The sequence below is a fragment of the Phaethon aethereus genome (genome assembly GCF_964289735.1).
Source record: "Phaethon aethereus genome assembly, chromosome: 18".
Lineage (NCBI taxonomy): Eukaryota > Metazoa > Chordata > Aves > Phaethontiformes > Phaethontidae > Phaethon > Phaethon aethereus.
The window spans coordinates 8,966,608-9,110,786 of NC_138594.1; the positions used below are offsets into that span (position 1 = coordinate 8,966,608).

Below are 144,179 nucleotides of genomic sequence, written 5' to 3' on the forward strand. Positions count from 1 at the left end.
GTTGTTGTTTTTATTTTTTAAAATCTTTAATATTTTAAGCCTACCACTGACACACAGGCATGTTCTATGCTTTAAATTAAATTTTTATGGAAGTAATATGGCTTTCCAAGATGTTCCATATTACTGAAAAAGAGAGACTTTGTTATTTTCCTTCAGGAACACATAAAGAAACTGTTTAATAGGGACAAAGCGCAACATGGATTTTAGTCAACTATTGATTGGACAGTACAATATTTTGTAAAGGCAGAAAAATAATATGTAACACAAAAAAAACTCATAGTCATTTCTAATCTGCTGCTGCTGCTAGAATCTGTTTCCAGCTGAAATTTGGTGCATCAATAGCTCTGTTCATGTATACAGTTGTACGTACTGCATACGGTTATTAACATGTGAGGAAAATATGGTGCTACATGTCTTGCTCACAGTTTTCTAAGTGTTTTGACATTCTTTTCAAATAAAAAGGTGATTCATTCCATTAAATCATTATTAATGCTTCAGGAGATTGTTACAAAGGACTCAACATTTTGTGCAGCATTAACAATATCCTCACATCAATGGCATTTTTTCAGTGTTTTTCCTCAAACGTACCCAACTTGTCAGCGTCCCTTAACGTGCAGTACTTGCCTGTGGACCATTTATTTGGCAAATTGAATTTCCATGTGCTGCAGCAAAGTTGAAAGCATAGTAAGCTATTTTCTAAAGGTCAGTATAAGCACTGGATGCATGGGTGGATGAGACTGACAGCGTTTGGCAAAAGTCAGTGTATCTGCTATAGCCACTATGAAATAAACTTCATTTTTTTCTTTGGAAGAAGCATGACCGTGGCAGGGCTCAGCCAGCCGCTGCTGTGGATACACTTTTAGCAGCAACACAGCAAATTGCAACAGCTAATTGTCCTCATGATGATTATTACTGGGGTGACGCGTGAACAGCAGGAATGGTGCGTATGAGATCAGCTGGTATGCCCCTAGCTAGGGCCATCGGTGGGTTGCATTGTGACCACAAAGTTTTCTTTAAAATGTAAAAGGCAGCTTGGAAAAAAAATTACAGATAATTCTTTTGTTTCTTTTGGGCAGGGAAGGGGTGCGAGATGGTAGTTTTTGTAGGCTGGATATCACAGATTTATTGTCACGGCCACAGCGGAGCACAGAGGTTACCAGCAGCTAGCTCGTCCAGCAGCCCCAAAGCTGCTCAGATGCCTCCTCGCCCCGTCCTGCCGCGCGGGAGGGCGCAGGCAAGCGTGCAGCTCGGGGGACTGGAAGCGCTGGAGGGAGCGGGAAGGGCTGCTCGGCCTCAGCCGGGGCACCGGGCGCGGCGCAGGCGTCTTCTCTTTTTTGGGGGGGAGGACTTTGAGAGGAGCCTGTGGGACTTGGGTACTCACCACTTACTGTGGGAGCCGGTGACCTGGCTCCTCTGAAAAGCTCACCCTTTTAAAAAAAAAGAGAGGGAAAGAAAAAAAAGGCAAAATACGTGGGCTAAAACTTGGGGGGAAAAAAACAGGTTCTGTAGCCAGGTTCTGTAACCAGGTTGTCTCCCCAAAATAACAATAAAAGATAAATAAATGAAAGTTTAGCTCATTTTCAGTTCCCAAGGACAGCTTACTTGGGCTCGTCACACCTCTGATGACTTCGTTGCTCGTGAAGGAGCTTGTAGGTATATGAAATTGTAATTTTATAAAAATATAAATATATATATTTGCAGAATAATTAATAGCGTGTCTAAATAATTCACTGACCTCTGTTAAACCACAAGCATTGGTAAAATGCTTGTCTGTCTTTTTGTTTTGTTTTGTTTTTGCTGAAACCTAGAAGTGAATTTTTTCTTTTTAAAAAAGAATGCCCTCTAAAAATAAATAGCATTTGAGATGTATTTGTGAATATGAGCACCTGGGGGCTTTCCCTGGGAAAGCCCATGGCGGGCGGGGGGGATGTGTGTTAGTTTCTTTCTTTTTTGAACGGTGCTAAAGTCACTAAACCTAGCACCATGGAAATAGCGTTCTGACTTGAATCCACAAAAGCAAGAAATTCAAAATGAAGGGACACCGGAGCGTGGTGGGATTTCCTCGGTTGTGCCGACGCAGACCCGCGCACCTACGCTGCGTAACTGCCAGTGCAAGCGGGATGAGCTCAGAGCCCTCGTGTTTGGGTGTCTTGCCTCTGTGGGTTTGTAATAGCCCCAATTATTGCTTTAAAGCTGTTTTTGCATGTAATTTACAATAGAGACGTGCAGTTTATTTTTGTTTTTTATGTGAAGGAAAAAAAAATATTAAAACTTAAAAGTGATCAACCATCGTATTTCTGGCAACACCACAAGACAGCATCTGTTTAAATACAAGTTTAACAAATGAGATCAAATTAACTGTATGACATGAAATGGATTGCATCCTGTATGCTGTTCGGCCCAAATTTTTTTTTTTTTTTTTTTGTCTGTTATTCTTAATGTTTAATAAACTTCTAAATTTCTCTTCTCTCACCTCTGTGCTTGCTTTGGTGTACCAGGGGTTGGGCACGGGGCTTTTGGGAGGGTGTGTTTTTATTTCCCCCCGACGCTGGTCCGCGAGTGCCCGTAGCATCCGGCCGGGCTGCGTCCCACCGGGGGTTGGCCCCAGGGAACTGGGGGTGCAAATGCCCCCCAAGCTGCCCCAGCCGCCGCCGGGCCCCCAGCGACATCGGCAGCTGTGGGGTTAACCCATTGCCAGAGCAAACGTGTATTCGGGTTAGGTAATACGTGTCTAAGTGTAGTATATTCAGTACTATTTTCTATTTTAATATTTTACTTCTTTTTATCTGTAATAACATACAAGTATTAAAATGATACAGTGCAAGCTATATTTCACATTTACATATATACATATATATACATGCTTCATATACACTTTATCATGAGATGTGAGCAGTTATTAATATACAGTGCAGAGACAGTAATGGAACCATAAAAAACCTGCATTATAAGGACTATTTCTTCACTCTATTATACAAAATAATGCATTAAATTTAATTTCCATTACATTTAATATTTTTATATAACAGATACACTACGTGCTTTTACATATAGAGTCTGTATGTAATACATGTTAACTTACTGCTAGCTATACAAGTAAGTTAGTCATTAAAATACCTGTACATGTATCTGTATATAGATGCAGAGTTCATTGATCTAAAGGGCTGGTTTTAATCTATATGTTATTTATTATGCACAAAGTATTTCTATGACAATATACACATAGGCAATGTGTGTACACCCGTGCAGAGACACGCACTCATGCTCTTTCACCCTCCCTTGCTCTCTCTGTATCTATCCATACAGAAGTTTAATAATTATGCTTTCATACTGCATATTTATCAGGAATTTATTTTTAAAAAGTTGTTTTATACTATGTGTATATATATAATAGATTTAATTGATATAAAGGTCTGCTTTTAATATTTATGTTATCCCATGGTAACCTCGGTACCAGGGAAGATGATGGAGCGGTTCATCTTGAGAGTGCTCACAGGGCATCTGCAGGACAACCGAGGGATCAGGCCCAGCCAGCATGGGTTCGTGAAAGGCAGGTCCTGCTTGACCAACCTGATCTGCTTCTATGACCAGGTGACCCGCCTAGTGGATGTGGGAAAAGCTGTGGATGTTGTCTACCTGGACTTTAGTAAAGCCTTTGACAGCGTCTCCCACAGCATTCTCCTGGAGAAACTGGCGGCTCGTGGCTTAGACGGGTTTACTCTTCACTGGGTGAGGAACTGGCTGGATGGCCGAGCCCAGAGAGTTGTGGTGAACGGCGTTAAATCCGGCTTTATTGATGATCTGGATGAGGGGATCGAGTGCTCCCTCAGTAAGTTTGCAGATGACACCAAGTTGGGTGGGAGTGTTGATCTGCTGGAGGGTAGGAGGGCTCTGCAGAGGGATCTGGACAGGCTGGATCGATGGGCAGAGGCCAACTGTATGAGGTTTAATAAGGCCAAGTGCAGGGTCCTGCACTTCGGCCACAACAACCCCATGCAACGCTACAGGCTTGGGGAGGAGTGGCTGGAGAGCAGCCCGGCGGAAAGGGACCTGGGGGTGCTGGTTGACAGCCGGCTGAACATGAGCCGGCAGTGTGCCCAGGTGGCCAAGAAGGCCAACAGCGTCCTGGCCTGTATCAGGAATAGTGTGGCCAGCAGGAGCAGGGCAGGGATCGTGCCCCTGTACTCGGCACTGGTGAGGCCGCACCTTGAATCCTGTGTTCAGTGTTGGGCCCCTCACTACAAGAAGGATGTTGGGGTGCTGGAGCGTGTCCAGAGAAGGGCAACGGAGCTGGGGAGGGGTCTGGAGCACAAGTCTTCTGAGGAGCGGCTGAGGGAACTGGGGTTGTTCAGCCTGGAGAAAAGGAGGCTGAGAGGAGACCTTATTGCTCTCTACAACTATCTGAAATGGGGTTGTGGCAACAAGGGTCTTGGTCTCCTCCCGAGTAACCAACGATAGGACGGGAGGAAATGGCCTCAAGTTGTGCCAGGGGAGGTTTATATTGGATATTAGGAAAAATTTTGTCACCGAGAGAGTGGTCAGGCATTGAACAGGCTGCCCGGGGAGGTGGTGGAGTCGCCATCTCTGGAAGTGTTCAAAAAACGTGTGGATGTGGCGCTTCAGGACATGGTTTAGGGGACATGGTGGTGTTGGATTAACGGTTGGACTTGATGATCTTGAAGGTCCTTTCCAACCTTAGTGATTCTGTGATATTGTGCACAAAGTATATTTGTTACAACGACACGTGTGTGTCTGGCCACGCTCTTCTCTCACTCTCACTGTCTGCAATACCATGATATATAGGTACTCTCTCACATATACAAAGGTCTGGGGTTTAACGTATAGTATATATTATGCACAAAATGTATGTTTTAATAACACAGTCGCTCCCTTTTTCTCAATCTCTCCCCACCTCTGTGTGTGTGCGCTCGTTAGTTTTAGATCTCTCTCTAATATATATAAATAAATGCATATATTTTAATACACTTGCACATATATAAAAATGTGTGTATACAGAAAAGTTTTTAAATTATATTTTCTATTTATTAGCTTTCAATTTTTATACATCTTTATAAATAGATAAAGTAGATTTTAGTAATATAAGGATCTGGTTTTTAACACACGCGTCACACAGAATTCTTCTTCTAATACGCACGTACACGTATGTGCACACCCCCATACACACGCTTCCCCTCCGCCCGCCCGAGAGTGTGTGTGTGTGTCTGCACGTGCACAAGCCACTATCTGTACAGCCATATAGCTATACATATAGCGCTATAAATTGAACAATTACACTTCCACATCGCATATTTCACAGCATTTACTTGATTAATATGGCTCCGTATCTTTTTACACACACACATTATTGCTATAAAGGTCTGGTTTTACCACGTATTTATCTGTTACGCACAAAATATGTTTGCTATAACACACACACACGTACGCGTCTTCCTCCCCACTCTGTGTGTATGCACACCCCCCCGTGTCACGCAGGCTGTCCCTCCTTCTGTGCATACGTCTATATAGATATAAGTGTAATAATTATATTTCAGATAGTATATTCATCACAATTTACTGATTAATATAGCTTTATAATACATAAAATATGTATTTTATTGCTATAAAGGTATTTTTACAGTAAAAGCTATATATTACACACAAGGTCTGTTGTATTACACACACGCATGTGCGTGCACACTCACTTTCATACACGCGTGTGTCTATCGCTATAGCTGTACCTCTGTATCTCCGTATCTATATACTGTTGTACATACAGATATAAACTCAATTATATTTTCACACAGCGTATTTAGCAGAAGTTAACAATCTAGGCTTATAGTTATGTATCTATAATTCCATAAATAATTGCTATAAAGGTCTGTTCTTAATATTTTGTATTATGCGCAGATTACGTGCGTTACAACACACGCACGTGCGCACGGCGCGAGCACCCCCCCGCACACGTCCCCCGGCGCGTGCGCACGCCTGTGGCTCCCACTCTCTCTGCGTCCATCCATATGGAAAAGCAATAATTTAATTTTCATATGGCCTATGTAACAATTTAGTTTATTTTTTAAATTATTTTTATGTAAATATACATCTGAAACTAGCTGTCACTGATACATAAAGGCCTGGCTTTAAATATATAGCATGACCTACGCAGAAAAGATACGTTTTACTAACACAGAAACTCTCAGTCTCTCCACCCAGTGCATGTGTGTGCGCGCGTGTGCGCACGCGTGTGCGCACATGCACTCGTGAGAGAGAGATTTTTAAAATGTATTGTTACACACAGATATAGAAAAAATTGCATTAGATGATAAATGTTTCAAAATTTCATTTTTATATACCGTGTTTAGCATAGTTTATTTTTAAAAGTATCTTTATGAAGATCTAAAGTAGATTTTTATTTATATAAAGGTTTGGTTTTTAGTATATTACATGAGCTACAAAGTACATTCGTTCTAATACACACGCGCTCTCTCCCCCGCCTGCGTGTGTATACGCACGCGCATTTCTATCTACATACCTGCGTCCCCGTAGCTAGATATATACATTTAATACTGATGCTTTCATATGTGCAACAGCAGCTAAATGATGAATATTAATCGATGTATATGGCTTTATATCTTTTTATACACACATGCACACCTACGTATTTTATTGCTCTAAAGGTCTGCTTTTACTATACGTTACATATTATGCACAAAATAGATTTGCTGTAACAACACACACGTGAGCGCACACATCGCTCATCTTCCCGCAAGTCTGTGTGTGTGTGCGCATGCGTGTGCATGCACACGTGTACACACACCTGGATCACGCTCGCTCCCTTTCTCTCTAACGTATATATAGATATAAATTTAGTAATTGTGTTTCATATAGTGTATTTGTCACAATTTACTGATTAGTATAGCTTTCTAACACATAAAAATACATTTTTTGCTGTAGCTTTTATATGCTACATCAATCACATGTGCAAACCAGATCTGTCGTAATACACACACGTGTGTGCTCGTGCGTCTGCATATCTATATACTGGTGTATATACAGATATAAATTCAATTATGTTTTCATTTATATATAACTACATCTGATTAAAATATAGAATGGAATAATACGTTTATATATCTATAGTTACATAACTTACTGCTACAAAGGTCTGTGTTTAATATATACTATATACTGTGCACTAAGTATATTTGGTATAACGCACACACAGAGTGCCTCTCTGCATGTCCGTCTATATCGATAAATACCTGTTTAATAATTGTATTTTCAGAAAGCATATTGAGCAGTGTATCTTTAATAAATTAATTTTATATTTCTAGCTAGAGAATAGATTTTAGTGGTATATAAGGTGTTTAACGTATATATGTTACGTGTTACACACAAAAGACATATTTTTCAAACAGCAGGATCGCGTGCCTTTTCCTTTCCAAGAAGAGGAAAAAAAATACAATTCCTGGGGCCGTGCACCTTCGTCGGTGCCACCCGCCCCGAGCCCACAGGAGCCAGGCTTTGTCGGGCAGCAAGTCCCACTGCGAGACAAACCCACTGTTAGCACACCGCGTACGCGGCAACGCGCCGTGTCTGCTCATCTAAGGTGTATACCTGGCAGCTTGTTATTATTGTATTTTATATAATGTATGTAACAGAAAGTATATAACATGCTTGTGGGGATGTTTGTGTATTTATGTACACCAATATATACGACAGAAGGTTTTCATAGGCAATGCAACATTAATTAGCATCCACATGTACACGTAAAATTTCAGCATTATTATTGCTACAGCATATTCAGCAGCATTTCAGTCTCACACCTTGCCAAGGCGCCGCTGGCGGGTTCGGCCCCGGCGGCCGAGGCCCCTCACGCCACCGCACCTGCCCTGCTCCGCCACCGCCGAGGGCATCGACGCGGGCGACGCCGGCGCGGGGCGATGGTACGGGAGACCCCGGTGAGCCCACGAGGGACAGGGACCCCCGCGTGGCCGGCGCGGGGGCTCTGGCGCGGAGCATCGCCGCGGCCGGGGGGGTGTCTCTCCGCGGGCGCGCCCAGCCGCCGTGCGACGCACGGCTGCCCGCGGACGCGCTCTTCCCCGCGGCAGTATCGCACCTTGAGGTCACTTTTCCCCCGGGATTGCAGCCCTCCCGCAGGGAGCGCCCGGAGGCCTCCGGCCGTCCCGTCCCGCGTCCCGCGTCCCGCAGGCAGCTCGCGGCAGGGCGGGTCACGGCGCTGCCGACGTTAAGAAGAACGTGAAACAGCGCAGCCCCCTCCCCAAACCTCTGAAAGCCGGCTGCCTGCCCGGCTCCCTGCCCCCCCGAGGCGCCGCCGTCGCCCCTTCGCTCAGCAGCTCCCAAACCGGGGCTCGGCGCACCCCGGATTCACCGCGCGGCTGCGAACCCCAAGCCCAGCGGAGCCCCGCTGCCCCCAAACGCGGCTGGTACCAGCCCAAACCGCGCCGGGGCGGGGGACGCCGGCTCCCAGCGAGGTGCAGCCGCCTGTGCCGACCCAGAAGCGGCTCAGTCGAGGCAGCTTTTAATTGAGTTTTTAATCCGTCGGTGCCTGGTGCCCTCTGCAGGCCTCTGGGGCCGCCCGCGGGGACACGGTGCCGGAGACCCCCGGGACCACGGCCCCTCCGCTCCCCCAGCCGTCCCAGGCCCCAGGGACCAAAAACCCCCACCCCACCCACGCCAGGCACGATCAAGAAATAAAATACGGCATCGCCGTTACAAAACCTGTCTCCAGAAACAGCCCACGTGGAACCTCTCGGGCAAGACGCCGCGGCGCTGTAAATCTCAGCTCGGGGCAACGGGTCCTGCTCCTCCTAATGAGCAGCGGGTGAGGAGAGCCGGCTCCTGTCACGCCAGATGCTATCACCGGTTCTAGGCTGAGCTGGGGACGGACGGGTGCTTTCAGCTGCCCAATTCAAGCTCAGTTTGGTGCAGATCCTTTCCCAGCACCGAGCCCAACAACAGCCACGCCAGCCTGGGCTCCACATCTGGGACCTGATCATCCTCCTCCCCGAAGCCCAGGAGATACAAACCAAACACATCTTCACGAGCTGCGAAGAACATGTTTTGGACCAGGGGCATCAACCCCAGGGTGTTACTTTTTACCGCGTCGCAAGCGCTGCTTGCTGGCCGGGAGGCAGCGATGGCTTCGGCATCCTGGGCTCCAGCAGAGCCAAGGCTTTGCGCCGCTTCTGGTGCCTCACGGAGAAGCGCTGAACTCAGGGGCCCGCGCCCAGGGCCAGCGAGCGCCCAGCTCTGCCCGCCGCAAAGCAGCCCGTCCCCCTCGCCGGGCACAGCCCTGCGCATCTGGCAGCTCTCGGGCATCCAGGGTTGCCCCGCGGTCATTTCAGGTATTTCTGTTTTAGTTTCTTTTACTCAAGCCCCAACTGTCATGAAACCTGTTGGAATTTAAGAAGCTTTGAAACTTTTTAAACCCTCTATTAAGCTTCTCCAGCTGCTTAAAAAAAATTATTCAGGAGAGAAATAAAGCATGCCTGGCTGCCGTGGTGTCCACAGCAAGTCAGGCCAGTCAAAAAATTAGCCTTAAAGTGATACCTGAAAGTAATGACTAGGACTTGCTGTCATGCCCGAGTATGGCTGATGTGTTTCTGCTACGTATTTACACGTCATTTTTACACGTCATCATCCCTTAACTGTGAAGGTGTGTGAGAGAAACGTGAGAGTCACGGGTGTGACTGCAGAGCTGCATTTCTGCGGTGGCACCGGGAGCCCGGCCGCACACACGCCGCTGTGCCCGCGTCGCCCCTCACCACGTGCGGCCCCGGCCCGGCTCCCTCGGGCAGCACTGGATCCAGCCAGCGCCGACACCAGCGGTCACGCAAGAGGCGTGCGCGGCTGCCGGGCACTGGGCTCCACTCGAAATCGCCATCAGTTTTTTTTCTCTGTAATACCCAGCTGTACCCTCCCCGGTGCCTTTCTCCCTCATGACGCCGCAGCAGCGTGAGAGACCCTGTGAAGCCGCTCGGCCGGGGACTCGCCCGGCCCTGTGGCGAGGGGCCGCGGGGCTGAAGACCAGAATGTCACCAGGGGTCAGGGGACAAACGCAGCATCACCCCATCAGCGCCACGGCTTTGCCACACGCTCACCCTAACCACGGCAGGGCTCTCCCGGAGCACACCGGGCCAGGGAGTGGCACCAGCATCTCTCCAAGATGCTTCAGCTGCCCTCCGGGTCAGTAAAACATACTGGGCCTGAAGAGGATGATGATCAATTATTTTGTATATTAGCAGACCCAATTTTAACTGAAATAGGAGAACCAGACACGCTGTTCGATAGCCATCAAGTTTCACCTGGGACTGATGAAATGAGCCGGAGGCAATTTCTTCTAACAAAGACTTTACCCCAGCAACCTTGTTCCTCTCACCTGTGTTTCAGCCGCTGTTCCACCTGTCCGCCTTTGCGGCCGTCAGCCAGAAATATCGCCTGCGAGAAAAGTCATGAGCACCCACTCAGCCCGACACGGTGTCTCAGCCCTGGACCCTGCACCCATGCTGCCCATGAGCTGGTCACCCGGTACCGAGGCTGGGAGGTCCCGGTGGCCCTGGAGGAAGTGAGGTGGGACATCCGGCGGTGGCGTGGGCAGGAGAGGCAGCGATGCCCACGCAGGGAATGGACGCGCTGGAAGAGTCAGTGGCCGGGGCTGCAAAATGGGATTGCAAAGGCAAACCCCGCCGAGGCTGCGCTGCCGAGAGGAAGAGTTGGACCCAGCACCCGGTGGGTCAGCCCAGGCTCCCGGCCAGGGCCCTGCTCGTTTCCAGCACCCCGCGGCATGTTTCTGTGGCAAAGGGTCAGATTTGCTCTCCCCGCCCCACACAAGCAACGGACAAAGCACTCGCTGCCCGCCCGGGCGCGCGTCTGCGCTGGCCCGTGTCGCCCTGTGCCAGCCGAGGTCGAGCGCCAGCGGCTGCCCCGCTCCGAGTCACCCGGGCAGGAGGCTCAGCCCCGCTCGCGCCGCCGAGGACTGACCTCGCTGCCAGCGGGGAGTTACTGGCGGCGTGGCGAGTGCTTTGCGGCCGGAGGGCAGCACGCGTGTGTGGTGGGAGCCCCAGCACACCCCGCTGGGACGCGGGGGATCGTCCTGGAGGCGCTGCTGGGAGCTGCGTGGGGAGCAAGCACAGCACAGCGGAGCGGGGAGAGACTGCATTAATATACTAAAAAAGAAGCCCAAAAGTAAAAGCAAACCAGAATTAGTTTGTAACAAAACCAAACCAACCAAGCATCCAAAAACAACAGAAACAACAACAAAACAAACCAATAACCAGGAAATAAGCAGTAAGGAGGAGGAGGAGCAGCAGCTGCTGCCGGGACACCCTGGGACGGCAGAGCAGGGAGAGGAGCGCTTTGGCTGGAGCGGGACGCAGCCCCGGGCACGCAGCCCCCCGCCGAGGTGTGTTACAGGCGTTACCCGGCCCGTCGCAGGGCACCGCTGCAACCAGCGGCTCCCCGGCGGGTGCCGAGCACCCAGCTCCAGGCTCGCCCTCGCTGCGGCAGCTTCGCCCGGCTGCGCGGCGCACGGCCCCAGGCTGCGGCGCGGCAGCGGGCAGGGTGCTCCGAGGGCTCCCGGCGCTTGGTCCCAGCTCCTCTTTCCCCGATGGGCACCACGCAGCCAGAAGCCACGTCACCGTATCTCTGGGGTGCCCGATGCTTTCGCACTCCCCTGGTTCCGTGAAAGCCGGCTGGGTGACTCGCAGCCCTCTCCTCAGGCAGCATCACTCCCTGTCCCTTTCCTCCCCAGTCCCTCAGGGACGTTCCTCCATCCAAGACGATGCCGTGCCCCAGGAGAGGCCAGTTTCTGCTGCGCAGCAGTTCCCCTCAGCTCTCCGCTGGGGGATTGCCTGCCCCGGGCTCACTGCCCCTCCCTCCTGAAACACGGGATTACACCTCCTGCTTCCCACTCTCCCTCCTTCGCCATTGATTTCTCATGTCTCTGTGCCACATTATCAGCCCGGAAAATCGCGTCTGAAGTCGTTCCGGAGCACCCCCTGACTCTGTTAAATGAGGTTGCCATGGAGGAAGACTGAAGGGATTGAGCTTGTTTAAATCTGGGGGAGAAAAAAGCAATGGAAGAAGCGAGAGTCTCCAGCTATATAAAAGCTGCCCGTAAGGGTTCGTCTCTGAGCCCACTGCAGACAGGACAAGGAGTAACGGGCTTAAGTTATAGCAAAGAAAACACGGCTTGGACAGCAGAAAAACAGAGGGCAGAGGGTGAAACACTGAAATAAACTGCCTGGGAGGATTGTGAAATCCCCGTTGTTAGAGGCCTCTTAGAACAGGTTGGACAAGCACATCAGGAATGACAGGCAGAGTTCGTCCTGCCTGCAGGCAGAGGATGGGCTAAAAATATCTCAGTCCCTTCAAGCTTTGTTTTCAGTGGTTTAGCAGAAGGCTGATTAAACTGCTCAGCACCACCGTCAGCTTCAAGACAAAAGGCATTTTCCTTCAAAGATGTTCATTTATGAAGACGCATATTAAAAATAAAATAAAATCCATACTTCCATTCTAAACTAATCCTTAGCTTTCCCAAGCGCATGGGTTTTGATTTGAGAATACGGCTGAGTTCCCACAGCAATGATGTTCAATCCTTTGGCATTTCTGATGCTGCTAACTCGTTGCTGTTTGAAGCCAAACACACCACAGGTTCCTGAAGTTCAGTAGGTGTTGTGGGCTGGGTTTTGGTATTTCAGCGTCCTGAATAACTACAGCTGTCCATCCCAACGTCCTGTGGGCTGGTCTGAACGGCTGTGGGAGACGAGGCTCGGTCGCTGGCCGACCATGTCATGGAAGCCGCATACTGCGGCTGCCTGCACACCAAGCCTCTGCGTCACTCCTGGAAGGAAACACAACACGCCAGAAGGTGAGGGGACGTCTGCTGGAGCTCAAACCGCTAATTCTGTAGGTGTCTGCTAATGACTTTTCACCTGTGTGAAAATTTAAGGGAGATTTTCAAAGGCCCCTAAAGGATTTGGGCGCACAAATCCAGTGCCAGCAGGGCTCACGCTGCCAAGCAACAAAGGCATCTGAACGTACCCTTCGGAGAGCACACGAGCCTGCTTAGAGTCAATGATGTAACTTCTGTTATAAAACTGGTGCTAGCCTTCTGCAAGAGGATTTTGGTTCCCCAGCTTATCCTTAGTCACAAGCGCCCTGGTTCCAGGAAGGGAACAAGCGTTGCCAGCCTCACCGCGCAGTCAGACGCGCCACAAACAGGAGCGTGCCTGCTGTGAAAACCAGGGCAGACACCCAGTTCAGTAACAAAATGTCAGCCCGCTACAAAATACTACTCAAGAGGGAATTTGAAAACCCCTTTTTAAAGAAACCACTGCTTTCCCTGGAGGTTGGACCTGCAAGACCCAACTATTACATTGGTTCGGATCGCCCACGGTACGGCTACTCTGAAAGTGCTTTTCACCTCAAACTTCTTTGTGCTGCATTTCCAAGACAGGCCGCAAAGCGCATCCAAAATCCAACGCTGAGCAGCCTGGGGGGTCTTTAGACCCAGGCCCAGTCCTACCGCTATGCTACTGCTAGTACCAGAGTTGGGCAGCACCAGTCCTCCCAGTGCTGCTGTAACACCAAATTAAAAGCATCCAAAAAGCCATGAGCGAACATTTCAGTGCCTTACGTACATTCCTCTTCCAGACTATCACAGCGCTTAGTGAATTTATTCAGACAAACAATGAACAAAACACTTTCAAATAGCAGGAGACTGAGAGCGAGCAGCCTCCGAGGAGCAACGGCCCATGCCACAAGCTGAGCAACGTGCTCAGCGTTACAGGGAAGGCACAAAGGCTGGAAGTGCCCACACGGCAAGCCGGCAGCCTTGCTGTCCCGGTCGTTCTTCTATTCGCTATTTTTAGCTTTAATCTTATGACACCTATTGACGGCGAAAGCAATTAGCGAGCAGAGAGTAACATCCTGCATTCTTTTAAAAATAGCAAAGCACGGAAAAAAGACTTAAGTCAAGCGCATGACATGAACATGACAGCCTTAGCCTCCAGAGAAATCACGTGGCTCTATATATGAGACCCAAATAAAGAATCGTGTAGGTGATCAAAGAGGTTTCCAAACAAGTGGCAGAGTCCAGAGCGTGAGGGCATTTAAGCAGGAGGCTTAATAGAAAAACCCCTGTGAAAAACTTCAGTATCTTCTCTTTTACTTGCTCATTCCAGCCCAACACACGCATTTCACCAAGCAGCAGCACTAAAAATGCTGTGACACCTGTGTGATTTACACAGTTCACATACCAGCATGTAAAGGTTCAGTTACCAGCTGTGAAAATCGTGTAAGGAACCACACTGCAACTGAGGATTGCCACAGCCCGAACCCTCAGCCTCAGAAGCGCATCGCTCCATCCAGCACGCTGCCAGCATCGAGAACTGCTGGTCACAGAATTGTTAAGGTTGGAAAAGACCTTTAAGATGATCAAGTCCAACCATCAACCCAACACCACCATGTCTACGGACCAGAACACTGCCTTCCCGATGCAGGCTTGGCGCTTCAAACCAGGCAAAAACCAATCAATTAAAGCAAAAGGGTGTAAAAACACATTAAATGGAACCATCTTGTCTGTCTGGTAACACTGAGTAGTTCTGAAGATCTGGAATTTAGGTAACTTAAAAGTTTTGGAAAACCATGGTCAACAACTATTTCAAAGAGTCTCTGAAGTATGCCGTTCTTACACCGTACCTTCAATAGGTACAATGAAAGTTGCAAAAACCCTGTTTAGACATGCAAGTCTCCTTTGAAAGGACTTCATTACTTACCTAGACCTGGAAGACAGTAATGTAATTTCCTACCATAATCACAAGAAATTAAGAGGGATGTGGGGAAGACAGAATGGGAGAAGCACCCTGCTTTTGTCAACAGAAAGAAAAATTAATACTGTCTCTGTGAATTCCTTGTTGCTGTTGAATTAAAAAACAATGCAGTACAAAGCACCCTCTAGAATAAATCCTTAATGAATGTCTTCAGATAATAGAATTCTTTTTTAGATGCACACAATATTGTGTTAGAAAAATACAACGTAAAAGCGACGAGACTGCAAGTAGCCAGCATTCAAAGCACCGGTTGTATCCTGGACAGCCATCCTCCAAAAAGGTCCCATCTGCAAAACTAAAACGCACATTATCACGGCTTCATTTAGACTCGGTGTACTTGTTGTACTTCTAAAACCTAGAGGCATAGAAAATACAGAAGCAAGTGCTTTTAAAAACATTCGCCTCAGGAAGACAAAGAAATCACATCTCTGCTACTGCAGCAAACATTACTGGAAAAAGCACTATTGTTACTCCGAGGAGGAATCAGCCTGGAGAGCTGCAATTAGAGGGGAAAAAAGAGGCTAATTGACATATTTGTTTTACAGACAGAAATGCATTTTTAGTTCAGCTTGTCTCTAATGCAGTGATACTCCTACAGGGATAGGAGCAAAATTATGTATTTTAGTGTAATATAATTGGAAAAAACCCAAAACCCAGTATATAATGGTATAAGAAAATTGATCCAGAACAGCAAAGGGGACAAGCAGCAAGTTCCCAATATTGACCAAAATTTACACATAAACATACTTTTTTCCATACCACAAATTGAATAATTTGGATTGTAATCTTTCCTTCTACTTTTATTTAAAGAGTTGACTGAGCAAGCATGAGGGTCATTAGGTTCAACTCCGGATCTCTTGTGTCAAGAGTGGCAACGGTGATAATCCCTCACTTTCCTGCATGAAGGTTGGAGGGGGAAAAACAAACAACCACTGAGAATACAACAGTTTCCAAATTGCACAAAATGTTTATTGTTAGTCTAGTACATTCAATATCATATTGACTAGAATACAGTAATTAAAAATATTTTTGGCGAATTGAATTTTTTTTTAAAAAACATTTCAAACACTCCAAAAAGCAATGCCATGAAAAATTAACTTAAAATTAAAACAAACATATTCAAGCAATAGTTTCACTTTTGACTACAGAAAACCTTTACATGTATCTTAGTGGTTTTAACAGTACTGCATTTAAACAAAATATACGAACTCACAAAAAGTGGAAAATATTAAAATAGACACAATGTTAAAAAACTGAGGCATCCAGATGTGTGAGACTGTTGTACTAGGAATCACCTGCCCCATGGTTCCATTGGTTCTCTTTTGGGGCAGTTAGCTAGTCTGCTGTAGTGGTGCCATTTCTCCAATCGCCTGCTAACACCGTACAGCAATTCTTCTTCAATGCCTTGAATTGTTTGTCCCTCTTGTAAATTCTGTATATAAATGTATATATTCTAAAATACACAACCCACTGGCAAATCTAGGTGCGATATTAAATGGTACCTTGAAAAACAGCTGTATCTTGCTACTTATTGTTTGTAGACAGGCAACATCCAGAACAAAATCTGAAAAAGGCAACACGTTTTGGTTTTGTTTTTAAATACTGACATGAAAAACTGAGTAAATTAGAAAAAGGATAAAGTCAATCTTAATATAAGACATTCATTATATAGTGGGACAGGATACAATTATTGGACAAACAGTATTACAATGATTCTTCCACATCTGGTCGTTTAATGCACGTGTTCTACAATCATGACTTGCTACCACATTTGTTTTTCCTGTACAGAAAGACAGCAATACAATTAAAGACCAGTTTCGGCCTGCTAGGTCCCAGAATGACAAGCGACACCATACCAAGTTCTTCAAGCTCTCCTCCCTGAAAGGCTGTGCTTGTGAAGAACCGACAACCATGAATTCAAAGTGGTCAGCAATTGCTCTGTACCTGCTGCTCTGACCAGGATTTCCCAACAGAACAACTCCAACAAGAGTTGGTGGGAGCCAGCTCTGTTGGCCAATTCAAACCCCTTTGAAAACCTAAGCCTTAATATTACAGCACCGATGTCTGTATAGATGTTCTGCAGAAAGGACTGACCCTCTGGTCTGGATAGCGGGATACTAGCTGTCCACCTTCCTTACTACTGCCAACCCTTGGCAAGTCAGGCTTCATCCCAACTGCTGCCTGGCTGGGCAGCACGGAGCAGAACTGGGAATCTCGAGAAGAAACTCGTGTTAACTATTTCTTTTAAAGCACTTCATTTCCATCACAGATAAAGCCAAATTAAGGTGCTGCGTAAGTGGTACTATAGATGAGCAGAATACTATCACGTCAGAACTCAGCAGAATCACAGTTAGATTTTAGTTCGTAAAAGTGGTTATTACAATTACTCTGTAATACAACCTTTGGAAGAGGTACAGCGTTTGCTTGTCAGTACAGTATGTGGAATGTAACCATTTCTTGCAAGACTTTGCAACACGAGTAACTGCATAGATGACAGTTTTGTGTTTTCAGTTCAATAAATGTAATTTTAAAGTTTACAAAAAACACAAAAGTTTTCTAGAAAAGTCACATTATACCAAGATAATGGGTGGTAAAAGTAGGTTATCTGTCTGTGATTCATGTTTAATAAATGACTAGTGGAAAGGTGATAGAAACCAATTTCAAATCGAGTTACATTTTCACTATTGCACTGACTTCACCATTTGAATCACTAATTTAGAAAAATTCACATAGTTAAAAATTGTAAAATTAAACTAGAATACAAAATTCATTTGTAAACATCAGGTAGCCAGTTCTACTAACGTGGAATGGACTCTTGGTACTGCAGTACAGTATCTTGGTTATTTACAGCACTTGCCATATAATGGGCAATTGCAGGACACATACAACATCAGTTCACAGTAACTGTGTTCAGAGAACTACCAAGGTCAGTGCAGTTTTTCTGTGCAATTTTCCAATTTCCCCAAATTCCTTAAGTCAAATAATACTGTTACAGAGGCCAAGCGCAGATTATTTTTATATATCTATCTCATAAGTGACGAATTATGTCTGCAGGACTTCTGTAAAGGTATTTCCAAATGGCATAGTAATGAACAGCAGCTGCTGTGGCCACAAATATGTGCCAGATGGCATGGGCAAACGGAATGACTCCATCGCTCTTGAAGAACACCACACCCAGGCAATATATCAAGCCTCCCCAGGCAACCTCCTGAAGTCCATCGGTGTTGCTCTGTCAATTAACAAGGGAAGATTAGGGCTGGGGTGTAAAGTAGGGAAAGGGTAGTTTATGCACAAGATACAAGGTGCCCCCCGCCCCCAGCTGGCTGTCCTAACTCAGGACATCTTGGATATGACAGATGGACAAGTGAGAAAACCAGTATATAAATATTTAGATTACACTTTGTGAAATATATAATAATGTATTTATATAATATGTCTCAACAGTGCTATGGAAGTAATAGTGGGATAACTCAAGAATTAAGCCAAGTCTGATGTTTTGCTTCATGCTCATTAGCAGAGCAGACAAACACGGAGGAGAACCACGTTACTGTGTGTAAGCGTGAGTTTCATGCAACTCCTACTAGTTGGATGAAGCATCCAGCAAGGTTTTGGTATAGCACAGCATTCATGCGGAAGAGTTACGTACTGTAACTGGCATTACCTTGTAGAAGTGTCAGATTTGCATTAGCAGCAGAGAGGGTTACTGAAAGTTATTTACATTGTCTAACTATAAATAAATAGTAGTCAAAGTTGTGAGGTGGACAAGATGGAATAGGATGCTTTACAGATGCACCAAGAAACATTAAAAAAAACCACGCCAGCTGCTGAGAGATCAAGTACCCCAGTCACACTGCCTCAGTTTGATACCGTTCAACTACTTCTCAACTTTTCAATTTTCCCCTGTTTCACTGATAAAAAGAAGCCTCCAGTAAGAGACAAAGTCTTCTAGCTTTGTTGCCCCTAAGTAATTTTGAAAGGGGCAAGAGTCAATTTATTTCTCCCATCTTGGTCCAGACCACATAATCAATTGATTAGATTTTCCAGAGAGCTCTTACATATACCAAGGAGGAGGACAGCATGTTATCAGAAGTCCATTCCACTTTCCTAAAGAAAAACTTCTTTACCAACTTCTAAGTGGTAAGTGGGCATTAAGTTCATAAATAGTAAAATCTAGAAACATTCCTTGACAGGATAAGGTACTTCACATCTTTATCATTGGAAGTAATTGAAAATGGAAGTAATTGAATTGGAAGTAATTGAAATGGAAGTAATTGAATTGTTACATCCAATATCCTTTCAGAAGTGAGGGTGTTCAGAAGAGAAATTCGGAAACTAAGCTCTTTTTATCTAGACCCTGAGGCCCAGATTCAACAAAACAAGGTAGCATTTCACTGAATGTAAACTATAAACCCAAAATAGAACTGACTATATTTGGTTCTTCTGCAGAGAACATTTACAATTATGGTGGACTAAAATTAACATATTTTCAGAAGAAAGAGAGCTGCACTGGAACTTAAGCTAGTTATAAAAGGAAAGTCTGTGTGCTTGTAACATTAATAGTCACATTCCTTACCATGGATGTCACTACCAGAGCAGGAGAAAATCCCATGGCTAAATAGAAAAAGAGTTCAACAATCTTATACCTAAAAAGGAACAATTTGAGTCATGTAAGGAGGTGTATAAGAGGATGAACATTTCCTTCAACAGTGAAAAAAATACTTTAAATTTTATGTCGGCAATGTGTCCATTAAACTATTCTAAAAGCTTCCTATGAAGATAGATAACCATTGTTTTAAGACAACAATAAAGCTAATATTTATCTCTATTATACAGTTGCAGGCAATACCTTCTTCTCTAAATACTGCCTAGATGCATTCACTTGCAGTAAGTACTAGTGAGAATAAAACATTGAGACAACTTATATTTTCTTATTTGACAAGAACCTCAGCAGCTCATCTCCAAAACAAAAAACTTGGGTCTTGCTCCCTGAGGATAAGTAATGAAAGTAGGCTCAAGAATTCAGATCTGAAACTCAAGGACTCACATCTCAAAACAAAAACAAAAAGGTAGCAGGAGTCTATAAACATCGGTATGTATAAAGAACATAATGCTGCAGTAAAATCTATACACACTGCTACATATGAATCGGGGGCATAAGCAAGCCATCATTTCAACTGGTTTCTTACCCTACCTCCTGGTTTCTACCCTAAACTCACCCTGCTTTCTTGTAGCAAAAGTTGAAGTTTTAAAAGGAGATACTTCCCTTCCACCCCTTAAGAGAAGGCAATAATACAGTCTAAAGACATGTTATGACAGGGTGAATACAATTGTCTTCTGACAAGACATAAGTTTGCATCATTCTCATCACATATTTCTACTGTTTCAAAGCTCTTACTGCTATGTGTGAAAGCCTGGATAGGAACACTCAGAAAGCAAGAAAGCCCCCACCTTTTTATTTCAGCTTAAAGTTAAATGCAAATAATACTTACTTTTCATGATAAAGAAACACATAAATGGTTCCTCCAGCAGCCATCAGCCAGATAAACCAACGCATGTGAGACGCTAGAGGTCCAAGCTCACGTAGATTTAACCTGGAGGTACAAAGATTTCAAGAGTTATAAGTGATGAATGAACGGAGCACACTGACTCAAGAGTCCTAGGGCTTGTTAAAAATAAATAAATATTCAGAGCTATAACTTAGGCATAATGGGGGAGAAGACACTTGGACATTCTATACATAGAGAAGAAGGTGCATTTGCATTGATGTGAGGGAAGCATAAGATGGGGCATGCGGAATAAAAAATAAATTACTTTCTGCTGTTTTCTAATACATAAAATAAAGTACTTTCTGTTCAGCAAATCCCAGGAGATTACATTATGTTGCATTTCACAATGCAAAACGTGGCCAATTGCATCTAAGAAGATGCCTATAGATTTTGGAAAGCTGCAATGATAAAGTGTCTACAATGGAAAAAGCTTTAATTCTGAAGCCATGCTTCAGATTTCTTACCATGGTGCATATGATGCCGCAATAAAGACATAGATCATCATTCTGTCACACATGTGAAAGCAATGCTCCATTGTCCTAGTAAGAGAGAGAAAAGTCACCAAGACAGATTTTGGAAGGACTTTGTATCATCTCAGTTTCCTCACACACTTCGGAATTACTTTGGGGAAAATACCATCAGCTCCATAACCTCTTAAAACCATGTGGATGACTGTCCAGCTGACTTCAACTTCAGGAGGTCATAAGCAAGACACGCAGGAGATGAGCACTCCTCCATTCCTCTCCCCGTCTCCACCCCACCATGCATCCTGCTCTCTGGCAAGGAGGCAGAAAGCTGTCACATCAATTCTGTCTAACCCAGAAACTGTTACTATTTAGTGACTACTGATTAAATCCAATTTATGGCCTAGAATTACGTAAGAGTCATAATGGGGGGGGTGGAAAAACAAAACGCCAAACTAAAAATAAATACATATTTTTTTAAAAAGTATCACACCGTAGTTTTTCTATTGCTGCCTTGCTCCCAAGGAGGCTTTCTGCTAGTTAACTGTGTATTGTATTCTAATTCTCTTGGCAAGTTGTGTGTTCCTCAAACTATTTGAGCACGCCATAGTCCCAGATGGCGTTCTCATTTTGGCAATGGGATTATATCCACCATGCACTTAGATTAGTTTTTTCACCATTCAATTTCTGGATTAAGAGCCATTAGGGCCTAGAAAAACACATATTTTCCTTGCGAAAAAGCAGCAGACAGAGTTTGTGCGTATATGAGCTTGGCTCACTATTACTTCCAACAGAAGCAAGGATGTTTTTTTTCATGGTTCAGTACAAGGTACCACTCCAGATGTCTGTAAAATCATGGTTTTGACTGAGAAACACAATAGAAAAACATCACAGAACATGAAAATAAAACATCTTCTAGTGATACCTTAAGTGACTCTTTTTCCAAGAAACAATATGAAATACTGTGGAGACAATGAAGAGCGCGCAGAGCCCCATGCCATACATCCATGCCGTTATCTTTTCCCATCGATCATCAGAAAGCCGGTGGAGAAGGGCACTACCCACAATCGCAGGAACAATGAGGAACTAAGAAAACAAAAGGCCATTGTTGAGTCTTTACTTGCAGCCAACATAGCTATCACCCACGGTACAGCAAGAGCAGGGCAGATATGCCATACGAGACCGTACGTACAACATTTGATGGCATGCTCCTAACAGGAGCAAGTTTTTCATTTAGTTGTGTGTTGACACACAAGTGTCAAGACTTCAACAATGTCTCAGACATCTAGGTTAGACCTGTTTGTGAATAATTTCTCCTTGCATGGTATTAGGCTAGGTTACTAGCTCCTCTAGCCTTGACACACAAAACAAACAAAAGAATTTGCTAAGTCTTAGCAGTAGTTTTATTTTCACATTCTGCTTTAGGTTTTAAAAAAGGTTTTGATCTTACTCTCTCTAGGCTTGGATCTAAACCACCTCTTGTGCATACAGCCTGAGCATGGGAGAGATCAAAAGAAACTTAAATTATAAATGAAAAAAATTAAGCATTTAGAAGTATGTAGTTAAGTAGAAGAGAATTAAGCAAAAGCTTTGCAGAACTTGTGTTTTAGATATCATAAATAGCTGCAAACTGCTTTTGTGCCTAGGTTCTTAATGCACAACAATCTTCCTTTAATGCGGCATTTTCCGGATTTTATTCAATCCAAGTCTGTTTTCCTTATCACCTTCCTCTCAAGTAACTTTAATTCAGATTGTCCAGAACAACCTCTGCTTGAACATCACAATGGAATTAGCATGCTCACATGAAGTATGTAAGAAATGGGCTGCAGGCTTCATATACGTTTAAAACTCCACTCCTTTCCAGAATAAAGTACATCATGTACCTTCGTCTCATTCAGAAAAACAGAAACTAAGGGGAAAAAAAAAAAGCATGTCCAACAAGTATTTAAAGAAAAGAACCTGCTGGTTCAGACATTTCTACCCATCTCCTTCCACTATGGAGGCATATCTTTGTCAATCTTCAAAGTTAAAAACCCCACACAAGTTCCCTTCCAGCCCCTACAGTGTGCCTTAAGATTTTAATTAGTTCACTTGAATTGTAAATAAGCTTCATAGGTTAAATTCTTCATAGTTTATTTAACCTGAGTCTCACATGCTAAACAATAAAGCTAGGAACTAGTAATGTTTAAACAAAACTGGCAACTCTGCTTTGCATTACAGGTTTGATAGCTTAAGAGTGCAAAGTTCTGGTCTAGCCTGCACTGTCTTTATCCTTTATCTGCTTACAGACTAGAAGAAATTGAGGCTCTGATCACAGCTATAGTGCAGAGGATACTGAACAAATCTGAAAAGTAGTTGGTTAATCCAGAGAGTTTAAAAAAACAAACAAACAAACAAATGTGGCTTTGTCTTCCAGATTTCAAAGTACATCAATTGCAGCTTTGTTACTATTACATTTTCTTCCTTTTTGTAATAGTTAGTACATTTAAGCCAAAAGCTGTAGAGCCATGGAAATGAAAAGTATGGCATTCCTATATCCACAGCATTTGGACCAGCAGTGAAAACACTTTCTGAGTTTTGTACTAAGACCATGGAAGTTGATCTTATGAATTTAAAGGCCAAAAATAGTCTGCCAGTCTGGCTTCTCATTATCACAAACCATAAATTTACATATACATATCCTGGACAGCCCCCAAATTCAAGAAAGATTAATGCGTTTCACTCCACAGGAGACTAGTCCCTCCTGCTTTCCACATACGACATAGTTTAAAGTGTGGCTGATGCCCCTGAGACAGCAAGGAACTGATTAGATGTGGCTGTTTCATGTATTTTTTACAGGAGACAGGAAGATGCTAAGCTCCAGAAACAGGTTTTTTTATCCATGTTTCTTTAGGCTGTGCAGTCATGATGTATCCACGTTCATCAGTTTCCTTCCCAATTTCTGGTGCAAATTTCAGTTTTGACTAAACTTGACAGAGAACTAAGAGGTTTCAGAGAGATTATGTACACAAGAGTCATGAACACAAGCACTAAAATAACAAATCCCTACTAGGGCCTTGGGCATGAGCTGCTCAGAGATTCTACCTCGAGCTCTGATTGAGATCGTTTTATAGGAAAGACGACCACTTTGGAAACTAGATTTAGATATTACACAGAACAACTTGCCTTTCTCACATAGATATCCTAGCTTTTTACTAGTCTACTAAAATAAGCTATGATGTATAATGCTCAAATGGGCCAACACAGATTTTTCTGTATACAATAATTACTGGAAAAAGTGTTTGGCAAAGTTACAGGGTTTAAAGAAATAAGCAATTTTCTTATCACCTCTTTCTTTGCACATTCAGAATGAAGAATACAGCTACAAATGAGTACACGGATGAAGACTTGAATTAATTTCTTTTTTACCTTGTCCTGGCTCTGAAGAATAATTCTACTTCTCACAGGGAACAGCACTATACTAACATGAGAAGGATTTATTGTTTTTTCTAAGTATTCTATTTGGAAACACTTTCCCTCTGTGCCCTATATGCATCATGGGAACAGTTAGACTAAACAAGGGATGATTTATCACTCTTTTTCTGACCAAAAATAGCTGAAGACAAAATCCAGAAATGATACCATGATGTTCTAGCCAACTGGATAGAAGCTCTTTAGATACTGATGCCATAACAGATAACGTATGATACAATGGACTTCGTTATATCTAACATCCATCTTACAAAATAAATATAATACTTTAGTCAACAAAACAGGCAGATTTTCCCATGTTCATCTGAAAAAAAATCTCTAGCACAAGAATTGCATTTTAATCTTCAGAATGGAGAAGCAATCAATCAGTCCTTTTAAAGGAGGGGTATTTACCAAAAAAGTAGTCAAAGAATCAGAACTAACAGAATGAGTGTGATTGTGCTGTGTCATTTTACAGCAATGACATAGCATTTCTAAGTTGCCAGCATTCCTAGTAAAAAAACTAGTTAAAAGTCACAAAAAGCTTTGCTTATTTCAGCATGAAGTGCAACTGCTCCAAATTAATATTGTCAAACCCAGCAACTTAACATACTGTGAACAAACCCAGAACCGTAACACTCCGATTTACTAATTTTAGCACCTTCATTAGTACTTGCTAAATCAGAAACAGGGCTGGTAGAGATTTACAGAACAAGAGTAGGCAACGGTTTCATTAAGTTTTCTAGAGAAATGCCAGAACAAAATGAGAGTGTGCAGTTACAAAACCCTTTGCAATAAGGAGGAAGACAAAGGATTAAAATGTATTTATTGACAGCTATAGGCAGGACTCTTAACCCCTGTGTGATGTATCTTGGGAAACCGACTACCACAACCCTACTGTCACAAATAGCAGCCACTGCAAAAAGCCTTAAGGCACAAAGAAAGATGCTGAAACAGTAAGCTGTAAACCTGATCAGGCATACTTGTGGGAAATTAAACACCGGTTACTAGCTTATAGCAAAATATCCGGTATCTTCCATCCATCTGGGGTTGCTTAGGATACTGCTACGTTGGTCAGTATTTTATCTGTATTCTTTCCATTTTGCTGTAGACAATCTCTCCCACAGAGAGGTTTGTTAAAAAATTTGCTTTTGTGTATAACATTCATGCCAAATTAAGTTATTTTCTTTGCACACAAGGCTATGCAGGTCATGTAGTCAGCAACAATGACCTTTGATGCACAAGCCATTGTAGCAAAGCATGGTGTTATTGTTGCAATCTCCTGTGCCTTTCATTGAGGGGGAAATAGTAACGGCATAAAGATGGTTCCTACACTTCCTCTTTGGAAAGGAAGACAATGGAAAGATCAACAAAGCTGCCAAATTCACATGTGACACTTAGAGGGAACCCCGAAGGACTGTGTCCATCTCAAGCTGCCTGCTCCAGAAGTATAGCCATGAAGCCAAGCACAGTGTCTCCTTACTAATCAGTTTTCTCTTCTCAAATAAGGAGACAAGCATCATGGAGTGGGAAGCCTACTGGCAACTTGGATTGTGCAACACACAGAGAGCAGAGAAACTGCTAATATCAGTCCGGTCGAATGGAGACATCTTCATCATAGGAGCCACCCTGAACTTTTGATGACCCCTTCTTCCATGCTCAAATGGCCTGCTAAATGCTCCAAGCCTCATTTTTTAAATATTTGTACTTCTTTCTTCTTCTTTTTTCCATGCACTGCACAAACCAAGACTGGAATAGAGAGACTAACTTATTTTAAGAATAGTTCCTCCTTTTAAGGCAGTTGGAAGAAACTTTTAGAGCAGTATAAAGCAAGCCATGCCTAAATTCTGCGGTTTTAATACAACAGAGCGTATCTTTTGTCCGATAATCTTATGCACACTAGAAAGTTTCAAGATGAAAGAGCTGCCTTAGATTTAGCTTACCTTAAACTCCAATTCTTGTGACTCCTACTTCTCTCATACACTGTTTCCTTCCTGTTCTTCTAAACAGAGAGCAGTCTTTTCTATCTCTGTATTCGACTGCTTAGCTGCTCTTCCTGTCTCCTAGTGTCTAAAGACAAGTCAGTGCTTCATTTAAAGCTAAAGAAGTCAAGACATTTTAAATAGCGTTACTAGTTAGAACTTTGAAGATACCTTACTATGCTACACAAAGTTAGCTCTTAAGTATTGTAACAAAAACCAATGCATGGGATTCTGTATCCCCATTTATTGTTCTTGGGTTTGTTTGGTTGGTTTTGGGGTTTTTTTTCCGGGGGGTGGTGGTTTTGTTTTTGTTTTGTTTTTTAAGCAGCTGCCTAAACAGACTACTGTGTATTTTTAAGTAAAAAACCAGACAGGATACCTACTGAGGAGTACAGCCATGCTCATAAAATACAAGTTGACTACTTTCTGCATTATGGTATTATGAATAAAGCTTTGAAAAAATATATGAAAAACCACTGCTAAACTCTGTTTTGTAGAAATTACATCAATGGCTAATTGAAAACTCATACTGTAATCCAGCAGCAAAGACTCACACTTGACCCTCTAACATTTAGTAAAAGAGTCTGTAACACAGAGGAGAAGCAAGCATGCCTCCTAGCTTTTTCTGTGTAATCCACTGTGCTTTCCCAGATTAGATTCCGATTTCAAGGCTTTAAGTTTTGAATAAAAGTTATTTATTGCATACAGTTTTATTTAAGAAGTATCAATCCCTCTATTATACTACTATTTTCTTTCAAAAGATATGTTAACATTGCATATCCCTAAGCTGTTACCAATTCAGGGTAGGTTTTATCATGTAGCTTGGCTGTTCAGAAACTCATTATACTCACTACAAGAAGGATGTTGAGGTGCTCGAGCATGTCCAGAGAAGGACAAAGCTGGTGAGGGGGCTGGAGCACAAGTCTGATGAGGAGCGGCTGAGGGAACTGGGGGTGTTCAGTCTGGAGGAGGCTGAGGGGGGACCTTATCGCTCTCTACAACTACCTGAAAGGGGGTTGTGGCGACGTGGGTGTTGGCCTCTTCTCCCAACTAACTAGTGATAGGACGAGAGGAAATGGCCTCGAGTTGCGCCAGGGGAGGTTTAGATTGGATATTAGGAAAAATTTCTTCACCGAGAGGGTGGTCAAACATTGGAACAGGCTGCCCAAGGAGGTGGTGGAGTCACCATCACTGGAAGTGTTCAAAAAACGTGTGGACGTGGCACTTCGGGACATGGTTTAGTGGGCATGGTGGTGTTGGGTTAATGGTTGGGCTTGATGACCTCGAAGGTCCTTTCCAACCTTAAGGATTCTGTGACTAGACGGCTTCACCAGAAACTGTAGCATACCAGAAAATACTGATACGACATCTTGGCTGTAACCTACTGCTAACAGGCAGGAAGACGACATGCCTGGTTTTCAACTAGATGAAGGCTAGAATTGCTAAGTACAACAGCAACTTCTGCCAGATATTTTGAAATCTAACTTTTTGGCCAGAGCAAACAGGATTTGTACAAGGATTATGAGATAAACTACATATTTGTGCTGAGTAACAGAATGTGGCTTCATTCTCTAGACAAATAAGCATATATTTACATAACGCTGTACATGAGACCCTTGGCTTAAAAGCATGTAACTTCAGTTAGCTTTTCTACATGTAAACGAAGGTGATTCTGTTTTTATCAGCAAAACAGAGCTGTATGTTGGTTATTTATAAAATATACACAAAAGATCTTTAAGTACAGAGGTCTTTCCAGAACCGAAGAGTCCCATACACTACCTTGAGCATTTGTATCCACAGCTCACTCAGACACACTGGTGATAAGAGACTGAGGACAAAGTCAAACATACTTCAAATGTTTGGAGTTAAACAAGGGATTGAGGAGAAGCACAAGCTGCATTTATAAAAGGGCAAATGCTATCTTAAAAACCAAACAAACACATTTTTAAGTCCCTTTCAAAAGTGCCAGACAGCAAATTAAACATCCCAATTACAGAAAAAGGGACTGCTTTCATTATTTTGTGTGTATCGTACATTCAAATCTTACTATGAAAATAAGGACAGACTAGGATTTTTAGTAGGGTTGTCAGCATTATTAGTGCCTCTTTCAAAACAGCAGACTTCTCAAAGAATCAGTTCATAGATATGAAGTTTCTGGACTAAGTCATTCCAGCTCTTCTAGCTAATACCTACATGACAGTCTTATGAAGCCTTCCACTTCCAACATGAATAAATCTTTTGTGTATTTCCAGTATACAATTTGCACAGTACAGTACTGGTAAATCTGCCTTGCATGGCTAACTAGTATTCACTTTACCATAGTCATCCTTTGAGTGGGACAGAGGAAAAACATCTAAAGACATGTAACTCACTTTAGTGAAAAGAAATCTTATGAAGCATCTGGAGTTCCTGAAGATTCAGAACTAGGACCAGTCATCACCAGCCATCTAATTAACATTACATTCTCTGGACTGTTACAGCTGAAGCTTATATAACAAAACCAGAGAGGTTGTAAATATGAATACACTCGGGCAAAGGTATGTATTTAGCCATCAAACCCACAAAAATTTACTGAAACATCTGGTTTAAAAAAAAAAAAAAGTACTTACTGCATGTGTGTAACAGTTAGCAGCATGTTCATAGCAAGTGGGTTTGTAGCGGCTGTTTGCTGGAGCTGGGTGGTTCATGAACCTGTTGAGTGATTAAGAGGTATTTTTAGGAAAGTTAATAAACCATCTCTTTGGAGTGTTTTGAAAGAATATCTCCAACCTAGTAGTGTCAAAAATTATAAGTACACATATAATGTATAAGATGCGTTAAAAGTAACTGGTATTTAAATTGTAGGTTCTCCCAGGTAAGTTCTCTTAACAGAAACATATGTTAAAATAAATTTCTGTGACTGCCTGTCACAGTGGATGGTTATCTTTGATCAAGACTTTGCATACAGAAGTCAAACCCCCTCTTTTCTGACAGCTTGGCTGGATGAAGAATGAACTATTTCCTATTTAAATTACATAATATGGACACAGATTGCCCTTGAAATATGGACTTCATCATAGCTGCCAAGGGTTACTCTTCTTTTAAGAAGTTCTTGAAGCTACAGCAGTATTCCAGTTCTATAACACCATAGAATAAACCAAACTTGAACACTGACTTTTCAATTCCTATAGCAAGCAGTATTTGTGTTTGGAGTGTTAGACAGCTCGGATTTTTCTTCGAGGCTAACACTATCTTCTGGCTGTAACTAAGACCCAAGCTACACAGGGATGAAAGGAGACCCTAATGGTTAACTCTGAGGAGGAAAAATTTCAAGAGGCTTACCACAGACATTCCACCTTGTTCTCTAAGAATTTTCAAACATTACCTAACAACCAAACAATCACATCAAACACAGCCTATGCGAGTCAAACCAAGTATGATGAAACCTGAGGAAGTTTTGGAAGAACTTGCCAATATAGATGTCACATTTAGCTATTCTAAAAAAAACAAACACTTGAGTTGTTTCTATGAAACTACACAATTTAAATCTGTGTATAAAAACCTCTAAGAGACAGCACACAATTATATGCAACCAGTCAAATCAAAGCTACAAACTACTCCAGCTACAGTACTGTGTACATTACCCCAGCACAGCCTACTATCATACAAGACTGATTCTCTTCCACTAATAAATTCCAGTTTACTCCAGACTATTATAAAACTATGCATTGACAATTAGTCAGGTATCCAACAAGCCAGGAACAGTTTCACAACAAATACAGAACATGTCTGTACGTTCAGAACTGAGAGCAGCTTTGTTAGCTAGATTTATATAAAGAGCTTGTTTGAAAAACTTTGGTCCTCCCTCACGTCCCTCTTGGTTTAAGTCAAAACCAGTCCTATTTTTATGACATCCATAAAATATTGGCCAATCTCAAACCAAGGAAAAACAAACAACCAAAAAACCCCAACCAGAATCTTAAAGCTTAAGTAAGCAGTTCCAGATTTCTGGGATATAAGACACCTTCTTTACAAATCACTTACTAAATCACTCAAGAAAACCATTTTTTTCTAAACTGATCTATGAAACTTTAACAGCATTGATAAAATAACAGAGTCATGATCCCTCTCCAAATTGTGGCAATTTCAAAAAAGTTTCAACTACAAAGCATAAGAAAAAATGTGAATTTCATTCACAGACACCAAGTACAACGGGTTATTAGCAAATTACTAATTCCACGGGAGTTAATATATTGTTAAAAAAATGGCAGTTCTTTTGTCAGTAACAAATGACTCCTTGCTCTCATCTCCAAGAGGATAATGACACTGTAGTCATATACACAGGCTCGCAGAACATGTGGAAAATTCTTTTGTTGCCCGGTGTGTCCAAGTTTTCAACAGCTGCCGAAGCTCATCTCGGCATCCTCCAAAGATGGAACGTTCAGTTTACTCAGTTCTGCTTCCAAGTTAGGAAAACATTTAAAAATAAAAGCATCCGTTGGCTCAGTTGAGTGACCAGGATCAGACTGCCCTTGCCCAACTCCATAAATTTCAAGTCATGGGAAACCTTTCACTGATTGCATCTAGAATATTATTATATTTCTCCAAAGGCCATGGTGGTACCTTGGAAGTCTCACAAGACGTAGAAAATAAAGAAAAAAGAAAACCAAACCAAAAACATACCCCAACAACTAAAGAAGCCAAAGGAATAAGTTTACCCTCAATATTAGCTTTGTAATTTCTGTTGTTCCAAATTTCTATGTAAGATACTATCACCATCTAAAAATCTATAAATAATTGAAGGTAGCCTGCTAATGGGACCTTCTATTATCCATTAGAGGATAACTTTTAATTCCCTCCCCACCCCTCTTTTAATTTGTATTTATTTAGTAGAAAAGATACTGGATCTTTCTAAAGCAGTCACAACAGGGCCTGGGGTAACATTAGATTTCAGACAGAATTATGAACAAACACTTCAGAAAAGTCCATTTATTATTAGGACCTCTTATTCTCCCTAATTTAAAGACAGTGTTATGAGCAGTAAAACAGAACACAAAGGTGTTAACAAAGCTACCCTTTCTCTGTTATCTACCCAAAGCGCTGGGTTTTTCCCCGCCTTGTTTGTGCCAGCACAGGAATGATGCAAATATTCTTTTATCTGTGTGGTAACTTCAGGCTGGGAAAACAGACAAGCATCAGGTTTCAGAAAACTTCATACTTAAAAAAAAAAGTTTGAAAGGTTTTGTAAGTAAATACTTCAATTCTGATCACTGAACTTAAAACAAGAACAAAAGGGGTTAGTAACACGGCTGTGCACACAAAGCTTTACGGGACTCCCACAACAGCTGGAACTTGCCTTTCTCCCCCCAGAGTTCCAGCAGAACACCACCAGTAGCAATACTTCACCATCCCCTTCACCTACGCGTTTATACTAATAACACCACCACCACTAGTGTGTTTTGGCAGTAGAGGAGGAGTTAGACTTCACCTCTACTGCTTTACCTTCCTCAGAGGAAAGGATCTCGAAACACGCCCGTATCTGACTTTGCAGCACGCTCAACACGGCTGCACCGCTCCTTCCTGCAAGGCATCGATGGCAACAGGCTGCAAGACCCAGGCAGCAAACGCTGGCGCGTATTTGCTCAGGTCACTACTCACAGACAACGTTTTCAGTAAAGCAAAGCTTCAGTTATTTCCCTATGCCTTTGTACAATACTATTTATAAACGTTAGCGGGAACCACTTGAGGTGAAGGACCATTTAAAAAGTGGTTGAATAGGGCAGTAGTTCAAGCCAACGCTTCTGCTGAGTTTGTTTCATTTCCAGTTTGAGGGTTCGTGTTTAATGCCTTACGAAACAGACCTGAAGTTTGAAAATAGCCGCTTTGGGATGCTACACAGAAGTGCCCATCAAAACAGGCACGTACTGTTAAAAAAGTCAGTCATATACTCCTGTAGTTATAGATATGTATAACATTGCAATATAAAGGCAGAAGAAATTGGTTTATTCACAGTCTAGAGGTAAAAACTGTTCTGTCCTTTCTCAAAGATAAATAAATAAACCCCACACCACCACCAATGGATGCTTTTTGTTTTCTGCCACATGAATAGGGCAACACAAGGACATTGTTTTTCCTCTTATCTACAGGTCAAGTCTTCCCCTTCTGAAAAAGATAATTGCGAGGAATATAATCTCACCTTCCTAAAAGTGGAAACTTGATATACAGCATGCAGGTGCTGTTTAGTCCTTAATACAGGCTCTCTATAATGCAACCATTAAGGTTATTACCTAATGCACAACAGTCTAATAAGGTCCCACTGAACTGGACTACAATTTACAGGAAACATCTTTAAGTGAAGCCTTTTGATTCTCTACCAAATCTCTAATGTATTCTTTAACAGGAACTCTAGAAAAACTGGAGGCATTTAATAGCGGATATGCAGCATTATCTCACATGAACATGTAACTACTTCTCCATTTAAGATACTGACAATCCAAGGCCTCTAATATAAAATATTAACTCCTTCAATAGCAGAATTTGAAATTTCTGAAATTAAGACTAATAACTACTTGCAGCCAGCCATGAGAGCAGAATGCTTTTGCCCTGAATTGAGTTATAAGTTCATTTTCACAATTTAAATGCATTCTTAAAGCTCGAGAACTGCTTGAGGCCAAGGGAGTCCAAACTTCGTAATTTCACAGCACACAAACAACTTTCCTCGATGAGCACATTCCCATTATACATGGAAAGGGGGTATCGAGAAAGACGTATGACAATTTAAAACAAGAGAAGAAACTCATAGCCTTCCCTTGACACTACTTGAACTTTGATCTTGAAAGACTTGAAATATTTAAAATGTTAAACATATAGATTGACACATTCTTTGTGAGAGACCCCTGGTCTCAAATTCCTGTTTATGTCCAAGGAGTAAATGCCATATGTTTCACAGTGATTCCAGAATTAAGATATCATAGTGTTTGGGAGAGCAAGGAGGAAGAAAATCTGAGGGTTCTTAATGCTTTGTCTTTGCTTGCAAACCCACCTTAGAAAAATAAATGGTAAAACCCCACACCTATTGCACGTTTGTATGGCATTTGTCTGGTATCACAGCAAGCTCATACCCATAACTGCAGAAGAGAAAAGCACCTTTCAAATCTTGCCTTATTCTCGATTCCCATCTGCTGAATGAATTATTCTTTAAAGCATGAAATAAAATGTCAGTAAAAACAGCAGACACTGATAATAGCCTCAAAGATCTGGATTTTTTAGTCTTTTCAGGAAGTACATTTCCTTTGTCCAGCTCAAAAGGCCTCATACTTCCTTTTTACCAACTTAAAAGCACATTACCCACTTTTTGTATCTTTTTTGTCTTGTGCTTTCCAGCAGCAGGAGAGGCCTTTTAGACCTAATAAGCCACAAACAACCACATATGAGAAACTGCAACAAGGTGAGGATAACTCCACAGAAATAGCAGTAGCATATTTTAAATGGGGTTACATATTTAGATAGAAGCAATTTTGGTCTACACTCTTGGTTTTTGAGAGAGGAAAAAAAAATCACAAGCATGTTAAAATAGATCAGCACTGCATTTTCATTATGACCATTTAGGTAAGATTTTGAAGGGAAATAAACAGGTTTATTAAAAGCTTGATTTCTTTGACCGAACTGGCAGGTATTTCCTCTTCACGAATTCAGTTGACTCAATTCAAAATAGAGACATATTCCTCTGGACTAGGCACTTTCTTTCCTAGATTGGAAAATGCCTAGTTGTGGTTTGTAACTGTCCACATAATCTTTACTATCACTGAACCACTGAACCACAGAAATAATTCAGATCAGTGAAATCACATGCTGTGTAAAGGTTCATGTACTTACAGCACGATACTGAAGATAAAATGAAATCTGCAATACTCTGGGAACCCATTAGTAATCGTGGTATCGTACATGGATTATGGCATGCACAAAAGCGCCTGTGCATCCCACTGACCTCCCAAAAGACTCCTCAACCTTCCGGCAAGCCTGAAGTAAAAATCCCAAGCAAAGAGCGCACAGAAGTCCCGTCAGGTGCTGCAGCACATCAGCGCATCAGCCAAGGTAACAGCTTGGGTGTGGGCTAGTACAGAAACGGGAGTTGACCACACTCATATTTTTATCTCTTTCAGTTCTCCTTCAATTTTATTCCCCTTTTAATGCTTAGCTTGGTTTTTTGAGCAAGTCGGTGAAGGGAGAGCAGGGCAGCCCTACAGCTGTGTCCCTGCTGAGGGAAACCACCGCAGAAACTGGTCTATCTGGGAGACAGACTGTCACTCGGCTTCCACCGGCCTTGCATCTGGACGTTGAGCAATTAATTAAGCACCTGAAGCCCACAGTCACACACGTCTACCCAAGAACCTCGACCGCTACCCAGCCGACCCCCCGTGAACACGGGCGGCCCCGAGACACCCGCAGGAGCGCCGGCGCGCAGCTGAGGGGCGCGGACGGGCGCGCAGGGGCGGCCGCGGAGGGCAGCGCGCCCCCGGGGCCACGGGGCCGGCACCGCGGAGGCACGGCCCGGGCTGTGACCCGCGGCCGGATGCGTGAACCTTCACCCATTTAAAAGAGGGGAAGAAAGGGGAAAAAAAAAAAAAAAAAAAAAAAAGACGACGCGCAGGGCCCCATCTCACACGCCGGCGGGACGGCTCTGCTCTCCCCGCCCGGCAGCGGCGATGCCGCGGGCCCTCGGCCCCGGGGATGGCGACCGGCGCCTCGGCAGCGGGGCCACGCGGGGTCGGGCGAGATAGGGCGACAGGGACGAGACAATCTCGGGTACCCCCACCCCAGTCCCCACACCACCCCGGGCTCCGCCGCGGATGCCCGGTGTCCCCGGCCCCAGCGTGGCCGCCCGGCCGTGAGGGGAGCGCGGCGGCGGCCGGGGGTCCCACCCGTCAGGGCGGCCGGGGGCAGCGCGGCCCCGCCGCGAAGGAAGGGGGGGGAGGTGTCCCCGCCGGCGGAGGGGGCGACCTCACCTCCTGAACCTCTCCTGGAGCCGCCGCATGGGTCCAGGCCGCCCACCCCGGCCGGGCGGCGGGCGGGGGGTCGGGACGGGAGGCTGCGGGCGGCTCCTGAGGCAGCGAGGGCCGGAGTCCGGGCCCTCATTGGCGTGCGAGCCGCCTCGGCGCGCAGCGACGGCCGGCGCCGTCCGTCGGTGAGGCGCGGGAGCCGGGCGGGCGGCTGCAGGCGGCCGCTTTAACCGGCCTCTCGCCTCCTCTCAGCCCGCCCGGCCCGCGCTTCCCTCCGCCCCGGCCCGCCCACAGCGGCCCGGCTCGCAGCGGCCCGCCCCCGCGGCGGCCATGGCGGGAGCGCGTTGGGCGGATGGCGGCGGCGGGGAGGTCGCCTGGCGCGGTGGAGCCCCCGGCTGCTGGCGGAGGCCGACCCGCCGCCGTGGCCACCTCTCCCCGGGAGATGGGGGCTCGGGGCGGAGGCGCCGGGCGTGGAGCGGGAGCCGCGGCCCGGCCGCGGGGTCGCGCCGAGGGTGGCCCAGGCCGAGACGGGTTTCCAGGCTCGGCCCGGAAAACAGCAGCAGCAATGGCGGGGGCTGCAGCTCGTCCCCCGCAGCCCTGGGAGGGACGGCCGCGATTTAACATCGCCGAGTGACAGGAGACGGTGGTTGAATTGCCATTGTCTCAACACATGCACCCAAATAAGCAGATGGATGTGGCAGCAGCGATTTCAACATGCCTAATCTTTAAAGTCTAGAAGCTGGAAGAGCCCTTCCCCAAGGGCCGTGGCATAGGCTGACCGAGGCCCCGGCCCGGGGGTGCCCTTGGCCGCCTGCTCGCGGGCAGGGGCACTGCCCGGCGCTCCTCCGGCAAAGCCCTGGCCCTGCTGTCACATAGAGCCACGCGTGGGGTAATTTACTCTGCTCTAAATCAAGGTTACAGTGGCTAAACTGCTGGTGATAATCGGGGTAGCAATCACGCCAGTTCCCCCAGCTGTAAACCATAATCTTATCTACTCAAACCAAACTTCTCCAAGCAAGGGTTACTTTACGCGAGTGAAGAGATTGTCAAGCATGTTTCCGTAAGATGAATGGGTGTTGCCTTGTATAGTACAAACCATGGCATGAATTAGGAGAATATAAATTCGATTCAAGCTTCTGTCTTCTAATCCAAGATCTTGTTTACAATGGGGTTTTGAACAGTTCCAGCCCTCAACAAAAGCAGTTAGCACAGGCACACCAAAGCAAACGACTGGTTTAGACAAATAAACTATATCCGTCATAGGCATCGTTTAAGGCAGGACTGAGACAGATCTGCTGACTGCTGCTGCCATGGTTGGTAAGTCACCTTCCCAGCCGAACATGCCACCTCTGCCAGGTAGCCACCTCCACCACAGGCAGCAGAAGGAAGTCTGAGCATCATGTCTTGGCTGGTCGTCAGGCTAAATCTGACTTTTCATGGCCCTCAGTTCCTTTTACTAAATCTTCCTCCATGCCAGGAGTGAGCAAACGATGAGGCAGTAACAGCTTTGTAAGCTGCCACAACAAGACTTGCTTGCCCCTCAGTTTCTCTAGTTTCAGGATGGATTAAAGCTCTTCTGGCACAAATTGCAGATTTTGGTCTCCGACAGGGGCTTGCTGCAAGCATGGCTGGGGCTGCGCCAGAAGACCACTGCAGACAGTCGGTTGCTCAGCTTCGCTCAAAGGGGAGGGTAGAGCTTGTTGCTGGACAGGACAGCGCCTGAAATGCAGAGCCAAGCTAGTTCCCTGAGAAACACTTCCATTAATCTTGGTGAGGTATCGCTGTTAATAAATTGGTACAATCTGTCACCTGCTTTAATAGTGTCACTGCTGGTAAAGTTTCATGTTGCTTATGTTATCTGTTAATCCAAAAGGAGCAAAGTTTGAGGACTCCACTGAAAAACCCACACAGGCATGGCTGCATTTGAACATCTGAACCTTCAGAAGTATCCTAATAGTGTGGCTTTATTTTGAAGTAGAACTTGTGGCGGTGCAGCTAACTTCCTTTGCAATACCACATCCCCATCCTTGCATTCCTCTATGACTGCCCCAATAATTAGCTCTTTCAGGCTGTAAAAATGTTGAGGAACATGTGACATCATGGACACCAGGACTGGAAGGCTGGCTTCTTTGTGCCTCTGGTAAAAAGCTGGACTGACTCCTGTAAAATGAATTTGCCAAGACCTTCAAAGGTGCCCGCAGAGACATTGCATTTTGTCTCCATCTTCTCTCACTCCCTCTGCACCTTTTTGTCTGTTTTTCTGTCTCTTCCCAAACCACTCTCCATTTACTTCCCTGCTGCCTTTGACATTTGATCTAGACTCTACCCAAAGATGTGTCACAGAGAGTTTTTCTCCTCAGAGTTTCCAAAGCCTCTTTTTCCACCTTTGTTCTGTGATCACAGCTCTCACAAATTGTAAGATCTCTAAAACAACAATTGGCATAGCTTCCTGTTGCTGGAACATCAAAGATTTACAGATTTAAGATACAGTTAACAAAAAAATCACTGTTTCAAACTTGTTTATTTTGGATGAAAACGAGAACATTCAAATCATGAAGCTTCACTGGGAGCAACCAGATTAAGATGACCACGAACCATGATGACAGCAGTGATGAGACTGGAAGATTTTGAACAGAATGTCTGTGTCTCTTAAGGATACCACTAAATTACTCAGCATAGATATTGTTAAAGCGGTCCTGACCAATAACATGTTTTTAGTACCACTGTCTCTTGTTGAACTCATCTCTGTAATTGCTTTTTATGATCTAATGAATCAGGATGCCTTAAAAAAAATCACAGCGAAGAAACCCCTTACTATGGGCCAACTCACTATTAAATCTAAATCCTAAAAATTGCCACTAAGCATACAAAATTAAGGAAGCAGAATCCTTATTAGTTTCATTACTCTTATTTACAAAGTATGAAAGAAAAACACTCCCTTCAAATACCCAATATCCATTTGATTAAAAAATGCTCTCAAGACTAGAAATATATCATAGTGGGTTCATCCAGAAATGCACTTTAATAGGTGAGTCAGGGTTACAAGAAGATGGGAGAACTTTCCCTACTGAATGCACCCCTGCTGTGGAGCACTACCACCTAGTGCATTTGGAAGAAGGAGCAATAGATTGAAAATGAACAACCAAGGGCTTGTTTATAAGAAATTTAACCTATTATTTTTTCACTGGGCAAAGAGAATTTAATTCTGATCAGGACTGTGAGGTATCTGTAAAACGAATTGTCCAAAACGAGCTATGCAATCCCCATTTGATACCTAATAGACGCCTATTTGACATCTAATAGAAGGTGTTTGCATAGCAAATCTGTTACTAATTGCAATTCTTGACAGTCTCAGCAGGGAAGTCAATGAGTACGTGAGCTATGTGGTTTGCCCTTATTATTTCTAGGTCAAATTTTACTCCTGCTGGTCCTTCACTATCTACTTGTCTAGGGATGGAGGAACTTGTACTCCTGGACTATTGATGAGCATTAAATTGACACACATGGACATATGTAATTTCTGAATCAGACATCAAATGCTTTTATAGGATTATGCAAACAGGGACACAAAAGTGGGATCTGTAGTTCTCACTGCATTGCAAAATTGTCTTGGGTTGCACAAATCTATCAAACGAATAGACAGGACTTGCTGAAAGCTTCCTTTTCCCCACCCAAGATGAAATTTTAAGTGCCATATGAGATGTCCGTGGTGAATGAAACTCTATCAGGAGGTTATATTAATAAAACTAAACATCTCACACAAAAGCTGAGTTTCTTCTAGCCGTTTAGCACAGACAAGTTCTTGCTATAAGCCTGCACAATAACTAGTCTCCTGATTTGTTAAACAGATAACAGAGAAGCAAACATTCATAAGCAGCTCCACAGCTGCCAAAACGGATGTATCGGTGACAAGACGTTGCTAATGTGCCCAAGTACTTACTTTTCGGAGTTGCCAGTGGTGACGGGCTGACTGCGGAGGCAGCAGGGCAGCACGCAATGGCTCAGGAAGCTCTTAGGAAATTTAATGCAGCAGGGAGACAAGCTGAGCCGCGCGGGGCCCTTAATGAGGCATGGGAAACAAGTTTGACAGGTGAAACTCCTCTCCACTCCCAGTCTACACGGGAGAATAAATCAAGCATTTCTGGTAAGTAAGGGTGGAGAAAGATACCCTTCTGTCTTATTTTGGCTTTGTAACAAACAGAATATGAGGATCTAGCCTCCCTTTCTTAGGGGTGTACGTGATAATGGAGGAAGGTGATGGTTTCACTATGGTTTGATTTAGAGGTAGAGCTCTTTCCCTTCCTTATAGAGGTCAAATTCTGAAGAAGGCATAGTTGTAACTGAGTGACTGCTTCATACCTCTGTGTGTGGCTATGGTAGAAATACATTCTAAAAAAGATCATCTTGCTTGGTAAAATATAACTTACTGATATGATTTTGGAAGGAAATTCTATGTTTTCTTCAAATTTCCTATAGGAAAATCAGTTTTTCAATAACGTGGACTGTAAGACCAGGACAGCAGTGTGTCTCAGGTGAGCCCAGGATGAACTGCTGCCTGCTCCGCTCAGGGCACAAGGTCGCGCTTTAGTGCGAGCTGTGGGGTGGTTGGGAGCACTCGGGGGAAAGGTGGAGGCTGTGCTCCCCTTCGCGTGTCCTCAGACACATCTCTGCAGTGCAGCCAAGCGGGCAAATCAACCCAGAGCCCCGCAGAGGAGGGCTTGGGCTCTCAGCACATCTGAGGACACGGCAGCAGAACTGCCCTGTAAAATGGCATGCTGTGGGTCTGAACCAGGACGAGGGTCCTGCAGGCAGCATGAATGTAGCTCTATTTTTTTTTTTTGTTGCTGCAAACTGACCCAGATTTCTACTTTATCTAACAGTCTTTTTTGAGCATCGTGTGAAGGAGAAGCATCTTTTACTGAAATGCGTGTCAATGGTCTTGTGAAATGAGTGCCTCTCCCTCCCTCAGCCTTCCCCCAGTCTAATTAATAAGGCCATCCCACTGAAGGCAGGCTTATAAATAGCTTTCCAAATACCAATGGAATTCGTTCTGGCCTGGACAACTTCTCCAGGGTGACATAGCCCTAAGAAGGGCTGGCTCCTTGGCATATATAGCCACTTGCAGTGGAAATGTTGAAACATAAACATTTACCTGATGTCACAGCGCTCTCGCTGCCAGCATTAAACATGAAATGAGATTACAGCATTACCTGGTAATATAATAGAGAAGATTCACTGCAAGTAAAACAAGTTATTTTAGAGGTATGTGCCTTGTATTAGATTAGATTAGGATAGATAATAAAATTGCAAATTCTGCTGAAGGTTTTTCTTTTGTCAGTATTTCTGAGAAAAGTATATTTTTCATGGCCATAAACCCACAAGATTTTGTGAGGACAATAAACAGCTTGGGAAATAATACAAAGGTACTTTAAGTCGATAGGAATCTTTAATACGAGAGCAATTAATGGGAAATGAGTAGTGTAGCTATAAGCTCTCAGTGATGTTTTAAAATTATTTGACTATTTAAATCATCTGTGAATTGAGCCATTGGACGACTTTGAAAGCAATGGCTGAGTTATTAACATTTTAAAATTTGGTGTGAGTCTGCAATTTCATAGTAAAAATAAAACCTAAATACGTCATAGAAAATGTAAGCTATGATCGCTCAGAAAACTTAAACCAAAATGCAGAGAGACTATGTTGGTTGTTCACTGATTTAGGGACTTCAAATCAATGAGAGCTAAGCCCCTAAACAAGAGACAGACTTGAAATTATAATTTGATTATCTATGTGACTAATGAAATTTAATTGCATCTTCAGGAAAATAATGGAGAAACATTATTTCACAGTCATTTGGTCTGTGTATCAGATTATAGTTCTGCCATGGATTGCATTTGTGGTAGTAAACAAAATTACATAGATTTCAAAATGCATATTGAGAAAACCGAAGAAGATAAAATTTTATACTAATCTGTATCTTCAAAAAAGCAAAATAGGAAAAGGTCTTTTTTTGAAATTTGCTAAGATCCCATGGTGCACTTGATCCTAAAAACATATCTTCTAATATACCAGTTGCTGAGACTGTTTCAAAAACACTGATATGTTTGCCTTGCGTTGAGTTGCAAGCTTGGGTTCATCTGGATTCACGATGTACCTCAAATGTATTTCAACCAGTAACATTTTCTAGTAGGATCACACTGATTTATTTGTTACAAAAAGAACTTTCTGTTGGAGTGAGAAATCAAATTCCTCCTTGTTGCATGTTAGGCATTCAACCTTCTCCTTAGATGAAGAAGATGACTCAAGGGCGGGAGGTGCTTTGTGTAACTGAGACAAGATCCCATCTTAGAGAAGGAGAGACAAGCAGCACTTGTCGGGCTCCTTACGGGCCGTGGACCAGCTGCACAAATTGTGAGTCATCAGATGAATCAAGTCTGTTAATGACTGCAGAGAACTTTTACTTCAAAAAATACAGAAATATCCTGCTTTCAGATATTGATTCTGTAGTATTTCCTTTGGGAAGCTTTAGTCATGAAGGTACCAGAATTCCAGGCTTGTTTAGAAATAACAGATATCAGGGTTTTTTGGCTCTTAGTAATTGCACCGTAGAAAAGATGATCAGGGATTTTAACCTGCTGGTTATGGCTGAGTGGCCCATAGCCCTTAGAATCTCTGTTGGTTCCTCCAACAGAAATCAGTATGTCATTTAAGCTAACCCACAAATAGGAGTTTATTAAAAGGCAATATAAAGGTAAAATTCACTCATAAAGGGAATTTTATACAAAAGGCCAAATCAGGACAACCTGACTCAGGAGCTGAACAGCTGCCATTGTCTTCGGGTTCAGTTTGGTCCTCACTGTCAAGAACCCTTGAAAAATGACAGTTCAGTTTTAAATCAAGGGATAATAGAGTGATGAAATTCAGTGTTGTAGCCTGCCTTTAGGACATCTACAATAGAGGATAAAGAATTACTCTGTTATAACAATATATACTTTCAGAGTCAGCAGGTCCTAGGAGACTGAGACTCCCACACGATCCTCTGGTTGCACTGGTTGGGGTCTCATTATGGTGGCCTGCAAAGAAAAGCATTGCTACCAGCTGCACTCCACTCTTGGCAAAAAAAAAAAGAGCATTAATTGCTCATCTCACAGATGTTGGATTTTGGCATCAATGCTAAGCCTCTAAAAGTAAAGGCTTTTGAAGATTTTTTTTTTAGCAGTGTGTTACCCATGCAGAACAAATTATTTCTCTTTGGCCCCAATATTTTATATATCCACAAATTTTTGCCTTTCAAAAGTAAGTGAAAAATGTTCACACTTATACCAAAGCCAGAATAAACCAGTTCCATGTTTCAATCCCTTCCCACAGGCAAAGGAGACCGTCTTGGATTGATGTTTATGACATTGACATGCAAAAACTTTTACCCTCCTTTTTTCTTCCCACCACTGGGTTTTTGCTCTGTGAATGTGTCTGCCATCCATAATCACTCTTAATACCTCATTTTTGACATCACAATCAATGAAGTGAAATAAGCTGTTACTTAATCGGTCGAACAGAAAATCCATTTATTAACGGAAATACTCTCATTGTTTTCTCTCAGCTCTAGGTTAAGCCTGAAGTGAACAGAGGAGGTGGAATTTAGCCCGTCATTTGTCATCTGAGAGGAAATGATTTCCACATCCTATTTGGACTGCTTAGAGATTTTAAACATATTTAGCAAACGAAAACGAATTGATTTCTCGTCAGTGGTTATATGGTTGAAATTTTACTCTGATTGGATAGTCTCATTTTGAGATTTTTAAGATAGGTTTGCTTGAATGATATTATTTTTTATGATTGTCTTTTAGCTTAAAATCGTACCTAGTTTTCTCAATAGTTTAAAAATAAACAAATACAGAAGATAAAGTTGAAGATGAGTGGAAGTCAGTTGAAGAGGAGCCTGACTGCCCTGCGTGGGTCGTGAAACACCGGCTTGCGCGGGGGCTCAGCCTCGCTGGCGGGGGCTGCCCGGAGCCCAGGAGCCAGGCAGCCCGTGGACTCGCTTTGCCCTTCCTGCCAGCAACGCGTGGGGCTTTCTCACAAAGCGTCTCGCCGACAGCTTGTAGTTTTATTTTGTTTTAGGTTCCTTAAATACAATTGGAAAGGGAGAAAACGTCTATACTCCAATGCACAGCATTATCTCAGGTCTTCTAGGTTTTGTAAACAGACTTAATAAAATATGAATCCATTTTTCTCTATTTCTTGCAAATGTTTACGAATATATCTCAGAAGCAAATTCTTTACTAGAGCCCAGCGAACATCAGACAGACTGTCCCTACCACATCTCCCGATCCCCGATCTAAGTAACGCTTGTCAGCCTTGGAAAGGGGTGGAGGGGCTGGCCAGGACAAGAAGAGCTGGGTGATCATCTAACTCGCGATTCCCCTCATAGGTCGAGAGACTTTTTTTCCCAGTGTTTCTGCAGAAATAACTTACGGTATGCAAGGACAAAAATCCGAACACTCTTTCTCTTGCTTGTGGTATGTTATAAAGGGTAAAAGGATTTCAATTTCACAACGTCCCTTCTGGATGATAGGAAACTCTTGGCATGTGCCATTTAATTACTGGTGGACAGGCCAAGTCAGTGAGAGGTTGGAAGACTTGCAAGAGGCAGTGGCATCGGAGGTTTGATTCCAGCACAAATTTGTCTACTCGACCGGCAAACAGAGTGATTGCAAAACCAATGTTGCTGCTCTTGGCAACTTTTGTGAGGCCTTGCCTCCAGCATCCAGTTAATTTTCACCCCACCCTTTAGATAGAGTTATAAATTGTGTTATCCTTGGTGGAAGGGGTAAGTTTTCAGACAGACTCTGACCTGACTTTTTCTGTTGTGGTGGATGAAACTCTACAGCATTCCAGCAACGCAACTGAGTGACTGGACTGGCACCGATGAGTGACCGACCCATCACGTAACTGCTGGGAGGCCTAAAGGGGAAAAACCCTAATAATCGGGAGGTTTTTAGGAGCCAGTTGGGCAGTGAGTGGGTAAACAACAGTCCAGAGGGGCACAGGAGTCCCTCAAGCTGCTTTTCAAGCATTGGACCCTCAGACAGCAAATTCCTGTCCTCTGGATTCCTGGGTCCTGAGGCTCAGCTAGCAATATTTACAAGGAGGAGATAAATTGGCTTAACAAAATCAAGAAACAAACAGACAATATCCCTGATGAAGAGCTGAAATGGAGATGTCTGTGTGTACAGAGCACAGCTTTTCAGAAACTGCTCCTTCCCTGGGGCTGTCACTTCTGAGCTGCTTCTGGTTGTCCACAGAGAGGAGCAGGAATCCTCAGCGGGGCTTGTTCTGCTGCACTGGATGTTCCAGCCTTCTTATCTGTAGCTTGTGGATGCAAAATTGCAAGGCCTCATTTTTGGGAACGGAACCCAGAGCCTTGGAGGAAGGCCACGCTTTCAAAATCTGTTTCCTCCGTAGCTTGCCCAGCGGCCGGGACGCAGCGCTGGCAGCAGATCAAAGCCCGGGAATTCCTGTGCTCTGCTTGGACCATTCCTCCCAGCTGAGGTCACACCACGCTCCTCCTGTTTGGCTTTAGCAGGACCAATTTTATAAATTACGGGGTGAGGTACAGGCGCGGTGTGAGAGCGAGGATGGGGACGGCACGCTGCCGCTCACCCGGCGCGTGCCCGGCGCGTCGCACAGCTAACCGCCGCGGTGGCGGCTGCCCGTGCCCGCGGCTGGCCCCTCGCCCGCCACTGTGCCCCGTGCCGCTCGTATCGACTGTACGCGACTCGTTTCAAGCAGCCTCACATCTAGAAGAAATAGGAATGCGGGTTTCTGAATTGCTACCAATTCTTTGTAATTTTACTGGAGTCTTGTAATAGTATTTACTTAAAGACTTGCTTTTTGCATCACAGAAAAGGACCCCAAAGCTCCCTCGGCACTGGGAAAACCTCTGCGGAGGCTTCAGTGAAAATGGCAGAAGTTTTTATCAGAATGTTCTAAATGCACACTTCAGTTTTTCAGCGGAAATCCAAATTCCCATATTTTGGCAGTAGAGCTGTATCAGGTACACTTGAACTACCATTAACTATTTCAAAGATCTTTAGTGTCCTTCAAGACTAAAAGGAGGGAACCTCCTCTGAGGGAGGATGCCCCTCAGCAGAGGATGGGTGATACTCTGGAGGAGCCCATCTCTCTGCTCTCAGTCTAGAGTTTTGGGGAGCAGAGGCCCAACCTGTGGACGGTTACATAATCCCATCCAAACTGAGGGGTACTCTATGCCTCCACTTGCATGCCTGCACCGTAGGTTAAAATAAATGGTGGTTAAACTACAGGCTGTGTAGTGCAATAGACTTTAGTGTTGCTTTTAGTCACCAATATATTGCTGTTTAAAGATGGCTGATACTTTTAAATCTCCAGATTATTCATATTAAAAGAGTGTTTCTTTTTTGTTTGAGATTTTATGCTACCAGGCGTATGTCTGCTATGTCAGGCAGACATCTCCGTAATTGATTGTGTACTTGACTCTTTCTGTCTCCAGTTAAGTAGACATTAATGGGGCTCTTACTAAAAACAACTGCCAGAAATGTTCTTGTACTTAAACTTCAAAAATTTTAATATCAAATTACAGTGATGATATAAGTCTGATATGAAATCATTAAATGAAATTAAGGCTACATGCTTTTGCAATCATCCAAGATAGTTTGTTCAAACCATTATTTTTATTACAGTTTTCCTACAGGCACAGCAGAGAGCTGTGCTCCACCACACAAGGGGTGGTTCAAAAATAAACATTTTTAAGCAAAAAAATATCTCCACCTACAGCATAAAAGAATAGTACTAAAGTTGCAAAATCAAATGCCTTAGCATTAGGGAGCACTGGAATGAAAGTCAACTCTGGTTTAATCTTTCTGTGTATGTCTAATATGGCACAGTATTTAATGCCATAATCAAACAGTATTTTTCCTGTATGAAAAATCACACACAATGGATAGAGTGCCTTGACTTTGGGAGCAGCTATTCAATATTTCATTTTCTTTTTACTTTTCAACATGGGGCCTAAGGTTTAACCAAGGCTCAGAGGGAGAGGTCTTATAAACAGCAGTCTTGATAATCTGATCCTGGGTCATTTGCAGAGCGGTCCTAACGTATCTCATGCACTGCATCCGCGTGCTAAAATTTTTCCCGTGAATTTTTTTGTCTTTAGAATTTTTTTTTTTGTAGTAAGAACATTATCTTCTGATGCAGTGACTGCAGGAGAGGGAACTGCCTGGAGCAGCCAAGTCTCATTGGGTAAATAACCACCTGCACTGAGCGTGCCATTGCTCGGGTGCTCATGGCTAGATCCTGCGTTCACGGGGTGCAGATGGATGCTTGCGACAACAAGATATAGATGGAATTGTATGAGTGACTGAGGATCCCAAAGGTGTCCCTTTTACGGACCAAAGCCCTTCCCTGCGCAGGAAGATCTCCACCGCTGCAGCATCGCTTCTCGCCTCCGTCCGGTGCTGTGGGGCAGCGGCCGAGCTACACGTTACCCAACCTACAAAACGAGCTGGAGGTCCGTAACAAAACCAAGATTGGATCAAGCCTTTTGTAACAAGCGAGTGGGTCCTTAAATGGAGATGTTGTTTGTACTCATCCCTTTGCTGCTAAGGAGCAGAGAACAAATATTTGTACAACCGCCTTCACAAATCCAGTTCACACAAACCCTCTCCCCTCCCCGCAATGAAAAACTGCCAAAAAGGTTGGCTCTCCATTAAACGTCGCTGCGGGTGATAAGCGCGCCCGCCTCCGAAGGCAGTCCTGCGCTCAACAGCACGCGTGGCGCGCCAGGAACGGCCGGTGCGCGCCACGGCTGCTCTCCAGACCTGCGTTCTGGCACGCTGGCTGCACAGCTTTACGTCCCAGGTCCGGCTTTTTATGCTGGGATGTAAAAACACAAACCAAGCAGTTCAGAGTCTCCGTCTGGGTCAGAATTTACCCGCCGCAGCTCGGGTTTGATGGAGGAGGGATGGAGAACAGCATCATCAAGACATCAGCTCAGTCTTAGCACCCGTGAAGGACCGATGAGCCCATGTGGGACTGCATCCCAGTCATCTGCTGCTGGTTTTGAAGCTTTGTGAGGATGGGTCCCCAGCAGCGGTTCCCACTCTGACCCCCCAAAAAAACCTGTGCACCCAGATGCCAAAGAAGTGTCAGTCGCAGCCTACGCTATGGTGTGTCTATACCAACTGGAAAGTTTTGCATGCTGGAGAGAGTTCCCAGCTCGGAGGGGAATGAGACGATGCTCATCCTTCCTCCAATGTTCACAGAGAGGAGGTGGCGAAGCTGGGGGTTTTTTTGTTGTCAAAAATGGGCACACTAGCCGGGGACGCAGCCTGAGCTTGAGCCCAGCACGCGGGAGCGCGGGCAGCCACTCTGCGCGCCTGCCCGGGGCGCCTGCCAGCTCACCTCCGGCCCCGACCTCACGTAGCCCTGTTATTCCAGCTCCCGAGGCCAGCTCCGAGCAGTGGCTTTGTCCTCAGCGCAGGAGAGTGGTTTGTTTTGACGGCAGGATAATTAATGTGCCTCAGCTCCATAGCTGTAAAACCCCTGGGGAGATGAGGCGTGTATAATTTTTACCGCGCCACAGCTAGGTGAGCGTAACACGGTATTCCTGCGCAGGGATGGCCATGCTTAGCTGCCTGACTGTAAAAACTGCAGCTGTTTTCCTCTTCTTGTAGCGGCAAAGCTGGTATCTATTAACCATCCCACTTGGAAAAATAACACCCGGCTCCCCAGAGAGGCCACAGTCAGAAACCGTCAGCTATGGCAGACTGGTTTTGATGGTTTGACACCTTGCTACTAAATAAATACGTATGCCAGACAGTGTGTGTGTGTCTTACTACAAAAGACTATTATTTACACAACATCCAAACCTATACAAATTCTAATGTATAGTTCACACAACAACCATCTTCTAAGACATGCATCTGCAGTGGATCTTCTGTACAGTTGTGCTCACACCGCCTCTCCAGGACCAGAAACCCAAAATGTGGAGACCAAACCCGTGTTCTTCCCACTGAACCTTAAGCATCCAAATGAAGTGCTTTCTTCAGCTTTGTCTCAGAAGACACAAAATCCAAGTAAGATCTGAATTTCCTCGGGAGGTACCCATCCCTCTCCCTTGGCTGTGAAAGCAGGTCAGATTTCTAATCCAGCACTCAGGTTAGTAAAGGAGAGGAGGAGTGTTTCCATAGCCATGAGTTTGGATTTGAAATCTGATTGACCTCATAGCACTAGTTCTGGAAGAAATAATCTCACCCAACAAAAAAGGTAAGATAAGGAAAATTTTCAATACCCTGAAAGGCAACAAGATGCCTGACTGGTTTTGAAACTTTTTGGTAAAACAAACCACCTTCAGCTGAGTTTTTTCAACCACTGACAAATATTTAGTTTTCCTTGACAAACTCCTACAGCCGGTGGGTCCTTAGTCACAGACCAGTGCGCTCGGAAGAGCGGCCGTCGCCTGGCCTGAAGCAGAAGTTACGTCCCAGAAGCGTGAGCACGGGACCGCAGACCGGCAGCACCTCTGGGTGCTGGGCTCTGCCTCCACGTCACCCGTGGCTCAGCCCTGCATGTGGGCACAGTTCAGAGCCCACATGGCCAGGGAACAGACCCGCAGGGAGGGGACTGAGAAGCCTCAAAGACCCCTCCATCTACCCTTGGGAAGGAGGAAAGCCCCGAAATCAGCATCTCCTGGCCTCGTCCTGGTCTTACCGTCACTTCTATTTAGTGTGCTTTCTTCCATTTTGCTGCTATGATTGCATTGTCGGTTTAGAGGCAGCTCCTGGAAGCCTTGCAAAGATGCGTATATATTGCAAACAGGCAGGTGTGTGTTTGTATGTATGTATATATACGTGTGTGTATACACACAGAGAGACGGGTGACCCCGGTTTGCCATCTAGATTTGACTGCAGAAGTGACAGAGAGGGGAGCAAAAACTGGGGTGAAGATCAGGTCTAGATGTTGCAACATACCTCCCGCAAAGTAAACATGGCCTTGCATCATAAACCATAGGCTGGAGCCAAGAAATAGCTCACCTGAAGAAGCCACAGAACAAGGAGAGCACAAGCCTGTTCAGGTAGGAGAGGTCTGTATCCAAAAACATGTCCTGACATATTTGCAAGAGGAGGCTAGGTATTTTTGAAGCTGATTTTTTTTCTCTTGCAACTCCCCAATCCTCTGAGCTCATTAGAGTGAAGACACTCTAATTTCCAGGAGTGGCCGAGAGGGGAGGGTCAAGGAAGGACCTCATTGTGATGTCGATTTTCAAATTCCAGTGAGAACAGCAGCAGGGTTTTCATTAGGCCACTGCCAAGTGATAAATCACTGCATTGTCAAAAAGAAAGTAGGACTGCTATTATTATATGCAAAAGGTAGTGAAAGAAAAGACCTGGTGATTTATGGCTTGTGTACAAGTCTGCCTTCTGCGAGGCACAGGCCATTGTGCAGGTCTGCCAGAAGTGAGATCTCTGCCGACAAAAACAAGGGTCTTGTTCCCAGCAGCTGGCCCCGGCTGGGTAAGGACCGGCCCGCGCTGCTGCGCCTGTAGCGTTGCATGTCCCCTCTGCATGGGAGGTTTTCAGGGACCGTAGGACCCAGGGTCTGAAGGTGCAAAGCTACTCAGAGAATGAGGTGCTTTACCGGATACCAAAGTCTTCAAAAGAGTAAAGAAGCTATTTTTGTTATTGCATCAAACCTTACATAATGCAAGAAAGCCCTGGGAACCCAGGGAAAGCTCTGCTGGACAGGACACTCAGCCTGTTGAGGAGGGACTCGAGTTTTAAGTCCAGAGTTGTTGCTTGCCTCTCTGTAGTTTGTATTTCGTGGACAGATGTCAGAGGAAGACAGTCTGATTAGACAAATTATTTTATCTCAAACTGAAACAAATATTTGTTTTCATCTCATCTCCACCTGAAAAATGCTGTCTGTCCTCTACGAAGCATCCTGACTGATGACTATGAAAAAACACTGCTTGAGGTCCTTGAAAGGAGAGCAAAGTGCTGTGTCTCCCAGATGCATGATCTAATGACATGGATTTAGGGAGTTCATAACTGTAACTGCCTTTGCTTCTCAGGAAAGCCTTCCTCAAATCCATAGGCTGGTCTGAGGACCAAGACATTGTCTTTTAACAGTTAATTTGCTGGAGCAATTAGTGGTCATGTCATTGCACAAAGAGCAACAAAGGGAGTGGGAAAACCGACAGCCAGGGAGCTGCTTGACCTGAAACCAGAGGCGGATGGCAGAAACACGAAGCGGCACGTCCAGCAGCCAAATCGCGTCTTGACACAGGCTCTGAAGCATGGCAGCCAAATATTAATCGTGGCTGTACTCATGACCTTTGGACCTTCCTGCATTGCACGTATGTCACCCCTGGGTACTTCCACTGAAATCCCGTTGAATTACCTCGAGTAGCCTCCTGCCTGCAGCGGGGAAAGGGAGAGCCGAGCGCAGGCCGCCAGCTTCGGGGACGGTCCAGGTTCATGCCAGAGTCCCAGGCAGCGGAATCTGATCCCTGCAAATCCAAGAACTGGAGCATGGAAAGACTAATGATTTGTCGGGAAACACAAAGTGCACACGCTGGGCTGTACCTGTACCCCAGAACCTGATTTTTGGAAAGATGATGCTTAGGACAGTAGTTGCTTTATGCAGTTGACTGTCAGATCATCTGCCCTGTCCCATGAGCTCCTGGAGAAGAGAAAAAAGGCAATCCAGGGTGAGGTGAAGAATGAGAGTCAAGTTGGGGTGACTTCGGTATTGGATTCAAGATACTGTAATACAGGGTTAAAATAGAAGCACCGGCAATCTTTATACAACTACCTGTAATTACGCACACACAGACATGTGTCTCCGCATGTGTAGGTGTATACACGCCTTATACGTTAACATGGGTATAACAAAGCAAGCAGCTGATACGGTTGCTTTTCTTCCTATCTTATCTTTTATTAGGAGATATGCATTATGATTGTTTCAATTTTTTAAATCCATGACAAAACAGTAAAGCATCTTCTGCCTTTGCCACACGCCCCTGGCGGGAGCCTGCCCCACGCCAGCAGCCAGCGCTGTCCCGGCAAAGCCGTTTCTCCCTCTGCAGCGCGGCAGCCTCGCCCAGCCCCAGTCATTTTGGGCACTTGCTGTCCCCACCCCACGTTAAATTCAACATCAGGCACACCGCGAGTTTTAAGTCCAAAGTGCCCCTTTGAACTCAGAGCTTATCTGAGCCCTGACGGCCTTCTGGAGGGTTATTCTGCAAGTTTGGGATGGACGTGATCTGGCTGGCAGAGGTCTGTCCGTTAAGACAGACAAGCTGGTGCCCTGTAGGAGCAGAGCTAATCTGGCGGGGCAGCACTTAAAGCAGAGCTGTAAAACGCTTCTGACCCAAGAGGATGCTTTCAAGCCCCGTGCTGGACAGGATGCGGCGACTGGAAGCTGCCCCACGCTTGCAGCATGGCTCCGCCTCAGAGCCGCGCCGCCGGCAGCGCGTCGCGCCTGGCCCCGCTCGGGACGTGCCCTGCTGCGAGCTCCGGGCGCTCGCTCCACGGTGCCTGGCCTCTGCGGGCGGCCGCCGAGGCCCAGCGTTCGCTCCGGCCGCCTGCGCGGGGTGGGGGGTACCCGGACATCGAGGGGTGCCCTCTGCATCGCAGGCGGGCCAGAGGGCTGCCGGAGGCCTGCCTGCGAAGCGAGCAATAGCAATACCGGGCCTGGTCCGGTTCAGGTAAGAGCAAGGCTTTGCTAAGTGTAGAAACCTTGTGTGGCAGGGGCACAGCCTGGCCTGAAGCCATTTTCCTTCATCCTTTTCATCCACTAAGTATGCCTTGACTTCTGCTCTAAAAATACGGGAGTGATCTGGCGTGGCTAACATCTGTCACTCCAGGTTGCCCTGCGTGCTTCCCGGCGGAGAGCGCGCAGAAAAACCGCCGTCACAACCCGCCGCCTCCCAAGCAGCTGTCGAACAAAACAGGAAACGGCGGCTCTGCAGCCCGAGCGTGCTTTGAAGCTCTGCCCGGCGGGACAGGCCTCGGTAACCTTCAGGGGAGGCTTTAACGGGCACCGCTCAGCCCCGCCAGCGCTGGAGCTTTTCTTTGCCCTCCTGCCGCAGACATGGCTGCCCGTCCTCTCAGACGCTATATGCCGGGGGTGGGGGGGGTCCTCTCTTCCACTGCACGCTAACGGACCAAACGGGCAGCAAACCAGAACCATGCACTCACCTTAAGCAGATGCAGAAGGTGAAGGATTTTCTGTTTGCAAAAGGGGAAAAGCAGCGAGTCCATCTGCAAAACCGTTTCCCATTAACCAGCCCGCGACAGTATCTTGTATCCTCCTAATGGCAGTTTAACTGTCACCCAAGAAGCAGATGGACTTTTGTAATACTGAGAACGCAAAATCACAGGAGGGGGGAACCCCTGGGACCTGCCACATTGCAAAGCTGGCAAGACAAAGTTAGTTGGAAAGAAAGAAAAAGTGTCCTTGGTCCCTTCAACTCTATAGAGGTAATAATAGGAGAGCAACATGTGTCCTCCCAGGCCAAATAACCCTGCCAAGACAGTTGCAAAAACACACAGACTTGACAACTACGAGCCATATCTTCTCCAGCTATGGCTTAAAGCTCCCACTTGTCCAAGTGGTTCTCTAACCTCTGCCGCAATGAGTTGGTAAAAACCTCCATCCTCCCAAGAAACTCTTAAACACCAGCACGTTTCATAAATACATGTCCCAAGCATGCAGTGTTAATAATTCATAATTATTTTTTCCATGCCAGAATGAGTTAAGGTAGGAGTCTCTGTCCCGGCTTCGAATTTCCTGGCTTTCCCCTGTCTGCGTCACAACATAATTCTTTCCAGCCAGCCTTTTCCTCAGATGTTCAGACTTAGTGTTGGGATCCCTGCCAGCTCTCCTTCCCAAAACAAACACGGAGCCTCCTGATGCCAAAGGTTTGCCTTCTATTCAATACCCCAGGGACAAAACACTTGTTTTTACAAGTGCTGCCCCAATTTTCAATTCTGCAGATATATATAAACAAAAAATGCACCTTTATAGAGCCTTGTCTGCACTAGAAAAAGACATGATGGTGTGACCCCACAAGCTATCTCTTTCCATCCACTGTAAATAGAGCTTCAATTAATTAAGGAAGATGTTTGCCAAGTTCGCACACATAGTTTCAGCAAGCAAAATAAGGCTTATTGTCAAATTACTTTTTCCTGGTGTAGTTGTGTCTGCATCAGAGGTTTTGCTAGTAATAAAAACACCCACCCATTATTAAATCACCCTGGTTTCACTTAAACCTGGTCTAAAACTAATGGCCTGAGAAGTGTTAAAATACTATTTCCATCTCAGTAGAGAGCTTTTCTTTCCCTCCAGTGTCCCTGGGTTCACACCTTATCTGCCCTGGTAACCTCTGTGCTTTGCCTGGATGGCTGGAAACTGCAGAGCTGTTGGTGGCTGATGAGAAACGGTTCAATGGAAGCATTGCCGCCAGCCCTGTAGAGAGCAAAGCACATCCCTGCGCTGCTCCGAGCGGGGAATCGACTGAAGTTCTGATGGATCCTCTCTCACTGCTATGGGACATGTCCTTCGGGCTCAGGACAGGTGAAGCCCGTGTCCTCCAGCAAGCCAAGGCTGCTGTTGTCGTCTTTTCTTTTGAAAGGAAAACAAGTAGCTTTCTTCTTGTTGAGGAAACAAGTATGTGACTTATGTCAAGCCTGTGCTTAGTGTGCTCCTGAGAGGGGAAGAACATGCAGAGAATAGGAAAGAAATCACCTGTAGTAAGGACTATTAATATGCTTTCATCAAGTGCTGTCTTTCTGTTGTTGGGGAGGGTAAGTGGTACGGTGGCTATACCCGATGAACATGGCACCTGTAGACGTTAAATCAAGTGCTGCTACCCACAGATCTTTTTTTCAATCCACCTTTATGCTTATTAGATTTGATTTATGAAGGCCCATTTTTCGGCAATAAACTTGAGACAATTTACATTAAACCCTCAGAACTTCAGGGGCTCTGTTGTGTCATTTGAGGAAGGCATAGGTGGAAGGTTGTGCCCAATTCCTGCCTCCCCTGACCTTTCTTGAAAGGTTTAGACCTAGAATTGGCCTGAATTTGTATACTTATTTTATTTAAAAGAAGTGGTTGGGCTAAAAAAAGAACATGAAAAATACTACCTAATGAAGTTATACAAAACTACTGATGTTTTAGGCAATATCATTAATACAAACAGAAGCCTATATTCTTTGCTCACACTGAAGGCAAGAGCAGTTAAGTTCAGTGTATTTTTAGGGTAATGAAGAGCTATACTGTGGGCCCAATAAGCTTCAATACTGAAGAAGTGTGAAATGTGGGTGCTTAAACAATATGTCCAAGTCTCCTATGTGCCCAGAGACACAAATATATAATCATTCATAATTAACAATATCTCTATAGCACCGCCTGTGAAAGGATCTCATGTTCCTTCATAAATATTAATTAAATCAACCCAACACCCCAGTTGTGTAACAATTATTACTGCCATTAACAGATGGAGAAACTAGGGCACAGTTTTGTTGCTCACACAGAGCATCTGCTGCAGATCTGGGAAGAGACTGACCCATCCGAAGCCTGGGTTGAGTGATCAGATGCTGGATTCAGATGCTTCATGACAAGCATCTGCCTCCAAAAACTGCACCTGGATTGTCACACTGGGGTGGAAATGCCTCTTTGAAAGGTTAATGTCAAACAGTGTCATTATGAGAGAGGGAAACTAAGCAGCAGCATCTCCAAGGAAACCAGCACCCAGAGAAGGAGGGAGTGAGGAGGCAAAACCAGGAGTTGGAACAGAACCTAGAGATAGCAGCCATTCCAATTTCCCCATTTTTTATATTGTTAACTCTATCCCAGCCAAAACCAGGACAGTTAGACAGCTTTCTGCTGTGAAGGTCAGAGCAATTTATTTATAAACAATTAATTTAGCTTTCTATCACTCAAGCATGAAGGACCAGGTCTCTACCTCAGAGTCCTGGCAGCTGCCCCAGGAGTCCACCTGCACTCACCCCGGGCAGCAGCCACCACCAGACTCCAGCGAACGTCCCCCCATCCTTCACACTTTCTTCATGTGCGTATCCTTGCTACGGCTCTGGCCGTCATTCCATCCACCACTGAAATGCAACTATTTTGGGTGGAGGCTGCAGGAGGCCCTTAGGGACATCAGCAGTGCACATGCATTTGCTTTCAACACCCAGACCCTACACGACGGCACAGATTCAGCACAGCGAGTCAAGGTCCTTTGGACTGGAGCGGGACCAGGAGGCACAGGCTCTGCCCTATAGAAAGTACAGAGGTAGCTTGAGAGACTTTGGCTTGCAGTTTTTAATCCATCTAAAAGATGGCACACCGGGCTGTAGGGCTCCCCTAAGCATGAAGGAGTATTGGCTCATGGCTGGAAGAACAGCATTTCCAATTAAGCACCCAATATCAATTCTTACCTCTTGGCATTGCCACCAAAGCGCCAACATTACGCAAGCTGAATAGCTGATAACACAAGGTTATGTGCTTCTAGGCAGTAAAAACTATTCTTAGGCTCATCTTAGAGCCAAGGGGTTTGACTTGGATGTGTTAACGTGCTTCTATACTTAGCACTATCAGAGGATGAGCATTTGCACCATAAAAACAATGTGCTATTTAAAAAAAAAAAGAAAAGGGAGAGAAGATTTATCCCTTTTCAAATTCAAAAAAATTCACTGCATGGGAAGGAATTCTCCCTTGTGAATATGGGTTAGTCTGTCTGGACTAATCTTCTACTCATATGTAGTGGCTTATTAGGGATTAAAGAAAAAAAACACTGAAGGCTTAGACAGTATATTTACAGTGGAACAGGCTTACATGAAAGATGTATTTTCAGTGAATTTAATGACATGCTTGACTTTAATGTTGGAGAAATCCAGAAATCTTTTTTTTCCTGCTGTTTCTGTGAAACCTTTTAATAAAGGCTTTACAGAAGCAGTAAATATGTAAAAGGGCACTAAAGCCAATTGAAAGAGAGCCAGTACAGACTGAATTCCTGCAGAACAGCAATAAATCCTCCCACCACCACTCAGTTCCCTTCAAACCACAGAGCTACAGATCGTCAGTCCGCCACGATGACCATGGCTCACCCAAAACAAGTGTCTTAAGGCTCTATGTCCATGGTTTCCCCAGATTTACTGTGGCTTGTTCGACTTCTCTGCTCCACCCACTGGCCATTTTTTGTTGGAGTATATTTTATGTTTTCTTTGAACCTACTGGGGTTAGTTCATAGAGAGAAATTCAAGTGCAGCCCCTGCATGCCAGTTTTTTAGTAACCTCCTTATGAACCGCACAAATGTCCAAGGAGAGAGAGACATCTCAGTTCAGAGGGCAGAAGAGCAGAGAAAATTAATGCGGTGCAGAGACACATGGAGCGAAGCGCAGCGGGAACAAGAGCTGCTCAAGGTTGCCCCACAAGCCAAGGGCAGCATTGGGAACAGAGCATATTTCCTAAATCCTTATCTATCCATCCAACGTTCTCCAACTCGTCTTGCTTCTGAATAAATGTTAATACATTTCTTACCAACATCTTACTTGCAAACAGCACCTACTTCAAAACAGTATTTCTACACTAGATATCCAGGCCATAACATACTACCTAATCCTCTGGGCAAAACACACGTCTACACAGGCACAGTTAAGATTACGCAAGGCACAAAACCACCATCAAGTGAACGGTGGTGGAAGAGCCAGGTACAGAGTACGTGCAAAGAGCTACATGAGTGCCGTCCCCCGTGCTGCCAGCGTGGACCAGAGCTTGTCAGATGCTGCAGATCTCAGAGGGATTTCTCAGCCTCCTGAAGTCCCCGCACAGCTCGGTTTGGTATAGCTATTGGCAAAGCCTGGTTTCAGGATGCTTTTTATACCATGTGAATTTCGGCAAGGGATACGCATTTTACACGGCACAGTTTAGGGAGAAGGGCTGCCCTGCTCTGAGAATATTCGTGCCCATTTTCTCACCGTGATGCAAAGGATGTGGCAGAGGACTGCAAGCACTCGAGGCAGTGCAGCTTCAAGGGTGATTTCCTGCAAGCTTGGCCTGATAAAAGTCCATTTGCATGCATTAATCCTGCCACAGTCATTAAGTAAAGCGTGGTAGCAGAGACCTCCACAAAGCGGTAATTTTGCTCGCAGTGGCTTGATTACTTGCCATTCTCTCTACATCCCCAAGGGCTCCCTCACTGCTTTAGTACACCAATATTGTACTAATGCAGTCAAAACGAAGAAAGCCATTTTATTCCCATTGAGAGGGCAAAGTCCTGATGACCTTTAGTCTCTCACTTTCTGGAAGGGGATTTTACCCACTGTTTAGACATACCATCCGAGAAAAGTGTCATTTGCTGCTTTTACCTCCACGTTTCAGGGCAGAGTTCACCAGCTCTGCCACAACTGATGGATTTCCTTACAAGTGAACGCTGTGCTCCTAGAAACTGCTTCCCTGCCTGCAGCCTGCCCGCACACTGCCTGCGGCACTACAGCCCGGCTTCCGAAAGTTTAAGCAAGAAAACTTGACCACGCCAAAATCAAGAACTTTGCCATTGAGTTTCAAGGAGCCAAGAGTCCGCGGTTGGTGTACACAAAAGGTTTGCTGTCAGAGAGCACTCCGTATCTGGAGAATTTCAGCTATCTAAAAGTATTTGTTAACATAGCCTTGCAAGTCTCTGTCCCTGCATGTAATTACTTACAAAAACAACCGTGGTGGCAAAGATACAGCAGACACTATACACATGGTATCTTTAAACATTATTTGCGTGACCTTCGTCAAAGAACCGCAGAGCTTTTCTGCTGGCATTGTGGCATTTGATATGACATCTCACCATCAACAAAGAAAACAGCTGTGATATTCCTGAGCTCTTTTTAGTCCCCCCAAGGTCTTAGCAAAGATTATTATTTCTGTTCCCTAACACCAAGGATCCCTTATCACCAAGAAGGCTCCTAGATGATACATGAGCACACAAAAAGCTGTGAAGAGCTTAAAAGCTGAAGACAAGCTAGACAGGAGAGCGCAAGGAAAGGTAACGCTGGCCTGCGTGGGTGACAGTGGCCATAACATACCAGCAGCTTAGTCACTGCCAAGTTTTGCCAAAGCAGCTACAACTTGCAGTTAATTAATTGCACTTTTTCACTGCTAAATATGCAAAACAAGACATTAAACAAAATTATTTCAGTGTGATACGTGGCAGAGAATCATGCCACCAGCTTCGGATTTATTACCAGTTTCATCACATCAAGGGTTTCACTCAAGCCCCCAGTTCTCGGGAGCCTTCCTTCCAATTCTGGTTTCTTTCCAAAACGGGGCATATCTGTCACTCACAGGGGTGCAAACAACAGCTTGAAGACAAAACCTGGGCTTACCCTTACGAATCTAGAAACCAAAAGAAAAACCACTAACCATTCTGGCTGTTTCTTAAAATACAGATAAATAAAAAGATACTCTATATCTTGGGATTTCTTCGCCGGTGCCAGGTTGCTCTGGCAGCGGGTGCACAAATCAGCGCACCTGGGGATGTAGCGCAGGTGGCCGGTTACTACCCAGCTGGGGTGCAAACCCCGCGATCCAGCCGACAGCTTTGTTCAATTGTGGTTTGAATTCGCTGCAGTTTATTTCTGGAAGTATTTAAAAAGCCTGTCCTGGAGGCATTTGGGCCACCGCATCCAGCGAGTCATCCACGACACCTGACATAAACAGGTAATTAATCTCACCATGTTTATTAAAGCTTTCTGTAGGACTTTGTGGGTACTTTGTATTAAGATGATGTAAAATAGCATATTGCACAGACACCTGCAACAGTGTGGGTCCAGTGCTATTTTCGACTTAATAACCAGTTAAAACCCACCAGTTAAAGAGTACCCTAGCCAGTAACTCAAGCACTATCTAGAGGGACACAGTAACCTGGCATTAAGCATCCCATTTTAGGATTCCAGAAAACAGGTTTCAGGTTTTTTTGCTCAATCACAGGCATGTTTGGGTAGAACAAACCGACTTAAGCCACAAATTTCCTGCAACCGAATTAGTTTTAAAAGCTGCTTTGGCCACCAGTGACAAAGTGTCTCTGCCGGCATGGAACACAGCAGGGACCAATGCGGGCAGTGTCTCCCCAGCTTCTTGGGTGGGTTTCGCAGCCCAGGCTGATGGGGACAGAGCAGGACCCGAGCTGGAACAGCTACACAACACTGCAGCCACTTCTGTGGCTACAAGATCAACATCTCTCTTGTCTCGGTCTCCTTGTGCTTCAGCTGGATGACAAAGAAAACACTTCCCTTCCTTTCAAGGGACGTGAAGGTAAGTCTATCAAGCACCAAGAGGGAAAACACCAGCAAGATGCAGAAGAAACATAAGCTAAAGGCCTTTTTGGCTATCAGATCTCCCAAATTACGCAAGAATAACAGGCGCTGATGCAGATAACGTTCGATTTACTGGAGATACAATAACAGCCTTCATGTGGCGCAGCTGGAACACGATACAGCTGAAGGCAGGCTTGGGCGCGAGAGGCAGGGTCAGACACGTGGAGACACATTAAAAGCCAGGACGTAGGTCACACTCTGCAGAGGGTCAGAGATCCCTGTTGCGGTGGGGCGGACGGCCGCGATGACTCACGCGTATCGCATTACAGGTAAATTTACCCCGGTTCACACTTTCCCTTGGGCAGGAGACATTGTACCCAGCTTTTCCAGGAAGCATATTGTATCCTGTCGGGATTTGTACGGGGCAAGAGGCACTCTACCCTGTAAAAGCAGCACTCATGTTCTACCTATGGAAAATAAGACAGGCTTGGCATTGCCCTCTGGGGAGCTTACAGACAGCATGGAAAGTATTAAATTCTGATGGGAGCAGCAGCTGGCTTCTATCAGAAGGGCGCTATCTCTATCCTTTTAAAATCCTTAGCATTTCTTTTCTCACTGGAGAGATAAACAACCTACCAAGGTCATTTGCGCTCTGCCTGCTGAGGAAGATGTGCCGAGGCTGCAGGGCAGCACGGCTCAGCCCATCAGGGTGGGATGCTTTGAACAACACTGTGTTCCTGCAAAAATAACGGTACCAAGCACGACTCGAGATTAAACCAAGGCCCTTCTTCAGTGCCAGAGTGGATAACAGCATCACTGCTTCTGACTGCCAGCGGGCTGCAAGGCAGCAGCAGCGTAAATGGAAATTAGTCTCTTTATGGATGGCAGGCAGGACTGCAAGCTATTTCAATGCAGAACACAGCTGAACATAAAATGACCTCCTTGGCAATGGCACTGTATCAAATAAACCGGCGTCTCAACTTACCTTGTGAACGTGTTATCCTTTTGCAAACGGAGAGTAAACATAGCAGACGAGGCAAGCTGACCGGCAGAAACCAGCGCTCCGAGGCAGGGTCCCCTTACACCGCAGTGGTCCTTTTCCCCGGCAGGTCAGAGGAGTTTTCGTAGGCAGAGATGAGCCCCTTTGCCCAGCGGGTGCCGGGAGAGCCCTGCTGCATTACCACCAGCCGGATCGGAGGCTGGGTGTCTGCAGGGACCTCGGGAGCATATTCCTTACTGGGATCCTTCCCCCTGCAGTCATAAAGCACGCAGGAGATCAGGAAAACCAGAAGCAAAATAACATAACTAGCTACCAAAATGATGAGGTTCAAGGTAACAGGGTCAATCTCTACATAAAACTCCATTTGGTCGCATACTATCGGGCGCAAACCCACAGAATGAAGTTTCATATGCGCGAGTGAGCAACTGCTAACCGATCAGAATAGATGTATTGGCTTTGCGGTAAAAATATATTAATCCTCAGGTCTCCTGTAGCAATGGATTTCCCTGAACTGCATGATTAAAGCAGCTCAGTTTAATAACTTAATCTCCTTCTTTTAATGCCACACTGCCTACAGTGGCAGAAGCTAAATTTGAATGCTATATTGACGGGAAAACATCGCCCTTGCTCAGGAACTCTTTCCTTGATGGGCAGGTACCAAACTGGGTTTCCTCTAAAGACATTTTGCAGACCCTCCCTTCTACAAGTAGTTTTGGAATCACGGGCTGAAGAAAACTGAGCTGGGTAATTAGTAAATGAATACAGAAATAAATTAGGGAGAAAGTAATTTGCAAGGTAACTTCTATCAAAATGTAATGAGCCCAATTGTGATTTCAGTGAAGACTTTTTTGCCCTGCCCCAGTGCTACAGAAGTGCTTTTAAAGTGAATTAAAGACTTTTATTACCCGCTCTCGTATCAGGATGACTGGTACACATCACACCATGTCACACGCTGCCCAGCCCATCCTTGCACAAACTGAGCTGTAGGAGCCTGCTTGCCACGGGCTGCTCTGTCCCCTTTGAGCCTCCTGCGTACACGACTGGAGCACCACTAATTTCTTTTTCCTGTGTGGACCCTCTGCTTGCTAAAAAAAGGTGATGTTTGTGATGTGGCTGTCCCCCACCTAGCAGCAGCAACAGGCTGCCCAGCCATAAAACCTGCAAGTACTTTTTGCACCTTCCAGATTTACATGAGAGGCTGACGAGCGAGCAGGGACACATATACAGCTGCCACATGTTGCCCACACAGCGCTTGCTTGTTTCCCTCAAAAACTGCTAGAGAGACTACCCCCCCCCCCCCCCCAAAAAAAGAAAAAACCCCATGGGCCAGTGCTTAAGGTGCCAGGAAGGCAGCTGGGAAGGGCAGGAGGTGATGCTGATGAGCACCGCAGACCCTATGTCAGCGTGCTCACCACTTCCACACAGAACTCCAAGGTTTTGGTCAGCATTACAGCACAGGAGGGTTTTAGGAAGAGATTAGGCTGTCCTAGCTCTTAGCGCTGCCAAAGCTGTGGAAAAGGGCTTTGCGTGTCAGCAGGAATCTGATCTGGCGCGTCTAAGCTGTAAGAAGTATGTCATGGGGCCATCCTGCTGCCGCAGACTTCAACACGCGCCGCTTGCTTTAAGGCCAACATCGTCTGTGTCTCCGACTGTCTGCCCTCCCGGCCCTCTTCTGCCAAGAGGTTTGTGCCGGGAAGTAATCCCGCGCCTGGCGCCGCAGGAGGGAACCCCACAGCACCGAGGACGCACATTTGCGTCACCCTGACGTTGCGTCTGTTGCACATCACGTGCCGCGCCTGAAGTGGACCAGGCGTTTGGCTGCTCGATGTGGTTCAGGTGATGCCAAGCTTTTTCAAGACAGGCTAAGGCTTTTGGTTATGCACTTCCCCTCCACAGCAACAGCGGTTGGATCTGGGATGTGGTTTCAGTGCTCCTTGGGAAACTGAAAGTCTTTCGAAGGTCCCTCCAAAATGCCTCAGAAGCCCAGGCACCTTTGAAAGGCAAGAGGGTTTACGGTCTTAAATTTCAGTCATGTTCCCCTACAAAAAAGTAGTAATAAATACAATGTGGTTCACGTGTTGAGAGAGAGAGGGGATTTTACGTTAGTTTAAGTCTTTTAACTAGTCCTCAAATGGCAGCCTGGATTCTGAAACTCAGCACTGCGCTTGCAAAATAATCTTTATGGGATTTTTCTCCCTCGCATTTACTTAGTACCAGCCAGTTTGACAAACCTGAATTGTCTCCTCTAAAGTCCTCCACACTAATAGCTTGGTTTCAGATTTCTGTCTAATAATGGCATTTATCTCCCAGCTGCAATAAGCATTTAATTTAGATAGGCATCATGGGGGGACTTTTGAAAAGTAAAAGTCAGGGACTGGATTACTGCACCACCGTCCGTGTTGCTGCAGATACTCTCTCGGAGAGAGAAAGGCCTCCACATTTCCACATCTCCACAGCTTCTCAAAACACTGCCTTCGAGTGCAAACATACCATACCTTCAAAGCACCTCCTGAAGGCTGTACCCAGGGCCTGCTGTGCAGCAAGGAGATTTTGCATTTATGCTTTTGATATATTCTCAGGAGCCCTGGCCTCGAGCGGCTCTGTCTGGAGTCAGTGTGCTGAAAACAGAAGTCTGAGGGGCTCTGGCCTCGATACCCTTCCTTACTCGCTCCTCCCAGCCCGCATCCAGCGCGGCCCGCAGGCATTTGCCGTTTGCTATTCCTGCACCCAAGGACTGCCAGGGTCTCGTACCGCCTGCCAGCACCGCTGTCCCAGGAGCTGGAGTGTCATGTCGCCTCGGGAACCCCCTCCACACGCTCTCCTGGGCTTTTTATAGCCGAGCCTGACTCCGGCGAGCTGGCCGCGCTCCCAGGGTCAGCGTCCCGGCGTCCTCCCCTGCCCGACACCCGCTCCCTCCTGCGGCCACCACTCCCTGGCCAGCCCAGCCCTCACCAGCCTCCGGCACCTCACCCTCCTCGTGCTGTTTGTGCCTCCACTCTTTCCGTAAGGAAAACGGTTCAAATCCCTGTTTGGATCTGCGCTGGCAGAGTACTGGCGGCTCCCCTAGCTCCGCAGCGGGCAGGCAGGCATTTCCCCCGAGCAAACGAGAGTCTCGGGAGCTTTGGAGGATTGGGGAAAACCCAAGCAGTTTGTGCCAAGCTGTGCACGTGCTTCCCCGAGCGGTGCCAGGAGCCTTGCTGGCGGTCGGGGCAGAGTGCTGCCTTGTGCCCGCGCAGGCTGGCTCCGGCAGCGACAGGCGAGACGGCTTCTGTGGGACCCACTTTCCTCAAACTTCCAAAATTTCTCCCTGCAAAATTGCTCCAAAGGCCAGGCCAGCTCTGCCACCGCCTGTGCCAGAGTGCAGAGATGGTGGTTTGCACAAAACCTCTGTTGTATCCTCTAAGAGTGGATTAGCTGGAGCCCACTATTTATTTATTCCATTATTTAATATTTGACAAAAAGCCTACCCCAAGGGCCAGAGCTCCTGGCTGGAGACCCAAGGCCACCAGCTGCCACTGATGCAACTCCACATTCAGTTCTTAACTCAGTTTTTCCTTCTTATTTTGTCCACGTCGATTTATAGACACTTCTGGACAGAAATCACCTCTTCTTCTGGAAGCATCCAGTTCAACTGGGATGAGAGAATAAAAATACACATAACAGAAAATTACATTTTTATAATTGTTGCTTGAAGCCATTGTACAGTGAATTTCACAGTACAAAAGTCCAGAGGTTATTAAAAACAAAGAACTTCTCTATGTTCAGAGATAAAACAGACTTTAAAAAGAAAGTCTTGGGAAGAGGTTCTAGTGGGAGAGAGCTACAAACACTTCCTTTGCTTTGAAAGCAACTACAGCACCAGCAGCAAAGGAATTGCAGGCAATGGCTGAAGAAAAGTCAGTCTGCAGGAAAAGCTTCATCTCATCTAACACAGGAGTTTAATAGGTCCCTCTGGTGCTGGCTCTTTTTGACTGCAGCAGGTTAGGGCTGATCACATGAGCATTTTGTCTGGCAGATCCAAGACACAGCGGCTCAGAAGTCTGACATGTCACACAACACACCGAGATGGATGTACACAGCAGAATATCCAAAAGGGATCAGGCTCTGCTGGACTCCGCCATACAGAAGCAAAAAACCAGTTTCTAGTCCTGGTGCTTCCCAGACAAAGCCCGAGTAGCCGGAGTGGCAGCAGGGCCTCGCGAGCTGCAGAAAGTGCTGCTCAACACGCCTGGCGCAGCTAACCCGCTTCCAGCCGGCTGCGCCTCGGAGCTGCGACCCAGCGAGGTAGCCGTGACCCAGCGAGGTAGCCATCACGCCAGGCTTGATGGGCTTAACTGCGGTGTCACTGCTAAAAACAGCCCCGAGGAAATAAATCTCTTCAATCCTGGTGCAGTGTGAAGGAAGGGGGACAGCAATGCCCAGCGTATTCAAACAGAACAGCAGACTGAGACAGGGTATTAGGAAAGACAGACCTGCCTCCTGGGTAACACCTTGTCCTGCCTCGTCCCCGCAGCTTGGGACCGCGAAGGAGGATGTTTACGGGCTGCAGGCAGCTGCTTTCCTCACACAAGAAGCCATAATTTAGGAGGGAAACCGCAGAGATTTAAGGGCAGTGGGGAGAAACCTGCTGCGATCAGAAACCAAGCCACGGTTACTCCAATGCCTACAGTTGAAATAAAGTGCCAGGAGCAGAGCCCATAAAAGCAGATTTGCCACACACACCCTGTGCAGACACCAACGGCAGAAACACCAACACTGAGCTCCTCCTCAGGGACACCGCTGGGGTGCTGCAAACACCTGCTTGATCAGTGCTGGGCATTTTTGAAGGGGACACACAGGAGTGTGTTTAGCCTATGGCTTTTGAGGTGTTGCCTTCCTCTAGCACAAGCTCTGCTAGGGTGTAAGAGGGCTTGGACCCCCTCCCTTACTCCCCCCATGCTGCACAGGGCTGCTCACCCAGGTGTCCCCTCTTGCCTGCTTATTTCCATAGCACAAGAAATAATTTAATATATTTGAGAACTTTGGTGAAAGGGGACTGGAATTGACCAGTGCCAATAAAAATAACGAGGGACAAGGGATGGCCAGGACCCGCAGCCCCCAGGAGAACACCGTGGGAGCACCATACACCTAAACCCCCAGCAACCAAAGCTAAGCACAACAAGTTGTGCAAGGTAGTATAACGACTTTATGCCTCCGTTTTCCTCCAGGCCCCTTCCAGCTCGGGTTTTGCGGGGTTACCACCCAGCGTTAAGCCGTGCCTAACTCGGGCTGACCACACGTAGGTGCTGTTGCTCTCCTTTCGGAGCGGCCAGCGCGCCAGGGAGCGGCGAGGGGCTGCGGCAGCGCCCGCGCCCGGCAGGCGGCACCGGCGGGTCCCGGCGCCGCACTTCGGGCGGGTGCGTCCGGCGGGGCGTCGCAGCGCTTGGGAGGAGGGAGCGCTCCGCTTCGTTAAGCTCCTTTGGTCAACGGTGTCACTCCTTTGGCAGCACCTGGAGGGAGAAAGGCGTTTCCCCCGTTCTCGTTCGGGGCTTGTACCACGCTCTCGCCCCGGAGCCCTGCGAGCGCAGCGGTTAAACCTTTGCCTGCCCCAGGGTGCGTTTGTGAGCTGCTCGATCTCTCCAGCCTCAGAAAACGGCTCTTATTCAGAAAGGAATAGGAATTCAAGACGGAAGGCAAAAAGGAAAAATACAAAATAGTCATTATGATACAGAACTAGCCTACTTAGTAACTTGTCTTGCAGTTCCCTCCTGGGACCCTAACCCCACAAATATATTAGCCAGTAAATCATCCAGCTTTGAGACTATGAATAGTCCTACAGAGGTGAAAGAGACAGCTAGCACTCGAGGTTAAGTATTTCCTGAATCATGCTGAAAAAAGGCAGAAGCTCAAAACAAAGACTGAAACCTTACCATATTAAGCATTGCTCATGAATATTGCCAGTACATCTTCAGCACCACACCCACAAAAAAACATTTCCTACCTACCTTCATACCCAGCAGACCAACACACTGACTTAAATCCAATTTCCTTTATCTGCAAATCAACTTACTAGAAAAGTCTCAGCTGGAGAGGATTTGGTCCTCAGTAAAATAAAACCAGTTGCCATGAGGTGGCAGATGCTGATCAGCTATTTTTCTGGTTGCTTTTTCTTTCTCTCAGGGCTCCAGGTGAGATGTATCCCTCAAACCCAAAGCCCAGCTGAGATGTATCAAGCAGAAGTGGGGGGCTGGTGTTTGCTCCTACCTGAGCTCCCTGCTGGAGGGCTTTGCTGGCATTAGGACTGGCTCTATTTGGTGCTGCTAGAAGCAAAACCCAAAAAGATCTGATTTTGTGCTGTGACATTTGCTTTGGATATGGATTTTGCAAGCAAAAAATTAATTTTCCTGTAGAGGAGTGTGCACAAGTCCGGGAGGATGGGACTGAGGGTTAGAGAGCTCGACCCTAGCCAGTGGGTTCACGAGATGTGACAGTCAGGCAGCACTCCTTTTTGTGATCACCAGTAGGGTATAATTCAAATGGTGCTGAACATTCATCTAGAATAGTTTAAAATTTAGTTGACTTTTTTGTTAACCAGCAAGGCAGATTTGATGTGAAAGGTAAAACCCATGACTCAATTTTAAAAGTGGTCCAAATCTTCATGTGAGATAAATTGCTATAACTGTATCAACATAACTGGGCTGATATCAACAGAGCATGGGTGCATTTTAGTCAGTGCTACTCTGTAGGGTGAAAGCCTCTAGAGGATTAATGCCTAAAGAAAGGGAACATGCTTATTTTTCATCTTTAGGTAACTTTACAATGAGAGCTCAACTACCTCGAACCGTGGCAAATCTAGTTTGACGTGTTGTGAAATATTTTGTCGGTCTGCTTGTCCTCGGCTGCTTGAGAAGTGTATGCAAATGAAAATGTCTTCTCATTATTAGTGGTGAAATCACTTAAAAACAGGAGGAAGGAAATTAATACATTTGATACTGAATACAAGTCTCCTGGAATGGGTCACGCATGGGTAAAGCAGACTCAGACTGGGTTTCGATTCTGCTGGAGCTGGGCTGCTTGCTTGGTTTGTCTTCTGTCCCTTACCGTATCTTCTGCAAGAGCTAATCAAGAAAATGCAGATCTAAAATGAGAGTGATATATCCATGGTTGCATCAAATTCAGTGAATCTTCTCTCGCTCACCCCATCTGAGTTTACTATCGAACTCAAAAGTATGCCATGTAAGCTATCCCATCCTTTCTGCTGTGCTGACTTGGTGCTGCACAAATATCTTTAGCCAAGTCTTTAAGGATACACTTCCCTTTTTTCCCTGGCACTGAAGTACAAGCTTGTATGCTTTGCCAAATTGGGATGGATTTAGGCACGCAGAGTGTTCAGCTCAGGCATGTGTGTTTAGCTGAACTTGGGCTATTAACTACAGTGTGTCTGCCAGGAATACAATTATTATCATGGGTAGTAAAGCCCTTAATATGAGAAATCACAAAGTGAGAGCTATAGCTTCTTGTTTAGAGTGCTACAGCTTCTTGGTTTATTGCTCATGAAGATTAAGGGCTACATTCTTTCCTTCCTCATTCCCAGTAAATCAGGATTTTGCCGATCTGGCTCACTGTGGCTGGAGCAGCTGGAGCACGTTGGCAAGAGGCACTTGGTGCGCCGAGAGCTGGGGGTGTGCTGGGGACAGTCACTTCTTCACTGGCACAGCCGCAGCCTGGAAGAGGAAAATGGGTGCTGGCACCCTTCGGTGACCTGCCCTAAAAGTCAGGTGCTAAGACATGTAGCAGAAACTTTGGTACCCAGGCCGAGAAAGGCAGGCTGAGGAACTGAAGGCTCCAGCTTTTGGCAGTGCTGCACACCCATTTTTGCCGCTGCAGACAGAGCTGCTGAACAGCCCTCGGTTCTGCGTGGCGCACGATCTGTACGTCTTTCCTCAGGGCGACATATGTGTGTTTGCCTCTTTCTGTTTGCCTTGAATAAACCTCCGTGGGGTGGGATGTAAGGAATACATCCCTGTTCCTGGGGCATGTTGGAGTGCTGGTGTGATCACGTTACAAATCTGCGGGCAATGAATCAGTTTTGCTTCTGAATTCAAACTGCTTTTTCATGGTTTGCTTTGAAGACTCTGCTGCCTTGGGGCAACTGGCAACACGTAGCTACTTTTCAAGGAACCAGAGGACTTCTGTGAGCTGGGAATAGGTAGAGGCTCGTTGCCCAAGTGTGCAGGTTTGCAGGCGGAATGAAACACAACGGCCACCATGGTCGTGAGCAGCCACTGCTGAAATGGCCCTGCAAAACCAGTGGTCTCCAGCTCTGACTCCTGGCCACTGCTTTGTGGAATACAATGGCAGGTGAAGAAGACAGAGAGGGTTTGGATGATGAGAAGAGGAAGGATTCTTTAAAAATAACATGTCAAAATCTGCCTAAGAAGGTCTTGCAGTGCTCTCTGCTCGATTCAGCTGGGGTGCAACGGGAGAAAAAAAAGCCTGAGGTTTCCTGAAGCAGCTTTTCTTGTTTGTTTTGATCTTTCAGGCTCCTCCCTAGGATCTCTGCAAATCTGTGTCACATCACGTGCGCAGGCAGCAAATAAAATGAAATCTGAATTTAGCTTTTTTAGGGTTTTTCAGGGAATACAGGCCCCCCTCAAAAAAGGATACTTGAATAACTAGTCAGGCACCTGGTGAACAAACCAGCTGTTCACAGCTGTTCTTTCCATCTCTCTTTTTCATTGTTTGCAGAAACAATGAAGTGAGTGAGGACGAAGAGGGTTGAACTGATGAAAAAAAAAAGAGACCCAAGTGCCAAGCTCTTTAGTGCTCTTTGTAAAACCCAAATAAATGGAAAAATAAATCAAGTTTAGACATCAACAGGAAATTGAAATGTTACATCAATGGAAGGACAGAAATGTATACGTCAATCATTTGGCTGGAGATGTTGTGGTATAAACAGATTTTTATCACATATAGCTCTCTATTCAAATAATTATGTCCTAGATTTCTATTGTAAAAGTACACAGAGTACAATTTTGCCAACAAGCCTCTGGGAACAAATACGAAAAATAGAGCACGACTGGCTTTGCTGTCCCTGATTTCAAGTTTGCAAAGTTTTTAAAGCATCACTTTAATTCAGAAAAACAGAAAAGGCTTATACCTAATCCTCAGTCAAGACTGCAGGACTTGTTCAATGCCTACAGCTAGGCACATACCTACATGTTTTGCTGAATAGAGATGGACTCATTGAACTCCCACTATGTTCAAACGTAATCAGCGTTGGGTTTTTCCCCTCCTTTCTCTTTTCCCTCCTTCACAGCAACCCGCACTTCTTTTAGTGAGTTCATTTGTCCAAAGGGCAGAGTTAAGTGAGACAGCAGCCTGTCACCACCCCAGCGCCCCGAGCTCCCGATTCCATCACCGCACCTCGCAGCCGACGCGCAAGGTCAGCCTGGCGCCTCCTCCATCGCAGGGATGTGGTCCCTCCTCACGGGACCCAGGCTGCTGCCAGCCGCCCTCGGGTGCAGATAACCAGCCCTTGAGGACAAAGACTTTGCCTTCGCCTTCGCCTTCCCTTTGAGATGTAAGATATCGGGATACAAACAGTAATAAATAACTGATGTGTCAGTCTGAACTGAATCCTGTTCCCCTGCCTCACCCACTTCCACCCTGTTTACCATCAGGCTTGTTTTTTTCTCTCTGCTTCTTCCACTCCCACCTTTTCATTTTGCATTCCCTCAGAAAAACGCAGGGCTTCAGTCTGCAGCGAGGGGCTTCTCCTGGGAGTGTTTAATCTCTCATGAGGAGAGAACCACATCCCCATGCTGTACGGAGGTTTGGGCCTCTGATCTCTTCCTTCCAGCCTTGCTCCTGACACTTGGGTTCTCCCTCTTGTCTAGACCCATCAGTTATACTGCAGCCAGTCCTGCCATGTTCCTCGGGTTTCTTTCTTGGCACCAGGCACGGTTTTCTGCTGCAAATTTAGCCCCAATCACTTTCATTGTTCTCTCCCGGCTGCTATCTTATCATTGCTTCATTGTTCCTTTTTGGCTTCCTCTGTGGTTCCTATCTGTCTTCTGGCTCTTTGTGTATCACTGTAGGCTTAGCTTCAGTCAAGTTTTGATGTCATTCATCGGACATCTTGTTACTGCTAATTGGTAACATTCTGGTTTCTCTCTGTTCCCATCAATGTGTTTCCACTTCTCTGACAACTCAGCTGAACTCAAGTCAAATGTGTCCTTCGACTGACCGAAAAGCACTGAGCTGAAGTGGAAGTCAAGGTGATGGGAAGGTGACCATGAAATTGTTCACAAGCACAACATGAACTGAGGACTTGTTTGCCTTGAGCTTTCCTCAGAGCTGAGGAGCTGAGCCCAGTTGGCCAAAACCCCTGTGGCACTCTACAGACCCTTTTGTGTGGACTCCTGCCAAGATACGGTTCTGTTTTGAAATCCAGCACGGCTTAGAGTTTTACATGATTTGTTGAAAAATCAATTCAATAGCCACAGTTCTGGTTGAGCTTTACACTGATACTTCAGGTTGTTTTTCCCTAAAAATGGCTATATTAACACTTTCATATATTGGTAGGGTACAAATGAGATCCACTCCAGTCCAGAACTGAAGTTGAAGTGTAGAGATCAAAATAAATTATGATCCCACAAAAAACATGGCCAGATGTCTACATCAGCCCACAAGTCAACATACCGCTTCCAAAGTGAGGAGCACATATGGGTAGAGCCATGCAGGTGTGCGCATCCTTGTCTCTAAGGTCCCTTGGCATCTCTGGTTGCAGCCAGAGGCTCACGCCTGTTTTCACTGGCATTTACTTCTACTTTACTGCTGTTGAAAGTCTTGTGTGGAAACACTATCGCGCTTCCTGTCTCCAGGTGACTGCAGAGGTCCCGGTTTGCCAGGTCTTTGAGCAGATGGCCAGCTGATGCACATGTGAATAAAATTACTTCTCTTCATGCTTTCAAGTAACTAACTACCCGGTAGCACTTAATTGTGTATTGGGTCATTCAGTGGAGACAAATCAGAAGCAAAATTGACCCAAATACACAGTATTCTGAGAACAGTTTCAACATTTTTGCCAATTGCTCAGCAACTTCTTTTGACTAGCAGCACACTTAATCTTCATGTAGCAAAGGTGGCCAAAGAGGAAATTTTGAGAGCTTAAGCTTTAAGTCCTCCAGGCATTAAATCCACCATTTGTGTCAGAGGTAGGTCATCCCATGAAAAGGGAGGATGATACAGCAATTTATGCTCTTGGGCTGAGTGTGACACTGTATAAGGACATCTATTTTCAATTTAATATAACAAACCTGTCTTTTGTCTAATGTTTTAGCAGCTCTTGGTCTCAATTATCCTCAGATAATCAATAATCCTTTGGGATAGAGATGCTCTAGTCAAATTTTTTGCTATGTGCCATCTTCGACCGTGAGTCAATGACGTATTCCAGCAGCCTGGCAGCCACAGCCCACACGAACCCAATCAGTGCAGAGACAAAACCAAACCAAAGCAAAACTTTGTGCGATCTGAGACTGGTACATGCCAAGCTCTCTTCTGGTGTCAGTTCACTGATCACACTTCAGTTACATGGGACAGTGATGGCTGAACCTCCTGGTAGTGAAAAGTCTGAACTCTGCCATCAGTGTTGTCCTGGTTTGGGCAGTACCTCAAAAAACTAAGCGCAGCCACGTGTTGTTTTCATTCTTATTCTGGTGGATCAGCTAATCAGAGTGCAAAAGACTATTCTTATGCTTGGCAAATCCTTTTGACTTTGAAAGATTTTTTTTTTTTTTTGCTCAGACAACATGGAGACTCAGTGCTCAACTACACAAAACAAATTCAATATCCAATTTCAAACAGTTGGCTCTGGTCTGGAAGCACTTCAGTTGATTGCCGTGATTCAAAGGAGAAAAAATATTTCATTTTGAATACTGTAATTCTTTTTAAACAGCACATTGGCTGACCCATCCTGGATCAGACCTCAAGAGCTTCACATACATGTGTTTGAAAAGTAGGTTTGTGCCTTGCTTCATCAAACGGATGCTCAAGCTTCACTGCTGCGGTAAGGGGAGAGGAGTTGCCCATCTGCCTCTTGACACTGTTTCAAGGAGACACGCACAGGTCTAGAATGACCCACGCTGGCGTGTTATCCCAGCCCCAACCCCGACTGCATGGCCCCGATCCCCTAAGCAGTGTACAAGAAGACGTGTAGTTCATCAGCGATGAAGGGAATGGCTCCCTTGTATGAGTGTGTGTATAAGTGTAAGGATTTAAAGGTCAGATTCATGTGGAAAAAGCGATGTATCTTTTTCACAGATACAGCAATTTTGCTTTAGGGCTTTCCCAATACCCCACCACTTTCTAGAGATCCTCTCTCTTTTCTGTTGAGTACGCGTTTGAAGTGGTTGTTTCCAAGGGCGGGGATCAGTCTCCCCCCAACAAGCCTGCCTTACCCCTGCTGTTGGAGGAGCAGGGAAGAAGAAGGGCTGAGCCACTACGCGCTGGGACCGATCTGCATCAGGAGCGCTTGGAGACAAGGTGACCACAGGACAGCAGGAAGGGATGGGTGGTGGGTTTATCTGGGTGACCTGACTCAGGCTGCAAGGGCAGAGAGCCAGATCAGCTATGCTGAAGGCCATCACAAGCTCAGGCTGCCAGAAGAGGCTCTGCTCGGTGACATCTGGGTGCGTTACATCCCCGGGTCTTCTGTGGCAATATCTGCAGTTGCTGCCATCGGAGGCTGACTGAACAAACCCATCTTTTAGGGCTGGATTCACACCAAAGTGTGTTTTTCAGATCCAAGGCTGAAACCTCCTAAGAAGCCACAGATGCTCACAGCTCAGGTGGCAACCAGCAGCCATCCCCCAGTACGGGCCCTTCAGCTTCACAAAGGACAGAGTTTTAAAGCGGCAGCCCATGGTTTAGGAAAAGTCTGGGGACGTAACAGGAGATAAATGAGATGCCTGATCCTGCAGAGGAGATATTTGTGCTCAGAGGTGTGTCAAATTTCACAAGACTCAGTGCGACACTTGGCCTCCATGTGGACCACCCAGCTGCATGGCAAGAAACCCATTTTTCTCATGGTTTCGGCCATGTCTTTGCTGGACTTCTGCTTTTACAGCTCTCTTGTTTTCCCAGCTGGTTTGTGTGCCTGAGATCAGGTCACTGAAAGCAAAAGGCTTGCTCAGAAGTTAAACAAAAGCTCTTTCAAATTTAGAAAGAACTAAAAAAAAAGAGAACAAATCAAAAAGCCCACCTGCAGGGTGGTTCCTCTAAGGAGGAAGTGGTTGCTTTGGAGGCCTTTCTCCAAGAAATCCAAGGCTGAACTGGCCCGTGACTAACATTGCCAAGGTGTGTGTGGGTGAGATTTGACTCTTTAAGACAAGAGAATTTCAGGGAAAGACTTCAGCAACAGAAATATATACCCAGGATTGAAGACAAGGGATCAAACCCCCTTCCTGATAGGCAGACATCAGGAAAACTAAGGAGGACGTAAGGGACTGGCTCAGAGATCGATACTCAAATGGATGGATCCAGAACATAGATGCTCAGTTCCCACCACAGCCACAAACTTCACGTGCGGTCGTAACACTTAGTGGCTGTGAGGGTGGAATCCAAGCCTGGCTGCAGGGTGCCAGGAGCTGTTAAGTCATCTGAATAACAGAAGGAGGAGGGAGGAAGGAGGAGGGAGGAGGGAGTGAGGAGGGAGAAGGGAGACATCCACCTGCTCCCAGTCCCAGCCCCAGCTTTCCTCCCCTATCCTCATCTTTTTTCACCAAATACCTTGGGGAGCAAAAAGTGAAGATGTTTCCCTCATAATTCTCATAATTTTTCTTGGAATATGGGTCAGGCCCCTGCTCTGTGGGAGAATAGAGACAGGTCCATCCTGCACTGTCCTGAAAGGGTGGTCCCACCCAGACAGCTGCAGACTCTCACAGTTATTTTGGGAAACACCAGAAGTAATTGCTCTGATTTTACTCTTCAGGACCAAGGTACGCAACCTGTAGCTGTGAGCAGATCGCAGCCAGCCAACAAACTACACCGAGCTGGCGGTGTAACCCCTCCTGCCCTGCTCGACAGTGGTCAGAAGGCAGATGTCTGCCCCAGCATTTCCCAGCTCTGTTGCCCTGAGCATGCTCAGGCCACTGGTCCTGAGAGAGAACCTGCAGGACGTGGTCCAACGGAGGATGATCCATAGCACAAGTCTAGGGATCTGCCAGCATGAAGTCCCATCTGTCTTTCAGGAGGTACCACCTACCCCGGTGCTATCACAGTAGCTTAAGAAGCTCAACCATGAGCAGCCACGAGTGTCCCGGGTGGGACCGCCATCTCCATGGCACGGCTGGGCTGCAGCGCAACGAGGAGGAGCTGCAGAGGGGGGAGGTTTCCCTGGGCACATAATGAATGCTCCCAGTTTTACCGCTGGTCAGATTTCCTAGAACCAGACACTGTAATCAAGTCCTTCAATGGCAGCTTTTAATTTTTTTTCCTGGAGCACAGAAATCAAGACCCCTACTTGCCTGGCAGGAAGAGAACAGGCTTTGAAGAGAAAAATGTCAAGCCTTCAATGTTTTACGCAGTCAACCAACAACATTAAGTGCTCTGTGGGCACATCGGGGTGTCATACATTGATCCCGGATATTTTACGTCATTGTAGACATACTGTCTTGATTTTTAAACAACTGCAAGAGCAGAAATTTTGTTCCCATGGAAGCTATTTTTTATTACACTCCTAAACCTAATCTTAATTCTTCCAAGTGTACTTTGGACTGTGGCCAACCTGTGCACGTGTGGTAGGAAGCCGCCTCGCACAGCTCCCTGCAAAATGGGACAACTGAGAGCGGCTCCACAGGCTCCCGTGGCACCCAAGTCCATGAGACGGAAAAGGCAGCAAGAGCGGCTCGGGTGGTGAGGAGAGGGCAAGTGGCACCCCTTGGACCCACGGAGGAGTCTGGTGTTACGGTAACGGCGCGGAAACACGGCATGTAGAGGTTAAAAAAGAAGTGGGGAGAGTGAGCTACTTTGATAGCCTCAATATCACAATCAGGAGAAACTTCCTGGCCTCATATTTTCCATATAAACATTCTCCACTGTATAAAGTTAATGGTTCCCTAACTGCAACGCAGAAGGGCTTGATCAGTTCAATTGACGTCACAGATTGAGTATTTTAATGAAATGTGCTGTGCTTCCCCCATTTATATATTTGACCCTAACCTTTACCAGATGTTCAATTCATGCTCACTCGCAGACACTGCAGCATTGTGTTTTGGAGGCTCTCGGAAATCTGAAATGCTGAAGTGGAAATAAAATCCTCTGACACTAACTCTTTTGTTTGAGCTGCTCCCCGCCACGGCGACGGGCTGTGTGGAGGGCTCTGCTCCGCTTACGCTGGAGCGTACCCAGCAGAGACGAGGGAAAATAGGGCCAAAAGGGATATGCTGTGCACTGCCTGCCCGCGTGGGAGTGTAAAGGATCCCACGGCCGCTGAATAGGGCCGAAATGGTAGCTCTCCCCTGGACACCCCAGGCAGTGGCCCTGAGACCAGCAAGAAAAGGTGAGCCTGTGTCAGAGGGAGCAGAAAAAGAGCTAGAAACCCTGAGTTCAGCGTTTGGCTCTGCTATGTCTCCTAGGGCTAACAGTTTCTGCCTCTCAGCCTTGTTTCCCAGTCAGAAAGTGGGACGATGTCCCTTCGCCCGGTTCCACCCGGAGTTTATCAGGGGCTGGGCAGAGGCTGCGTGGCTGGGACTGCGGGGACTTGTGTCCCCGGGGACAGCCCAGGCTCTTCCCTGGGCGTGAGCAAACTGGTGTCGGGCAGCGCAGTCCCACCGCCCCCGCGTTGCTTGGGATGCCAATCTGCTCCACGCCGAGACTCCCCTGCAGCAGTTACACCTCCAAAGCAGCGTGTCGCTGAGCTTCGCAGAAAGTGAAACCAGCTGGAAATAAGTCACAGTCAGGAAAAGGCACGTCATCAGAAAAGATGCCATCAAAAGCTTTCTGGTATTCAATGCTCATTTAGAAAGTCTCCTGCTCATTCAGCAAAGAGAAGATAAAATGATGGAGCAAGAGAGGATTAAAAGGAGATCCATGTTCCCAAACCTCGTCTTTGGTTTTTGATTGCTTCATTTTAGACAAATTGGAGGCTGGATCCAAGCCACTCTTTAGTTCTCGGTTTGGATTAGCAAATTGAAAGTCACTGATGAGGTTTTGCAAAACAAACCCATATCCTCCTTGGCCTGCTCCTAGCTGAAACTGAGCTAGCCCTGAGCAAAAATAAGTGAATCACTCCTTAAAACACACACCAAAAATGCTGAACTCAACAACCACACACTGAGAGGAGGAGCACATGAAAGCCAGTGCAAGGCTTTGAACCCAGGAAAGACCTGGGTTTTGCAGCACCAGCACTTTGCAACAGATTAGACAGTAGAAACATTTGGAAATGCTAAAAAATAAAAATCGATGGTTTTGGTTTTCGTAATTCCATGCGCAGGTATAAAAGCTATGTATTCTGTAGCCAAACAGTTTGCATTTGTCCCTGAGCAGATGACAGTGGCTCTTAGCACGGCAACCTCAGACCTGCCGATGTTTCACTTTGACATTGATCCTGCAAACACAGTTCAGTGGATTGAAGCAAAGTGGGGCCGAGGGTCTCCCGACCCCAGGATAAAAGCAGCCGTGAGTAAGCCGGACCGGCACAGCTGCCTTGCTTCCCGAAACGATATCCGTGTTTAGGCAAGCCTCAAATGTTGATTATATTCTTGAAAGTCAGAACTGCCTCTCAGCCCCATCTAATCCCAGAAAAAATCTCCCTCCTGCCCGGTGTGGCCAGAAGATGAAGAGATGCTCACAAAGGACGAGGCCTCCCTGCCTGCGTGCCATGGGACGAAGGGCGGGGACAGGACCACTGGGCTGGGGGCAGGTGGTGCGTAGCGATGCAGAAACCCACGCTCTGGCCACGGGCCACTTTCTGCGTGCCAGAGGAGCTGCAGCGGCAGGCTGGGAGCCATGGGTGAGGGTTTGGGTGAGGGCTGTGCACCACCACATCGACGCCGCTGCAGCACTGGGAGTTTCTTCCCAGAAGCTGCACGAAGAAGCATGAATTTTATACAGCGACTCAAACCACAATGCACGAAGCAGACACTCTGCCCGCAGGTTCGCAGCCGAGGCGCTCAGGGCTTGCTGCGGGCTGCGCGTGGTGTCCCAGACCTGCCAGGCTGCTGCGGCAATGCCCCCCTTAATCCCATCTCCTGCTCACCAGCCCATTAACACCACCATGCTTTTATTACCAGGAAATCCTAAAACCAACCATCAAAATGTTAATGTAATTGCAATCTGATAAAAACAGCAGGTGGGGCCCCTCTCAGCCCCGAGGTGGGCAGAGCGGCTCCTCTGAGCTCCCAGATTCACAGTAAATGCAACCCGAGCATCAACAGTTGTGAGTGTTGTACCAGTGGCAACAAGAGGGATTCAAGCAGAGCAAGAAATAACAACATCTTCATTTGGATCAGGGCTGCAAACTCGACCGAGCTGTCTTCCCTGCCATAATTTACACATCCCCACAGACATACATATTGGAAGCGATTTTTACAGCCAGCCAGGCGACAGCCACACAGTCCACACCGGCTCTGGTAGGAATCGCATGCCTCTGTCCCCTACAATGTGTCTGCCTCTCTCTGGTAGGCAGAGGGTTGTTTTTCTGGTATCCCTTAAGCCCATTTGGTTTTATTTTCCTTTACTTACTGGCAATAAAATGTTCCATTTCTCTTGCTCACCAAACACTTTTCTTTATATCACGGGTTTTTTTTTGTTTGCTCATTTATTGCAACAGGAGTGATGAAAGACTCTGAGTTCGCCAGATCATGCACCAAAGCTCACTCGAGGCGTATGGCTTCTTTAGAGTCGCTCATCAAAACTCCGCTTTCAGCTCTTGATCCCAGCCCACCCCCAAGGGCCAGAGCCAGGCTCAAAGACCTCCGGACCCTGGACCAGCCAGGCTGGAAGACGTCTGGACCTGGGACCAGCCAGGCTTTCCCACCTCCTGCCTTCCTACACAGGGCTTTTCCACCAGCCCTTCACCCCAGCAAGGGGTAAAGGGCTGATGCATCTCCTAAGTGCATCTCAGACTTGTCCCCAAAGACAAGAAGCTAAAAGGGAATTCTGGCTTCTCTTTCTGAGCAAAATCACTTATTGAGGGAAAGGCTCTGTCCCTGAGAAGCTCTTCTTTAAAAAGCCAGCTGTGGCATGGTCTGACACAGTGGGTTGGAGAAGATAATTTGAGTATTACTTGGTGTGCGTTGTTTGGAGACCAGTTAGCTTTAGCTTTTCCCAGTTTATGTACTTTTTTTCCCTGATTAAAAAAACACTAAAAGCAATAACCTGTAATACCAAAAGTGTCAAGATCAGAAATGTGCTGATCCCAGTTAATGCACAGCTCCTCTTGCAGCAACCATCACCTTTGCATTTCTTAACCACAAAAGGAAATTGCCTCAAGTGAAGGAAAGTGGAGCAAACGAAGCAGACAGCATAATCATTATTTTTTCTGTTTTCACAAGGGGCACAGAGGACCGACAGTCTGGCCTGACGGCTGGGTCTCCAGCCTTTGCTGCCTCTTAGCAGCTGTTGTGCAAAATAAACCCCCACCTGAAACAAAATCACAAAGTCAAGAACACCCTGCCTGAGGAGAAAGTGCAGGCACTTATTAATGGAATTTATCAATGATAATAAAATGTCCAAGAGGAAAACCTATTTATCATCTTCTCGTTGAGATGAGACGTGTAACTCCAACTTTCCTGTATTCACAAGTACATCCACACACAGGAGAACCTCTTGGTGGCCCCGGTGCTTGTCCGGGGCACAGGCTCTTGCTAAAGGTTTTACCCAGCTCTCCCACTCCAGCTGGGGCTGAACCAGAGGAATAAACTAAGAAAAATGTGGAGGAAAAAAGTGAACAGGGTGTTTATCAAAACTCAAGAGTGGGAGCCACAGAGAATAATCTGGCCTTTCTCGCTGGGTTGCAGTATTGGATGTACTACGTAGCACCAGGGTCTAACTGGGCTCCCAGGTGAGATGCGCAGACCCTGGACCCACCCAAGCAACGTTGCTGCTTGCAGCATTTTGAGCACAGCTCGTCTGAAAAACCTGCAGCCTCAAGCAATCAGAAGTATTTGGGGAAAAAGAGAAAGAGCATGGGTAAAAGTAGGGTTGATATTGGGGTTAAAGCATGGTGTTTGGGAGGATGTGTAGCGACAGGGCCAGTTCGGGGCTGGGCTGGCTGGCAGGTGCTGCCAGCTCCAGCGTGGAGGGGACGACCGCAGCGAGTTTGGCAGCTCTGAACTGAGCTCCCTGGCTCATGCAGGAGGGGAAGGAAGAAATGGGATTTGAAGACAGCGGTTTCACTGGACATGCCGGAGTCGCTGTTGGTTTTAGGCCAGGGAAGAATGATCTGCTGTGTTCCTTGGTTGTTGTGGCTCTCACTCATAAAGGCACTTAAAAAGCTGTTTAGCTACAAGTATGTGCTTAAGTGCGTTGCTGAATTAGTCAGTTAGCATATTTACTTGCCTGCAAGTCTTTGCAAAAGTCAATTGAAAGCACTGGGATTTTGATGAATGCTTTTGATGGCCTTCAGAGCAGACCACGGGTACCAAGTTACCCTCCCCAGTCGCACCCCCGCCCCGCAGAGCTGCTGTGTGAGCAAAAGCTGAGCTTCGCTGCTTGTCTCTGGTCATGTCTCAGCTATATTGAATTTCTGTGATCAGCTTCGTCATGTCATTTGCAAAACTCAGCGCCATTTGGAAACTTGTGGCTGCATGAAGCGGAGCTCAGTGTGTCCTGCCAGAACAGCGTTTAAATGCTTCTTTTTGGAGGTTTTTTCCTGTGAATTGAGGCTCTGAACGCCAGCGATGCTTTTCCTTTGATTTAATTAAGGGAAGCTGTTTCCAAGGAATCATACATATAGCTCACATCAAAGACTTCATGAGCAGAGATGCACCCCAAGATGCAACGGATGTGATTCACGGCGACTCACAGCCATGTCCGGCTGCCAAATGAGTCAGCACTCGCAGCAACCGCGTCGTAATCCACCCGCCAAAACGAAGGGCCCGTGGTGCCATGGCCATGCCAGGTGGAAGATGCGCCCCAGCCATCCCGCTGCTCCGCACCACAGCACACGGCAGTGGCCCTTCCCCGTCCCCAGGACGGTGTCCCGTGGGACCTGCATCTCTGCGCTGGCACAGACAAACTCCCCAGTGGGGAGTTTAAAATCCTGCCTTGCTCACATCTCTAGTTTGCTCACGGGAAGTATATGGCAAAAAAGAGCTGAATTTCTGGTGAGTATTAAGCCTGGGTGCAGAAGACCTCAAGTCTTCTCAGCTCATTAAAAGCCAGACGCTAGCCAATTCCAGAGGAACTTGTAGCCAAATGAAGTACTGAAACAAGTTATTTCTTTTGAAACTTCTGCAGAAGCAATATTCTCGCTGGTGCAGCCCAAGGGGAGGATCGCAGCGCTGGCCCGCATGCCCCTTCCCTTCTTGCATTTGCCAAACAGCAGCAACTAACGGATTTCTTTCCCCTATCGCTGAAAACGTAATCTGAATTCTTGCTGATTCTTGTAAAATTCGAAAGCTGAGCAAGCCTGAATTTTGCACACCCCCCCTCAAACACAGACCCTGTGTAATTTGTGATGCATTTCTGCAGATGCAGGGGCGGTTGGCGACCATCTGCCTTTCCGGATGCGGGAGCGAAAAAGCCACAAGGAAAGTTCTGGCGAAGCGGTTCAGCTTGGGGCTGTGATTTATCACTGTTAATACAACAAATCCTCTCCAACTGCCCTGGCATCGCTCAGGAACCAGCATCCAGATAACAGCGCAAGCCAGGTCAGGCAAGTTTAATGACGACTGACTTGACTGGGAAAGCGAGGGAAAGGCCAGATAAATTGCCGCCCTCAGGACCAAGTTAAATCACTGCGGGCTGCAGCTCCGCGGCTGCCAGCCAGGATGGAGTGGTGGGCACTGCCGTGTCCTGGTGGCCTCACTCGCAAGATGGGGCTTAAACTGCAAATATAAGGGCTCATCTCTCACCTCCGCCCTCCTGGAGGCATCGCCGGAGACCAGCGGCAGCGGTCAGCTCTGTCCCGGCATGTGTCAGTGCAGACTGCAGTGTCTGCACTTGCAAGGAGGCAACAGGACTGAAATTTTATTTTGGATTGACTGAAAAATTAACTTAACAAATCCAAACTTTTTATTTCAAATTTTGGGGGTTTAAATCTTTTCCTTTTTTTTCATTACTCAGTTGAAGGAAATGCTGAAGCTATTTCCACCACTCTGTCCTGAAATGGGGCACCCACCTTTGTTTTGAGAATGTTAGAAGAGGACGTTGAAGTTATTTTTAGAGAAAAACCTAAAAATCTAAACAAAAGCTTCAGCAAATATAACATAGGCTCAGAAAATATCCTGATGTCACCAAATCTGTACTTTTCACTGGAAAAAGATGCATGAGAACCATTTGCCTATGTTTACAGAGAGCTGATGGGAACAGACCGGCTGCTCCCACCCTCCTGGGGCCCGTTCCCATCCCCTCTAAACTGGGAACACCCCGCATGCCCGCATGCAGAGCTCTGCAGGTGCAACTGGCAGCACCAGTGTCGAAGGGGCGAGCTACAGGATGGGCAAAGAGCCCAAACTGTGCCCAGAGCCCCACCAGCCGCTCTCTCCAAAGGCAGCTCTTCATGGGTCAGTTCCTCCAAGGACCACACTGGCTCACGGCAGAGCACATCCCTTAAACCACTGCTGAAAGAAGTCAGCAGGAGCAAAACTGTCCTGTCTTTGGTGAATTCAATGTACAAAATAACTTGGCGTGTTATTTAGTTTAAATGATATTTTTTTCTTTTTCATACCTAGCAGGGCAGACCCAGTACATCAGAGCTGGGACATTACACGATGCGTCACGACGCACGGAGACCCCGGCTGGGGCTCGCTCACACTGCTGCGGTTGGGTGCTTCCCTTTGTGTCCATGTTCCCCACAGCAGAGCGTGCAAATAAACACTGACAACGAAACACCGGTGCACACCTATGCGGGCACCATGAGTGCCCAGCAGCCTGCAGGGATGCCTGAGGAGTGTGACTGTGGGCACGCTGCTAAAAACCCAACAAGAGCGGCAAAATCTCAGGCTTCCCTTGCCCGCTTCACCCCGGCAGCTAAATCACTGCTTTTACAAGGCATTATTTAATTCTTTTCATGCTGACCGTCCAGCCCCTCCAGAGCCACAGAGCAGACTGGCACAGGGTCGTCTCAGACAGGATATCCTCCAGGGAACAGCCTCTGCACAACATGCAAACAATAGAGCCCTGCCTCCCGAACCATAGGCATTTTAAAAGATATACAACGTGCCCAACCTCTCCTCCCCACAAACCTCGGATGTCTGCTATCTGCACAGCAGTCAACACCACGATATCAGATCTGCAATGTAATTTATTTCCTGCTGTTTGTGAGCAATTCCCACCAACGATAACGGGAGCGGAGTGGGCTCCGATCCTGTACCTCTGTACACCCCTTTGGTTGCTGCAGGTTTTGAGAGCTCAGGTGTTCGTACTTCTGTGCGCTGAGCCGAGACGGGTTGTTCTGCTCCCAGTGCTCAACGGCACGACAAACCCATCAGTCAGTCTTACCCATGGCAACAGCTACAGAGGCTTCCACGGGTACCCGTCAGTGTTCGGGGATCAAGCCATAGGCAGATGTACATAACATCATACCGAAGCCTTTCAAGAGGGCTTTAAAGAAACTGCTGGGCTGAAGCATCTCCTAATCACCGTATGGACCAGGTGCAGAAGCAATATTGACAGCGATCCAGGGTGCTCACAAACCAACAAGTGTAAGAGCCGGCTGTTCACCATCTCTCTGGTTCAGTCACGTGAAGTTGTTCCGACTCAACTGCTGTCAGCGGAGCTGCGGGGCCCCAGTTTGCTCTCAGTTATGTCAATGCAAATTTGAAACAACTCCACTGACTTCCACAGCATAACCGAATTTAACGGAAAGCAGGGCCCGGTGTGCTCTCTAGATTCATGCTGCGTAATAGGGAACAGACTTGAACCCTCGACTCGTTAGCAGGGGAACATATATTGACATTAAGTTCCAAGGAGGTAAATATCTCTTGAGACACCCCCCTCACCCCACTTTTTTTGCCCTTGTTGTGGAAGAATCATGACTTGCCGCTGAACTGTAGCCTGATACCCACTGCCTGCAATGGGCCACTTCTGCAGCTTTGAAAAGGTTTTCATCTTTTTCATCTGCTTGACAGACTGAAAAGGAGAAAGACAAGAGCCTTTCTCTAAAAGCCATTTCGGACTTTCAGCAAAGCCCTGAAATCCTGCCCGTGGGAATACGTGCACCCTAAGTGGCCTCGAGCGAGGGGACGAGTCCGAGAGGACGGCACGGCGCTAGCAGCACGCAGCAATGGATCTCAAGAGGCCCAGGATTATTTCTTGTGTGTATATCCTATCTAGTACCTCTCTAGCAAGTCCACTGAAGCTGGGTTTGATTTCTTAATGTATTCATCAGTGGAGACTGTTTATAGTGGGATTTGGGAAGAAAACCCTTACTGGAGGAGCGCGCTACTGTGGCTCGGCTGTGTGCAGGGCCAGGTGGCTGCTTTCTGGCCGGCGGCCCCCAGCGTGCCCTTGCCAGCGGCACTCACGTCTTTCACAGGCACGAGAAGAAAAACGGCACAGAAAAGAGCTCTTCTCCCTCTCCGGCAAAGCAGTCCCGCGCTGGCAGCACAAGCAGGAGGTGCCGCCGGGCCCGGTGGCGCGGGCAGAGCCTGGGGACGCTGCCGGCCGCCGCTCCCCGCGCAGGCCGGGCGCCGGCCACAGGGCGCGCGCCGGCGGGAGGGCTCAGGAGCAGAGCCCGGCCCGGCTGAACGCCGCTGCTACCCAAAGGCCTGGCCACTGCTGAGGATTTTGACCCTTTGGGATCTCTGAGGAGGGCTCAGCAGTGAGCCGTGCCTCAGTTTACCAACCCTGTGGGCATCCGACGTACTGCATCACATCAGTGTGTGCGCAGATCGGCGGTGAAAGCTCCGTGGCCTTGGACCGTCTCTCTCAAAAGACTTAAAAGAGGCTCCAGCGATTTATCAGCACTGGTTCTCCTTCGAGCCTCAGCCGTTACCGTGTCTCAGGCTCCGCGCCTGCTCCCTCGCTCCCCTGCCAGCCCGACGCGTAGCAGCCAGGCGGGCTCTCCCCGCAGCCCTCGCTGCCCCAAACCCGGGTTCTGCTAATCTTTATGTGCAGCCTGTTAGAAAATGGATGATTTTTGTACACGGTTCTCCTCCCGCAAACAGATTTCTTTGTATTTACTAAGGACACGGGACACAATCTACACTGTGAATTACAAATAAGGAGCAGGTCACAAAAAGAAACCTTAAAAACCCCTAAAAATTCCCTGGAGGCAAACTCCATCACAAGTGGTCTCCCCAGCCTGAGGCGCTGGACATATTTCACAGCGAGAGGAGCTTTTCACTTCATCCCAAGCAGGAAACAGCCATTCCAGCCTGCGGTTTCTCTGCTGGGTACTTGTCTTTCATTTTGCATCCCTGAGCCAGTGCAGGATTCGCAAACGTTTAATAATTCCAAGAACAGGCACATTAAAGCCTCAGAGCAAGGGGAAAGCCCTTTTCCTGCCAACGAGGCATATTATTGTCAATACCCCATTGTTGTACTCGCGCTCACCACCCCTTAAAGCAATTAATGGATAAATCAGGGTTTTTTCTGTGGCATTTCTGTGGGTGGAGTTTATTCCCATCCTTATCTGAGCAGCGAATCTTTCCCACCAGTAACCTGGTGCCAGGGTGTCCCACAGCCCGTGACGCCGGAGCGCGCTGCAGAACAAACAAACTCAATTATGGGAGGATATTTACAATTGCTGACCAAACTCTCGATTTCCTTGGTAAGCTCCTCAAGACAATACGCTCCAGGCGCTGGCCTCCAATTGTACTGTCAGAAATTGATACAGGCCCAAGAATGAGAAAATATTGTGTTTAGATTTGCGATAGGCAAGCAAAACAAGCAAGTGATGTTTTGGGAGGGGTGTCCGCCCCCCCCAATATGTTTGTTTATTTTTACAGGCACAGGATGGAGCGGGGCGAGCACGGAGCCTCCCCTTGCCCGCCCTGCAGGCAGCCAGCCCCTCAGTGCGGGCAGGCACCCGAGCGAGTACCCTGCGAGGACGAGGAAGAGGGACAGTGCGGCACCTTGTGCAGGAGGCTCGTTGTGGCCCAAAACTCACAGAGTGCCTTTACGGAGCTCATTTATTAGCCTTTCCCAGGTCTGCCAGTATTCAAGCAGGAAACCGTGGTGCCAGCACGTGGGGTTTCCGATGGAGGATGAAAGAAGCCTTCACCTCCCGTCGCAGGTGTAATCCCTGCTCATCCAAAGGGTGCCCTGCGCGCGGCAGCTCCCAGCCCCGTCCCGCGTGGGTCCCTCCCGCACCCCTTCCCCATGCAGCACTTGTAAGTTGAGTTGAACCACCCCCCGGCAGGGGAGCCAGGCTGCGCGCCCTTTGGCACCCGTTTCCTTGCATTCTCAGCTCAGTCCCTCCACAGGTCTGGCTCAGAGCAGGGCACCAAACTGCACGCTGAGACCAGGCACGCTCCGGCACCCAAACCCACCCTGCAACGCGCGCTCGCCACAGGCTGCTCTCGAGCATGAATTTCCAAAATTGTTTGAAGTGAAAAGTCGCTCCTGAATTTGAGCTGCCCCAGGGCGCCCTGGGGTGAGCACCGTCCCTCCTGGAGAAGGTCTGACAGCCACCCCTGGGGCGAGCGGTGCCATTTCACGTAGCCTGACCTTGAGCTACTGCCAGAAACCAAGCCCTGCGGCAAACGGTGCAGCCCCAGTTTACTCCCAGGCCGGAGCAACATGGCCAGGGCTACTCTTTCCCATGGGGCACTTAAAGGTGCCATATTATGGGCAAGGTCGTAAGGGTTTTTGACACAGAGCAGCTCAGGTTCAGCCCTCATTTTTTCCCCAAGCAAAAATCAGGTTTACACCTGCAGATACTCAGATTAACAGCCTTAACTCCGCCTGGGTTGATGGTTTAATGTTTGGACCAATTCTCTGTTTCTTATTACACCAAGAGCAAATCTTGAGTGATGGCACTGCGAGCAGTGTTTTCCAGACTTGCACCAGTTTGATGAAAACCAGAATTTGGCTCTACATCTCAGGAGATAACACTCTCTGTACTTGTAGCCAATATGTTAATGTCTTCCAGCATTGTGCATCTTTCTCCAAAACCTTTCTAAGCCTTCCCTTGCAGGCTATCCAGGGACCAAGGTCCGAAAATCTGTAAAATTGACCGGCTGTGCAAGGTTGATTTGCATTTAACATAGCACGGCTTTTCTTAACCCTAGGCACTCTTGTTTGACCGAAACCCTCCATTTATTATTTAGGGGATTAGGAACATTTAACAAGAAAAGAGGAAAAGGGGCAGGGTCTGACAGCCGTAGGACTCAAATTCAGTAAAAGACAGAAGTAGATGCATTTCTCCAGATTTACACCAGACTAATATCAAACTCGGGTCCAGAGAAGCAATATAAATTAGTCAGTTAATGAGAACTGGATTCCAACCAGCCAGATGAGTGTCCTGTAATACTCATGTATCTTACTTTTCTCCCCTTGCCCTGTTAATTGACTGCAGGCCACCCAGTGTAACAAAGACATATGACAGAAATATAGTGTATATTTATGTTGGCTCATCTTGCTGTAATCTCTTTCAGGGTATGACCCAACCTTCATAACTCAGACTTACCCTATCACTTTCTGGCTCATTTCCTTGTGGTCTTATAACATATACAGTGCTTTCCAGTTTATTCTTTCAGTACATTTGGAAAAAAAAAAAAGAAAAAAGAAGAGAGAGGGAGAGGGAAACTGGCTGCAAAAATTCATTAAAATCCACCTGAGAGGCTCTGCTTACATGTCCCATCGGTAGAGGCTCCTACAAGTATTTACTAGCATGGATCACCTCCTGACAGTTTCCCCATGGCCAGTAACAGCATCTTCAGACAACAACTGGAAGATGCGAGCACTGGCGTTGTTCCACCCTCAATGAACCAAGAACCATAAAAATCCCTAAGGCTGGGCAATTTATCATTACAAGAAATTATACAAAGAGGCGGGAGTTCAAGTAAAATCAGGTTATATCATGGCAGGAAATCTGACTATAAAGGCATATCAAAATATCTTCTAATGCATCAGCTTTCCTAATGGCTTGCAATGGCTTGTACGTTCAGTTCTCTGTAGCAGAGGCTGTTTAAATCAATTTAAACCTGCTTGTTTACAATTGTTTCTGCACTTCTGATATTATTAGTATAGATTGTCAAGTGACATTATTATAGTTATGCTGCTAAGGTAAGTTCAGAGAAACTACCTAATTTTAATAGCAGTTTCAAATACGTTACTGGTGTAAGAAGGAAGGAAAAAATCTTCTGCAACTCAGTTGTTTAGGATGGAGTGGACAGGTTTTTGGGGTGGAAGTCCGTAATCAGTGATTTTACCTTAAGGTCCACAAACAGGGACCAGAGGCAGACCTTTTAGTTCCCCCATTCCACACCATTTGTTTACCCTGTCTTAAACCAGATAGTTCCTAAAACCAAGATTGGAAGACGCGGTAAGTATGGAGATAATTTAGTACTAGCAGGGAGGCTGATCCCAACTAGAAGAATAAGAACTGCCAGCCAAAGAGGAGGAAAAAGCAGCTGTGAACAAGTTGAAGGGGTGATCTACAGGCATGCAGTTGTACCTTTAGGATGCAACAAAGGAGTCAAAGGAACCAAACATCTTGAGGAAAGAAAAGAATTGGCCTCATGTGAACTTTAATTTTGCCCAGAAATTCCACCCTAGATCAAAGAACTACAGTGAAAGTTTAGTTGGAAACAGCACTTTCCTGCACAGAAGTTCGAAACTTCCACCCCGCCTCGTGAAAAGCTAGTTTTGTCAAATTCCTGGCCTGTTCTAGAGTAGGTTCAGTCCAAAGGGATTTTTTTTTTTTTTAAGAGAAAAATCAAGTGTAAGACATGTTGCGGCTGTTATCTGGGCTGATGGGGTAAGGCTCATAGGGACCGTTGGGGGAACCCCTTTAGAAACTAGTCTATCAAAGGCCAATTTGTGGGGTGCAAAGAGCCAGAAAAAAGGCAGGTGGTTCACACAGAGATGTAGACCTGCCCCTGGGTCTGAGCTAGGAGGCTGTGAGGCACAAAATGTGCTTGAGACCTGAGCTAGAGATACAGAGTCATGAACTTCTGGGATACTTCTACTGAATTTTGGTCCTTTTCCTAGGGAGAACAGGAGCTCTTGGGTGATGCTGAGGGAATAAGCTACTGCAAACACCGAGGATGTAGAGGAGAAGACAGGGAAGAGTGAGCAGAGGCAGCTGCTTCTTGCATGTCCCCCAGTCAGTCATTCCAGTGCAACAGAGCAGATGGGAGGACAAGGACTTGCATCCCATCATGTGATGAAATTTTACCTTTCAGAAATGGAAGAGGCATACCAGCTCTGAGTATAAACCACACTTACAGTCGTCAGAATAGTTGAACATGTCATCATTTGGTTTATAGAGATGAGACACGATAGATTTACTACCTTCTCCCTGCAGTTTATTATCTACTGACATGGTTTTCTTTGCAAATGTCAGTTTCCAATTACTTGCTGGTTTTGGCACTGGGAGGGTGAAGTGCAGAATGATGCCAGTTAGCTCTGCTAGCTGTTCTTCACATCGCTCTTCACCTGGTGCTCTCAGTTGTTCTGAAGAGACTGAAAAAGCCATTGGAAATCTGAAGTATTTTGTCTGAAGCTGGTATTACAATTGCTTGTGTTTTCAAGGAACTGCACAGGAAGTCCTTTTTTACAAAAATTAACTGAAGAAGGGTGACAAAACTCTGCCTTTGTCCTTTGAAATAGGAGCACAGATCAGGAACGGATCTGCAAAATTACAGACAGCAGTTGTGACATCTAATTGATCATGTACACTTAGTAAGCTTCATCTCAAGGGGAGAAAAAAAAATAAACAGTTTCTTTCCCACACTGCTTTGACTGAAAGGAATTCTCTCTGATGGCCAGAGACCTTCTTCCAAATTCCACCCCACATATATTTACGGCCAGACTACACTCATTTGTTCTTGTGCCAACATTGTCCTGTTTAAATAGCTCTTCTTCCTCCCTCGTGCTTACCCCTCTGATGTATTTATTACCCTCATGATATAGTTGAATGAGGACGGCCTTTATTCAGAAAGCTTTTATATCTTTCCCATTGGTTACCTTCTTATTGACAGAAACTGTAAGGGCTTGTCCCAAGTCACTCAAAAAAAAAGGGGACACCAATGCAACACTGGTGGCTCTCCCCACCTCAACAGCTTGGCAACAACTGGCTATTCAGGCCCAACTCACAGTTTACAGAGTTATTAAACACCTTCTAATAGTGTCCTGTTCATTCGCTGTTAACTTCTCTGTGAAAATGGATACAGGAAGAGGAGTCTGGCTTTTAATCATAAACCTACCGTTAAGTCAGTGAAACCCCAATGGCTGCTCGAAGTCAGGGCAATAAGACATCAGCACTTCCTTAACAACCGTGCCGTCCTAGAAAGCAGTCCATGGAGGCGTATGCTATAAATGCACTTCTTCATCCAAACATCACTAAAAGTCGAACTTATACCTTTGTATCAGTAGCCACTACTGGAGACAGGACCTGCTAGATCAGCATCGTAGCCCGTGACACCCCTTCCTACGCGCTGTTGGGTATTCAGTCCTCACACAGTAGCAGGGCTCCACACACACATGTAATGGCATTTCAGAAGAGCAGAAAAGCAATGTCATCCTTGTAAAAATTAGGGTAAACATAAAGGAAGGCCATCAAAGGACACATTGCACATATATGAACATTGATTCTGTCTACCTCAAGATCTGAGGATATTCATTCCTGAATGTTTTTGCTCAAGCTGAAGTTGGAAAGGAATTAGCTTGGCACGTTCGCACTTGGTGTCTTTCTTTTGCAGTGATCCTATTGTTCTGAAACATAATGGGGCAGAGTTTTCTATAGTCCCACTGGGACTGTATCAAAATCGACATCAGTAATGAAAAGCGTGCTGTGTAACACTGCTGTCTGCTCTTAACACCATGATTTCAGCCAAGAAACAGTAAGTTATTCACATCTATTCCCAGTGAACTGGAAGGCCTTTTATTCATGCTCCACGTTAAATTTCAGCTGCCCAAAATGGTCTCATTCTTATTCAGGTCAGTGCTTTTGACTTCTTAGGCTTGTACAGTTCCCAGGGCAGCTCAGGCGTGCAGCAGCTCTGAGGAGCTCTGTTTTCCACGGTGTTGTTTCTTGATAGCATGTTGATTTAAGGCACTGTTTTTCTCCAGACTCCTTCAATCAATATCCAGCAAAGGAGCATGGAAGACAAGCTAGTCAAAAACATGGTATTTTCCCCCAAATTCTGAATTTTCATCCACATCCTCACCTTTAACAGTTTCTACTTAGGTCTGTACTTGAAGCTAGAGCTGATTTAAGAGTAGTTCATATCTTTGGCCTTACACAAATAACGCTTATGTATGGTTGAGGTATGCATTGCAGGAAGTCAAAGACTGATGAATAGACGTACTTCAAGATGTACTTCATGCTGTCAAGTATGAGCCTTCGAATAGTGTCTAACTGCGCAGACTACGTTTCTTTAGAAAAGCCACTGAAGAATGTTTTCCTGCCGTTTACACTGGTAGCATCACTGTGCCGAACTCAGAGACTGAGTTCACGCTACATGCTGAGAGCGAGAGGAGCATCAGGAGCCTGGGGAGGCTGCTGGCGCCTATGGGAGACAGCATTCAAGGCTGCTGCCCTGATGAGAAAGGGCTGACAAATCTGTGAAGTCTGCAGGTGCTGTGGCTCTACAGGGACTTAAAAAAAAGAGGGTCTGTGGGAATCATGATAAAAGCTGAAAAATTATCAGACTTCTTGAGAACTTAGTAAACTTTCAAAGATAACTCAATACGTATGTTAGTCCTCTGCATAAACTGGCTGCCAGTTTGCATTGCGGTCCTCCAGGACGCTGCCCTGAACCAGTGGAGCTGCCTTTGCTTTGGCTGTGCCTCTCCCCACGAGAAGAGCTCTGTGGGTGCTTGCCCCTGAGGGGATGCTGCTCATCCTCACTCCGTGTTTGGAGGTGAGGTTCAGGGATACCCAAGAGGATGGATTGCCTCTTCCCTCAAGCAGGCTGGGACTGAAAGCACTGGCACGGAGATAGTGGGGAAAAAAGAAAACAAGTTTAATTGCAGCCGTTCAGTAAATGCTGCCCGATCCTCACCAGAAGCAACTGCCTCTGCGAGCCCTGAGCTGCACGAGAAGCATTGGACAGCGTTGTGGTTTGCACCAGAGCTCTCTGAAAAGGAGTTCTGTTTGTTTTTCATTTTCCCTTTCCATAGAAGTTGTGCCAGCACAAATCTGGGGAAACGGAGTATTTTCTTTGGAAATGCCTCAGAGATAAACAGGCTCTCAGAAACGGCTGCAGATACGGCACCTTCCACATGCACCTCGGCAGCAGGCTGCAGTGGGGGTCTGAGCGAGCAGCTGAGCGTGTCTCCTGCTCCAGCAAAACCTCAGCACCCCTGAGCCCCTTGTCTGACGGGGCAACCCACCCCTCGACGGGTGCTGGCTCCCTTGCTCCTGGCAGCAAACACTCGATGGGGAGCAACGGACACTTGTGCTAGAATCTTCCAGTCTGTACTAGAAGATTCCCTGCTCCTGGGCGTGCCTTATCGCGGTAAAAGCCATTCCACCACATCCAGCTTCCCACCAGCTCAGTACAGCGGCGCACAGGCTGCGCTCATGGTCCTTTCTCTGTCATCGCAGGCTCTGCTGTGACCAACGCAATTCCCTGCTGGGTCAAGCTCCGGGGTATACTGGGCACCTTTACATAAAGCACCAGGCCAGGACTGAGCAAAAACCACAGTTTACACCAACGACACGGGCAGAAAAGAGATGCTGGGAGGAAGGTGCTTGGCTTCCTTCTAAAAGATCAACCAAGAAGGCATTTAAAACCAAGCCTGACGATGTGTATACACTGCAAAGGATGGAACACTGATCACCTGAGCTCACTGCTCTCCTCCCCACAGGTTTGGGTGTTGGAAACACCAAAGAGACACACTGAGGAATTTTGGGACCTGTGGATGTGTCGGCACCTGTTTGTAAATGCAGCTAATCCAAAATTAGCCAGGAGAAGTGGAAGAATCATTTGTCAGCTCCTGGTCTCCTCAGCCATCTTTAAAAAAAAATGTCACAGATACATTGACACTTCTGCTGTTGATTTAAATAGCAGCCACTGTCCAGGATCGGCCGCTCGGTGAGGGGGCAACGTGTAGCTCCCGTCTCAGCCTCCTCCTGTATCAGATGACTCACCAACGTGCCTGAGAAACTCCCTTACACCACAGACTCCAGTAGCAACCCCACAACAAACAGTTGTCCAGGGCTTGCAGTCATCCTTTGGGGTTTAGGACGTAATCCTGCCAGCGCTCAGGGAGCGCGGTGTGAGACGGCAGCGCTTCACTGCTCCTTTCTCCTGCTGCCTCGTGGCCATGTTGCTGGACTGGGTTGCAGGTGACACGGAATCCCTCGCTTTGCCATAATATCCTTTGCCCCCCAATAAGCTGTTGAATCTCTTGGTCCTGTTTTTTTGCTAGTACACTAGTGATAGCAACACCTCCTCCCCAGCTTCTCCAGCTGACCCCTGAACTCCTTGAACAAGAGGATGCTCACACCCACATTTAACTGGGTATTATGTACTGTCGCGTCTGGGCCATTGTGTGCTGCCCTGTCTCTGGATCATAACTGCTTTTGGGGAGCTCCACTGAAGCGTCTTGATGCACAAATGCATCCTCAGAATGCTCTGAATTTGTAAAGCAGAAAAAGTCATACCCTGAAGAAGCTAGTGCAGCCATCCAGTGCCTTCTGTCTGCAAAACAGCGAGGAGGAGTTTCTATTCCAGCCAACACTTTGTCAGCATGATCCATCAAGCTTGTCTTTTTAACACGAAAATACAGAGCTCCCAGGAGTATCATTTCCCCTCCACCTCTCCTATCATGCTGAGGGCAGGAGCCTTGATTGCAATGCTCCCACCCCTACCCCAGAAGAATTGTAGCTCTACCTCCAAAATGCAAGTTAAGTGTTATGACTCTGCTGCTACCCAGCTCTGGGGAGGACACTCCTAAACAAACACTCCTCTCATCTGGACCAAGAGAAACTACAGAGCTTCCTATTACCTCATTGTGATCTGTACTATGACCCTCTGCAGCTGCATCAGACACACCTTCATCCTTCTCTAAAGCAAACCCTTGTGCCCGAGTCCGCACAGCTTTACTCGCAGGAGTCGTTTCTGGTGAGACCGTTTCACCAGGATTAGTGGAGCTGCACATACAATGAAGGGCAGCTCTTTCATACGGGTTCGCAGGAGCAGGCGCTTAATTATTTAAGCTATCCCAGCGTGGTCTTAGCACACCAAATATTTTCTCTTCATCTGTCAAGAAAACTTGACCAGTATCCAGGGATTTCTCAGCAACACTGGGAAAAAAACCTGAGCTACAGACGATGTATAACTTACAATATGACAGTGAAGCTATTACATAAAGGACTTCAGAGCCAATACAAATCAACATCCTGTGAGGTTCTCATATATCTTCCAAATGAGATTCTCCTCTGGCCACACCAGTTCCAGTTTTGGTTTTTTGTTTAGGGGTTTGATTTTTGTTTTTTCCTTTTAAGATGATAGCAAGAGATTACCTACATTTTAGTAAGAAACAAATCATTTTGGTAGAAAGCCAATTGCTGAAATAAGTGTTTGCAAGTCCTGGAATATAACCACTATGCCAAGTATCATGATCCTTCTTAACAAGACAAAAGGGTAATCTTTTGTAGGTAACATTAATTTTATACTTAATTTTAATGTTGAACCTTTCCTGCTGTAACTTCACTCGAGCCATCTTTCCTCCACAGATTTTTAAGTTTCTAAACACACACTAACGCAAGCCGATAGAGTTAGAAATTTATTTTGTGGTAGTTTTAATGCTTTGAAGAAAGATAATATGTGTTTATAGCTAAAACCATGTCTTTCTTTGGAACCCAATTCTTCAGGCACATAATTATGTAAGTAGTCCTTGGCCAGGCAAAAAAAAAAAATTGTCTTCAGGGTTTGTAAGCTGCAATCCAAGATTCCCAATCTGTCAGAGCTCTGTGAGGAGAGAGCCTGTTTACAGGCAACAGAGCAGCAAATGCACCCGTTACGACCCAACTCAGACTGGGCCTCGACATTTGCCTGTATTTAATCCCCGTTCAATGCCCACCCTCTTTTTGCAGTGTTACGGAGCAGTTGTCTCTGCTGGGGAGCTGGCCACGGCAATTGGCATCATTAACTGGTAGGAACCCATGCCCTTGCCGCCCCAGGTCAGCGACAGGTCCTGCCAACCCAGTAGCCTGTCCCCGGCAGCCACTGGTACAAACGGCCGCGGGAGATGGCGGTCCACAGCCCAGGAGCCAGCCTTGCAGTACATGATATATAATTCATTGTTCTCGCGTACCCATGAGACACCCGGGTCTGTGTATACATTCAGATGGAACCGCAACCCTTTCCTACCGCTATCTACCACACAATGTTTATCAGGGCTTACAGACCACTTCCTTTTTAAAACCCTTATTGAAATTTGCACAATAAACAATTTACCCAATTGGTTTTAGGAAACCCTCAGCCCTTTTCCTTTCAAGGCAAAAGAAAACAGATTTATTTATTATATAGAAACAGGCTGGGTTCTGGAGGGGCTGGGTGAGGCAAGCGAGAATCAAGGCTCTGGATGTGCGCATGGACACTAGAAGGGAAGATACCTGTCCCATGAGACCGTCAGACCTCAAGAGACAAGGGTGTATAGCACCTACCCTCCAATCTAGACAGCAAAAATCATCCAGATCACAGGTTGGAGCCTCTTTGCTGAAGCATGGCAGCAGCACAGGTTTCCTGCAGGTACGAGGGTTAGGAGTCACACACACATGGCCTTGGCCGTTCCCCTCGCACGGCACTGCCCGTCCACTGGTAATCACGGATGGGGCTAGGCTTAAGATCACGGACATTTCTCCCAGCTGAATGTATAGCCTATACATAGCTCTGGTTTGAATGATGAGAGAGGACCATAAAACTGCTGCTTCACCATCCACTTACAACGCCTCTGAGCTCCTGGAGCCCACTGGGACCAGGTTTGCTGCAGGCAGAAACAGCATTGCCCCCAGTTGTGGTTTTGGTCCCTGGGTTTTTGTTTTGTTTCTGAGAAAGCTGTGGAAGGCATCCTCAGGGACACAGGAGCTGCCAACAAATCGTCCCGTACCAGATGTGGGTGGCACGGACACTTTCTCCTTACGGGGTTTGACTTTCAATTATCTGCCAACTTTCCCAGGTGCGAAACATTCCATGACTGTTGGTGTCCCATAGGCATCTGACTGCCCGGTGTATTAAAGACCAGGCACTATAAGCCAAGCATGCAGTGGTTCCGAGTTCAGGGCATCACATGGGAGGCCAAGAGAGGAAGTTCTGAACAGAGGAGGTATATCTTTAACACCATTCCTACAAGAAGAGCGGACAAGAGAAGTAAGGTAGTACTTGCTCCTCGGGCAGAAGACGCCCATTCAAACTCAAGTTTTCAGAAAGCCCTGCAGCTGTAAGGAGGACCGAGATAGACTGTTTCCAGCTGAGAGCTGCTGAAGCAAACCCCTGCCCGAAGTGAGCCAGGCAAGGGTCGGTAACGCAGGCGCGGTAGCAGGGGAAGCTTTGAGCCTAAAGCAGCTCACGGGTACAGGGGACTCCCTAGGGAGAGCAATGGCTTCTCCTATTCTTTTGCTAAACCAAGGATTTCTGTCAGCCTGAAGCCTGAACAGTTTCCTCTCCCTTTTCTACCGAGGAAAGCCCTCCGTTGTTTTTTTGGTTGGCATTTTATTTTTTCCTTGTGAAGCTGCTTGTATTACAGGGTACAGAGGGAAGAAAACGTGGTTATCGCCCAGGACCAGTAGCTTTAGTGAAAGATATAAATAATGTACTTTGTTTTTCTCCTTCTGCCCGAACTGTCATCTGCAAGGGGCAGAAGAGCCAGGATCCCCTTCCCACTCTGAGCGGGGCAAGCAGCTGGTTTGGGCAGTAGCTCCCAGACTGCCTGGAGATTTTGACCCTTTGCCCAGCCACTTTCAGAGCCCCGAGCAGTGGGAATACATTTGCTGGGGAAGTGCTGACCTTTCTGCACAGGTGGAGTTCATGGCAGTACTTCGAGTGTGAGAAGCGCAGCAGCACTTGGTGACACCACAGTAATGACGTACCTAACACGGACAGAGCGACTTCCATGTTAAAGAACTCCAGACTTTTTTTTTTTTTAAATTAACTTTACACCGCTTGCAGATCTTGCATGAAATACAGCCACACCTGGAGGTGAAAGAGTTAACCAGCTGGTACCGGACGTGCTGCAGACAGAAGGGGAGAAGTCGGGGATGGTTACAGTGGCAACAGGCATCTATCAAGTGCAAAATCATTAGTGCTTTCATAAAGTGCTTTCAAAAAAATGAAGCGTAGAGCACAGTTGTTTTGCTGGAGTGCCTGGGGTAGGAAGCATCACAGCTGGAGCTGGGATAGTTCAGTCTTCCAAAATTCTGTTTGTATTCTCAAGGCAATGAAAACTCGCTGGGCAAGCCAAATGCAATTAATTAATGGTAAGAGCTGGCAAGTGCAATTCCATCCCCAGATTTCCACCCTTCCCCTCCATCCTGATACACACATTCTGCCTCCAAAAAATAGACACTCATCAGGAAAGAAAGCGGAGTGGAGTGCCGTGTCCTGGGCTCCAGCTCTGCCTCCAGCACTGAGCTCAGTATTCGGTGTTCCCAGGGCCAGTCATTTATTCTCTGCTTTGGCTGTATTTAGCTTCTTTTGGGGAGTGGGTGGCAGTTAAATTCACAATTAATCACAATTTTAAAGCACTTCGCTATTTTTCAGAACAGAGATGTTACAGATGGAGAAGTGTTAGAAGTGAGCAGTAAAATGCTGTGATTAAGCACCTGAAGGTCATGGATGTCCTCTACATGAAGGAGGGAAAACTTCCTCCTCCCTACCCCCATCCTTTCTTGATAGCACAAATTAAAAACAAAGCCAGCTGTTTCAGTCGGGAGTGACTTTAGTTTAAATCTTTCTGTTTCTTGCTCAATAACCCTTTCATTATAAGCTTCCTGCTGGGAAAATCTGTGGGCCAAGGCATGCTACTGAACACGCAGCAGACTCTCTGCAGAGGACAAGCACCCAGTGCACCCGCATCCACATCTTTGTCAAATCATTACAATTTCTAGATCTGATGAGGCAAATCAGAGGGTGCTGGTTTAAAAATAAAAACTAAAGAGATTAACATACGCGTTCTCCATGAGAAACTAATCATATGCTAGAAAGTTCTTTAGCAGTTTGAAGAGGAGAAAGAAACAAAAAGATGCAAGAAAGAAGAAGGAAGCAGCTCAGGGATTTGTGTGCAGCAAATTTCTTGCCCTGCATGGATTACGTTCGTACGTTCGTAACATAACCTTTCTAATTGAAACAGTTTGTTCACCTATGAGCTAGGGCCAAAGTCCTTTGAGGTCTGTAGGAAATTCCCAAGATCCTGGATGGGCTTTTGCTCAAGTTCTCCATTGTTTGCATGAAGGGAAAAATCTGAATATTGATATATGCCCAGCAGTTTGGAGGTCTTACTAGCAAACACTGGATCTGGGCAAGGGAAAGTGGAGAGAAATAAAACATGATCAGAAACCTAGCACGGTCCACTGAAAGAGTGTTCACAACTGCTATCTATGGCTCTGGTCTAAGCCTGGAACATTTAAGTCTCATATGTAAATTGCAAAATTGAAGAGCATCCCACATTGCCTCTGAAATGCCTCCTCTGAAGCACCGTCCTCAGAAGTGAGGTTAAAGTCACTCCTTCAGTGGCTGGGTGACAAGACTCTGTAAATTTACAGGAAATAACACTATTCCGTGCTACCTGCCTACATCTATAACTCCAGGGGAACTTGTTACGATGGTGCACAGAGCCCGAACGAACCAGCTGTGGGCTATGATCTGATGGCAACTGCATGCAGGGGAAGCCTGCTTAGTAACACCCATAAAATCCACATACCCCCCCGGGCTGGGAGCATTGAGCTTTCCACCTTTCAAGTACCTCTAGCTCAATTTTTACTTCTGCTGAACCATAATTGAAGTCAATGACCTCTTGTAAGCTTCAGATCAGTCTATGCAAGCTTTGTTTATACAGACTTGTCAGCGATTTAAGAAACCATACTGAACCGGGCTGGCTACATCGCCGCAAGAACACAGCGGTCATTCTTTCCTCTTCAAACGCTTCTCAACCCAACACGTTACTGAAACCACAGAGCCCACACCCGTCCTCCTCCCCCAGCCGCCTGCGTGTACGTTACATTCCAACAGGTTCACCACCGTCATTCCTGATGCTGTCGCTTTCTCTCACCCAGTTACTCATTTTTGGTACATTTATTTGCCCGGTGCTGGAACATCCCAGGTCCGCTGACATAAGTGATTGCACGGCAGCCGAGGCTCCTCTCCCACGCGCAGAGTGTGTTTAGGCTCTTTTGGGGTTTGCACAGCCCAGACCTCACAGGCAGCTGGACTCGGTTCTGTTAGTCATCGATCAATCTTTCAGAGCAGTGGCTGACAAATTTGTTTTAACACAAGTGTCTAAACAAAAGAATCCTACTGCTGTTTTACTGCAAGAGTGAAGGGGGAAAAAACCCACCTTTTTTTCCTGCAGTGAAACCTGAATACCAGGTCTGTTTCAAATGATAGAAAACATAAATGTTATGATTACAGAATTTAGCATGCAAGTGGAAGAGGATACTGCCTTCTACCTCAGAGGGGGATTCCACAGTGCAGCTACAAAAAACACACTGTGAAAGGTAAAAGTCAATGCCAAGTCCCAATGACTTTCAGTAGCCCTGAAGTACACTCAGGATTTTACTCCTACGGCAATGGTCTCTTGGGAGAGCATCACACCCCTTCATTTAAGGCCCTCTAAGCTGAGCCTGAGCAAAACGCCATTCCCAGGATTTAATCCAGTAATTTCTTTAATTTGAAAACAACCTAAGATAGAATATAGCTTTTAAGATAAAATTATGAAAGTTTAGAATAATTCTGCAGTAGAATGGTCCGCTTAATCTCACGTCTTAAAGGCAGAACATTCATTAAACAAGCTCATAATGTGCTAATTCAGGGGAATATCTTTTTTCCAAAAAGCTAGCATTACAAAACAGTGTCACTAAATACTACCAGAAAAACAATCCAGTCCTCTGTAAAGTTCAGCAGTGTTCATGACGACATTCTTGTCCTGAGACTGCCACCAAGATGTTCTCATACAACCCAGTCATAATGGAAATCATAGCTCTCGGAGAGCAGCTGTGTTTTTTGGAAGTGACTTCATATTTTTGGATGTTGTCTACCACATGGAAGCTAGCATCTTCAATGGCAAATAAAGCTCTTCCTTTCATCCCATGCCACATTTCCTCTGTGTAATAAAGGTGGTAGATGATTTTTAACTCTACAATGACTTCTTTTTGCTGCCTTCCCTTAAAACACAGAGACTGCATCTCTGTCAATGCTTTTGCAAGCTTCTGGTGTTTTTAACCTAAATTGAGCTGAGATTTTACACAGGATTGGAAGGATTCTTCTTCCTGCTTGCCTCACATCTGTGCTGATGTGGATCTACTGACTCACTCTAAAATAGTCACTCTTGCAAGTAAGTTTCTTTCCCAAAACTATGTGTTTCATAATGAAGTTCCACCACATGTCTGTCTGGCAAACCACAAGGATTGTTGGCTACCATCCTCGGGAGAGGTCCAGACTGTATAGGACATACTGAAACACACCCCTGGGCCCTGCCCTGGGGGCCATGTGAACCAGCAGCTCAGAGAGCTCAGGGGTTGCTGACGGCCAACACCTCCGCAGCCTCCTGTTGTCAAAGTGATGGCTGACAACTCTTGCAAGAAGGTAATGAGAGGACATGTCAGACTGCAGTGACACAGCGAGACGAAGGTCTGGGGCTCCCCGTGTCCACCAGGGGAAACTGGAAGGTCCCTGGCTTTTCATTAGCACCTCACCTTCCCCAGCCGTTCCCCGTGGGTGCAGTCCTTGCAGAGGAAGCAGCGCTCAGGCAGATGAGCCTGGGTACAATGCCAGCCTGTTGAGTCACAGCTCGGCTCCCACAAACATCAGCCAAGGCAAAAGCTAACTCTCCAGTCATCCCTCCTGCCCTGCTTTACGTGACAACCAAGTCCTTGCTCAGCCTTCCCTTCTTCAGTAAACAGTGCTCGAGCCTCACTACAAACACCACAAAGAGAGAGCTGTCCTCTCTGCTCAGGAGCATACTTGACAAATAAAACCGAAACGTTTCTAGTTGAGATAACAACCATTTGCACATACTGCCCTAGTGTATCTGCCGTTCTGTCTGACCAGTCAGCTACTCACCCCAGCGAGCAGCTGGATCTCCAGGAGCACCAAACGGACGAGCACCCAACGCAGCTAATGAAGCACGGGGAATGCTGCTCTGAGACCCTGCAGTCAGGATCTGCCCCAGCTTTTTTGATTTGAGAAGTTATCCCAGATCCATTGGCATACAGCTCTTATCAGTCCAGTTCCTGCAGGTCCAGGTGACTATATTTACTCCCTGGTGTGCCAGGAATTGATAAAAAAGCATTTAACTTCAGCATTTTGGAGTAAACTCCAGACATACAGCAAGATGTTCAGCCATTCCAGACTCAGCTCATTTTCCACCTCACCCAGATCGCTCAGGCTAACAGCAAACAGAATCACAGAATCACTAAGGTTGGAAAGGACCTTCAAGATCATCAAGTCCAACCATTAATCCAGCACCACCATGTTCCCTAAACATGTCCTGAAGTGCCACATCCACACGTTTTTTGAACACTTCCAGAGATGGCGACTCCACCACCTCCCTGGGCAGCCTGTTCCAATGCTTGACCACCCTCTCGGTGAAGAAATTTTTCCTAATATCCAATCTAAACCTCCCCCGGCGCAACTTGAGGCCATTTCCTCTCGTCCTATTGCTGGTTACTTTCAGGTAGTTGTAGAGAGCGATAAGGTCTCCCCTCAACCTCCTCTTCTCCAGACTAAACAACCCCAGTTCCCTCAGCTGCTCCTCATAAGACTTGTGCTCCAGACCCCCGCAGATTTGACAGAAGTGCCTGAGGATCCAGATGCTCAAAATGGCACCAGGTTTTTAAGGGGCTTTAGGAAAAAAACTTTTTTGCTTTTGTAAGTCCCTAAAGGCCTTATATGTGTTTTAAGGTACCTTTGAAAGTGGCAGGTATCTACATGTAAGTAATTAAGGCAATCAATACCTTCGCTTCAAATGGACAGACCTAGAACATCAGTGTTTTCCCTCAAGATCTCCATAAAGTGCATTTGCTTTCCAACTTCCTTATGCTGAGAACACTGCTCAAGACCAATGTAAATCCAGTCTTACTAAGTTATGAAATTTTGCATATAATGGTGGAAAGATGCAAAAGTGATAATATATATACATTTAAAAAAATAATCATACATTAAACACATTTTCTACCTAGCTTAAGATTAAAGACAGCAAGAGAGGAAGCTTCTTATGAGAAGATAATAACTCAGCAAGGCAGTATAAGTATCTAACAGTAGTAGTATAAAGTATCTACCAGAGGCTAAACAATGAATCTCAGATACATTTTCTCCATATAATTGCTGGAAGGTTGAGCGCCCGACCTCAGAAGCCTTGGTGGGGGTTCCCATTGCAGCATCAGGTAACAACCTGATTTTGCAACAACGCTGGCTCACGCTAACTTCCCGTGTTTCTTCTTGCCCAGGAAGGTGCCCTACGCAGCTGGCCAGAAGCTCACTGGTGTGGGCTTGTACCTCCCTCATCGTTCTGCTCCACCCCATCAACCATTTTCTGTAAAGCGGAACGTTTTTCTTTAGCCTACGCAATAAGGGACTAAATCCAAAATAATTGGACTAGCAAGACAAGCAAGGAAAAGCAGCACCGCTGCCGCTAGGTCAGCTCAGGGCACTTGGACTGCTAATGCTCTTGGGGGGCTGTGACAAGGGCACCCACCCGATGGGCGCTGGAGCACTCAGCTGGGATGCTCATACATGGGAAGTCCCAAACACACACGCTCCAGCAATCACCCACCTCAGGCAGCAGCTCGGGGAACGTTGTGGCATTGGCATAAGATGGTTTAGTTCTTCCACAGACCTAACCCTGCAGTGTTTTTGGAATAGCTACCCAGATTGGCTTGTCTTCTTGGGTAAGACCTGTCTGGAATTTAAAATTTGTATACATATGTAAATATATATGCAAGCTGCTGCTCGCCAGGAGGGAAGTAAGCAAGGAAGTAGTCAGGAATTGGGAATAGCAGGGTGTCTTTTAGTTATTTAAGGTATTAGCTGAGCCAATGGGCATGTTTTTCCTGTTTTAAATAGACACAATAAGATAAAGGTCAGCAGGGGAATTGGTTACATTTCTCTTTCCCACGTATAGGTATATTGCTGTGGAGGATGTAATCCTGTCCAGAACACTTTAAAGATGCAGAATAATTTGAAGATTTTAGAAGTATCATATTGGCTTCATCGCCTCAGAGCACAGTGCGTTATAGGAACCAATTCCCTGTGAAAGCCAGAAGAATTTGGGCATTCTGATACTCAAACCGCAAAACTAAATCCTGCTATGCAACTAAGGGATCCCATAGGAAAACTTACTTAGCATCAAAGCTAACTACCCTGTATGCTTATCTCTATAAAAGAAAACTTCATACTGTAGGAAAAATAGCTTGCTTATGCTTCAGCAGATAATTGAACTAAAAGTCAATCTCAAAGTGCACCAAGAGGCTCAATAAATACCACCAAAAATGATAATTGCTTAGGGCTGGCGACAAGATACTCAGTGGCACTCTTCCAGGTCTATTAACATGTAAACTTGATACAGACATTAAGCCATGCACAGAACCCGCCTTTCTTTTAGTGGCTTACCATCTTAATTTGTAATTAAACCCATATTTTTTCCAGTATACTAAACAATTATAGAAGCAGCTCTTTCAGACAAAAAAAAAATTAAAAATATTACAAACCTGCATATGCTACTGAGATCAGTAAGAGCCTTCAGTGCACTGGGAGTTCAGGCTGACTTGAAATTACATTTATAATGCATTCTGGTTCATTAGAAACCAATTAAGATCACTGGCAGCTGTAAATAATTCAGTTAATCAATTGCTAGCTTTAAAGCGCAAAGAAAGTGATGCTTCTGATTGTAAAAGTAATTTTAAAGACAATATCATTTCCTGAAGGCAGAATATTAAAGGTTGGATTATATATATAAACACATATATATACATACCTCGCCCCGCCCCCCTTCATACACAGGCATGTCTATAAAAGCCCAGGAGAATTTGTTTCATGGAGAAATGTAGAAGTACCTTTACAATGGGCACAATGTGCATTCTGAGTGTTGCTTCCTTAGTCTTAAACATGACATCTAGGACTGACCATGCAAAATATACAGCAGTCTGTCTGAGGTCTCAAGCATGTTGTATCTTGTACCCAGTTTTACAGTTTCCTTATTACCTCCAGAATTATTACGCTGGAGAACACGCTGCTAACAGCAAAAGTCAGAACCCTGCTGTCAAGAGCTTGGAGAAATCAAAGCATAAGGTGTGATGTTATTGAAATGTTCCTGAACAAGGAACTTAAAGCAATCAATTTGTTCTACTTTTGTTTTGGAAAGAGAGTAATGAAATATTACTCTTAGGATCCAAAATGAACCAGAGATCCATTCCCTCCCTTTATTGTAAAAAAACCCACATCTTGCAAAATCTGTTTTAATGGCTTATTTCTGGTCCAGGGATTTCAAAATGTATATGGCTAGCCTCCAAACCTTCCTTGAAAGACATGAAATAAGACTGTGTTTTATTTTAACTTAGGAAAAAAATTGTCATTGTATGCAAATTCCTTCCCTGGCCTGTGGGAAAAACACATCATAGTGACCAGGAGCTGTGAAACCTTCCTTGTACGAACCATGATGTGTGGTTTGAAAGATACCTCATTTCACCTTTCTGCTTGACCAGTTGAGCTATCACTGAAGGGCAGAGGTACAAGAAGTCAAACAGCGTTGGGTTCAGGAGTTACATGCATTAGCTTAGGCTTAGTTCAGCAGAGCATTAGCACCCTAGTTTAACCTCAAGCATATCTGTATTCCTTGCTGAATTTGCAACAATAGCAGAAAGTCATCCCAAAGTGCAGTCCTCGCAGTGACTTTTGTCTGAACAAATGTATTCAGTGGTTTCCAAATAAAATACGCAGATCAGGGAATAAGGGGATTTGATATTGAGTTTAATTGCTATTCCTTGGATGCGTTCAAACAATACTAGTTTTTGGAAAGGCTGCTTTCTCAGCTCATTGTGATACTACCGAGAACATCTGGCATCCGAACAAACAAAATGAATGTTGAAGAGGAGCGAGCTGGCTTTGTGATATGGCAATTTAAAGAATGATGGACTTCTAGTGACAATGTCTCCGCGTTGTGCTATTATGTTAGCAATTATTGCAGAGGAAGTTTGTTTGGGATTTAGGCCCAAGGTTCCCTAAGCGGGGCTTGTAAACAGTGTGGAAGTTGATTTTCCTGTTGATGATAGAAAGATTGACAGCTAACAGCAACCTTTTGTGTAGCAATGACAACCGTGGTTATTTTGCAGTTTCACTGCAATGTGATTAGATTGCAATCAGACTGGCTCTGCTGGATTTGTGGATTGCTTAATTGATGGCCCCAAACTAAATTACTTTCACTATTAGAAAAAAACCCCTGAAACTTGAATTCCCTGCTGTTGAATTGCTTTAACACATTCTAGTGCAGTTTTACGCTTATAGCAAATGAACCTCCTTTCTTTACACACTTTGGATAAAACCCACAGAAAGCATGGAAAGATCTACTACCAGATTCTGGACCTGGGTCCAAATGACTCTGCGGGAGGCATCTGCTACTAAAAAGTTCCTCAAATTTGGTTGAGAGAAATGGTTTCCTACTTTGATTTAGAGAATGGTATAAATTTCTTTCCTCGGTTCCATAAAACTGTCATGAAGATGAAACTTCTTTTATAATGAAAATGTAGCTGTCAACAGATACCCAACTGTGGGTAAAATCTTGTTTTTATGGAAATTTGAAAGTTTTGTTATTATCACCAGGGAGACAAGATATCATCTGGCAGATTCAGAATGAAGGAAACACTGTAGTTTCTTTATATTGTATATTTTTATAGGTGTGTTGCTCAGGGCACATTTCTAAACCTGGAGAATTAATCTTTTTAGATTGTCTACTTTAGTAGAGAAAAGAGTAGGGCATAACAGGGTGGTTGTTTATATACACAAGGATAATATGTTGTTTGGTTGAACAGATGTTGAAAACAAACAATGTCTGAAAAAATAACTCTGAGAAAATCAAATCAGAATTCATTTCATCCATGAGGAGCAAGTGTCTAATGGGAAGTGTAGTTAATGAACCCATCGTGGAAAATTTTTAAATATATCCAGAAACTTGAGCCACAAGCTTATATTTGGCAAACACTATCAAAAGGTTCCAACATCATATGATAAGACTGCGTTATATCAACACAGCCCATGCATGAGAAAGTTGCCTATTTATGCTTTGTATATCAAATAAGATGATGGAAACATGCTAGTATTAAAGAAGTTCCTATTAAAAAGTGGAGACTTTTCTTTCCCCTCTCTGCAAGAAACAGTAAACTTAGAGAAGGTGGAGGCAGGAGCTGAGTTCTCTTCTTGGACCCACTATCAAGGTCTCCACTCAAAAAACAGCACAGATTTTTATTTTCTCCCTTTCTAGCATCTAGTTATGCTCACTGATCACACGGAAGGAGGCCACTTTGTGGATATACATGTTCATTTACTGCCAGACTTAAAAATCCTTTAAAATGAGCTAATGTTTCAGAACACATTCTTCCTCCGTTAGGAGCCTGCAGCATTTCTCTGCAGCTCAAGGCCGTTCATTAGCAGCTGCCAGCTATGCTACAGGCCCCTCTCTAATCAGTCATTCCGTCATCACTTTAGGACACTTGTAATGCTTGACAGGACTTTAATATAAAACTTCCCAAGGCAGTTGTCAGATGGCCATGAGTTCTGACCATAATGTAATTCGCATGTTCAGGAATGTAATTTCATGCTATGCATGTTGCTGAACTGTGAGCTTTTAGTTCTGACTTCACGGTACTTAATCTCTTCCATGCCAAAAATTGCTTCAATAGCATCTTTTATGTTCAGCTGAACCGCTGCACTAGCCCAAGGGAAAACTTTGTTTCGAGGTGAATTTAAATTTTGCTGGAAAAAGAAATCTAATCAGACCATTTAATACAATTTACAGTGTTGCTCATTCTGCCTGTGATGTGCAGGGGATGCAGAACAGCTCTGCCCACCTCACCCCTACCAACGACTGGCACGCAGCGTCTCTCTCCGCTGGGAATGAGGATTTCTCCTCCTCTCCTGCCTGTAATACTTGTTCTCCAGGGGCTTTTGAGCCTCTGGCCTCCCGAACACCTTGCTGGTCTGCTGGAGCTGCACGGGCGCTGGGCCACTGGAGGCGGCTGCCCGCTGCTGCGCTGCGCCCATAGGCAGGGACAGCCCTGCTCCACGGAACTTGCAGTCTCAGCAGAAAGCCAGATCAAAAAGCACCATCTGTGGTGTGTTCCATACACTCCACAAGGACTGGAAGGTCCTCACTACAGAGCAGCTCTAGAAATTAAATATAAATCCCCAAGCACCATCATACCCACAGAACAACCCTCCTCCGCCCACCATTTTTAAGCTGGAAAGAGAGTGAAGAGTGATTTTGCAGGGTGTCCTTCACATGGCCCTTCTCAGACTTGTCCTTGTGATTAAACGATCCCTCTGCACAGCTAGCCTGTCTCAAAGCAGCTAAAATGAGTGGCCGAGTGAGATGGAAATAGCAGTTGTCCTCCACAGATGGTGTGTCAAGATCAGGAGCTAACAGTGCCCAAGTCTGAACAACAGCCCTCTAACTCCTGCTAAAAACTGGCCATTTCTTGCAGCAGTTGCTTGGAGTGCAGGCTGTGACTACCTCTTCTCTCCCAAACATTTCTCTGTCTTACTCCAAAATGTTCTTCAGCCCAACTTGATGCCTGTTGTCCTGTGTTCAGGCTCTACCTTTCTGCAACAGGAGCTGGCCTCCGAAACACTTGATGTTCAGGGCATGATGCTAGGGAGGTCTGAGGTGAAGATTTAACTTCTTTCAAATGACAGATCTGTGCAAACAAGAACTCTCTCAGAGTAATCTGCAGGGCTGATGCCAGTCACATGTGCAGAGTTCCAGCATTTAACAAAGACTTCACTCTGGGGACAAGAGCATTGTCCAGCAAAAGAGGCAACAGAGACGTCAAATCTATATGCCAGATGTCGGTGTCGTAACTTGCACTGAGACTCCTTTCTCTTTGTACGCTTGGCCTCGCTGCCTGCAACGTGCATTTCCCAGCTGGAAAGACCTCGCACACTTCTAACGCTGGGAAAAAGAAAATTGCCCAAAGGGAAAAAGTACAAAAGGTTTGCCTCTGCTACAGGAAACTGAAACTGCCAACAGTCTGCTTTGCTGAACTATGTCGGCAGAATTAGGGTTTAGCAAGGTATCTGTGTATGGACAGAAACAGAGGAAAAGAATTTCACAAGTCAGGTTATTTTCTCTCAAAACAACATCGAATAGAGAAATAAAAATTCAGGGATAAGAGCTCTTTGCAGTCTGGAATTTCAATCCATGAAAAATTCCAGGATTGTTCTCATTTTATTACCTCTCCAAATCAGGATGCGAATCTCAGTCTCAGGAGTTTACCTATGCGTGGATTTAGGTATAGAGCTTTCATATACATGTATAATGTTTCATTTCAGCAAGATGCAAATGTTTCATGTCATCTTTCTCTTTTTGATTTTTTAAAAGCAATGCAGTTGAAAATTAAATGCCTTAATACAATGATTACAATTCCCTGTAAAAATGAATAAGCACCAAAATTGTGACATTTCTACGAAATGTTTTGAGTTAATCAGACCATCATTTTCCAGTGGAAGACTATTCACTTGGGAGTTTCTGACCAGCTGTAACTCCAGCATTTGGAAATCTTTCACCCTAGGAAATTAAAGAATATCAGAAACATGAAAACACGGGAGCATGTAAAGCGCTTGTTGTGACACTGTAGGGATGCCTATCGGTCGTGGGAGCACCGCGGTGCCGAAGTCTTACTTTCTCATTCTTCTTCTCAATTTAAAATCCTTCTCTTAACACAGAGAATGAGTATATGACTACATAAGCTGTACTCTTAGTGTGCAAAATATTAGAAAACGGACAAAACTCCAGTAGATGGCGCTCAAAAATATCCCAAATTTGTGTCCCCGTGTGGCTCTAAGAGGACCTCGGTGCCGTGCAAACGGCTTGGTGCAGGCAGCTCTGCCAGAGCTCTCTGCAGCGCTGTCGTTTGGGGGGATTCGGTACGAGGTGCTGGCCTGGCACAGCCATGTCACCGTGGCTCTGGGAGACGGGAGACGATCATAACGCAGGTCCTGTCCACAAAGGTTGGCTCAGCAGCGGCAGGCAGCTGTGGCTCACCCGTGCAATGGGAAATGGGGCTGTGCATCTCCCAGTTCCTCCCAGTTACCCCCCATGCACAGCCATCAGTTGTACTTACTGGTCACTCTCTATCTCAGTGTGAAGCTAACAGAAAATACACATAAAGTTAATGGATTAAGAGACCTGAGTCCTATAAAAACACAGCGAAGTTTTGGAAAAGTGCTGAGATTCGGGGCAGTTGTAGAACACGACTGGCTGGGTAGGAGAACGTCTGTCTGCCAATTCCTGCGCAGTTGTCTTGTTTAGTAGTGGCCAGTTCTGGTGCCAGTTTTAAAGTTTGTAGCTCCGACTGGAAAGAGCTTGTTGTATTACAAAGGTGATTGAGCAGCAGTTCTTCAACAGAAGCACAAATGGTTTTGCCACCACCAGGCAAATGTTTTTTATTGACCATTTTGACCAAAGACCAGAGTGAAAGTTGATACCATCTGATCGAGTCCCTGGTTGGCGGCCCATGGGAAACGAACTAATGACCAGCTCCCCTGAAGTCCCAGAAAGCCACCGTCAGCAGTGCATTAGCAACAACATGCTGTGATTCATCAGATGCTCCAGAGCATGTGGCAACATTCTGTGTGGAGCCCAGACCTCCTGTCATCTGCTTTATACAAAGCAAAACAAAGCCCTTTATCTAGCCAGGGAACAGATACACCATGAGCAGCAATGATGAAAGTCTTTCCAAGCTGGTTGCCAATGTGTTTCAGTCCTTCTCTGGAGTACTTGCCTCTGCTTTAACATTAGTATGAGCAAAACACACGTATGCACATGGATTCTCCCTGATTTTTTTTGTCCCATCCTGAGTTCCAGGCTTGATGCTTTTCACTTCTGATCACTTCACAGTCCTACACCCTTTTTCTGCATCTGGAGATAAAGTCCCTCTAGTCCTGTCTGGTGTGATCAAACAGCCCAGGCTACAGTGAGGAAGAGGTGGCTGCTCAGAAAAGCCACCTTAGCCCCACTAATGTCAGGATACAGCGGCACAGGACTTCAGCAAGGCAGCGAATGTGATGTGGACACCGTGCCCGGCACTGATGGTTTACATCTTTCATGATACTTGGAGCTGATGGCAACTGAGGCTACACCACCTGTCATGTCCCAGCTGCTGTGATGGAGGAACTGAAATATTTTGCCAAGGGAAGAAAAACTTGTTTTCTAGGTTGTTGGGTTTTTTTAATTTTAAAAGGCAAATGAAAGTGTTGGTCCTATTGCACTTAATCACTCATCTTGCGAGAACTGAAATGTTAGCAATGACTTCACCGTCTTTCTGATCTTTGCACAGGAACAACATTTTTTCACTTTAGCAGTTTTGCCTTTAGGCAAAAAGGGTACAGGGTGACAGGTTAGTTTGCTTCAAGCCTGGATTTCATTAAACTTTAGCTGTACCAGTTTTGTTCCAGATCAGGCAACAGTTGCTCCAGTCATTAGACTTTCTTATGAAAACTATTTATAGGGAAGTGGCTAAGAGATCAGGACGTTTCTTTACAAAATTATCTTATAAGCCAGAGTGATGGCTGAAAAGCCCTTTGTTTATGTGATAGCAGAGGTCATTCTTTGAAGCACCATCAGCTGGTAGGCAAAGAATGAAATTTTCTTTGTCTCTATCTAGCTAAAAACAAAACAGAAGTGCCAACACAGATGGTCATAATAACATACCCCATCGATTCCTGTGGGACTAAGCCTATTCATACTGACTGTGTATCTGACCCCAGCACTCTTATTCGAGGAACTCTTCAGTTACATGATGTGAAGTACAGTGGTATTTCAGCTCTTCCATTACATGGAAGATGAGGAAAAATCATCATGGCTTGATTCAGAAGAGCAGACCTCTCACCACAAGAAGCCAGAGCTAGCTTGTGGGATCAGACATTTCTTAACCAGCAGACTGCAAAGGGAGTGGGGAGGTGGTGAGCACTGGCCTACAAAGAAACTTTCATTTCAGCTACAGCCCCAACATGCCTGGCCCTTCCAGCAATTATTCTGGCTCTTGGCCATCAGTCCTGGGAATGAGTTTCTTTTGGGGGAGTGCAATTTTATGCTGCAAGCATTAGAAGTATACATATCTCAGCCTATTTGCCCCTATGTGTAGTCAAAGAAGCATATGTGTGTGCGTGTGTATACGTGATCTCTTTTTTTTTAACCAATACAGAACAGCTCAAGATATTAAAAAATTGACTAATGACTGGTTTAAAAATGAAATGTCCTTCAAGAGAGCACAGCTATCTCCTACAGCTTTGACATGAGGAGCAAGAGGTCTAATATTCCAGATCAATACTCTGAGTACCTCAGAGAAGAATTGCCATATCAGAACTTAAACAGATTTTGTCGCATCTGGTCTGGCAGAGGGGAAAGTGAGAATAAGAAGCCTTCCCATCCTCCTCTCTGCACTCTGTTCAATGTCTGTGAAGGTTTGGGGATGCCAACTACCCATATCAACAAGGGGCCGCTGGGGTAGTCTTGGAGAACGCATACCTCAGTTTGCACCATGTCACAAACCGAACCCAGGTCTCATTTAAGGGATGACTTGGGCTCCCCTAAATCACCATTTAATCCCCCAAGAGTTTGTGCTGCTAGATACTAAATTGAACTACCATTACCAGGGACAATGGTGCAGTACCAGGAGAAAGTTAGCTGCAAACCATTTCAAGCTGATAGCTTATTTTCCCTTGCCAGTGCATTTCCCTTGAGAAGTGGTGAAAGTTGTTCAATGAAGCTTTTGTGTTCTTTTGGGGAATCTCAGCTAATTCACATACAGGCATAGTTTCTACTTTTTTTTTCTTTGTTAAACAGCCATTGTACTATCTGCAGCACAGTGAGAGTGCGGGCAAACGAACAAAGAGCAGCAGGCAGCGATAATGTGACACCATCTCTTCCCATGCAGCTCTGTTGCTGCGGCTCGGCTGGCTGGATGTTATTTTAGTGGCTGTGCATCCCACCCATGCGTTTCTGTGGGCCCAGAAGCCGCGCTGCTGTGACGCCTTGTGAGCTCGAAGCTTATTCATGTTCAGGAATGGGAGGGTCAGGGCCATCGACACACACCAGCATCCTGCTGCCTATTATTTCCTGCCAGTGCTGGCGTCGCACCAAGCCCTAACATGACAGGTGGATGGAGTTCACAAGGAAATAATGTCATGGGCCAGTTTTCCAGGAAAGCTGTTAACTCTATTCACAAACTCGGGCCTTCAGATTGAAAGGGAATGTGGCTGAGAAGAGGTGGTGAAGGGCTTGCTCTGGTGTTATTTACTTTTTTTTTTTTTTAAAGATTATTCGCTGACATCTCTTGCTGCAATACAGAAATATTTACCTCTATATAGTGTCTACCCCACCAAGAGTAGACTATGGCTGAATGCCTTATAACTTACAAAAGCACAAGGGCACTGCCTCCGCAAATCCCAAATGGCCATTTGATTTCAATCAGATGGCAAAAGATGGTAAGAAATTAGACTTCTGTCTTTTGCTAAGCTAACTGGTTCCTGGCAAACAGAAAAGGAGAAGAAATATGAGGTGAGATCTAAGACTGATGTTAACCTGGGGACTTCAGGCATTTTATAAGAATGAAACTGAGGATACAGACAAGGATGTATCAGAAACAAGACTTACATATTTTTAAAAAGTCTCTGTCTTTCAACAAGGCACTTGTGTAAAGCTCTGCTATCCCTCCATGACTTTATGCAGTGTCCAACATTTGCTGTTGTGTGTTCTTCTTCTCTTTCTTTCCTCTCTTCCCCTCTGTTTTTAAAGTTTAATACTTTTTCCTCTTAGTCTAGAAAGCACAGAAGACTTAAGAAACTAATGCAATCAATCCAAAAAAAGGTGTTTTTCAAAAATGCCATGTGTGCCACAAATGCAAATTTTTGGATGCACAAGTTAGGACAATAGGACTCCAACTGGTTGCTCACAAGAGGAAGGATTAGGTCCTCTGTCATGTTAATAGTGACATCAACAACCTGAATAAAAGCCAAAAATTCAAGTTGATTCTGCAGTTTAAGACCATTGTTTCTCCCATATGTTTCAGCCTGTAAGATTTAGTCTACACATAGACTTTTGCCAGGATTTATGTAATTTTTCACATCATACAGTGCAATTATTTATTTGCTAATGTACTTTTACCTATAAAAGCCCTTTTGACAAAGATTTATAGAGACATTGCTAAAATGTCCTACATTCTAAAGGCATCAGAAGTATTGGAAATGCATATGCAAAATGATGGCTGCCAATATTGTTCTGTTCTTCTTATTTTGGAGCCCATTGTAAAAACAAATTAGGTGAAATCTGCTAATAGATATGTGACAACCTCCAGCACAGATATTAAAGGAGTGGTAGCCCTGGACTTCGGGTATGCAAAGCTGAGGCAAGAATAGGGGATATTCCAGAGGGCTTGTTCCTGGCCTGACCCTTCCGGATCCTGATGAGCCTCTCAGGCCTTTCTTCATTCCGTACTCTGAGCCTGGTTCCTGTTCTCTAGAGCTGCAGTAATATTGTACATTTGTTGTTTGGTAACAGGAGCTCTCCCAAGTGTCCAAGGCAGAGAAACTTAATTCTTGACACAAGTCCACAAAATTAACCTTTCTCTCTCTCTTTTTTTTTTTTAACCTGACAAATTATTGTATTAGAACCACAGTCACGTAGAAAACATGACATGTTAAGTGACTGGGGAATTGTAAATTGGGCGTTTTGACTTGAACAAATACTAAGCATTGTCATACCAAACTGATTATTACTTTAAAATACTGTCCCAGGCTATAACTGGCTTCGTGTACAATAGCAATACAGGGTGTAGTTACAGACACAGTTTCCTGTGCTTAGGTTTTGAAATTATTATTTAAGATCCCTGTAACATTTGCCCGGTGCACCAGCGCAATTCCCCTATTAGATAATTTTCTATCCTTGTGAGGGCAATTTTGCTTGCGCAATGCTGCCAGAGCTTTCAGGAAGGGAGAGACAAGCAATTGTGACAATAAAATTTGCATCAACTCCCACCCAACCTCTCCCAGAACCGAAATACCATTTGTCACATTCAAAGCCTTTTCACACCAGAAGGGAAGGTGTTTCTGAACTGGGAAGTCATTGTGATCTCCACAGGGCTGCATCCTCCAGGCTGACTTTTGCCTCTCAGGTTCCCATGAGAAACACCAAACAGCAATTGCGGAGCTCCAAAGGCTTTTGTATCAAAGACTTGCTGGATTGCATGGTCCAGCATCCAGGCATGAAACCCCTAATCAATCCAGATCAGGTCATGATGGCAGAAGCAGAACTTTTGTTGCTTGTAGCTGACCAATTAGAGGAGGTTGACCCCTGTAAAAGCATTATAAATGTGCCCTTGCAAAAACGTTTCAGATCTAACACGAGTTTCTGGAAAAATTAATGTGCTAAGTCTGACACACTGTACTCACATAGCACCGATCCCAGAATGATTGTTTTTTAAGGGCTAAAAAGAATGTATTCCTCCTTGTTGGAACCAGTACAAGGGGTGCAGGGAGAGAGAGAGGACAGTAACGAAAATGTCTGTAATATGTAGATTTGCACGAAAAAACAACATAGACAGTGAGACTTGTGTTGGATGCCATTATTGGTCATTCAGAAAAAGATGCTAGTACTACTTCAGATTGTCCCAAAATCAGTGCACACAAATCATGGTGGAGAAGTCTGTGCCAGTTTCTAAGGTCATGTGGCAATTTAGTGATGAAACATGTGAAAACATCTTCAACAGCACAAGGTCTCTGATTAAACTGTTCACAAACTCTGCCTTGCTCCTGCAGGACACCAGGACCAGGTGCTGGAATTCTTCCCCATGATGTTACTATTTTGCTTCTGTGAGTAAGAGTGAATTCCTGCACAGACTGGAATTCATTGTTTGACTGGAAAATGCTTGTGTATGTACCTTGTCTCACTAGGATACAGCCCACGTTCCTGAGCTCAGCAGTGTGTGCTGTGGCAGCCCTGCATTTCCTAGAGGCCTCTCAGCCTGTCAGTGAGGTGGTATTACATGAGACCATGTTGTATCTGAAGCTTTGCTATGCCAGGAGATCGTGCCTAGGGTCATTGCAATGTGCCCATCACTGCTTACATGCTGCTTAATGCCTAGAGGTCCCACAATTAGCAAGGCAGAAGGTGGTGCAGACACCCTGCTGTATCCTTGTATATGCAGTGCAAATATAAAAGAGAGCAGAGGTGAGGGAAAGGAAATCTCTTCTAGTAGCAGCAGAGCCACTCTTACTCACTCTTATTTACCCTGCCTGAAAAATCTTCTTCCAAAAAAACATTGCCTCCGTTCCACTGAGTTTGGCCGTTCCTTTTGACTTGGAGCAGAGCCTCACCTTGCACCTCCACTTTCCTTCCACACAAGCTCCCCTGTATCACAGCAATGGCGAAGCGATGACCCACGTATGGGAAAGACTTCTGAAGAGGGCAACAGGCTGTTCCTGCTCTGGGCTGAGCTGCTACACACGTGTAGTGGAAATCATTGCATCTCTACAGCCCCTGCAGTTCTCTCCTCGGCAGCCTGCAAAATTCCACTAAGGAAAAAGAAATGAGGGGGGGAAGAAGGAATCAGAAAAACTACTGTGCTCCCAGGGGAAAAAAAAATAAACAGCCCTATTTAGCTTATCCAGCTTTGCTAATGTCAATCACTTTTCTCATTTTAAACAGGAAAGACACCACTTTAGTCCACCTGTTCCATTATTTATCATGCTATGTATTTCCCATGAATTGTCACTCATGCAAAACCTGTACATTGTAAGGGGACACCCTAATATTTTTAATGACCTTAAGCAAAGTGATTGACATTAGACACCGGTGTCAGATGTTCTGGTGACGCAACATGTTCTCCTAGCAGCAGGAAAGCTTCCTGCTGTGATTAAGTTAGGGCTATGGAAGTGCTAAAATGTGTTGTCAGCTTTCCTCTGATGCAAGTGATTTTATTATAGCGTCTGGTAACCACGGAGTGTGGCAACGCAAATACTGACTCCAAACATTCCCCTCCATGCATATTGCTTGCTCTATTTAAAACACGAAGCGCACTTTGCAAATCCGGGGATAAGTTATGGATGTAATGAGCCTAAACCATGAAGGGTAGAGGAAAAGGCGGCATCTAAGCCAGAATGCCTGGATGATGTCAGCAGGAGAAGCGTACGGCTCCAGGATGACCCGCAGAAGGCAACGCTGTGCAGCACCTGTTTGGCAGGTATGCTTTGCAGTGGCATCGCCACAGCCGTCGTGGATGCCAGAGGCTCCGGAGGGCCAAGAGGAGGCATGCTAGTCTAGGGCAGAAATCACATCCAGTCCTTTTGAGTCCGGAGAAAGAAAGGGGAAAAGGGAGGTGGGGGGGAGAAGACTCCGTGCAGCCCCTCTGCCTTTTGACACCCTCATACACGCTGTGGTGGAAGTCTGTGACTCGTCTCAGAACCACTTGTCCTTCATGATATAGATGAAGGAATGTTCTGTTTTGCTTCAATTTGGGACCAGCCCCTCAATTATTCATTACCTTAGAAAAGTTGGAAGACCTCTGGAACAGAAAAGTTACAGAATCAAACATCTCAGACACACACGGGGGACACCTGAGACCTGCTTTTTGTAAAGATTCATAATCCCAAATCTCATTCAGCAAACACTTACCATACAGATGATTTTGCTTCCACAAGTGATTATTAATAGTTGTGTCTAAAACTGACTATGCCAGTAAGTCTCTGCAGGACTGACCGCTTAGACTTTTCCGTAACTGAGTTATTAATCAAGCTGCAAGAGGAATGGGCTATCAGACCAAAATCCTTGGTCTATAGAGATTTTTTGGAAGAGATCAGCAGTACATATGTTGATAGTAACTGTCACAGGTGTTGTTCTACAAAAATAGTATCACAAAGCAGTCAAAGTTGAAGATACAAGCTATCTTGACAGCAATAAAAAAAGATTTTCTAAAGGTTTAGCAGCACTGAATATTATTTTAATGACATTTACTTTTTAATTTTATAGCAAAATAATCAAAAGTGCTAAACCTGACCACTTTAATTTACAAAAAAAGTCTCATGTTTTTAAGCTACAATCATACCTCGTTATTTAGGTTAGACAATATAATTACACATTTCTACCTATTTCTATTCAACAGTAAAACAAAATTAATATTAGTTGGTTTAAAAAAGGGGGAAAGTACCACAGATGGGGCGGGGGGAGAGTTACATAAAATATAAGAATCAGCTTATTGAGCAATCTGCAGTTTGGGTGGTTGTTATTGCCTTTTTTTTTCTTTTTTTTTTTTTGAGCTACAATTTAAGTCACAGACAATCTGGCCATAAGCTTGTAGTCACTTCAAATGTTATGACTTCTCCCTTGGTCAAATGTCACAGTGTGTATTTTAAGGAGATCTCTGGCATTTCAAGTCAGTTCAAATTATTTTCTTTGTGCTCACAAGTTCCCTTTCCAACACGATCAGCATGTTGGAGAACGCAGTTATGATGATTTCAGCTATGACGACACTGTTTTCTGTGAAGGAAAAGTGTTTTTTCCTCCATCTTGGTAAGAATCACTACCAAGTCTGCAGTAAGAAAAATATTAAAAGCACTTGCAGATTTTTTAAGTCTTTCTTAATCCATTCCACTTTCATCTCAGTTCATTTCCAAAGTTAAATTAAAACCTGAAATCTCTCCTATTGATAAATAGTCAAGTTGACTTACAAAGGTTCTGTCTTCTGTCCAGCCTTCTCTTGGTTGTCTTTAACCAAACAAGGTTCGCTGATTTGCCACAAGTGCTGTCTGGCTCTCCCGCCTCTTTGCTTTTTTGTTTTGCTGCCTGATTTTCCAGCACACTGCACTAGAAGCCAGCAAAAGGAGTCCTGATGACAAGAGGACTAATCCAAACACCGAGATGATTGATCCATGGGAATTGAAGCTGTATGCCACAGCAGTAACCACGATGCCAGCTATGAGAATAACCACACCGAAGGGAATAGTACAGCGGTAACAGGAGAGTTCTGCTCCCCCTGTTGCTGCAGTCAGCTGGCATTCACTGACAAGAGGGATGGTGGTTATCACACAGTCATTGTTATTACTCTTCTCCGTGGTTACAGAATCAGGATGCTTTGGAGTGCCCAGGATCTCTTTAATTGGTTCGTTAGTCATCTTTATTGTCTTGACTTAGTCAATTCTTAGGCTAGAGCAGGCTCTGCTGAACACGCATTGCACTGTGGAGAGAAGAGCATAAGTTCAACTAAAGCATTACCGTTACATGACAAATGGGCGACACAGAAGTATGCCACTCAGGATCACAAAAAAAGCAAGGATTTTTGCACAAGCTTAATTGTAATATTACTGATTGTGGTAGATCTGAATCAATTCTTATGGTAGTCATTTGCATGTGCATAAGTGCTAGAAAGAACAGAGTCACAAACCAAGACAGACTCCAACTTCAAAGTACTGTGGGCCAAATCCGACTTTAATTTACATCCTGAAGTCAGTATTTCCAGATGCAATTTAGAATTCAATGTCATTATGTCTTCTGACAAGGAGGTGAAGTTCACAGGCTGTTTGGGTTAAAAATTCTACTCTTGCTCACACACACTTTTTCACACTGTTTCTTTATAACATACACCTATACACACACGTTACACAGATTTGCTCCAATGCACATAATAACATGGGCAAGAGCTGTCGCATCAAAACACAGCACTGAAAAACAAACCCTTTCTCAAAGCACATGCTGCTTAGCAAAAAAGTTCAAATGGTCATGAGTAGGTATGGATGTGGGAGAACTGGGGATGAAGGCACTCAGGAAATGCCAGCTGAAAGCTGGTGAACCTACCATTACAGCAACATCAATGCCAGACTGTTGGCTTGCCATTTCAATCAGCTTAATGGCAAAGTCATGGGTCACTTGTAAGTCCATGAAATCATATCCATGTTACTGTGCAGGAGGGAGATTACAGTCATATTCACTCGTCTTAGTTACAGTGGGTTGCTTTCCTCCTGTCTCCATACTGTAGACACACTCTCAGTCCTACGGACAGCGTGCACAGTTTGATTGCATCTGCATCATGAGGCAAAACAGCTTTTGGCTTCATGGAGCCCAGTGCAGAACTGGAGTCCACCTGATCCGGGTAAGACGAGCCCACAGCTCTTCACTGCTACAGGCTGCTACAACAGACCTCTGTGATCCCACTGGAGATGCTGGTGGTGTGGGGACTGCCCTGGAGTCTGGAAAGAGCCTCTGATGATGCTGAGGCTACCACAGCTGTCCCGCCTTGGACCAGGCTGTGCACTCAGTGCACCCCACCATGTACAACAGAGACTGCCACACTGGGGAACCACTAGGTTTTCCTGCTGCGAGTAGCTCACAGAGCTCTTCCACCACTCTCTGGTCCCGGCTGAGTAGTTTTTGCTCCTGTGAGCAGCATGGTATGCAGCTCAGAGAACAAGGAAGAGTGTTGGCAGTGCAGTAATGCTTTTATCACTTTTATCACCTTCACATCTGTGACTAGGAAGTTAATTGCCAGATACTTGTATTCTCCTTTTCCTTTCCCACCACTCCCACCCTTGTTGCTAAGATATGTCCTCCATTGTGGAGAGCACTGGTTTTGTATCTCAGTACCTCATGTAATGGACTATGTATTTTGCAAGAAAGAGGATTTTACTATTTTTAAACACATACACAAACAGGCTATACTCTGTATCTAGTCAGAGAGTTTGTATCTGAGTTTCCTTGAACCCTAATGAGAGAAGGAAAGTTCAGATTTGGTTTGACAAAGCTTTTGTTCTACTGCTCTAAGGAAAAGCACTCAGCTCAATATTGTATCTTGCTGTATACAGCTATCTTCAGGGCTCAATCCTGCAAGGAGCTCAGCAGCTACGAGACAGAGCAGCCTTTCCCTCCCTAATGACAACACCGAGCACAACACAACCGAGCACACACTGAGCACACACACCGACAACACAAGAGGCAATGGGCACAAACTGAAAGACGGGAGGTTCTGTCTGAACATCAGGAAACACTTGTTCACTGTGAGGGTAACTGAGCACTGGAACAGGTCACCCAGAGAGGTTTTGGGGTCTCCATCCTTGGAGATATTCAAAAGCCATCTGGACAGCCCTGGGCAGAGTTCTTTAGGTGACCCTGCTTGAGCAGGACAGGGAGCGGACCGGATCACCTCCAGAGGTCCCTTCCAGCCACAATCATTCCATGATTCTGTGTCTTTCTGTGAAGGTACTTGGTATCTCCAAGGGCAGGCAGGGGATCTGATCAGTGCTTATCAGACCAAGCGAACATCTGTGCTGACACCTCAGATATTCCAGGTTCCCCTAGGTTCTGTTGCTTTGTCCTTCGAATTCTAAGGCATGATTAAGTACCTTTTTGTATCAGTTGGAAGAGCCCAGGAAAGCCATGGGGTTGCTCTAGAGCTCCATCAATCTGTCCCCACATAGCGCTGAGCCCAAATTCTGCATTTTCAGTAACGACTGACATGGCAGCAAGACTCACACTGGTGCCATTATGTTGCTGCTTTACTTATCCATAAAACATTACAGAAGTTCAGCACAACAGGAGAATGTAGTCCCCAAATGTCACCTTTTTTTGATCGCACCATTAGCCAAATTCAATATGTTCAATATTTTACTATTGAACTTGAGGGAGGAAAAAAATAACCATTTCTCATATAAAAAGTATCTTAGTTCCAAATACATTGTAATAACTACTCAAAAGTCAAAATACCCTCTCTAACAGTCACAGAATAGAGAAACTTCACAATAACTTGAAAAGGCTTTGGATTGGGCTCATAATAAACATGACTATTCGAAAAACTTTTACATTCAAAGTAAATTTACTCCTGTCTCTAGAATCCTTGTCCCTCTGCTTCAGAATCATCCCCAATGAACATTAAATCTCTTAGATGTCTTGTACAGAGATTCATGAAGAAGATATATTTATACAGTCAAAAGTAACATGAATTCTCAAAAAAAATCTCCTAAACTACCAAAATTAAGTCAATGTCAAAATACCTGTTGACTTCTGAGGAGCACAGTTCTTGCCTGTAATAGGATGTCAGGAGACAGGCGTTCATATAAAACAAACAAACAAACCTCTATTGAAATACCGTTAAGTTAAATAAACAACGGAACCTATTTGAAGTGTGAGTAAAGGTATACAGCCCTAGAAAACAGGGCACTAGATCCTCATTGCCAGCAAAGTCACTTCTGACTTATGCCAACAGGTGACTCGGTTCAAGTTTCAGGGTAAAAAATTTAGGCAAAGATCCCCGGCAACACCAGCATCCTCTCACTAATCATACTAGAAGTACTTTCTTAAGGAGCTACTTTGACTTGGAGGAAGAATGTGTTTCTGTGTCAATCTGTGGCTAACACTGGATAAAGGGGAGAGGAATGTTTTACCCGCTAATAAGTGTAAGTTGACATCTACTGAAAAGACATGAAATCCATCAGCATGCACACTTACCAGGTCCATGAGAAGTCCATCGTAACAAATCCCTTGGCTCAGTAAGCCGAGGACGACTGCTTGAGATGTCTTGTAAGTCAATTCAAGGCAGAGTCATGCAGCAGTAAGAGCCGCTCCAGGCTTTGAAGTGTCAGATGTTGCTAAATGATGAATTGGAGGTGACAATAATCTAGCACAGAAGTTTCCTACAAGAAAAGTTGTTGGATATTTATCAGCTTCTTAAGAACAAAACTCCTGCATGGAAAAGCTCCCACTGTATGCTGAGCCCTGCTCCTAACCTAACCGAAACAGGAGATGTTCTCCTTCTGGCTCTCCTAGTGGTTTCTGCCTCTTTTCTTGGCAGCCACCACTCATTTCTGGCCCTATGTAACATTTTCCTTTGATGATGTGATGTCTCGATGATGAGTGTCACAACCCAGGCAAGTCCCTCCGAAAGAGCTAGGCAGGAAAAGGTAATGCACATTAATTTCTGTAGTTAAAAATCTCATTTAACTTTGTTTCTATTGCTTACTTCACCTATGTGAATCAAAGAACCAAATCACGACTGAGAATACTTGGGGTTCTGTCTCTTCTATGTCTCCAGTTTCTTTGAGCAAATAACTTCAACTCTCTTTGACTTGGTTTTCCTAGCTGTAAACTGACAGTGACAACATGCTTTCCACTAAAAAAAACCTTTTAAATCTATTCTGCTATAATAAAAACCTAAGTAATATAATCCCCAAAACTCCTCGCAAAAAAAAAGCAAACTGAGTCCAAGAACTCACTGTGAAAAACATGATTCCATTATATTTACTATTCTTCATTTCTGTTATTTAATTTTTTAAAACAAGACTCATAAATAGGGAACAGGGCAGAGTCTGCAGCAGAGCAGTGTGACAACTCTGCATAAAGCAGAGTGATGGAAATTGGTATCAACTGCAGAAACAGCTGTGAAATCACCAAGCAGCTGGGTAAAACTTATAAAGCAGCAGAGATTTATGTTGCTAATCTTATCCAATATTCCCTTTCATTATGTGCATGATTGTGGAAGATCATTTTGACACTGAAGCAGGAGCTCCTAAGTAGGGATGAAAATAAGTTCATGAGAATAAATTCGTATAATGAGAAATTTTAAGGGCTTTTTCTCTAAGTTCTTAAGACTGTGCTAATATTTCACAAACACAAATATTTACAGGCACAAACTGCTGCTGTTCTTCTCTAGATGATCCTTGGAATAAGCCTGTGACTAAAAAGTATAAGGCTAAAGTATATTTAACCCATTACTGAAGTTAGCTAATAGTAAGGAAGTCTCCTTGCTTATCTCCTTGACTATATTCTTGTGCACACTACCTAGCAATTAATTTGACTTTTTGAAAAGTTTGGAGTGAAATGCAGAAAAAACCCACACACTTTAGATAAATAATCTAGATTACATTAAAACTAAAGCAGACCTCTGAAACTATCTTGCAGCCAACTTCCACTCATATTACAAGAACGGTTACATTTGTTTGAAAAGCTCTTCCTAGCGCAATTGTGCCCCCTAAGTCACTTTGCTAGCATCATTCCTCGAAAAGATTAATTGCTCTGTCAGTAAGTTATTTGTATTTGCGCTTAACTACATACAGTTTAGGTAACTTTTTTAAAATTAATGTCTTTATCAAAAAAACTGACTCGCAGAACAACTTTTTACAGACAGGATTTCTTCCCTCCTCCTTCTCTCCCTCACCACAAAGCTGAGAAGCAGAAACACATGAAATTTATACATCAAGCTTCTAATATTTTAACTCTGAATCATTTCACTGTGGTGCTCTCTCAGGAGGCTTCCCACATACTGAGTATCTCTGTGAAAGTGCAAAGAGCTGGTATTTCTCAGCTGCTACAATCCTTTCCCCCTTTTTTGCATTTTACTCAGAACGAGCGGAATACATTTAAGTTCTCTGTCTTCAGGCTCTGGACCTGATTATATAGCGCATAATATTTCAGTCACCTTTTTTACTTATGTAGAATTCTAATAAATCATTAGGCCCACGTTTCACACTTGGTTTTGCATTGAAGTGACTAGGAAAACAGCATAAGGAGTCCTTCTGTACTGAAGGAGAGCCAACGGACTGCAGTAATCCTAAATACAATCCCACAGCTCTTCCCTGTGTGAATGCTCCTGGAAATACAGAAGTAGAATTTGTACTTACAAGACTCCAGAATCAGGTCCCGAGCTACCAGGGTAGGAGAAGAATGCATTACACCCATGCCAACTGCCTGAGTCTCAGGATGCCGATACGTTTCCACCACCAAGTTTTTAGGTATTACAATTACCAGATTCACCTACCCAGGTTGGAGGGTAGGATGGGGGCCAACCAAACCCCTCCACAAACAAACCTTCTCATCTGCAAATTGCCAAACTTTTAAACGCCACACACAGCCCTAGGGTAAACCACGGCGCGTCACGCCTATGCCCCAACACCTTGGCAAGAGCGGCGAGACGCGAATAGGCAAGGGAAGCTTTCCGCACGCTTTCCGCTGTGCAGCCCGGCAGTAAGGAACCGGCGCGACTCCGCGGGGGCACGCGGCGACCTACAACGCAAGGGAGCGCCTCCCCAGCGAAGACCCCGAAGCCTTTGATGGTAACGCTTCATCCCCTGGGAGAAGCCCCGTGCCACACGGGAGGGAGCGGGGCTAGGCACCGCCTCGGGACCGGCTGCCCGCAGTGCCCGAGCAGCCCCAGCCCGCCGGGCACCCAGCGGGTCCAGCCGCTGCGGGTCCAGCCCTGCCGTGCCGTGCTGAACCATGCTATAGTACGCCGAGCCGAACCTTACCTCCCGACTGCCGGACGGGACTGCGGCGGACGGGAGCCCGGAGCAAGCAGAAGAGAGAGATGCAGCACGCTGCACAAGGGACTGTAAGCAAAGTTCTTGGTAAGAGCGAAACAATTAAGGGACCGGAGCAAATTCAGGGGCGGGAGCTGCCGCGGGCGGGGCGGCACCGCACGGCACGCACCGGGGAAGGTCCCGCTCCGCTCTGGGAGGGCGGCCGGGAGGAAGGCTGTCCGTGAGAGGCTGGGCAGGGCAGGGCAGGGCAGGGCTGGGCAGGGCAGCCCCCTTGCCGGCCCTGCCCTCCGCCGTTTGCCTGTCCGGGCCGGCGGTGCTGGCGCTGCGCGTTCACGTGCCCATTTCAGAGATGCGCACGCTGGGGACACGCGTCTCTCCTGCTTCGCCAGGTCACGCGCCGTGGCAAGGCTCTGCATCACACCCTAGCCCCGTCAGGTTAAACACGGGGCCTGGGAGAGCCCTCTCCAGCCCTCTCTGCCCTCCTGCTCACCACCGTGCCGGGTGTCCGGCCCCGTCGATACCAGCCCCTCGTGAATCCAGGCAGGGCGGACGGAGGGCCTGCTGCCCGTCCTGAGCCCCCGGGTCCGAAGTGGCAGTGCGGGGCAGCCCTGCGAAAGCACAGTCCACGCTGGAGTCCAGAGGAACTCCTAGCTGGTGTTCAACTGCTCAAGAACTAAATGAGGAGGAATGTAGTTTTGCATGACATCCTTAAAGGATAAAGTTTTATGTATCAAATAGAAATATTTTAACTGGCTTTTCTATGCTCTAAACACTCATTTCAGCGGAACATCAAACTACAGGAGTTTGGAGTGGATGGGTACGGTGATGTGTTATTTTTTACCATTATTTCTGTTCTTTCCAGACAAAAAGCAGGCAAATTTTGCTTTTAAAGCTTGTAAAAGGACATGTTTGAATTTTGCAGTTAAGCTTACCCAAAGTTTATGTTTAGAAGGCACTGTTTTATCAATGATTGATAAAAGAGCAGTGCACCAGATGTATTTAATCAGCCACTCTGAAAGCATGCATGTACTTTTGACTCCCTTTCCAGGGTGAAATCCTGGCCTCACACAAATTAATAGCAAAACTTCCATCAGCTTCGCAGGGGCCAGGATTTCACCCTGTGTATCATTAAGAACTCCCCAGTGATGGAGATCCTGCCAAGGGTTCATCTCCTCCAGCCAAATCAGCCAGGGGGTTCTGGAAGAGCTCCACAGCTTTTATAAGAAACTGGCATTTCTTCCCCATTTGTTAGTGTTCCCTCTAAATGCATTGGCATTTCAGCAGAAATGACAAGCAAAACGGATCTAAAGAGAACTGTCATTAGCAAGGATCTCTTGGGCCATTAAGCCCCATCCTTCCTAATACAGGCAGCCATACCAGGTAATAACTTCATTAAACATGCTGAGTTCCACCTCAAACCAACTGGGTTTCCCACTCCTCCTATTGGAAGGCTATGAGTCTTATTCTGCTGATATTTATGAACCTCAATCTTGTTTCTAGCTGCATGTATTCATAGGCAATTATACATGGATCAACAAGCCTTTGGCTGAAATAGATCTTCTTTCTTTCTTTCGGAAATTAACCCTTTAATGTTCTAAGAGATAGAAATCAGATTCTCTCAGTCTTATTTTCAATCATTTTTTCTGACGTGGCCTTACCAGTATTCTGCATGGAAGTGCAAATATTTTCCTGTCTCTACCAGAAATACTAACATTCCATAATTATCCTCTGATTGTTCAGTATATCTGGATTTTTCTCCAGTATCTGTTCTGTTATCACTTTATATCAGAAATTCTTGCTGTTAGCACATATGTCCATGACCTAAATTTCACCCCATCCCTATTACATCTATTCCTCTCTAGTCCTTCCAGTGTAGTATTTGGTCCTCCTATGTTGATAGAGGACCTCCCTCCCATGCTTACACCATCAACAGTTCCACTAGGACATTCTTACTTTTCCATGCCAAGTTTATTACTGAAAGTATTACATAAAATACTGAAAGCATTACATAAAATAACTCCCAATACTGATTTTTGAGGCACTAATCTGAACAACACAGAAACAAGCATTGAAGCTGGGCTTAGAATTCACATGTTTCTGTACAAATAAATGTCCTAACAATGGGCTAGAAAGTCACCCTCTCTTCTAGATCAAGCGAAATTGTAACTCCATTTTGTGAAGCAGGAAAGTGATGGGAATGATGTCCCCCTGTAGTGCTGACATTAGTGGTCTCTCCCCTAGAAGGTTGGGTTTGTAGCTCTCAGGCACATCAAGGTCGAATACAACTTGGGCACCACCCCTCTGGCCTTTTAAAAAAGGGATCACTGACTACCTCTGCCTTTTAAGGTCCTGATGTGTTCTGAGCATGACTCTCCAAGGATATAAGGAAAGAAGCACCAAACATACCCAAACCAGCACGTTTGGCACCTGTAGAAATTCAGTGCAAACAGCTGAGGAAACTTCAGGACTGAGCAACAGCTGCAGTGAAGGGTTACAGGTTCACAATTTTGGACTGCCATGCTTAAATGCTGCATAGTTCCCCTTTAGGACCTGCTCTAAATGACAAAATCTCCTCCCTGTGGCCTTAACACAGCTGCTTCGGAGGAGGCGCGGCCCCAGTGGCTGGGACAATAAGCAAGAAGCCTGTGTGATTCTGGAACTCGTGCAGCCTATTGAAAGAGCTGAGTTTTACTCCTAAATTGAGCAATGCTGTACTCTGCCTACTAAGACACACTCGCAATACTTCATGGCTTCCTTTGAGTTTCTAACAGTCTCCTGGGCCTTAACAGCACAGCAAACAGTGACTCATTAATCTGGCGAAGTACAACCATTGTGGGCTCCCTACTCAATTAGTTTTTCTTGCCTTTTCCCTAACCATCCACTGAATTTTCCTTTATTTCATCCCTAAGCCCACACACGGACAAACACACCAGTTGATTACATTTACTGGAACTTCTAGAAAGCACTCTTTCAACATATTTCATATGTTGCAAATTGTCCTTATCACGTCATGCAGTGTATGTGTTTTCTGATGGGGAATGGAGTCCTTAACAAAGCCAGTTAAACCAGAGAACCAAATCATTTCACATAAAATGCTGTAGCTCCCCTCTCATTAAAACAGTTTACAGCACAAGGGAGTTCAGCCCTGTTGGTTGATAGCTGTGCAAACCACCCACTCTGTGTGTAATCAGACTGATGAAATGGATGTGCTTATAACGACAGTGAGAAACCTCTTTGGTGACTAGGAATAGGGAAAGGAATTTTCTTTGAACTGCATTAGATCCTGCCAGTACTTTGGTCAACATCACTTATCCCACTGTGCATTTGAACTTTGTTATTGCCCTACTCGACTTTCACTTAATCTTCCTACAGTGCTGAAGAAGACAGGACATCTGGAACTGAAAACAATTATTCGTATCTCCTACTGCTTTCATAATTACATGAAGTTCACATTTGAAGAGCTGCATTCCTAATGTGGACATGTGCTTTTAATTAACAGAGGGATGCGCCACACCACCAGAAGCCAAATCCTGAATCATGCACAAGTCGGTTACAGAACCTCTAATCTTTAGCCAACATGGCAGCTTTCTGGCTGAGCTAGGAGGAAGCCTGGTAAATAAACACAGGACAATGTAAATTCACCAGAACAGTGCTTTTTGTTAGAGACTATTGCAGTAGGATCCAGCAGATGCAGCTGAGATTTAAGTCAGGGTAGGAATGATCTCTTCCCACGGCTCTGCAGAGGGCTTTTCTTCATTTTCCACCTGCACTGGGTACACCCAAAAATTTACAGGGCACAAAGACATGAAGGGAAATGCAAACAAAGAGCTGAAAAAGTGAATTGTCCAAACTCACTTAGCCAGTGATGTCAAGGCATATTTTGTATCTTGCTTCCCTGCTCTGCCAGTAGATAGGGCGTAAAGAGCACACACTGTTCCCTGTTCAAATGATCAGTCTAATGAATATGAATCATTTCAGCCAGTTGTAATTGATCTCCAGCAGTAGAAAGGAAATTATACGCTTTCAGCTAACCTACACAGGCCATCAGTTGAATTACTTCCATTAAAACAAGTTTCTTTGTAGGCTCTAGACAGCTTGGGAAAATCAGTGAGCCGGGAAATAAAGTGTTACAGGGAAACCACCACTTACTAGTGGTGTTCAATGGCTGTTGATGCACAGATATACAGGTTTACAGTCAGAAGAAGCCTTCAGATTATTTCAGTTGACATCCTGTGTAATAACAGAGCATTCAATTTTACATTCAGTCCAAGATCTGTACTATGAAACCAGAATTCTCTGCTCATCTGAAGTATATTTTTCAGAAAACCATCCAATCAAGAGATGGAGAATTTGTCTTGCCAATTCATTCAAAAGTTACTATCTTCACTGTTAAGAAACTATGGATTATTTCTAATTTTTCTAATATCTTTATAATACTTAAATTTTTTTTGCTTTTATCCTGTCTGATGAGTCTGTCTTTCTCCTATTCTACTACAATCCTTGGGGCTAAATCTGTACACAAGAGCTATCTAAAACACTGCATATAGCTAAAATACCCAGATTTTCTCTTGCATAATGGATGACTTCTGTGAAATTAACAGTAAGTGTCTGACCTAAAGGTTAGTTAAGAAAGAAAAGAAAGCATTATTGCAGTAAGGCCAGTTCTCACTATTCACACAAAAGACAGTTTTTCATATATATCATTTGCTTTAGCATCCCATGCTAAAGGAAATGTTTAGAAATACTTCTACATCCACGTAAGCAGGTTAGGAAAGTAGGGGGTGTGGTAGTGACAACCATTTGCCAGATCAAGTCAAGATCTAAATAGCCTTGCTTATCTTTTGAATGAATCATTTTAGGTCATGCAGGTAATAGTGCAATCCCTTCTGTCCTACAGCGAAGTTTGAAAACTACTCCTCTTTCCTCAAGGCCAGGTAAACAGGTCACACCTCACAATCTCCAGTTTATTTGCACTGGGAGTGCATTACTTTCCAGAAATGCTGTGGCTAAAATGTGTAAAAATGAGTAAACATGGCCAAATGAGAGAGATGTGTCCTGATACCGGGAGACCAGCATAAATAAAAGTCTTTACCAAAGATAAAAAACATTTGGTATTAGAAGGCAGGAAATCAGCAGAACTCCAGTTATTCTCTAAACTCTCTTCTATTTGGCTGGAGCTCTGTTGAAACTACATACTCAATACAGATATAGTCATAGTTTGGGGTTAAATTCAAATCTATGAAGGAGGCCAATACAAGCCAGTGTTTAATGGCCACTTAATACCTCTTCTGACAGCTCAAACAGTGCAAGTCTTGTGCTAGTTCTTTGCAAAAGCGACGACTGTCACTCTGGGTGCCCCTTCCTGCCTATATACTTAGGCAGGAATATAAAATATATAAAATATATAAAGATCTCAGTGTGGCAGACAGGCTAGATTTTCTGCATATTGTAAGAGCATTGAAATAACAGATTTCCCTTTGATTCACACAGGAAAGGGGAATATAGAATATAATATGCCTTACACATGCATGTCTGTGGTGGGAGATGCAATTGTTACTTTTCATCTCTCTGGATTAAGAACGTGCTTCTTGCAAGCTGCAAAAGTCACGAAATAATTTGTAAGAAAGGCTTTTACATAATGCAGTCAATAAAACAAGAGTAGCAGAGGATTATGATTGGTTTGGCTGTGTAGAATAGAAATATGAATGTGCATACTGTATAAATGGTGTGTCAGGACTATTCAGCACTTTTGCAAAGTTCTTGGAATGCACTGAGTAAAATGGAATGACAATAGCATATAAATGTCTGCACAGCAGTTGAATCCACCAAAATCCCACATCTTTAGTTCATCTTCAAGAATTTCTCGAAGTGCACCAGTGCCACACAGAGACAGATGCAGGAAAACACAATATAGCTGGTAGCACTCTCTCACATATGGATATCCATATCCAAAGCAAACACTGAAAATCATCTGGGGCCTGAAAACATCAACGTAGCATTCACTGCTGTTTTCATTTCTGGTCACATACAATTTCCTGATGGAGGAGTTCTCCAATCTACTGGTTTGATTCCACATCATAGAATTCAATTGATTACTCAGTGTTGGTTTCAGTAGCAGAAAGGTTAGGTGCTAGGGTGGAATTAAAACAGATTATTTCCATTCTAAAAAACAGGTGGACAATTTAGGTGCATTAATCCCATTGATAGTCCAGATCAGCAAGTTTCCTTGAGGTATCATTTCGCACTGCAAGCAGCAGCAGCTAAATACCTAAGAAATACTAAGTATGTGGGTCAAGTCCTGGGCACTTTTAAACCCCCCCCTCATTGCCCTAGAATAGTAACCCTCTGTTTTCATTCAGTTAGTGTTTAGGTCCCTGATTCGTGTGTGGGCCTGGATCGTGCTGTATCTAGGCTGCCTTTGGTAGCTGCGCTCAAGCTTGGGTTCATGTTCCCAGAACCAGCTGCCCTGAAGCAGTTGCTATCCCACTGTCTGTTGGGGCAGAGCTCTAGGAAATTAGTCCCTGCTGTGTCTGATCTTACCCCAGACTATGGCCACACCATGTAGTAGTGTGGATATCGAAGGGTTTGGGGGTTCAAAGCTTAGCTTCTATCCGTAAGCCAAGGGCAATACATGGACGTACAAGTGATAAATAACAACACTTACATAAACACACACAGAAATAGAAAATAAAGTCTCCTGTCAGAACTGTTTGTGCTTTCTTAGTAATTGCCACTCCTTATTTACCAAGAAAAAAGGTCACATAGTAATGCTTTTTTTGAAAGTTTTGGTCCCTAGAGTAGCCTTGTGAGATAAATTTCTTTTTCCATGAGAGTGCTGGGGGGAGGAGGGAGTGGCCAGGAAGCTGTATCCAACTTAAAACTCTGATGCCATGTAGACAACCATATAATGCAAACCAGTTACCGTAAAACAATAGGCAATGTTGAGCTGTGATCACTTTAGTCCTTTTGCATAAATAAGGCTCCTTAAGACATCATGTAATCTCTCCGGCTCATTTACAGACATGTGCCCCTGCTGCACGTTAAACATCAACCTTTGACTCACAACTCCTTTTTCATACTGAATGAAAGTCATCTCTCTACAAACAAGTGCCACAGGTCTTTCAGTCTCACGTGAGTCCTATTTCAGAGTATGAATGGGATTTAAAAGTGAGATAGATATCTGATAACATTGCTGCAAAACTACTGCTTAAAGAAAAACTTCTGCAAGATAGACTAAATCAGTCTCACTTACAGACCATCGCCTCATATTCCATTTTAAAGACCAGATCCTCAGCTGGGCGAGCAGCACAGCTCCATTGAAGTCAATTTAGCCCAGCCAAGAATCTACTCATAAGGATTCAGTTGTAAGAAGTGTATTGTCATCATGTTTTGGAGAACCAGCTGAGCTGACTGAAAGCATGCTATTGTAATTCACAAAAACCATAAATAAGCCAAAATATTTAATGCTTACTGTGTAAATATTAATGATAAAAGGTCATAATACATGTAAGCATACTACAAAAATAAAACAAAAGAACTGGAATGTTTGCCTAGCAGCTTTACCAGGGAGATGACTGCAGGTAATGTATGAGCAGAGACTACACCATTAGTGACATTATTTTAGAAAGAGCTACAGGTCAAATTCTGGCATCAAATTTACATACTAGGGAAAGGATAGTGAGATATCATCTTGCCTTCTGCCACAACTCTCTCTCCAAAAGTTTTATGGGCTGTGCAAGGATGACACTTAGCCTTTATGTCCAAACCAGAGTCAGCCAGAAATCCTCATGCTCTGCTTGCAAACCAATTGACTGGAACCAGAAGGGACAGCTGACATAAGTGAACTCTTTGTCAGAGAAGTCAGCCACTTGGCAGGGAAGCTAGAAAAAGATAAATTTTGCCAGCCTTGCACAGAGGTTAGCACCAAGTACATTGGGCTAGTGTTTGCCAGCCAGTAGGTCAGATGCTACCCCATAGCTCAGAGCTGCTTGCATTTTATTCTGAAGATACTGTGTTCAGCAGGAAAATCTCACAGGAATTAGAAGAATAACGCTGTAATGAAAACAGATTTACAACTCCAGGGAGAACACCTGCCTTAGCCACTTAATTTTGATGACCTGAATGCTTTGGCCAGCTGGCTGTGCCAGCCTCACACATTAGCGTATCGTTGTAGGCAGTGTCACTCAGCAGGAGCCCAAGGAAGGTGTGAGGTGCGTCCCTGTCAGAGGATTCTTCCTGCCTGGGAGCTCAGCCCAGTGACAAAGCTTTCTGGCCCCTTCCATGCTGTCAACCCCAGTCCACCATGGGCAGGATCCTGCTGTGCAGCCTCTTGCATGTGTCAAACACACCTACCAACCAGCTGAACGGATTTATGCATTCTCTATATATTCTCATATGAACAGTCCATAAGGGAAACTGCTTTTTAAAATGTGAAAATACATGTATGTAAAATTACATGTGCCCATCGAGACTACTGAACCTCTGCCCTTGGGGAATGGCCAGAAGGCAAGGCCCTGACGAACACACCAACGGAACCGGGCCTTGCTCTGGCACCAGGCAGACGGCACGCAGGTTTAGAGGCCGCCTTCCCCACGCGCCCCTGGGAATCCGAGAGCCTGTCATGAAGCTGGAGAAAGCACGGCGCAGCGATGCGCCCACACACGTGCCGGCGGGTTCACATCAATACAAACCCACGTCCACCGCTCCCCGCACCACAGCAGGCAGCGCCCCGTGCGCGCACACGCCCCGGGAGGGCCCCTCGGCCCTGTCATGGCGGCGCGGCGGTCCCGGGGCGCGGCGGGGGCCGGCCGGCCGGCGGGGAGGGGCGGCGGCGGCCATTGGCTGGGCCCGGCGCGGCCGCCAGCACCCCGCGCCCGGCCGCCGCGGAGAATGGAGGCGCCGCTGCCATGGGGCTTCTCCGAGGAGCAGTTTCAGGCCGCCTGCCGCGAGCTGGACCGGCCGGCGCCGGCCGCGGAGGGGCCCTGGCAGCTCCTGGTGGAGAGCATGGGCGTGAGGATCTACCGGCTCTACGACGAGGTGGGCGGCCGTGCCGCGGACTCTCCCGCTCGGGGCCGAGGCCTGCGTGGGGAGCGCGGCTGAGGAGCGGTGCGGGGCGCCTGGCTGCCGGGGGCGGGGGAGCGCCGGCACGTCCCCGTCCAGAGCCGCCGGTGGCCGCGCAGGTCAGGCTGAGGTCCGTGGCCCGTCCGGGCGCTACCAGGCTCGGCTCAATTTCTGCAGGCTCCCAGAAAGCGGCTTTCAGGGTAATGCTATTAACTGCTGATGGAGAAAGCCGCCCTGCTGCGGTAAACGCCGCTTGTAGCGGCGGGGGGAATCTGCAAACCCTGAAGCTCTGGAAGCTGGGTAGCAGCTGGTGGCTGGAGAAGTTCCTGCTGGCAGGTGCTCCCGGCGGCAGGAGCAGGCACAGGCCGTACGGGTGTCCCGCTCGCCGCGCCCCTCGGGGGGAGGTGTGCGGTGAAGGGGAGGCCGGTCCCCGCAGGCCGGCGCCTGGGCACCGCCTGTGTGAGTGCACCCTTTGACCCCCAGACCCCGCTTCCTTCCCTTCTCCCTCTCTCCAAAACTCCCTTCACACCGATTTTCCACCTTCCTCTAAAATCAGGAGGTAGTTCAGAAGGGGTTGGAATGAAATTCCAGGACTGGATTTGTATTCTGAAAAATTATTTCAGGTGTGGTCATGTTAGGGAAAAAAAAAAAAGCAAATAAAATAAACACATAGGCCTGTGTGAAACGTGAGACAGTGTAGGGAAAGTCTGTTTTTTTTAAAAAAAAAAACCCCAAAGACACTTCCTACACCTCAGAGGGTTTTTTTTAGTGGTAAATAGTCCCTATTTACAGCATGGACATGGTAACTGGCAATAGCAAGACAAGCTTATCGGCCAGTGCACATAGCAAAGGTGAGCCTGTGGTGTCTGCCAGGTATCGACGCAGGAATGTGATATGCTGATGGTAGTAGAGGTTACTAAGGAGTGTTGCTCCTGGAGTGGATGAAATAGAAACTTCAGGACCTGAGCGCATCACAGACCTGTAAAGGCATCACACAGTGAATGAAGGCAAAGTAGCTTCGGGAAGCTCGGGGATGGATTTAGCCAAACAAATGGGACCGGGTGTCTGTGAGACATGTATTGTGCTGCTGTGGCTTTGCTGCTGTTGTATAAATTGAAGCTGACTAGATGGAAAGTAGCTCAGGCTTCTCGTGCTTTTACATAGGAGTTAACTGAAAAATTGACCTGACTGAAAAATGTTTTTTTTTTTTTTTGCACATTGTACAATGACCCTAACTTAGGGTAGATGAATGCAAGGGACCTTTTCAAGTGCAGTCTTCTGATTCTGCTGGGAAATAAGGCTCTTGTTTGTTTTGTCTTTCAGTTGCTTCAAATTACAACATGAGAAGAAGAAACAAGTTCTTCTTGCGGAGAGTCTTTGCATAAAGTTATTAGTGGAAGAACTGGCTTTTAACACTTTTTGAACTGCAAGTCCACTATCGAAGTGGTAGTCCAGGAAGCTGAAGGCAGCAATTATATTTTCTGTTGCCTTTTCTTCCTACCTTCTCTGCAGGCTACACAAATAGATCTGCTGGGCTTTCCTGCTCTGTGCTGTATTCCAGCCCACTGATTGACTCTCCTGCTGATAGGCTTCTGAAAACCTGAAACACTTCACTCTTGTTTTAACTTTCTTATTATAAATTGCTGGTTTTATTGAATGTTTTTGTCTGTCTTACCTCCTGCAAGATGTACTGTTCATTTGTCAGATCACGATTTGTTATTTCGTACTGTTATCAAAATACTACCTTTTTTAGTAGAAGGTATTTAATTATGTATGTCACAATTTGTCTAGCAGTGAAACAAATAGATTGGTAGAGAACAACAGCATAATTTCTCGATCTGGTTTGAGCTACAGTATAAGAACATGAAGGCTAAAGGTGTAGGAATGATTGAGCTGATATTGTGAACCAGAATGTAAGGTAAAATCCCATCTGTTAAATCAGGAGATTAGACAGTGCAGCACTTGCATTCTGTATTTAGTGTCTTCTGAATTGTGTGGCAGTAAATGACATCACTACATCTTCTATTTTAACCTCTGATAATGGTTCTATCTATAGCAGGAATGCTTTAAAGACCTGTATTGTATGCATATCTTTTGATAATCCTCAATTAAAAAGTATTACAGGCACTTCCTGTAGAATTAACGTTTCAGGTGAGCTTGGTTTGTTACCTCTCAAGATGCAGTCATAATCAAAGTCCAGAAAAAGAATACAAAGACTTCTATTCTTCAGTGGAAGAGCAGCCCAGTGACATGGGGAAGTAAGACTGTTTGCCTGAATTACTAGAGGAGAATTGTGTTTTGCTGTTCTTCTGCCATACGTGACACTTAATGTAAATATACATACATGCAAGATAACCCACATAGCGTTTCTGCCTAGTGACCTGGAATGAAGTAGTGCTTAAGCTAAAACAACTATTGTTTTAAGTATCAGTGTAGTGCTTTGGCATATGCTGTTGAGACTTGACTCAATTTCAGGCGTGATATTTTGAAAAGTAGTTTTTCTTGTGAAAATAAAAATGTTGACGTCTTTTGCAAGGATTATATGAATGCATGGAGCTGCACAGGTGCTGAACAGTTTAGGTTTGAAGCTAGGGATTGATGCTTCAGTGAAGCCACAGTGAAGATGAGTAGGTTAAGCTTCTTGGTCCCATTATTATCTTCTGACTTCTGAAGGGGAGGGGAAGAAGAATAATCAACCATTCACTAACAGAACATTGTATAATCCTTCCCTTCCTTTCCTTGGGAATGCTTGAATTTGACTCCTACACTGTATGTTCAAAATACTCATTGTTTTAATTTTGTCCTGAACTGGTACTAACAATAGTACAAACGTTGTTCTATAGGCACAGATGGAGTTTCCATATGTTGAGAGAAACACTAAAAGCATTAACATAGGAGATATCCTGCACCCCACCCCTTCAGTACAGACAGCTTTCAGAAAGAAAACAGTTGAAAAGTATTCAAGGCAGATATAATAGTGCATTGTATATAAGCATGAACATTATAAAGCATTTTTGTATCACAGCCTGAAGTATAAGCATACCTAGCTTGCTGGAAAGCTTATTCCAGATAGAGCAGCATTTTGTAACCTCCTGGAAATGGCTGAGATTCTCAAGCACATTATATAGGGAGACCCTAAGACCTGGAGACCCTGCCACAAGAATTTAATGCTTCTGGTAGGCTTCAGCATGGGCAGGATTTAGTCTATACTGACCACTGGACATGAAGCAGGGGGGGAGGGTATAAAGAGACATGCTGCCTTTGGAACTACGTATGAAGTAAAAGGGTACTGGTGTAAGGGAAGGAACAACCATTGTGCTGGGCAGGTCAGCCTGTCTGGATTTAAACTTTCATGTATAGATCAAAAAGTCGAGAGGTTAAAGACTGGATCTCGCATTGTTTTTTGAACACTTGCTTTCACAGCTCTTGGGCATATTTGTAGTATGTGCCCCACCTAACTTCCTTCAGCTGTTCTCCCTGCTGCAGAGTACTTCCCTTTCCTGTGTGACTTTTCCTCTCCCCATTCTGTTTCCACAGCAATCAGGACTTTATGAGTATAAAATCTTCGGTGGTCTTGCTGACTGTCCCCCAAAACTGTGTGTGGATGTCTATATGGACTTAGATTTCAGAAAACAATGGGATCAGTATGTTAAAGGTAAGCTCATCTAGGTAGTTTAAAAGCAAGCTTTATGTCCACATTTACTCTTCCCACTAAAACTTTCTTCAAAGGTATTTTAAGGTTGCTGCATCCAAAGATGTTGGGCCAGACTTAAATATCTTTTGGGATAATGTTGCACTCTGCAAATATACAAGTAAACACTGACATGGAACAGCTAATATCACCATAAAGCTTCGTTCCGGAATGAATTCTTTCCGTATTGGTTAAAGCATATAATTGGCATCACTTGTTATGCTGGAGCACCTTGCAGCTTCTAGTTGTTGTAATTCCTAGGTTAAATTTTAGTTGATGTTCTGGGGAGAAATGGACATGATACCTTTTGTGCATCTTTGCGTATTGCAGCAGAGCCTGGAAAAGTGCAATGATTTGCACCAGTTTGATGTGTGATGGAATGTCTTTTCCTGAAAGCATTGGTTGTTCTTGGCACCTTTTACAATCAGAAATGGGTGTATTGAGAGAGTAATTGGTGACTTTGGGCTTTTACAGAGAGAGGAATAACTGATTTAGTTGAACCTGGATATCCATGTGATGTTAAAACATCTTAAGTCAGCAGTGACAAGGCAAGGGTTCAGCTGATGTAGACATCCCGTGATCCATTTATTTTAAAGATGGGGAGCCCTTCCATTTTAAGCCTGTGCTTAAAATCAGTTCAGGCCATTAAAACTGAAACACAGTCAAAGTCTTTTGTTGAACAAAGAACAGTGTTAAAAACTAAAGAATAGTTAAGTGTTGTGCTTGTTAAGTCTAGGACAGCTCTATGGTGAATGATTACGGGTAATGCCTGTGGCTGTATTGATACAGAGAACCATATATTTGACTCATGTCAGTACTTGGTCAAGCTTAAGAAGCTCTATCTTCATTAGTGTTTTTTGTCAAAATGGGCGATAGCTTTCATGTAGCAAAGGCCATTTTGCCATTAATGAAACAACAAGAACAGGAGTGGGACTCAACATTATCATATTGGATGTAAAAATACTATGTTATCTTAAGTTACTTTAGTAGTCTTTGATTTAAGTGTGTTTAGAACTGAATGGTTCTTAAACAAACACTTTTTTTTTGGTAATGCCTTCTTAGAGAAAAGAAAGGAAGCAGTTGGGGGAAGCTACACCCTTAAACTAAAAACTAGATAATGTTGCATAGCTGGTGTTTATATCCTTGCTGACCATGATATGTTCGTCTCTGAATTCATACTTGTGCTGGTACTTCAAGTCCAGCATTTCACAGAAGTTAACTCTTGAAGGGCATAAGCATAATGTTAATGCTTTCCTTTTAGCTTAAAAATTGACACAAGCCCACCCATTCTTCAGAACATAGTACATATGGTGAAATAGTACCAGCCAACATTTTCAGTGTAAATAACTTTGGTTTTTCTCATTTCACATTTAGGGAGAAAAAACAGAAAACTTCCATTCAGAGCCTTCTTGCTCTTTTTTTTACTGTTTATATTCCTTGTTGCTCTTACAGCTATGCAATAATGGCAGTCCAAAGAAGAGTTCTCTGCTGAACAGCTGGCTGGCACTGAAATAAAAACGTGATCAGAGTAGAAGTAGCTGCCTTTTTAGTTGAAAAGGTAACTGCTTCTGCGCTAAGCATAAGAGGAGCTAATCTCTATCCTCTTTCTGTTCAGCAAAACTCTTTATGAAGGCCTGACTGGAGGAAGGTATGGACAGGATTCGTATGAGCACTTCAGAGGGTCGCGCTTTGATCTGTTCTTGCCAAGGGTTTGTCTGAGGCCTCAGAAATGGTATCAGTCTGCTACTATCGTTGCATTGCTGTTAGCACCCTGGCTATTTCCAAAGCAGGCTCCTGGATATCTACAAGATGTGGACATCCTGAGACCTGGTCTGTGCTGCAGCTGCCAATTCAGCAGGGAAGCTGTGACTAAACTGCAGAGTAGTGACCGAGGTACCACATGCTTCTGTGGCTTGATACAAAATGGTTGGGCCTGACCAATATTGAAACTTGCTACTCCTGATTGCAACGCCATCCTGACTGAGATCGTACTTCTCAACAATTTAACGGTAATAACTGGCTGCCAAAGCAGCAAATGCAGATGTGCTTGTTATGAATAAAACATACTTGTGATCTATTGTAGTAATGCTGGGTGAAATCTGGTTATTGATTAAAATGCGCTGTATGCTGCACTTTGATCAGCAGCTGTCCACTAATACTGACAGACTAAGGTGAATACAGGTGGGCCATGACTTACCTACTGTGTGGGTATTTTCTGTGTTTGCAAAGATATAAAGGTAGATGAGTTAGTAGCTAACATTGGCAGCAAGGTCTTTAAAATAATATCTTAATCCCTTAAAAGGAAAGCTCTGCAGTTAGAAATGAAAGTAAAGTTGATAAACCAGTGCTCCAGTGACCTCTGGTGGATAGCATTATGCTGTAGCTTATTACAACACTGGTGGTATTGTGCATCCAAAACTGCTCCAACCTGGAGAAGAGGAGAAGCTGTTTTCGTGGGTGACAGCTGACTTGCAGGACATACTAACAGAAGCCTAGTTTGGAACATGTTATGTAGGGAAAGAGTCTCCCATCTGTGGCACTCTTCTTGCCTTAGCAATGAGGTTATTGGTCTGTTCTAGCCTTATTTTCAAAACCACTGAAAGAGATGTGGCAGACTGTACATTAGCTCTGAAGGATAGATAGCACCTCTAGGCAGAAGTCTGCTCTAAAGGAGGAAAAGACCACTCTGACTGTTAATGTGAACCACCTTTCTGGATCACACCCTTTTTAATTGCACCCATGTAATGACCAGTCCCTGGGCAGACAGGAATTTACCCTGGCTCAGCCCTATGGCTTGTCAGGTCCATTACCCTGATAATGGCAGTTATTGCCTCAAGGGAAGAAGCTGTACAGTAGATGGTTTTTCAAACCAAATTATGTAGTTTGGTTTGGACTAGTTATTCTCCTTTACGCCACACTACCTGACTGAGTCACGGCCATGTTTTAGAGACTATACTTAGATATTTTTTCCTATTCAGCTGCCTTCTAATTGAGTTTCCAGGCAGACTGAAGGTGGTGTAATGAAGGCTCATAAACTGCTTAAGCTTCTTGTTCACTGTTGCCTGTATATACTGCTGTGACATTCCTGATAGCTTTTCCAAACTTCATTAATCCCTCATGTAAGACCTCTTCAGGTATTAGAAAGCAGTACTTGTCCTAGTTCCATGTTAACTCATAATCATTTACAAGGATAATGATACGCTCATGAAAAAGCATACTGTACTTGTGGCTCAGAATTACACAGAATATGCATAGATGAGGAAAAAACTTTGAGATGGAAAGGCTTTGAATGAGCTAACTGTCTGGAAAGGAATTTGACTCTGCCTCCCCCCAGAACTGTTCTTGTTTTGTATTTTGGGTTTTTTTGTTGGGATTTGGGTTTTGTGTTTTGTTTTTACAATAGCACCAGAAAAACAGGCCATCTCTTTCTGTGTATTTGGTTCCTGAACAATCCTGCTACAGAACTTTTTTTAATGTCTTTTACTGCCACAGCTTTACATACATATTAATTTTGACATAAGGGTTGCGTGTAAAATGTGTTCATGTCAGAAATCTGAGCAGGTCGTAATGTCATGTATGTTTCTGTTGCGGTAGAAATTAAAAGTATATAACAATCTTCCTTTTTCAACTGTAGAACTGTATGAGAAAACATATGACGGTGAAAAAGTAATTTACTGGGAAGTGAAGTACCCTTTTCCTCTCTCAAACAGAGATGTATCCTTTCAAGCTTTTTGTTCCTCTTGCAGTTTTTGTCACCTGGGATCCCAACAATGTACTGATTCTACTGCTCTGCTGCACTTGACCTAAGATCTTGCAGTCCTCATGTTAAATGAATACGTTTAGCATGAAGAAGAGTGTGGGTGCCTCTTCCCACATACAACTAAAGCTCACACAGCTGAATTATTACTCTGCAGGACTGAATCCTGTAGAAGCATAAGAAATAACTTGAAGGGGCTGATATCTGTAATGGAATTCATTTGTCAATTCATCATATGTCAAACTGATGCTGTTTTGACATGCCTCCTCAACTTGGAATACAGTATGTCTATATTCGTGAATGTCGAGAGATGGATGTTGATGGGCGGAAGATCTGGGTTGTGTTAGCTCAAAGTGTGTCTGTTCCTCAGTGCCCTGAAAAGCCTGGTATTATCAGAGTTAAAAGCTATAAACAAAGTCTGGCAATTGAAAGTGATGGCAAGACTGGATCTAAAGGTAAGAGGTCAAGAACAGTTACTATAAGTGGATGTATTGAGCATTAGGAATACTTTAAAATGAATGAAACTTTTGGAAACACCCAGTACAGTGTGCTACTGTTAAGAATAGTTTATTTTGTTAAGAATAGTTTATTTTGTTAAGAATTGTTCATTTAACAGTTAGGATGAGTGGTTAAGAAGAGACTACTGACTGCTTCATTCTGCCCCACGGCCTCTGGCCCCAGCCTCCACTTCTTTTCCCGACAGCCAGTTCAGTTGGGTAGAGTCTGATGCTAGCTGCAATCTGGTAAACTCAGCAATGATGTAACTATTATATTTGACAGATTTATAGATTAAAGGGCTTGCCTAGAGATTGACTTCTGTCTCAGATTAGTCCTTTAAAGACAACCTTATTTTATAAGACAGACTGCCTAAAATGGTTTGCAATAGTCTAAATTAATATTAAGGCACTCTCAGCTTCCCAGAGGCTAACTGGGAATGGCTATACTTACTTCACATTCCACTTCAGTACAAGTTGACTTTTTTGTGAAGAATTTAGAGCAGAACTGTTGTACTTGGTAATTCAGTTGTGCACACTGACAGCTTCTGTCACATGGTGTTAGAGCTAATACTTGGACTATGGCTGGATAACTTTCTGGTAACTTCTCTCTCATCTCTAGTCTATATGTACTATTTTGATAATCCTGGTGGCATGATTCCATTGTGGCTGGTCAATTGGGCTGCCAAGGTAAGTAATGGTTGACAGCACAATTGTCTTTGTCTAATCTGTTTCAAACAGTGTATTCACTGCATCCATACCCGTCTTCTGCATGTTGGGTAGAATTATTTTTTTTCCTGAAATGGACATTTTGACCTTTCTAGCTCTTATGCAGTCCTATTTTTAGAGTCTCACTATTGTCTGCTCTCATGGCAGTTGTCTTATTTTTTTATTCCATTCCTATCAAATTCCTTTGGTTAGTCAACCAGACAGGTAAATTTGTACAACAAAACTAACAAATCCATGTTCCAGAGCATATGTGAATAGCCTTAACACAAGCAAACTTCAGGAATGCAGTCTGTTCATGAAGGATTAAAGGAATGATCTTCTGCTTTGTACAAGATCTTAGAATTGTCCTGTATTTGTTTGAAGGCCTTGATCTATATAGTGGGAATTCTCATCTTGCTTATAGTTTTTCTTGATTACATTATGCAAGAATGACTTTTCCACTTTTCTCTTTACAGAGTGGTGTGCCTGCTTTCTTGAAGGATATGCAAAAAGCTTGCCATAAATATTCTAAGAGCACGTAGGTCAAAGCTGATCTGAATTGTTTACTTCCTACAGCTCTGCACTTGGAGTGGCTATTATATATTACACTGGATAAAATCTACCTCGTGATATTGGAAAGAATTTTATTTTAGTTGGTTTATGCCTTGAATTTTACTAGATCTTTGTTTCCATCTCCGACTGAAGAGATAGCCACTGACAAGGTAACACCAACGTCAGCTGCATCCTTTTGAAAGTACTTAAGTTTAGCCTTGTCCCCCCATGCTTTACTTATGCTGATTGTCATGTGTCAGCTAGAGGAATTCTGTTGATTGAAATATTACATCCTTGGAAAAGAGACAACGATTCTGCTAGGAAAAATGCTTGAGCTTGGACTGAAAATTCTCTATGTGTGTTATGTCTGGATCTGCCTTTGTGGCCTTGCAGGGTGGCTTCCTACTGAAATTGAATAATGGACCTCACATTGCTTAGGAGGAAACACTTTTGCTACCCAAGTTTGTCATTCTTAAACTCTCTGCCTGCTATAAATGCTAAAAAATGTTGAGGGCATATAGGTAAATTAGTAGAAGTCTGCAGTAGGAACTGGGAACTCTGTGTGACTAAGCTTCCTTGTGATGGCTTTAAGTCCAGATATAAGAGGACTTGTGCCTAAAACCTTGCATTCACATCTCAATATCCCTGTATGGAAAGTAAAAACCATTAGCTGTGTCCTTTGAAAAAAAGGAGGAGTTGGCTTCTATGTCTGATTTAAGGGGAACAAGTTATATCTTCAGAGTCAGCTTGGATACCAACTTTAAATTGGAAGTAATTTTAAACTGGATGCCAGCAACTGAATGTGAATGAACTTGATGTGAAACTTGGGCTTGCTTGCATTTTAAATTTCATGCTGATGTAAAGAATGAAAACTGTAATTTTAGATGGTAATCCACTAAAAGCACAACTGAGCAGGGAATTAAATTTCCAGCACCTTTGTGGTGGGGAGGAGGGAGGCACGGGGAATGGAGTGCATAAAAGGTGAGAGGCCTCAGTCTCAGGGATTTAAAATATTCTGCATCTTTACTAAATAAAATCCTGTTACTGAACAAATCTTGTAATGGGGTAGCTTTGTCTTGTTAAAAAAGAAATGATTGAAGTGGTTGCCTTTAAACTTTGTGTAAATATTTGTTTCCAATAAATCATTATTCTGTCCATGCAATGCTCTTGTTCCATCTCTCACATTTAAGAGTGGCCATACTGGACAGGTCACAAATGACAGGCAGGTATCATGGGCTATTTTATTTTTAAAGGCTTTTAAAAGAGCAACTTGGATTCATGAGAATCAAGTAGGATTCCATGTGTTCTGAA

General features: G+C 45.2%; 4 protein-coding genes across 5 annotated transcripts; 1 reads left to right on the top strand and 3 right to left on the bottom strand.

Moving 5' to 3' along the window:
• Positions 1-17,880: 17,880 nt before the first annotated feature.
• On the bottom strand, positions 17,881-60,652 carry MMD (monocyte to macrophage differentiation associated; the record flags this gene model as incomplete). Of its 2 annotated transcripts, none has more annotated exons than XM_082008013.1 (7): positions 17,881-18,081; positions 19,426-19,495; positions 20,342-20,443; positions 20,863-20,937; positions 21,788-21,948; positions 28,904-28,985; positions 60,612-60,652. In XM_082008013.1, 7 exons carry the CDS (start codon positions 60,650-60,652, stop codon positions 17,881-17,883), a joined length of 732 nt encoding a protein of 243 aa, XP_081864139.1. The 2 variants fall into 2 exon arrangements, with proteins under 2 accessions (XP_081864139.1, XP_081864140.1); XM_082008014.1 differs by lacking the exon at positions 60,612-60,652 and adding an exon at positions 35,279-35,782.
• A 53-nt stretch (positions 60,653-60,705) lies between these two features.
• On the bottom strand, positions 60,706-61,035 carry SMIM36 (small integral membrane protein 36; the record flags this gene model as incomplete). Its single annotated transcript, XM_082008015.1, has 1 exon — positions 60,706-61,035. The coding sequence occupies one exon, from the start codon at positions 61,033-61,035 to the stop codon at positions 60,706-60,708; it is 330 nt and encodes a 109-aa protein (XP_081864141.1).
• Positions 61,036-117,432: 56,397 nt separating this feature from the next.
• TMEM100 (transmembrane protein 100) lies at positions 117,433-118,480 on the bottom strand (the record flags this gene model as incomplete). The annotated part of the gene is made up of 1 exon (XM_082007997.1): positions 117,433-118,480. The coding sequence occupies one exon, from the start codon at positions 118,478-118,480 to the stop codon at positions 118,076-118,078; it is 405 nt and encodes a 134-aa protein (XP_081864123.1). The 3' UTR covers positions 117,433-118,075.
• A 14,894-nt stretch (positions 118,481-133,374) lies between these two features.
• On the top strand, positions 133,375-142,858 carry PCTP (phosphatidylcholine transfer protein; the record flags this gene model as incomplete). The annotated part of the gene is made up of 6 exons (XM_082008151.1): positions 133,375-133,642; positions 137,204-137,321; positions 140,992-141,071; positions 141,398-141,569; positions 142,231-142,298; positions 142,793-142,858. The coding sequence occupies exons 1-6, from the start codon at positions 133,376-133,378 to the stop codon at positions 142,856-142,858; spliced, it is 771 nt and encodes a 256-aa protein (XP_081864277.1). The 5' UTR covers position 133,375.
• Positions 142,859-144,179: the final 1,321 nt, after the last annotated feature.